Genomic DNA, 144179 nt, shown 5'->3' with positions numbered 1-144179 from the left:
TAAGACTTTAGCTGTTAGAAAAGAGTTCAACATTTGAACATTGCATTTTTTTGACTAGCTCCTTAGAACAGATGAATACAATGTCAGATACATACAATGCTATTGTAAAGTGGTGTCCTGTATGCTAATTTTAGGTATACATGTGTGTATATGTTTGTGTGTGTATGTATATTATATGTATAAAATTATATATAGTAGAATATGTGTGTGTGTGTATATATGTGTGTGTGTGTGTGTGTATATATATATATATAAAAATAAATGAGAATTTGTTGCTGTTGTCCTGACATTGAAATAAGTTGCAAATAAGATTTCTTTATTTTCAAAAGGATAAGCACAAAATTCAACACTGAGACTGGCTTTGGGCATTCCTAATTATTTTGAGTTCTACTGAGCTACATTTTCTTAACTTAGGTTTTACAGAAAGTTATCTGGCTGAATGAAATTTTGGGTAAATTGGCCATGGAATAAATGAAGCTGAGTGCTGGGCTTGGCTTGGATACTACAGAATACCCTTTTCTTGTGACAAGTCACATGGATGCCAGATAATCCGTATTGGTATTGAGCAAAACGTAATTGAAACCCTCAACACCACATCATAAAATCATGGAACTGCACCACTTTAGAACTGACAAATCCCTTAGAGATGATCTAGTCTAACCACCTAATTTTATGGATGAAGAATCCAGTAAAATACAGTATGAGTTTGTCAGAAAATATATTTAACTGAGTGGAGCTGCCAGGAATCCTTCTCCCAGCTCAGCCCCATCATGGGGAGATAAAAACCAAGAAAATACTCATTTCTAAGTCTTGTATGTTGCACAGGACATGTGTCTGAAACCCTTCTCTACTTATTTTTCTCCCAGGTAAGATAAAGCGAGGTGAACCTGAGATGCTTCCAGGGCAGGAGATGTTGGTGGCCTGTGGCCTGAGCAGGATGTGTCTTCACTGAATGAAAGGCCTATGATCTCATTAAGATAGAAGCAGAAAATAAAAAATTAAGATGCCTTACAAAGTAAATATGAAGTCAGAATTTGAAGAATATGTTAGAGTTTTCCTTTCTTGTCTTTTTTCCTTTTTTTTTTTTTTTTTTTTTTTGTGACAAGGTCTCACTCTGTCCCCCCAGGCTTGAGCGCAGTGGCATGATCTTGGCTCACTGTAGCCTCTGCCTCCCAGGTTCAAGTGATCTGCCCGCTCAGCCACCGGCGTAGCTGGGATTACAGGAGTGTGCTACAATGACTGGTTATTATTATTATTATTTTTGTATTTTTAGTAGTGACGAGGTTTCACCATGTTGCCTAGGCTGTTCTTGAACTCCTGAGCTCAAGCAATCCACCTGCCTCGGCCTCTGAACGACAGGTGTGAGCCACCATGACTGGCCTTTTGTACTTAAAAAAAATTGTTAAAAAATATGGTTTTAGGTTCACAGAAAAATTGAGTGGAAGGTATAGAGGCTTCCCCTATACCTGCTGTCCCCACAGAGGCCCAGTCACAGCCTCCCTAGCTATCAATCCCCCCACCAGAGAGTGCCTTTATTCCAACCAGTGAGCACACATGGACACATCAGCCCCTCCCAGAGTCCACAGCCTACATGAGGCTCACTCTTGGTGTTGTACATTCTATTAGCTTGGGCAGTTGTATAATGACATGAATCCACCATGTCATTGTATAGTTGTATAATGACAAGTCTCACCACGTGAGACTTCAGTAGCCTAAAGAGAAGTCTCACGGCCCTAAAAGCCCTGTGTTCTCTACTTATTCATCTATCCTTCCTTCAACCCCTGGAAACCAGTGACCTTTTACTGTCTCTACAGTTTTGCCTTTTCCAGAATGTCCTAGAGTTAGAATCATACAGAAGGCACCTGTATCAGATTGGTTTTCCCTTGGGAATGTGCGTCTCAGGATCCTCCACTCTTTTTCACGGCTTCACAGCTCATTTATTTTCATCATATTCCATTGTCTGGATGTTCCACAGTTTATTTATTCACTCACCCACTGAAGGACATCTTGGTTTTCTCCATATTTTGGCAGTTGTAAGGCTGCTGTAAACATCCCTGTGCAGGTCTTTGTGTGGACACAAGTTTTCAATTCATTGGAGAAATGCCAGTAAGGGCAGTAGCTGGATCATAGCACCCGAGTATGTTTAGTTTTATGAGAAACCACCCCACTGGCTTCCACAGTGGCTGCACTATTTTGTATACCCACCAGCAACAGATGAGAGTTCCTGTTGCTCCACCTCCCCGGCAGCATTTGCTGTTGTCAATGTTCTGGAATTTGGCCGTAGCAATAGGTGCGCAGCAGTCCTCTCTTGTACTTTTTGGTAGTATCTGACAGCTTGGAATTTAAAAATCAATTCATATTCTCTGTGTGTTCTGGATTCTTTTTCTAAGACTTGGAAACACATATTTTGTGATTGTTCTCTGAGAGGTAAGATTTGGAAATCAACCCCTCACTGATGAGTCACCTCAAAGACACAGAGCGGATCCTAAAAACTGTGGTCCATAATCATGGCCTAAGAATGGCACAACAATAGGAAGTTTGATGGGTCCATGTTGGTGGCATTTGAGGAAAGGGAAGTCACCATTGGGAAGCTGGCCATCACCTCTAGGGCAGAGGGCATGGTTCTGCTGGAGGGTGTGTTTCCATCATCCTCCTGGCTTCAGGTTACCCCCAGCTGAGCCTAGTTACTGTTTAGCCAACAATTCCCATTTCTTGCGCAAACTATCCACTAAACAACTATTGAGTAGTGTCTGTCTCCATGCTCCAGGCTAACGGGACCTCACGTCTGGTTCCAAAGAGGAAATTTATGGCAGTAAGACAAGGATCCACCTAGTGAACCCAAGTATCTGTAACAGGTCCAACCCTGTGAACCCAAAAGTATCTGAGACAGGTCCCAGTCAATATAGAAAGGTTATTTTGCCAAGGTTAAGGACATGCTGATGACACAGCCTCAGGGGTTCCTGAGGACGTGTGCCCAAAGTGGTTGGGGCACTGTTTGGTTTTATAGGTTTTAGGGAGACATGAGACATCAATAAATATGTGTGAGATGTACATTGGTTTGACTCAGAAAAGTGGGACAACTCAAAGTAGGGTCTTTCAGGTCATAGATAGATAAGAGACAAAAGGTTGCATTCTTTTGGGTCTTCCCTCAGCCTTTCAGTGAACACGCACTTTACGCGTGAGAGTGGCATAGAGGAATAGTCACTGATGCCTTACCCTGGCTCAGTGAATCTGCACTTTTGTATAAACAGTAGATCAGAGGAAGCCATCAGATGTGCATTTGTCTCAGGTGAGCAGAGGGATGACTTTGACTTCTGCTTGTCCATTGTCCCACGCCTGTGAAGACAGCTATTGACTTACACTGCCAGGTTGAAATTCAACAGAACTGTTTTTAGGGTAAAGATCTTGAGGCCCACAAGGAATTTCTTTGTGGGTAAATTGTGAGGGAGGTGGGTAGCTTTTAAAAAAATATTTGTAACAATTTCATTTAGGAATAAAATGGGAGACAGGTTTGACCTAGGCAGTTCCCAGCTTGACTTTTCCCTTTGGCTTAGTGATTTGGAGTTCCTGAGATTTACTTATTTTTTCACAACCCCAGTGAGTTTGGTTGATGTGAGGCTGCCCGTGAAAAGAGCTCCCTTCTGACCAGTCAGGTACTGGATCCCACATGGCGGAAGAGTAGCCCCAAGCATGGATTCATCATGTCAGTGATGTGCTGTGGGATTTTGGGGGACCAGTTCCTATCTTCACCCTATATGCACCTATTTCCATTTTAACTTCCACAGTTTCTAGGTAGCATTGGAAGGCAGGGATACCTCTTTAGGTGAAGAAAACATAGGTTGATTTAATGAAAATTTTGAGACTTCTGAGAGGACGTGTTGAAAGACAGAGCATAAACATTTTACATTTATGGATGCTTTTGATTTTTCAAAGCATTCATGTGTACATTTTTGCATTTGCTCTTTACAACTATCCTGGAAGATTGACTAGGAAGGTATTATTATTTCTATTCCACAGCTCAGAAAAGTAAGGCTTGCAGAGGTCAGAAAGTGGAGCTAGATTTAGAGCCCAAGGATCTTCAACTCTAACCCGGTGCTCTCCCTACAATATATTTTTTAAATTACTTAAAAATATGCTAAAAGAGAACATAAAAATGACTTCAGAAGAGTCTGTAATATGGATCCCTGAATTGCACCAATTGGGGGAATAAAGGGTGAAGATAACAGGAGTCCTTAATCCTTTGGGATTTTTAGCACTAAAAATCTGCCACAGACTTGCTAATGCAATGTCAAGATGTTGGCACTGCGGGTTCCCACGGAGATGCTCGTTCATTCTAGAGGAAGACCTTTTTAGGGGATGGGTGAGCTGAGCAGAGGGCTAGGAGCCTCCAGGTTCCACACAGACCCAGAAGCGTGAGGTGGTTTTGGAGGCTTTGTCATTATTTACAGATGACATCTGCTTTCTGAAAACGCTGATGCAGCCCAGGTCGCCTCTGGGTCTTCTCACTTCTCTGTCCTTTAAGGAGATTAAGTTCTAAAGGAGAGGAGAGGACATGGCCACTTGGCTACAAAGGATGAGAGAAATGAAGAACCCGGTGTGGCAGCTCTCCAGGAGGTGAAGTGAACGCACATTAACCTCAGACTTCCCCATCACCCTCTTTACCAGGGTAAGTGGAAGTGGTAATTATTTTTAAGTAGCCAAAATATATGAGGGTACTTTTGTTCTATCAATAAATAAGCATAAAGCTCCTCAAACCCAAGACGTTCTCTGTGCACAAAGCACAACATACCAATTTTAAACCTGCACTGGTAGCATTTTTCATAATGGCCATTCCCATACACGCCCTAAGAGGGATGATCTGTAGTTTATTCGAGGTATTCCATTAATTGGTGGCTGTCAACAGGAACCCAGCTGGTGAACTGCTAATGCACTGTGAGACAAGGCTTTGAACATTTCATAAACATTGTAAATAGCCTCTGTATAACTGATCATTGTTCATAATGGCATTATTAAAATTGAAAAAAAAAAGGACTCCAATGAAGTAGGCTAATAGGGTGCATTTGATGGAAAATGTTTGCTTGTAGATTTGTGTTTTGGACTGCATAATTGGCAATTTCAGGCAGGAACTGCGGTGGAACCCATAATGCGCTGAGCATTCTGTAGCTCAAATGTTACCATCTGGGGTAAAATATCTTTGGGGTGCACTGCTGAGAAAAGCTGTGGTCTCGGGGTCAAATGATGTTTCTGCGTGAGAGGGAGCACCAAGTTGCCATCCTCTACTCTAGGAGCTGGAGAAAGGGAGTTACTTAAAATGTATTAAATGAGTCACTCCTCCGCATCTGAAGTTTCTTTGTGTGCAGATGCTTCAGTTAATCCATTTCTTAAGCTGCTGACTGTATTTCTCCTTTGAGTCTGATAGGATGCCTTTCATTAATGCTTAAACTAAAGCAGCAGACGGATGCAAAGAAAGAGGAGGGAAATCAATGCAGGACGACCCCTTCCCCTGTCTGCAGAGATCCTGGGCTAATGGGGCTCTAGATGCGGGCAGTTTGGGCTTTTAGGGGAGTAAAAATTGCTTCTTTTTACCATTCTAGGTCCTGTGGCTAGTTTAAGAATTAGATGGATATAAAATAGGTTATTAAAGGGAAACAATTTTAATGATGAACATATGCATGGACATCCCATAAAAATAGGAGACAGAAAGAAGCAGCCACATGATTGGGATTTATCTATGACCCTGAGCCACAGATGCGGATGGGGTTTGAGGGCTTCCGGGGAGTGGCAGGGGCGAATTATGGGGGGGTGAGAGGGGATTTCCGGTGAAGAAAGGTTGCCTGGTGATGCAGATAAGAGTCTCTCAGGTACTCAAAGTGGTCTCAGAGCAGTTCTCTTCCTGGTACATATACCTCAGCTACTGGGAATTTCCTTTATAAATGTAAATTTCCTTTACAAAAGGGGAAGTTTATTCTTCATTTTAGACAGCTAAAAGGGAGATAAAGAACTTTTTCTGTGTCAGCTGGTTCAATTTCTTCTAGCTCAAAATAATGAACATGCCAACGTGGTGTATTTTAAGGTGGCATGTTCTGAACTCCGGGATGCATTAGCCCTGCGTGGACAGCTCTTCAGGAAGAACGCACACCATTGAGGCAACAGGATTTGCTGTGTTTAAAACACAGATGAGCCCGGCGTGGTGGTTTGCACCTGTAATCCCAGCACTTTGGAAGGCTGAGGTGGGCGGATCACCTGAGGTCAGGAGTTCAAGACCAGCCTGGCTAACCCTGTCTCTACTAAATATACAAAAAATTATCCAGGCATGGTGGCGGGCGCCTGTAGTCCCAGCTACTCGGGAGGCTGAGGCAGGAAAATGACAGGAACCCGGGAGGCGGAGCTTGCAGTGAGCTAAGATCCCGCCACTGCACTCCAGCCTGGGCTTCAGAGCGAGACTCCGTCTCAAAGAAAACCAAAAACCAAAAAACACATACAAAAAATAGATGAATGATAACTGGGAAGAAAAGTAAAGAAAACAGAAAATGAATTATTTTTTATTCCGTGAAAATCTTGTAGTAAGAGACCAGAAGTTACAACACTGAGGACATTTAGAACTCTAGGTAATTTTCAACATTACCAATTAATATACATGAAGCAACTCCTGAAGCATTTTCTGGGTTCTGAGATCCAGGGTGACAGAAAGTTATACAATATCTACCCACAATCACAGAATTACATTTTCGTCAATAATGTGAAGTGTCAGCTCCTCAAATCTTTGGCTGCAGCTGTTAAGTACAGCACATTTGACTGGTTTAATGCTATTTTTCTTCTCAGGGATGACCTCCTTATATCTCCCTGGAGTTGAAGGAGGCGAGAGAAAAGTCTTCTTCAATCAATCAAAATTATTTTCCCATTTACCTGCTTCTCTACCTTTACTAAAAGTCCACCTTGAGACATTTATTTCTTTTTCACTGTTGTAGGACTGTACTGTTAAAAAAGTATTCTTCTGGAAAATATGCATTCTAAGACAACAATAATTATTTCATTTATTCTTCTTCTTCATACGAATAGAAGCAACAGTTACAAATTATTGTGTGCCGATCAGCAAGGCCAAGAATTGTGTACTATCCCATGAAATCTTTCAAAGAATATTGAAATAAAGATATGTCTATAATCTTCGTTTTACTGGTGAAGAAATGGAAACGTAGAGAAAGGCTCTGTAAGTTGGTTACTTAGGAAGTGGTAGAGCCAGCTCACTGGGTTTCTGTAATTTTTAATTTTAATTTTTTTTTTACTTCCCTAATATCTTTCTTTTTAAAAATGGCTTGATTGGGGTACCATTGGCATGCAATCATAAAATTAAACTTGTCCAAGTTTAGTGTCTGCACTTGATGCGTTTAAGGATAAGTATCCACTGGTGAAACCAGCACCGTCACCAGGGTGGCAAACACGTCCCCTACCTCCAAGAGTTTTCTTCCACCCCGTTATTATTATTGTTAAGTTGTTGTTGTTTCTTGTTGTATGAAGCGTTAACATAAGATCCACTGTCTTAGCGATTTTAAGTACACAATACAGTCTTGTTAGCTATGGGCGCTATGCTGTAGAGTGGAGCTTATACCACATCCACCTGGCATAACTGAAACTTTGTTCCCTTTGACCACCAATGCCCCGTTCCTCCCTTTTCCCAGCCCCTAGTAATCACCACTCTCCTTTCTGCTTCTATGAATTTAACCATTTTAGGTTCCATATATAAACGAAGTCATGTGGTATTTTTTGTGCCTGGATTATTTCACTTAGCATAATGTCCTCCAGGTTCATCCATGTCATTGCAAATAACAACATTTCCTTCTTTTTAAAGGCTGAATAATATTCCCTTGTACATACATGCCCCATTTTCTTTATCCATTCATCCACCAACGAGCATTGAGGCAGTTTCCATGTCGCGGCTGTAGCGAATAACTCTGCAACAAACACAGGGTTCAGAGATCTCTTACAGATACTAATTTTATTTCCTTTGGGTATATACTCAGAAGTGTGATTGCTGGACCATTTGATATTTCTGTTTACTTTTTTTGGGAAACCTCCAACTGTTTTCTACAATGGCTATACCAGTATTTCCACCAGCAATGTACATGGGTTTCTTTTTCTCTACATCTTCAGTAACTAACACTTGTCATCTTTTTTTTTTTCCCTCAATAATAGCCATTCTCACAGGTGTGAGGTGATATCTCATTGTGCTTTTGATTTACGGATTATTAGTGATGTTGAGCACTTTTTCATATACCTGCTTATCTTTTGTGTGTCTTCCTTGGAGAAATGCCTTTTCAGGTCTTTTATCCCTTTTATAATCAGGTTATTTGATTTTTTTTTGCTATTTGTATAAATTCTTTGTATATTTTGGATGCTAATCCCTTATCAGATATATGACTTGCACATTTTTTTTTCATTCTCTAGGTTGCCTTTCCATTTTGTAGATTGTTTCCTCTGCTGTGCAGAGCTTTATAGTTAGGTATATTTCTGCTTGTTTATTTTGACATTTTTTGTCTGTGTTTTTGGTGTCATATCCAGAAAAACGCTGCCAAGACCTATCAACGCCAACAAACTTTTCCCCAATGTTTTCTTCTAGGAGTCTTATAGTTTCAGGCTGTATAATTAAATCTTAAGTCCATTTTGAGTTGATTTTTCTATATGGTATCAGGATCCAATTTCACTCTTCCATATGTGGATATTCAGTTCTCCTGCACCATTTATTGAAGTCTATCATTTCCCCATTGTGTATTCTTGGCACCCTGTCAAAAATTAATTGACTGTATATATGTGTACATTTATTTCTGGGCTCTCTATTCTATTTTATTGGTTTGTGGGTCTGTTTTTTTATGCCAGTACAATACTATTTTCATTATCATAGCACGTAATTAAATTTGAAATCAAGAGGTAGAGTGCCTCTATCTTTGTTCTTTTTCCTCAACATTGCTTTGGCTATTAGAATTCTTTGTGATTTCTTATGAATTTTAGGATTTTTTTTTATATTTCTTGAAAAAATACCTCTGAAATTTTGATAGGAATTGTGTTGAATCTGTAGATCCTTTTGAGTGGTGTGGATGCTAAACAATATTAATTTTTCTAATCCATGAACATAAAATACTTTTCCACTTATTTGTATGTAATTTTTCTCATCATTGTTGTTTAGCTTTCAGTACATAGAGCTTTTACCACCTCAGTTAAGTTTATACCTAAGTATTTTATTCTTTATGATGCTGTTACAACAGGATTGTTTTCTTAATTTCTTTTTTGGGTAGTTCATTTTTGATGTAGAGAATGCTACTGATTTTTGAATGTTGATTTTCTATCTTGCAACTTTGCTAAATTGACTCATCAGTTCCAACAGATTTTTGGTGGAGTCTTCTGGGTTTTCTATATGCAAGATCATACTATCTGCAAACAAAGACGATTTTACTTCTTCCTCTCTAATATGAATGCCTTTTACTTTTTTTTCCTCACCTAATTGCTCTGTCTAGGACTCCAGCACTATGTTGAATAGAAGTGCAGAAAGTGGGAATCCCCGTCTTGTTCCTGATCTTAGAGGAAAAGCTTTCAGCTTTTTACCATGGAGTATGATGCTAGCTGTGGGCTTGCCAGGTATGGTTAGTACGATGTTGAGGTATGTTCCTTTAGTACCTAATGTGTTGACAGTTTTCATCATGAGATGATGTTGAATGTTACCAAATGCCTTTTCTGAATCTATTGAGATGATGGTGTAATTTTTATCCTTCATTCTCTTCATGTGGCATATTGCATTTATTGATTCATCTATGTTAAACTATCCTTGATTCTCAGGGATCATTCCCAACTTTGCCCAACTGGGATTCTTAAACACTCTGTCTCTATACTTCTATTAATCTACCTTTCTTTCTTCTTTTCCTTTCTTCTCTCCGTTCTGTCTTCCCTCCTTTTCTCCCTCCTCCCTCCCTTCATTCCTTTCTTCCTTTTATTCAACTTACATTTACTAACCTTCCACCAAAATCTAGGCTTTACCAAACATTCAAAGTTAATCCCAAACTTAGGGTGAATGACTTTAACTTCCGTCCTAGTACTCCATCTAATATTAGCAACACAGGCTAAAAAGATGGCAGGGCTGCAGGATTGGAGAAGGGAGAGAACAGTGCCACGTGAAGTCACCTTGGGAAGCACGGGCCCACCTAGAGTGTTAACTCAGAGCAGGGGCCTAGAATTAGGGTGCTTTGAGCACTTGATTCCTAGGAACATAAATATATCATGAGATGAAGTGCGCAGAATCACATTACTTTCCAAACCTCACCGAGGATAAGTCCCGCTTCTCTTTTCTCCCTCCTTCAAGTTATGTTTTCCTTCAGTTTATCCTTGTTTCTCTCTTTCCTCATTTGAGATGGACAAAACTCAACGAATCATCTTTATCTAAGCATGTTAGTAGAATATGGTTTCAAAAACAGAATTAAAATAACACCGTTTAACACAGGCTAGAATAGGGACTAGACATGGATGTTCTCCGGTTCTTTGTGGTGTGCCACCAGCCATTATGTGGCCCCATGTAAATCATTAAGATTCAGGTAGTTCAAGGTTGATTGTGCCTAATTTATTCAATTGCAAAGACCACATAGTGGTATGGCTAATGATTGTTTAGAAGGTGCTTGAAGCTTCTCAGATGAAAGCCGCCGTGGGGGAGCAAGAGGTCATTACGGTAATCACCGCTGAAAAATGAACTCATGTCCATAGAAGGTCACTTATGAGGTCATTACGGTAATCACTGCTGCAAAATGAACTCATTTCCATAGAAGGTCACTTATGAATTGAGTCACATTGTAGAGAAAGAGCTTAACCTTCCAAGGTTGAATGGAGGACATGGTTACATACCATAACTAGCCGTGATCTGCAGGAAAAAAGAGCTGTGGGCAGGTTGCAGCAGGATCTCAGAAATTCTCTTCCTCCCTACACCTCCCTGCAAAGCCCCACTGGGCGTGAAGAACCTGTCCCTCCATCTTGATAAAGCCTTCAGCTTGAAGGCACCTGCAGTTCGGCCAAGGGTGCCACATAGCACTGCGTAGGATACCCTTTCAATACTCATGGGTCATTGCTAAGCCAGTTCCTCCTCCCTCCTGCTCTCTCCTCTGAATACCGTGTTCTGGTTCTGCCTGTTTCTAGGTGGTCATTTCTAGGTCAGAACTATCCTGATGCCCAAAGAGAAGAGGGCTGGTCTGGGATCCCAGCAGAGATGCCAGCACTTACAGAGGCTTCACTAGGCAAAGCGAAGACACCAGCCCTTACAGAGGCTTCATTAGGCAAAGCACGATACATGATGGATTCTGTGTTTCACCCACACTGCTTTGTTTTCGTTGCTGTTTTGCAATGGGTTGTAAATATAACAGAGTCACTGCCAGTGCTAATGATCTGTGATTTTCTAGCAAGGAGGTCAATTGCACCAGGCACCTACCCACACTGCCTACTACCCATAAAGCAGCAGATCCCACTTATTTTGGGAATGTGAACATCTCCTTACAAACTCACACATTCCACATCGTTCTTCCCTGCCTCCCATGCCTTCATATAAACACAGCATCCCAAGGGAAAGAAAAACTGCCTTTTCACAAATCAGAGAGGATGCTTAACATACTTGACTTAAAAAATTACTTTTAAAGACACCAAATCCCAAAGTAAGCAGCTTGTACGTCAAAAAGAAGCCCACTTTGACGGGAGATCAAAGGGATGGAACTTTCCAAGTTGCAGTTGAATTGAACATTCCAAGAGTCGGCAGGGCAGATTAAAATAGGATTTTGCTTGCAATAACATTTGGGGTCTGTTCAGCGTTGTTGAGTGCTTAATCTAGCCAGGAAGTCTGGTTTACAGGGAGCTACAGCAGGCCTTCAGCTCCCGGAATTCATCCCAAAAGCAACACGACTTTCGTTTCGAGGAAAGGCTTTGACACAGGGACTACTGCTTTCTTCCAGTAGGGGATACCAGCCTATTTCAAATCAGGGCCTTTTTTTTTCCTATAGCAGCAATTGTAAGACAACGAAAACATCCTGTTTCAGAAAAGAATTTGCAAACAAGTACAACAGGATATTCTCAAATCTGGTGCAAAGTGAATCATCTTATCAAACACAAACTACCTGAGATAGATTGGTATTGTTTAATTGACAACTCAATTCTATGAGGTAGGTTTTTGTTTTATTATTATTATTGTTATATTACTATCATTATTATTATTAATTTGCCATCTTCCTCTCCAAAGAGAACTGTGAATTCTTAAGAATACAGGAAAAGAAGGGGCCTCAGGGCTATTACCGCCAAGGCCTTCTGCCAGGCAGGACGACTGAGGCTGGAAGGGCCTAATTCCACGCTCTTCTGAAAACGCTGCACAAGTGAATTCTAGGGCTTCCTTCCAGAGAAGCCTTCAGAATGACTCAAGAGTCTTTTCATCTCTTCGCCGAATTTCTCTTTCCTCACTGTAATTCAATTTAATTTTAGAAAATTAGAGCATAGAGTACTGGCTGCAAACACAAAAACATACAAATGCTACTTCAAAGAACTTTTACTCTAGGAAGGAGGGCACGCATCTTCTGGTAAGCTCTGATGTTTTTTTTTCTGACCTCAGTGAAAATACAACGCTTTTTGTTTCTAGTCACAGGTTTGGAATGTACTATCACACAGGGGCATGCCACTCAGTCTTTTCTAATGCCCTTCTTACCATCCTAAAGAGAAACTGGTGAAATGGTTTGCTCAAGGACACATCTTTTAGCAGATGGGACCAGAGTTAAACCTTGGTAATGGCTGATTCTAAAATCTAAGACATGATTTGTCATGTGCAAATTCTAAAATCAGAAACTGTCTGCAAACAAAGTCATGTTTGTAGAACTGACACCAAAATATATATGGCAGCAAAAATGGAGCAGATTCATATAATGTTAATGATAATCTTTCCAAATCCTTTGTTCTGAACATGTATACAACTAGTACAGAAATGTTAATGTATTTTAAAAGTAGATGACTGCTCTAGCTCTGCTTAGGGTCCTTTGGAAAAATATGGTGCATATACCATAGTTTGAAGACTGAAAAAAAAAAAAAAAAAAAGAAGAACTTTGAAGCCTATATCTCCTGAAGGGTTTTTGTTGGGAATAGTGGACCATGATGTAATGCCTTCCAAGGAGAATGTAGACAGCGATACCTCTTACCGTAGAAGACGCTATTTTGTAAAACAGGTATCAAAATATCACAGCCGAATATAACCTTTAAGTGAATGTGATTTAACTTCCTCCTCAATTAAAAAATTTCTTCCTGCTGTTGACAGCTCTCTATCCAGTTAATCTGATGTTCTCTATTACTGGTGGCCTATTTATTGCTGCTCAGTCAAGGTTATTAGAAAATTCAGCTGAGCGCAGTGGTTCACGCCTGTAATCCCAGCCCTTTGGGAGGCCGAGGCGGGCAGGTCATGAGGTCAGGAGTTCAAGATCAGCCTGACCAACATAGTGAAACGCTGTCTTTACTAAAAATACCCAAATTAGCCAGGCATGGTGGCGGGCACCCATAATCCCAGCTACTTGGGAGGCTGAGGCAGGACAATCGCTTGAACCCGGGAGGCAGAGGTTGTAGTGAGCTGAGATCACGCCGTTGCATTCCAGCCTGGGCAACAAGAGCGAAATTCCATCTCCAAAAAAAAAAAAAAAGAAAAGAAAGAAGGAGCCTTCTGTTTAGCCACTTTGTTCTTCTCCATAACATCCCCAATAGATTCTGTTCTATCTCACGACCAAGCGGCCGGCAGAAACAGGCCCAAGTGTGGTCCTGGCAACAACAGTGCCACTCACAGCACCAGGCCCTCCAGTGGTTGTTTTATTTTATTTTATTTTTATTTTTTTTGAGACAGAGTCTCACTCTGTTGCCCAGGCTGGAGTGCAGTGGCACTACCTCGGCTCACTGCAACCTCCGTCTCCCAGGTTGAAGCAATTCTCAAGCCTCAGCCTCCCGAGTATCTGGGACAACAGATGCGAGCTACCACGTCCAGCTACTTTTTTAGTAGAGATGGGGTTCTGCCATGTTTCCCAGGCTGGGCTCAAACTCCTGAGCTCAGGCAATCCACCCACCTCGGCCTCCCAAAGTGCTAGATTACAGGCGTGAGCGACCACGCCTGGCACAGTGGTTGCTTTAAAATTTAATTATTCACTTAAAACATTTCAAAGTGACTTGAGAGCTTTCATTCAAAGTTTACACCCATAAATATTTGATGCTGTTGGATGGATGCTTTTAACTTTTTGTAGCTGTGATTTTTACCCCCTAATTTTGTAGATGAAGCTTTTAAAACACTCCACTCATTTAAAATAAAAATAACAAAGTAAAGGCTGAACAAATTCAAGGGTCTTTTCTCTCTTCTGTCTCTTTGCAGGAAAACAATTACATTTCTTGGGCAGAGCGTATATACTGTATCTTTTTCAATGATTGGTTTGAGGATGGAGTTTATGATTCGGGGACCTCAGAGAGGCCGTTGTCCAGGAATAAATTAGATGTAGCTGCAAGTCTGAAGGTGTATGTTTCCAAAATAGTCTTAGGATAAATTAAGCCATTTACATCTGAACTGGACTTTTTTTTTTTTTAATTTTAAAAAATGGATTTTAGGAAACCAAGAAAGCAACATTAACAAAGACCCTGTGAAGTCTGAGAATCATTTCCTGATTTCACAGCGTCTTCTAAGTGGCTGCTGGCGGCTAAGGCAGGCCTCATGTTGGGAAATGTTTCTTTCGGTCATATGTAGATCTGTGGAGACCTGGAGATGGTGCAAGGTCGAACGGATGGAATCCATCCTGTTACTGGGAAATGCGGTCCAGGGGGGTGGGGAGGATTCCACACACCCACATTCCCCAGGTCACCACTTACTCTGAGATTTGAAAGCCCTAACAGGGAAAGGCACAAGTCTCTGTCCACTGTGCCCCTCGGCAATTGTAACATGCATTTGCGTTACCTGTGAGCAGGATCCTCACGGCCCCAGCCTCACACTGAGACTCCACGACTCTAGACAGAAAGCATGCATTTTCCCATAGGCAAATTTTCCTGCACCAGCAGACACAAGGCTTTTCCCTGGCGTGATGTAGCCTTCCGGCCACAGTTCCTGCTCTTCCTTCCCCTCACCCCTTCCTGCCTGTGGGTCCCGCTCAAGCTTTACAGAGCAGCTGTGCTGAGCACCACGTTGCTTTATGGTAAATTTCAAAGCCTCAGGGTACAAATTATTTATTGGTAGTTAATTTCCAATTAGTTTTATTAAATTACAGCTGATGACCTCATTCTACCTGGATTAATTTAACAAAATGCTCATATTTTTCAAATTACCTTCTCATTTCCACTCTAGATGAGAAATGTACTTTTCAGCTCTGGTTGAAGAAACTTGCATCGTATCCTGTCTGCTTTAAGTTTTTTGGCAGGTTCAGAATCCACACACGCACACACATACACACACGTGCACACACAGGTAAACATACACACACGCACACATGGTTCTACACACTTTTGTTTTGAATGGCCTGGCCAGTTGTGCACTTAATCTTCCTTCTCTTTGTCACTAACCATGCTGTGCATTACCGGACCATACCCAGCAGCCCTCCACATTGTGGGTTCTTGATCTGTGAAAGTGAATCACATAGCTTCACTATGTCTGCAGCATTCACACTGGGGTACTCATGCATTCATGCTTTCATGCTGGGGTACTCATGCACTCACACACTGGGGTACTCACGCATTCCCGCTGGGATACTCACACTCTCACACACTGAGATACACACGGATTACCACTGGGGTACTCATGCATTCAAACACTCTTTCTCTCTCTCTCTTTTTTTTTTTTTTGTAGACATGGGGGTCTCACTATGTTGCCTAGGCTGGTCTTGAACTCCTGGGCTCAATGGTTCTTCCACCTCAGCCTCCCAAAGTGCTGGGATTACAGGCGTGAGTCACCATGCCCGGCCTAACTGTGGTAATTTTTAATGGACGAACAGGAGGGATCTGTCTATTACAGAGAAATCAAATGGCGACATGTTTAAATTTCTGACACATGAAAAATGGGAAACGATTTTCCTATGCTCTTGTCATTTCTTCTGGCATCTTCTCAGATGATGCATTCTCATCTTCCTACAGCTGTCTCCTCCTCTTTCCTGCCCCGATCCCAGTTTGACCCAGGAGTCGGAAACACTTGGATGTGTATCTCATTTCTGACGTTCAGAAATCCTTCTGTTTCCCAGTCGCCCTTCATCACAGTGGGTGATTGTAGTATTTATTTTACAGAGGTGTTGAGAATCTTCTACTTCATGGTGATAGACTATCTGATCAAGTGGAGATACTGCATTAGGTTTAATAAAAATTAGGCAGGAGACTTAGAAAACTTTAACCTTGCTCTTCTGGTTCTAATTTCCCATTCTATTGGACATTGATAGAAATCTGTTGTAGTGCATACTCATTATTTCCGGAGACAATAAAGAAATTTTCCCTGAAAGGGAGGTAGATGGTGAGGTCTTGGTTATTCACAGGTAATAGCTTCAGATTCACAAACACTCAAGCCCTGACTCTGCTTACTTAGCTGATAATAAGTTCACTGTTGTTTTATCCAGTGATTACATAAACTGGAAAGGGCCCTATTATAATCAAATATACCCAGAGACATGAGTTGAATATGATTTTAATATTCTGGCATAATATTATATTTCTGACTTTGAAAGTACCCTGCATGATTACACCACTTCACTTTTATTGAAGAAGGATAATTTGCTTCAGATTAAAGTCAAAACAATGAAATTGCTTATGGAAAAATGACCTTTCTCGTCCTTACATGTACCAAGTAGATTCTCAGGGAAGCCAGCCCAGCGGGGATTCCATCTAACTGACTGAATCCTCAAGACACGCAGAAACCATTATTTACTTATATTACTCTAAACCAACTGATTTCTTCACTAGAAGCCCATGAGTTTTCATAAAGTCACCTTGTTGAGATGCTATTTGTTGTACCCATACTGGCAACGTTAGCTTTTTGATTTTTTTCAACTCTAAGGTTATATATTTTCACTTTAAAAGTTCATAGCAAGATCCTTGTTGTGATGTAATCTCATCAACATCTGATACAATCAGGATGGAGAACCTGGTTTAAAATCTTGTTCCCACACCTCAGAGAAGGCTGAACATTCATGGTGTGTGATGATATATTTTGGTTTGTTATTTGCTTCTTTCTGTAGTGAGGGGGTCCTATGTATGTTTATATATTCTTAAATATACCTATTAAGGTGCATCATTGTTAGGACAGTGTCATTAACTTCTAAAGAATCATCTGGAATAATATGTATAGTTAATATGCATAAATAACATAACAGAGGAATATAAAGATGAAAATAATAGAATTTGTCTAAATGAGTATTCTACAATTGGCTGCCTCCAAAGCAAGAATATATAGCAAGAAACATGCTTGCAACATCTTTTGCTTCTATGAGCTTATGTATCTAGGGTCTTAAACAAGACTTGGGTCATGGGTACCTTTATTCTACAAATGGTGCATAACAAGTCTGGCTGTAGGTGAAGATGAAAGCACATACCTCCTCTGTTATTTTTTAAAATTATATGACAGTTTCTTCTTGTCAAGAGCTGTGAAGGATCTGAGATTTTGCCCCACTTGTACACTAACTTGTTAGCCTGATGCCATTTCATGGTTTCTGGTAGAGGATGTGAGGTTCCCAGGTTGAAGGTAAAGGACAATTTATTATCACAGCAATTACTGTTGTCTAGATATCATCATTTCTATTACGCCAGTTCCCAAAACTCAATTCCCACAAGCAGCACAAAGGGCCAAGTGATACTTGCATACCCACTGGGCTACGTCACAAGGATGGAACCCAAAGATGATGGGTCCTAGATCTTTTATGGCACGATCCTCTAGGGGGAGGCACGATCCATATTCCTAGGCTGCAAGTGGATTGCTCCTTTTTTCTAAAGGAGACATGATCACTGTCCCCCAAGTTGTTCACTCTAGAAACTTCCTTGAAAAGATTGTCCAAACCAAAGGTAACCTGTGCCTCTGCTCATAGGACAGGCAGAAACCCAAGAGACCCATGAACAATGGTCTCCCAACACTGTACCACATCACGACCTGTAGGTACAGTAAGAAACCCAAGAGACCCATGAACAGTGGTCTCCCAACACTGTACCACATCACAACCTGTAGGTACAATAAGAAACCCAAGACACCCATGAACAATGGTCTCGCAACACCATATCACATCGCAACTTGTAGCTACAATAAGAAACCCAAGAGACCCAAGAACAATGGTCTCCCAAACCATACCACATCACAATGTGTAGCTACAATAAGCTACTTGCACCATAATAAGAGAGGTTGTGTTGTTGCAGAAATCTCAAGCTTTACTGAATAAGTTAATACTGAATCTGGAGGTCAGAAGGACTTGCCTGTTTATGCTTCCCATATTAGGAAATTGCTGCAGGCAGAGACCACATTTTCCAGCCTGCCTTGCTGTCAGAAGCATCCACACCAGTGAGTTTTGGTAATGAATGAAAGCAGAAGGGAAGTGAGTTACTTCCAAGCTGGATCCATCAGGACTTTCCATGAGTCTCTCCTCCATATTCTTTAGATGATTATAGGGTGAACTTAGAAGGAAAATGGGGAAGATTGCAGGGTCTTTGTGTAGATGTTGTTCATTCAGTAATTTGTTCACTTACATAATTCTGTTATGTTACTTTGTCGTGTTTAAGCTCTCATACATTTTTGGGTCTCCCCATTGTAGGAACCCGCCTGCCCTAACATATATATATATATATATATATATATATATATGATGCACTGGTTAGGGGTGATCCTGGAGGTATGGGGCCCAGTCTCCCAGCCACCCAGCATCTTCATTTAGACCTTCATAATCTAGGTAACGTCTTTTATTAGAGATTGCAGAATCCTTTTTTTTTAAATATATATATAGCAGAGTGTAAAGTAAATTAAAATAAAACATATAACAGGGTAAAGGGAACAGAAATGCTAAGTTGCTCAAATACCTTCCATATGCTTGGGGATATATAATTTATGCCATCCTAAGATTGATGACTTGCCTAGATATGCCTATTGTTAAAGACAATGTTATGCTTTGACCCTTGTTGAAGCCGGCACAGAAGATCTTATTCAATGGGACTACCGCAGTGAGCAGGAAAGACACATTGGGCTCAGTTTCAAATACAACAACGAAAAGTGAGAATTCACAACCTTGGAGCAGGGCGTGGGGTCAGTGAATGGAAAATTACTAAGAGGGAACATCGGGGAAAAAAATTCTGGATAAATGGATTGTACAGGAGTCTTGTTGAAGGCAGGTCAAAGTGCACAGATGTCAACTGAGGGATGGTGAGGAGTGAGGGATGTGATCAGCTATGAAGAGTGATTGGAATCAAGGGTAGGGGACTCCCATTAAACTGACTTGAGTTAGATTCTTGTTCTTAAGAAATAGGCCCAAGGACAGGCCTTGAAAGACAGCTTAGGGGAGGTTGACCAAGGTCGGGCCAGGGAGAGAGCCTTTTCAGTATTCAGGGTCTAGATTCCACAGTTGGATGGGCATTTTCATTGTTCAGACAGCACTATCTTTGTTTGCTAGTTTATTAAAAATAAAACATTTAACAAAACTCAAAATAATAATTTAAAAAGTTGGTAACCACTTGGTTTGTGTAGCATTTTATGTTTAGTGATGATCCTAAGTCTTAGCTTACAAATGTCCATGGCTAAGAAGAATTCCACTAAGGTGGAGATGCCAGTGCACCCACTGGGCACTCATTAATCAAGAAATATGTGCATAACTAACTAAATATGGTTTGCAATGCCATATATTGATACAAATAGGGGTTGGCAAACTTTATCTATAAAGAGCCAAAAAGTAAATGCTCCAAAGGCTGGGTGGTCTCCACGGTAACTGCTCAATGGTGCTGTGTAGACTGGAGCAGCCACTGAGACAAGAGCGTGGCTGTCTTCCCATAAAACATGACCAATTATGAATCTAAAGAGTCTATATGCTTGGGTGTGTAGGAGTCTTGTGTTTCACTAGAAAACTGCGTGATCTAGAGCACACCCTTCAGCGTTATCAGAATTCAACCCTGTGCATGAATTTTGCATTCCTATGCAATTCTTTGTAAATTATAGGCAACTTACAGAAGCAACAGGACAGATATGCAAATTCTGTACTTGCTGATAGTGGTTTCATTGACCTCTCCCTCCAGTTTCGTGCTTATTTGCAGCTGATCTCAATGTTCCTTTCCTGCATATATTTTATGTGTCGTTTTGATTTTTCCTTTGAATCGGTTATAACATCTATTTAATTCCCTCACATCCTACGAGTTAAATATATTCTTAAACACCAATTTATTTATATGTGTATGAGAATGATAATTTTACCTTTTTCTAAAAACTATTTTTTAACTGTGTATATCTGCGTGTGTTTAATGATCAGAAGTCATCTGTAGCTTTGGAATGAAGCCTTCCATTCAGATTAAATCAGTCTGGTATTTCGCAGGTGTGTGTAAGGCAGTTGTTCCTGTCCACAGTTCTCAAGTGGACGGTGACAGCATTGTGTTTGCATAGCATTTTCAAAAGTGCCTTCCTAACCATAACCTCATGTGCTTCTTTCAACGCCTCTCTGGGCTTTGTTTGGACAAATGATTATCAAAATTTTATCGAGAAGGAAAGGGTGACACATAGAAACTTAAGTGGTTAGAGGAAGAAAAAAAAAAACAGGTTATAAAAGGATTTCTGCATCTTGTTGGAGAAAAAGCCTTATTGAAGATATTAAGCCTGGTAATCACTCACTCCCCTTCCTGTGTCTGAATTCTGACTGGGCAAGATGAACACTCTTCCCCACTTCTCTCTGAGAGCCTGGGATTAGCTCGGCTGCGCTGCCTTTTCCGGCGCAGCCTGAAGAGCACGTCACAGTTGAACTCTGGAGTTTACTTGGGTTGTTCTGTGTTTATGACAAGTATGGAACTCGTTCAAAAGTTACCAAAGCTGTACTTTTCTCATTCTCTGTGTCTCTCTCATCAGCAGGGTGAAGCTCTCATATTATCGTCTTTTAACTGTCAACCTGATGAGCGTTTCTTAAACTGATCTCCTCCGGACACACGTTTTCCTGGCTGTGAGGATACAAGGCAACATGACTCTGACAAGCTGCGGCTCGGACCCGGCTCCTGTGGCAGCAAGAATGTGGCCACTGGCCCCAGAGTTTGGCTTAACATGGCTCTTCCTCTTCCTGAAAGTTACAGCAGGAAGCCGTTTTCCATGGTGCTTGTAAAACTGTAACTTCAGCATTACACAAACTTCAGGAATGAAAGCTCACCTGCGGGAACATGAGTTAATATAAACAGGGGTGCCTGGATCCACTGCTCACAGCTTACTCTCAGAAGCCTGCACGGGAGACAGGATAGGAACAGGGCGGCTCAGGCCCCAGCCATGGCACCGTCACAGAGCACGTGCCTCTTTCCTGTTTTCACGCATATGGCACATGCCAGAGGCAGCCTGGTCACTGAGTGGTCAGAGCTCCCCTCTGCTTTACACAACGTACGACACGTCTGCGCATTTTCTGGAATAATTATAGGGTGATTTTTCAGGGAATGTGGACAGTGTTTCTATTTTCAACTTTAAGTTTCATGGAGGAAATTTTTAGAGTAAATGATGTGATGTATACAGCTAGATTTCAGCTAAAATCTGTATTAAGTCAGTTTAAGATTTGAAGGAAGGAATAAGGAGATTATAGATTGGAGAATGATTTCTTAGGAAGTTTCTACAGAATCTAATCTTATCTCATTGACTGCTTGTACTTCTTTATTCAGAAACAACTAACAATATAGAGTTTTTCATCTTTTAGGAACCATCAGACTTTGTTCTTTTTTTTTTTTTTTTCTGAGATGGAGTCTCATTCTGTCACCCAGGCTGGAATGCAGTGGCCTGATATCGGCTCCCTGCAAGCTCCGCCTCCTGGGTTCATGCCATTCTTCTGCCTCAGCCTCCCAAGTAGCTGGGACTGCAGGCGCCCACCACCACGCTCGGCTAATTTTTTGTATTTTCAGTAGAGACGGGATTTCACTGTGTTAGCCGGGATGGTCTCAATCTCCTGACATTGTGATCCGCCCTCCTCGGCCTCCCAAAGTGCTGGGATTACAGGCGTGAGCCACCGCACCTGGCCTAGACTTTGTTCTTAAAAATGTAAAAATATCTATTTTTTTGCAGTTTTCCCTTTTGGCAATAAAAGTATCATTATATATAATATGTCTTTAATACATATAATGCCATTAATAGATATAGACTGTACTAATGAATGTTAGAATATATAATATGTGTGTGTATTAAATATTCTAACATTCAGTGTGTGTGTATATATATACACACATATTATATATTCTAACATTCAGTGTATGTGTATAAATATATACACACATTATATACTCTGATATTCATTAATAAAGTCTATATAGAGTGAAAATTGTGACATTTAGGTTCTTACTGACTGAAGTCATTTTAAATATTCGATGTTAGTGTAACTTTTTGATTGTTCACAGACTATTCAGTGTCTGAAGTTGTTTTACTATCTTCAAGGGCAAAATGAAATTCTTTGTACACTTGTTGGGTTTTCTTTGTTTACCTTGAGGGTGAGCTGGTGAGGACTTAAAGGCAAGTTGAATGCGTCTGGTTTCAAATCCAATGAGTGCAGCTCCCGGAGGCTGTGATTAAAAGGCGTTTGTGTGTTTTTTAGAAGCACATTGGAGATCTTTCACCAGCCCTTAAAGAAGTCAGGAATAAAACGCTGCAGCTTCCCAGGGAGAGAGCAACTCTGACCCTAAAAGTTAAAGTTACACCCCAGACTTGGAAAACAGGAAATTTCAGATGGTTTTTGGCAAAACACACAGCTCCACTCCTTCTCTTGGTGTGCTGAGTTTTCTCAAGTCTGTGTACTCCTTATAGTGCAGGGATTCTCCAAAGGCCAACATTTCAGTTCCAGAAAGAGCAAGAGCATCAACAGCAACAACCACAAAACAACTTTACCAAGAGCAAGCAAATTACAGCGTCTTGGTGGTTCCTCTGCAAATTCCACACCCATGCGGCGGGGCAGGACATCTGCGGGGCAGCTGGGGAATACCCTTCCCAGTGGTCGCGGGAGGCGCTGTTGTTCAGGAAAGGAAGTTGGGTGTTTGTGAATGAGCGCACTTTGTGGTTCGTGTATTCAGGCAGGACAAACTACACCACGGGGTTGGGCAGGGCTGTGTGTGCTGGAAGTGTATGCTTCTTTGTTTTGTCAGCTTCCCGAGAGATCAGGGAGAGCACAGATATATCCCTTTTTCAGTTCAGAGGAAAACACCCAACGACAACCTCAACAAACACAACAACAACAGCGAGGACGAAGAGTGAGCCAGAAATTCCATCCGCATGAAGTGTGCTGGGAAAAGCCTGGCGAGGAATCCTGGTTGGTGAAAAACAGATTCGGTGCTTATTGTTTTGCTCTGTGAGTAAGTCACCAAAGAAATGTGGGCATGTGCCGTTGGAAAGAAAATAGACTTCCACAAAATGTATGAATCACTTTTGTTAATTGTCAAAGAAACTATGTATTAAGTGATTACTTAGCCCCTGGAATTAAAACAAAATGAAAACAAACAAGCATCCTATGTCTCTCCATACTTTTAAAACTGAAGATGGCAAAATAATGCAAACCAAAGCCACCAGTGCATCTTGGCATGGTCAGCTGAGGAGGGCAAGTTTTCTGAAACCTTAAAAAGTATCTTGGTGTCATGAGCCTTAGAGTTATTTGAAAGGCAGCCAACTCCCCTCTATCTTTCATTAAGCCTCAGAAAGCAATCCAGGGAGCCGGGGTTTGTGGAAGTTAAAATTTAACTGACGATCCAGAGCTGCTTCTCCCCTGTGATAGATCACCGAGAATCAGAGTATTTTGTGGTTGGCCTATTCAAACAGGCAAGCACATTGCGTGGATTTGTCGTTTTGTGTTAATTTGTTACACAGTATCTTTCCACAGGAGAATATTATTTCAAACAGGGAGGCATTTCGGAAAGCATCTTGGGAAATCCACAAAAATGGCCTGAGTCATCTACGACCTAGCAAACAGTCCACACCACGATCTGCAGACTCTAGGACAGGACTAAACCGCAGCGAAGTCTAATATTTCAGAGTCTTGGGGAGAAAGTTCTCAGCCTCAGTTGGATGAAAGGGCAGGGAAGTAGAGATTGATGTGGGGTTTACAGGGACATAAAGAGAAATTACGAGCCCCAGACTCTGAAAATTTTTAAGGTATCAGGAAAGTGCTCATGATAGAAACTGACAGTTGCTTTGGTGCCTGGGATGGTTATTAAGGATCAAAAGAACGTGGAGATGCTGTTATGGAAAAGTGACTGTGTTATGAATCTGTTGCTAAAAATGATGATTTCAAGGAGGAGAACGACATTCCATCCACCTATGACATGCATTTCACATGCGGTCAAGGGTTAGGCCAAGAGTTTTCTGTAGCAGTGAACCTGAAGGAGACACTGCTTTGTGTCTGGCTCCCAGAGGAAAAGCCCAAGTTGATCTTTCCTGTGAAACAGCTGAAGGTACCACCTTGAAAACTGGACATTTTCCCAAACGTAGGCCAAGTTTCAGCTTGAATACAGTCATCCTCGGTACCCCTGGGGAACTGACTCCAGCACACCCTCCCCGCAACATCAGTGACTACCAAAATCCACAAAATGGTGTAGTGTTTGCCTATAACCGACATACATCCTCCTGTTTGCTTTAAATCATCTCTAGAATCCTTATGGATATCTAATACAATATAAATGCCATTGAAATAGTTGTTGTGCTGTATTTTTTGTTTGTATTATTGTTATTGTCTTTTTTTTTTTTTTTTTTTGAGATGGAGTCTCACTCTGTCACCCAGGCTGGAGTGCAGTGGTGCTATCTCAGCTTACTACAGCTTCCGCCTCCTGTGTTCAAGCAATTCTTGAGCTTCAGCCTCCCAAGTAGCTAGGACTACAGGCATGCACAACCATGCCAGGTTAATTTTTGTACTTTTAGTAGAGACAGGGTTTTACCATATTGACCAGGCTGGTGTCAAACTCCCGACCTGAAGTGATCCATCTCCCTTTGCATCCCAAAGCGCTGGGATTACAGATGTGAGTCATCGCCCCAGGCCGTGTTATTTTGTATTGTTTGTTCCATCTGCGGTTGGTTGAATCCGCTGATGTGGGACTCCGGTATATCGGCAGCGGGCTGTGTGTTGCTGGCCCCGTGTTAATAGGTACCTGTGTTTTCCGATTTGCTGTTATGTCAACAAAGACACGAGAACAATCCCTTCTAAGGGTGACTGCTTTTAGCCTCAAAATCAAGAACACTAAAACTCCAGCATCCATAGGAAAGTATCGCTCGGGCTTAACCATAGCATCTTCCTGAGAAATGGATGAAGGCCGGGTGTGCTACGTGTCACTGAATTTTATCCGGGGAGAGAGAACCGGGTGACTATTGCCAGGTGGTGTTGGAAAGCAACAGCAGCCATCGCCATACCCGGGACAGGGTCCCAACCACATGTGGGGAGTTTTCCCTGGATGAGCTCATGCCTCCTGGGAGCTAAGGGCAAGAGAGAGAGGCCCCGTGCTCAGCCCCACAACAAGACTTCAGCATCTCAAGAGCAGCAGGCAGTGGAACCTAGCATTACTTTTTTTTTTTTCCCGGTACGAACTATGCACTGAGTTTCAAAAGGGAATTTTTGACTAGGTGTGGTGGCTCCCTCTTGTAATCCCAGCACTTTGGGAGGCTGAGGTGGGTGGATCACCTGAGTTCAGGAGTTCCAGACGAGCCTGGCCAACATGGTGAAACCCCGTCTCTACTAAAAATACAAAAATTAGCTGGGCAGGGTGGCAAGCATCTGTAATCCAAGCTACTTGGGAATCTGAGGCAGAAGAATCACTTGAACCTGGGAGGCGGAGGTTGGAGTGAGCCGAGATCGCACCACCGCACTCTAGCCTGGGCAACACGCTCTGTCTCCAAAAAAAAAAAGGTGGGGGGGATTTTCTAATTTATTTTTTACTAAGAAACACCATAAAATATTTTCGGAGTTTCTGTGTGTGCATGTGTGTGTGTGTGTGTGTGTGTGTGTAGTCAAAAACCACAGAATAATTGACACATGCCTTTTTGACAATCTCGTATCTTAGGACCGACTTCAAAACACCCTGACGCTGTCCTGAGAGGCCTGAGAGAAGCAGGGCCCCTCTATAGAAGCCCTTTCTTAACCCCCTGACGCTGTCCCGAGAGGCCTCCGACAGAGAGAAGCCGGGCCCCCTCTATAGAAACCCTTTCTTGGGAAGAGTCCAGATTTCTCCCAGCACTTCCTCCTCTATTCTCTCTGTTATTCATGCTACATCGGACGTCCCATGCTGCGACTTCCCCCTCTTCAAATGGATTTTCAACAAAGTCTCTCTTTGCTGATCAAAACTTTTTTGGTTACTTTCTTGGTCACTTTTTTTTAAAAATCCAAAAGTATTTTAGCGGCTAGGCTCCCCGCCGTCTCTTGAAACTGTAGTGAGGTGTGAGGAGGTCAGGAACTGACCCCGCCTGCATCTGCACAGACCATCCTTCTGTGGATATCAAAGCCGCCATGTCCCTCCCAAGAGACACAGCAACATTTTGTGCTACAGTAGTTTACTGCATTTAACATCCATTTGTCATTGAAAAGTAGCATTTTTTTCTCATAGCCTCGGACCCACCACTCTTAGGAGAACAATTTTCTGCATAAAGCTGAGGCTTATCTTTGATGTGGACAGAAGTCACTGGGCATCTCTGTTTGGGGCATTTCTTCTCTCCAACCTGCAAGTGTGAAATCCTGAGCTAAGGGCAGCGGGTCCCTCCAGAGAGGTCACAGCAGTCATGACGAGACTAAATCGGTGTTTGGGTTTTCGAGGCCATCCATACACTTGGCCCAAGCAGATTTACTAACCCTTCACCGTCACTGAAAATCCTCAACAGCACATTTTTGCTGGGGACAGCGAGGGGGAAGGATGGTCTGAATAAGGAAATGGCATGTGTGCTCACTGTGCTTATGCTTGGTAGAACAAGAATGTCAAGAAAGGGAGGCCTGGCGAGTGAGAACAGGACCCATTGTGCTGGAATCCTGTTGGCGGCAAACAGAGAGTTTCAGTCTGTGGTGAATTCACACTGTTACTAGGCATGGAAAACAATGAGAGTTTTATGAGACTTGTTTACACATCTAGAAAATACATCTAGCTCCTTGAAGCAGAGTGTGGTGGCAAACGTCTGACATTCAGTTACTATGCACAAAAGAGTTCCCTTCCCACAGGGCCAGCAGGTTCGGGAAGTCCTCCCGTATTCGAGGTACCAGGAGCCATAAATCCATATTTAATTAGCTTTGAACGAAATGTAAGAGGTGATAGGCTCTTTGTGCTAAAAATGAAACCAAAACCAACCGGGTTGATTTATGCCTAATTCAGAATTGTAATTTAATTGAAACGACATCCTGAATTTTAAAAATCTCTCTGGCAAAGCCCTTCCCACGTGAAATTCAAATTCAGAGTCTTAGGACTTAGGAATCTCCATGTTCTGATTCTCTGCCACATTGCTTAAGATGTTTACTCAACCCTCTTCAACAGCTTACTTCCTTAACTGGCTTGCTTCTCATTAAATCACTGCATTTCTTAGTGACTCAAAGTTATGAAGCTCAAGTTTGAATACAAACACATTGGGATTTCTTAATGGATAACTTATTTGATAGTCCTTAGCTCTCCTCTTCACCAGGTTCATGTCTATGGGAGGAGGCTGATGCTGAGTTTAAATGTAGGCTGCTGAGGCAAAGGTAGAAATGAAAAGGTAAAGAAAACAATGAATTTAGAAACTTGTGCTAGATGGTGAAATAGAGATCTCAATAGAATGTGAAATCTTAATAGTACACCTGGAAAATATAGATCCACCATCCAAACCTTAGCTGTTATGCAAGTTTTACAAAGAAAAAAAGAGGAATTCCTGTAAATTAAAGCTTCTATCTTCTTTTACTCTAGTAAGAGCAAAAAATGAACATAAAAGTTATAAAATAATACAATTTCAAAAGCAGGTTAATGAATTATTTTTAAATAACTTGAAATATATGCATGCACTCATACATGATGAACTTCCTTTGGGCAGGATGCCCAAATGCTTTGTTCTTGCTAAGGTGTTGGTTACACACACCACAACACCGTGTGGCCATCCTGGGCGTGGGCATCCCTGCAGACCACAGCACAAGGTTCTCTGGGCCCCTTAGCAGTTGCCCTCAAAGCAGCCACTCCTGGTGTTCTTTACATCGACTTTGTTTTGCACGGCACGATGTCTTGAGGGTCCCCAGGTCATTGTGTGCATGGAGTGTGCTCGTCCCTCTGCGGGTGACACCCCGGCTTGTGGTGAAACCCCGACTGGTGGATAAGCCGGCATTACCTGGGATTCCAGTCCATCAAGGTGGCCACCGGCCACCAGGGCTTGTAAGAAATCCTGTGGGGGCTTCCCACCTCCTCACCTCCTACTCACTCCACCAGGCGTGGGAAGCAGCTTGCGTCTTCTCCTTTGGGGCAGGCTCCTTACCTTCTAGACTGTGACCCATTTAGGTTCTTCTGGATCCTCAGCATTCCCACAGGCTATAGGAGCCTATCATGTTAGAGATGATCTGATTATTCCTCACTGTTAGGCTACGTATGTCTCTCTCTATGATGTTTTTATATCCTAACCAGAAGGAAAAATCTCCAAATACCTGAATATAGACATTTTATATGTCTCCTTTGAAAAAGAAAAAACAAAAGCAATAATCAGGTGAGGTGACTCATGCCTGTAATGCCAGCACTTTGCGAGGTCAAGGTGGGTGGATCAGTTGAGGTCTGGAGTTCAAGACCAGCCTGGCCAACATGGTGGAACCTCATCTCACAAAAAAAAAAAAAAAAAAAAAAATTAGCCAGGTGTTGTGGCAAGTACCTGTAGTCCCTGATACTTAAAAGGCTGAGGTGAGACGATCGCTTGATCTTGGGAGGCAGACGTTGCCGTGAGCACTCCAGGCTGGGTGACAGAGCGAGACTCCATCTCAAGAAAAAAAAAAGAAAAGCAGAGAATTTATTTATTTCCCTCCCAGATATTAAAGGTGCGCAGACCTGCAGGTGGGCCCTTGGGATGAGGGTCCCCTGCAGTCTGTCCCTCCCCAGCTTCGGTCCAGCTTTCTTCACTGAGCTCCGTCCCCTGTCCCCAGCACATGGGTTCCCCCACTTGCTGTGTGTTACCTTCTGAAGGTAAATATTTTGTACCACCCTGGAGTAGGTTGACTCTTGTGTTGTAGAATCAGGAAGATTCAGCGATAACTGGAGATTGTCTGATATAAATAACATTTTACCGTATACGTGAGAAATGGAAGTCTCAGTATTTTTAACCTATAGAGAGTATAGTGTAACTATTTTAATTTGGACTGAAGTGTTTTTAGCACTCTCTGGCAACTTAGAAATATTCATTTAGCCCTTTCTTTGTCAAGCAAGAAAACTAACTGCTGCTATGACAACAATCTTATTAACTGACCACAAAATAGACAAAAGAAAAACCAGACAAACATCACCCACGTTTTCTGCTTTTTACAAATTCTATTTAGGAAGCATGCGTTACCTCTATTATTAAACACCGTGAGCGTTGACAACAAAACAATTAGAATTTTAAGACAAAATTTTAGGAGAAGCAAAGTTTGGGTTCCTAAGCGATTTAGTTTTTAACACTGGGGTCATCGTCATTTAGGTAAGTATTTTGAAGGTACAGTCTGAGGTGTCTACATGAGTGTGAGTGTGCACGCCACACCTAAAATACAGAGAGACGCCTCTTCTACAAACTTCAGTTTATCAAACTGAAAGTTCTTCTCAAATAATCTGAGAATCAACCGGTGAGAAAAAAAAAAGTTTTTATTTAGTACTGGTGGCCAGCTGGAATATTCTTAACAGTAAAACTCAGTTTTACAAAACTATTAAATTCTTCCTCTTGGACTAATTTTTTTATGTTTAATTTCTGACCCAAGAGAATTTTCAGCTTCATTTAGCATTTTTATTTCCTCCATCCCCAGTTGTAAAGAAAAAAAAAAACCAAACAAATTGGAATTGGAAGCAGTTGAGGCAGGAATCCAAGCGGTCTTTTCCTGCGACTCCAGTCCCACCCTTTCTCCTTCAGGCATCTTGTTCTGTCTTCTGTGAACCTGCTGCCCACATGGGAACGCTGTTCCTCATACTCTGGGATCTGGAGGCTTTCACGTCCATCCAACTGTGTCCATTCTGGGCACAGGCTGGGCACATATGCCTTAAACATCACTTAAAGGGTTGCCAAACAAGTCAGTAATCAAGACAGATAATATCTTAATGCAACTTTAAAGTCAAAACGAATGCAAAAACATCCACCATGAATAAGGTATTAAAACCTTAACTCAAGATGAGGTTACTGCCCCTATTCTATTTATGCTTCCTGAGTCACTAACTCTGATAAATGCCAATATCGAAAGATGTATTATTCTGTATTCCATTTCTAAATTATGTGTAAATGCCAATCTTCTGTGCTTAAGTTATTCCTTTTATTTCCAGTATTTTATTCTTGTGTTTGGCGTATGATGGTGGGAGGGTCCTTTTTACGCTTTTCATCTTTTGCTACTAGCTGTATGACATTCAGCAAGTCACATAGTCTTTCTTTTTCTCAATTTCTTCCTCCGTAAGATGAGAATGAGTATCTACCACATAAGGCTGTTGGAAGGCTCGGTGAATTGACACCTGTTAAGAACTGAGAGCGACACCTTGCAAAAGTGACTACTGTATGTGCTGACTTTTATTATTGCTGTTTTGGTTGCTGCGGCGGCTGCTGCTGTCTTGACTGTTCTATTACACGTCAGATTCCTTTGTGTATCACCCATGGTGTCTGCGGTGAGGACCGGAAGACTCTCCCACGTGGTTGCCATATTTCTCAGCATCCATTCTCCTTCCACGCTTGGAATCATTTCGCTTTCCATTCCTGTAGCAGCTGTACTGGAAGCTGTGTGTTGTCTGCTTTGATAAACATAGCCTAGGATGCTGTGGGGTATGGGGGCCAAGGCGGAAGGAAGCAGCTCCCGCCAGCAGGAGGGCCCCGCTGCACTCTCAAGCCTCCAAACCGCAGCACCTTTAAAGAATCCACTCAGCTGTGTCACTTGAAGAATTCCAGAAAGCAGCCCCCAGGGTGGTGCTGACCTAAAATTCCACCACTTATCTTAGGCTAAGCACTACATTTTGTATTCGACCCTCTTTTCAAATGCCAAAACCTTTACTATTTTAACCTTGGCATAAAATTATTTAACAGGTACCTTGGAGATGGGGGAGTAGTGGGGATGAGATACCCAGGAGTTCAAGAGAGTAATTACCCAGCTCTTCAAGGAATATTTATTACACATCCGGTAAGCGTTCAGCTCGTACAGGGATCTGAAGATACAAGGAAATGAGCAATGCGGTTCTTTCCTTCAAAAGTTAATGGGTAAAAAGAGACATGAGAGAAATGACAAAGTGTACTTGGGCTGAATCGGTCACTTCACTTCTTTGTGCTGTGGTTTCCGTACTCCTAGGACTTAGTGTAGAGAAATGCATAAAGACATTCATTCATTCCACGTACTGGCATGTAGCAAGTCCTCAGGAAGTGTAAGCTATTGTTCTTATCAACTATAGTAGTAGAAAGTTCTTAAAAGATCAATGAGCAAAAAGGATGGGTGAGTGGGCATTGAGGAATGAGTAGGAGTTTTTCAGGCAAACAGGAGATGGAAGAGAAGAAGAGGGCTCAGGCATAGAAAACAGCAATAGCAGAAGCAGAGACAGGGGTAGAATAGGGCTGATAGGAGCCGCAGAGAGAGTGAGCCCACGTTCCCAGTAGGATTTACCCCACACAGACCCTCTGGTGACCACAGGGCCCCACGACAGGCACTTCGGGATGGCTGGTGAGCAGCTCAGTTCGTGGGGATTTGGAAGCATCACACATACACTGCAGAGCCTTCTTTTCTTTCTCCTTTTCTTCCCCCCCTCCAAGGGGCACATTTCTCTGTTTATATTTTCTCTCATTCTAAAACAATGTTGACAGATATGATTATTTATGAGTTCATTAATAAACATTTATGGCAATTGATATGGAAAACAAAGTATGTGATCCATGATGAATCAAACAAAAACGTACTCACAATATATGTAACAGAGTGATACATAAATATAATGGAAATCTTTACTTTTATAAATGGATGTGAACATATTACAAAATAACAATGATGCATGTATATTTCACAGGAAGAGAGTTCAAATGCCCAATACCTACAGGATAATACGGTAACTCTTTGTAATTTATTTTCTTTCCTCTTCCGATGTTTCTCTCACCTCTTTTTTCTTGTAGGAGCTAGAGGATAATTCAGAGTAAAGTCCCTGCTTCTCTCTGCTGTGCTAGACTACAAGTGTTTCAAAGGTGGAGGCTATGATTTCTCACAGTAACACCCACTGCATTTAGGGCAATGTCTCAAGTGGCGTCAACACTGAAACCTTTCCCTTGTGTAACACATTTTTATTGCTCACTTCTATGAGTCAGCTGCTGTTCTGGTTCTTTGAGATACATTATTAAACAAAGGAGTCAAAAATGCCTGTCTTCCCGTAGCATAGATTTCATCAGGTAGAATGAGGAAGTGGCGGTAAGGGACACAGTAGATACATGAGTAAGCCACACAGAATAGAGCAGGAGAGAAATTCTATTTATGTCCAACAGCAACTATTTTGTAAAATAATATTTCAAAGGCTTGACGTGGGAGGGAGGCACAAGGTTGAATCAGAAATGCTGTGACCGGATCTGAAGGCTAAAACCAGCAGGCATTGATGATGTGAATTTGCTCACCTCGAAAAACATTTCTTAAAATCAAATGATTCTAAAATTCTGGATTTGGAGGAGGCTGGGAGCATTCAATGAACATCGTAATTTATACTTCTGGGAAAGAGGATGTAGAAGTGAGAAAAGATACAGACCCAGAGAAGAGGATTTAGCTCCTAGTCTCAGAGGCAGCCTGGTAGCCTCATGTTCCTCATGCAGTTGGAGGCATGGCCTTCATAAATTGCACTCATCCAGGGTGACTTCCACCCCCATGGAAGCAGGAAAACGTGGAAAAACTACTGTTCTTTCAGAAGCCCTCACAAAATACCCAACACTTTCTTTTTTTAACTCAAAGACATGTTAAATGTTTAGTTAATTAATTCACTAATGAAGCCCATAAGCTGTGCCAGGCATTGCTGGAATTGATGGGTGTTCATCCTTGAGTAACACGACAGCAGCCAGTCTCCCTGGAGCTGATATTCCAAAAGGAACTTTTCCTAAGTCAAGGTTATAGCTGAGCAAACTCAACATCTGATGATTCCTTTCCCCAGGGCCCAACCTTCTGCCAGCTGGTTATACTGAGAATCAACAGGTGTTGGGTTTTTCCCACTCCGTCCCCAGCCTCTCACCCCTTCTCCATGATTGATGTCCTGATCTTGTCCTGGGAGACTGACCCTAAAGAATGGTACTAACCAGCTCCCTGGCTGGCTGTCTTCCTGTGGGGGTGGCCAATGGAAGTCACTGGCCGGAGACAGGAGGACGGAGAAGAGGAAGGATGTGGTATTTTCTCTTTGCTCTCAGAGCATTAATGCACGGGCAGCCCCTGTATCCATCCAGGGTGTTAGTGGCCACTGCTGGGTGGCTGCTTCTCTGTGGCTCCGTGTCCCACCGAGTGCTGGCAGCTCCATTTCCTTCCTTGCTCACCCCAGCCTTCCTGCTATTGCTGGGCTCAAGTGGCCTCAGCACCCCTTCTGAGACCCTTCGCTCTGCCCCAAAGTCTGTAAAGAGTCTTTCCATCAGTGTCTCTCCTCTGAACAGTGAGAGTGCAATTCTGCTGCCTGCCGGGCCGCCCCCTGATAATCCAGCTTTGCACCAAGCATGTGAATCTTGGTGAGGAACAAGGGGATGCATGCATGCTCTAAGTATTAAAATCTCAGGCAGGGCCATGCTGATGTACAGCTCATGCGGACAAGTAAACACAGAAACGAGTGTGTATATGGAATCCACCACCCTGCGTCCGCAACCTGTGGTGAGCAGCTCCCCCGCAGGAGAGCGAGCTGGGGATCCTATGTGGAAGGATCCTGTGTGTGTGGAAGGCACTGTGTCTTTTGCGTACATCCAAGAAGGCTATCCTGAAAAATGGGCTTTTAGGAATTACTTGAGTCAATAAAGTGTTGGGCCCAATGACCTAGTATCCCCCCGAAACTGTGAAGGTCCAGAGATAAGAAAGAGTGAGGATATCTAGTCCAAGCTCGAGCTGAGCCAGTTCCCCAGAGTGAAGAGGACTGAGAACCTGTAGAACTAAGACCCTGGAGGGAAGGTGAAGATTTATGTCATTGTGGGGATGGATGTGAGCTGTTGAGTACTTGGGGCTTTATGGAGAGTGTAACGAAACACCATCAAAAGGCCAACTGAGGGGGCATCACACTCACATTTGTGGCTGTTGTGAATGAGTCTATCATCTGGGAGGGGCTGGAGGGGGAGTGGAGGAATTAGCACAGCCTCCAGGCCATGGGGGCAAGGTCTTGAATGAATCCATCACAGGCCTCCATGTGAGGAACTAGATTTGAGAGACAAGTAAAACAGGATTGAGTGCGGCACCCAAAGGTGCCTGCAGAACGAGAGACAAAGTCACCCTGAGCGGAACCCAGAGCATCGTGTTGAGGAGGCTCCTGATCACTTTAACAGGACCCTCAGGATCACGGCACATCCCGGAAGGCAGGAGATGACGTCTGCCTCCAGCCTGTTGGGGCTCAGCTCTGCGCTGAGGCTGTTCGGAAAGCTCTGTGGGTAAATCGTTAGAAGGAATGGGCCACAGAGACAGGCACATGCGCTTGCATGGACGTATCCTTTGTGTTCGATGTTGTTCTTTGGAGGCTTCTAGAACTGGCTATAATTGACCAAGTCTTATGATTGAAAGAGTGAGGCTTTGAGGCGACTCAGACCCAAGGTCAAGGGCAACTCTGCCCTCATTGGCCATGTGGCTCTGGGAAAGTGACATGGCCTTCGTTTACTAGCCTATGAGGTGGGGATAAGAACAGTGAGAGTACAGCACCGTGGTAAAAACGGATGGCTTCCGGTGAACCTGCTGACTCACAGCGCGTTCCCTGTGACTTCAGTTCTCCCTCGGAAGACATAATCCAAACTGTCTCATGCTATATGGGTATGTTTTCTCTCCCCGTCTGCTTCAACCCCCTGGACTTGCCCCTAAGCCTCCTCCATCCCCCCAAAACTGTAAATACCTTGAGTCTGGGGGGATACCTTATACGTAAGTATTCCTGCATGAACTGTCCATCACCACAGGCTCTTAGTAGAGGCTTGTTGGATTGCATCGGATTGCTATCCACACCCAGCAGCCTGACCCTCAGCAAAGCTCGAGCAGTCAAGATGATGGACAAGGCAGGCGGCTTTGAGTCCTGCTGGGAAGCTGGAGTGGGCTGGGAATGCCGGAACCTCACTCAGCATGTTCCAAAGCAGAAGCTCTTGGTCTTGACTGAGCCTTAGAACCACCTGGGGTGGGCTGGGGGAGGTTTAAACATCTCTGATGCCCAGGCCTCACTCCAGATCCGCCACGTCAGACTCTCTGGGGGCAGGACCCAGGCATCAGCATTTCACAGCTCCCTGGCTGCCTTCTATGTGGAACCAAGGCTGAGAACCTCTGTTCTCGTCCACAGTATCACCAGCAGACATGGGGAATTACGGCCATGTCATAAGTAACCCTTGGGCTGCACTGCCTCTAATAAGATCTACAAGGTCATTGCCTTTCTACAAGTCATTGATGAAGGGAAGCCCTGATCATTTTCAAGATCTCAGTCATGAATATTGTGGGTTGAAAAAGAAACATGTAGAAGACAGGAACAAAATACTTTCATTATTTCTTATCCTCTGGCATATATTGAATTAGAAAATAAACCATCTAAATACTCTCACTTCAAGTTTAAATTTTTGTGAACTCTGGAAAAACAGTTTATGTATTAATTCATGTGTACACTCACTCACTCGTTCAGCTACGATCTTCAGCAAGTTGTATGCGCATTTTCCACCAGAACATAAGACAAGAGGGCATTGCCTGGTGTTCATTCACCAACATGTCTCCTTCACCTGTAAGGACGCCGGGGACACCTCGAGTGCTTGTATGATTCTAGTCAGGCTGCCATAACAAGTGCTACGCACCGGGCAGGTGAAACCCGGAAATCTATTTTCTCACAGCTCTGGAGGCTGGAAGTCGAGATCAAGGTGTGGGCAGGGTCGGTTTCTCCCGAGGCCTCTCTCATGGCTTCTAGATGTGATCTTTCACTGTGTCCTCACGGGGTCATCCCTCTGCGTGTCTGTGCGTATCCAAATGTCCTCTTCCTCTAAGGACACCAGTGTCACATAGGATTAGGGTTCATCCTAAAATAACCATTTTAACTTAGTCACGTTTTAAAACGTCCAGTCTGAAAATACAGTCACATTCTGAGGTCATGGGGGCTCAGGGCTTCAGCATATGAATTTATGGGGCAGAGCAAAGTTTTGTTTTTAATAGTGCTCGATGCATAAAAAGTTAAATGAATAGATGAAAACATTTGTAACAATGGAATTGGGGAAAAATGTGAAAATTCACTGGGGGTGCTTGTTAGATCCCCAAAAGAGTAGGTTTGGGGTAGAAATGCTGGAAATTCAGTGGTGGTCTGGAGTGAGCTACCTTGATACTTGATCTGTCTTCCTTGGAAGGCATGCATCAGCCCATTCCGTAGAATTTGACAGGAGACAGTATCAAGGAAAACTTTCTCATCTCACAAGGATGGGAAAGAGGAAAAGTGATCTGCCACCTCCCTGTGTGTAGAGGAGGGCAGCGGTACACGGAACAGGAGAGCCAGCGGACGCGGCCACTTGCCCTGCAAAGTTCCCATGGGTCTGTGGCGAGGGCTGCAGATGCTGCTGTGACAGCGGCTGAGGCACCACCTGTGGTCCTGAGACAGGCAGAGAACGTTGCACACTTGGGAGCTGCTTCTTAGTCGCCACAAAACATCCGTCAGAAAAAAATGTGCTCATGTCTTGCCTGTGTGCTTCTGCAACCTGTTGTAACCTGCCACTGTTTCTGCATAAAGTTTGTAGTTGGACCACTGAGCCAAAGAAACCTGAAAAGCCTGCGGTGAATCACCAGGCACAGGAAGAAAGAGTGATGTCACGGAAACCTTGTTAAAGGGTCCCCATGCACATTGGAGAGTTTTCGTCCTGTGTCACAGTCAGGAGAGGGAAGAAAACCTTTCCCAGGTGATGCTCCCTTGGAGGCTAAGTCTGAGTGTTTTAGGTCTTTCCTTTTAAAGAAATCGTGCACTATGACCAATGAAAGTGTGTAAGATTGCATTGTTACTTTCCGGTGCATAGTTGGACACACACTGGTGTCAGTCCTTGCCTGGGAAACAGTGGCATTCTGTACTTTATCGGAGTGCATTCTTGGGAAGCATTTGTTTGAGATCCTCTGGGGTCATCTAAGAGGCTCCCATGGCAAAGTGGCTGAAGATAAAAGTCAAGGTGAATCTAGCAGCTCAGAGTTTTCATGGGTCATTTATGATGGGTGTTAGGTCATCAATCCTTGCCTATAAGACCGGAAATCAGGAGGCAGACTGACGTTTAAGCAAATAATTAGTAGTGTAAGTAAAGTTAATATAAAGAATAAGTCAGTTGGACATGGTGGCTCACACCTATAATCCCAGCACTTTGGGAGGCCAAGGCAGGAGGATCACTGGAGCACAGGAGTTTAAGACTAGCCCAGGCATCATAGTGAGACCCAGGTTAAGATCTCATCTCTACTAAAATTTGAAAAAATTAGGCAGATGTAGTGGTGCTGGCCTGTGGTCCCAGCTACTCGGGAGGCTGAGGTGGAGGATTGCTTGAGCCCAGAAGGTTGAGGAGCAGTGAGCCATGATCATGTCACTGTGCTCCAGCCTGGGTGACAGAGCAAGACCCTCTCTCAAAAAAAAGTCAATTTGAATGTTCTGTGTGTGTATGCCTACATGCCCGTGTGGCATGTGTACACATGTGTATGTGGATGCCTGTATAGTACATGTGCCTGTGCCTATGTTTGCATATATGTACATGCATGTACACACATGTAAGTCTTTATGTGTATGTAGGTATGTGTGCAAGAATGTACATGTCTATATGTGTGTTAACATGTGCATGTATGCGTGCACACATCTGTATGTGTGTACATGTGTACAATGTGTGCATGCATGTGCATACCTATGTGTGTGCATGCTTGCATGTGTATGTACATATGTGTGCATATGTGCATGTCTGTGAGAGAACATGTGCGTGCATGTGTGTACTTGTCTGTATGTGTACACCTATCTGTGTACACATACATGTGTGTACAGGCATGCATGCACGTGTACACCTGCCTGTATGTGTATGTCTGCATGTGTCCACCTACGTGTGTATAGGCATGTATGCATGTGCATATTGTTTGAACAGGGAGCTGCAGCATGACAGGCATAGCATTGTTCAGAGAAGAGAAGTGAGAGAAAGCTCCTGAACTCCTCCTCGGGAAGGCACCAGGAAGCGTGGCCTCTGCCTATTAGGATCTCACTGCAGGGCTCTCCTCCCTACCCTCACCGCTGTGAGTAGAAGGGGGACGTTGTCCCCACCAAGCCCCCGCATCCAGTTCTTTCCCAGTTGCTTACCCTCTGTCTGATGTACAGAGCCTCTTCAAGGGTAGCCCCTGTGACTTCCATGATGGGGTGGAGCGTGCAGACTGAGTTTTATGGAAATATCTAACATGGTTCCACTTTCTCTGTTGGGGCCACTGAGCAATGCATTCCTTCTGTGCCCTTGTGACCTTATTTTTCTGTTTGTTCCTTCATGCCCTGTTACTGAAGGTTCTATGGTTTCATGTACTTTATCCCGATAGCGTGTTGTCCACTGATGGTAGCTCGTTATTTGATTTGGCTCTGATGACATGGAGCTGGGGTTCCCATTCCGGCTCCAGCCCCGGGCTGTTTGAAATTCACCCTGCACTGCCTCTGGTTTCCTCTCCCTCTGGTTTCTAGTAAGGGAGCGCCAGTCCAGTTTGAGATTCACTGTCACCTCCATTGTCACCTCCACTGTCACCTCCACTGTCACCTCCACTCTCACCTCCACTGTCACCTCCACTGTCACTGCTGTCACCTTCTGATGGAAACCTGCTGGTTGTAAAGTCGCCTCCCTCCATCCTCCATGGGAACACCTGATGACTCCAGATAGCCTATAATTAACTGCAGGGCTTGACGAGGGACAGAGAGACTCCACTGCATGTTTAGTTTTATAAAGAGGCAGCTACACGGAGGTTGCTGAGCGCAAGTTTATGCTGAAACACTCGCCCAGGCAGCCCTCTCCATGGCCTGTAGGATGAGAGTGAGGGCACTGCTGTGTTCAGGAATTGCCACAGGCAATGACTTTATGCAAATAATCCCAGGGGAGATGCTGTAGGCTCTGAGAAAGCCGTAATTACAGCTTGCACCCGGGCATTTTCAGTGATCAAGTCTTTGGAATGTAATCTTTCCAGGCCTTCTCGGAACTGGGAGTGATAAACAATCATTTGGGATAATTGCCCGAGAGCAGCCTCCACTCTCCCAGAGGCCACGGGGCAGAGATTCCAAGTCCCTGCCTCTGAGAAGGGGGTTCTTTGGCCACCTCCTTCTGCGGTCCTGGCCAACATGTCTGCATCCCTGAAATGGAGCTTTCCTCTCTCCTGGGCTGTTCGGAAACCGCCTTCTGGGCTAGACATCTCCAAGGAAGAGCCGTGTCTACTTTGTTTCTTCCCTGCCTCTCACACCCGGTTCAATGTGATACCACAAATATGGCGAGCTGTTTGAAATAATTTACAGAACCCAACACTGAAGACAAGCTCCAACCTTCCAGGGTGTATTTTGAGTATTTTATCACAAGTGTCAAGATTTTATGCGTTACAGTATGCTCATGATATCCTCCCTGCGGTTTATTTTGGGCGAGATAAAATCTGTAGCAATTAGTTTCTCACAAGTCTATTTTATGCAGAAGAATCTGTTATTTCCTAGGCGTGTGATTTCTTTGGTTTTACCTTTACCATGAGTGTCTTCCTTCCCAGACCCCTGCTCCCACTTGGGGCTTGGCAGTTGTCCTTCGCTTCTGCCTTCTGGGCTGTGCTCCGTCCCTTAAATGCTGTTTGGGAAGACGTCAGGTGCAAATGAGGAAGCTGCTGTAGGTTAGTGAGCCATACCCAGCACCGAAATAGAAAAGTGCTGGTACCAACAGGAAATGAGAGAGTGTGTGCAAAGATGAGGCTATGGTTGGGATTTTATATTTTAATCTTGTCTGAAATGTGTGTATTTCTGTCATGGGAACCAGCAAAGAACATAGAAACAGGTAGCGTAAGACCCCTTAAGACAAAGGGAAGGAGTCCATTATTTGCAGAGAGCAGGTGTCTATGGGAGGTTCACTTTCTCTCTTTGCGTTGCTTCGAATTCTTCATTTTTACGACATTCAACCACTTGTAAACCCTTGGTCAAGCTGTTAATCGAGGCATAAATTCCATTGTAGGTATCCCTGCTATCGAAGGAAATAAAAATTCTGTCTCTCTGGAATTAGGAAGAGCATGCAGAATGTTGAAAGGGTTTAAGATAGACGAATGTGTGTGAGAATGCCCTTCTCAGAAAACCAGAAAAGACAGCCTGCACTAATTAAATGATTGTGCTTTCTTTTTTAAAAAGTTTCCAATTTTACTTAAATAGGAGAGAAACCACAGCGGAGGAGGCACTCAGAGCCTTTTTCTTTTTTTCAGCAGTGGAGCAGCAGAAATCATGGATCACAGGTGTCCCCAATCAGGCTGCAAGGCGACGTTTCTCGGCATTTCTGATGTTTCAACCCTACCGCACCTGTGAGGGGGAGGCTCCAGCCAGCCAGGCGGGCAGGAGGCCATGCTGCTGCCACTCCAGAACCTCATAAGGGTTTATTGTCTGCCCACAGCGTATGTGTCCAGGTGGGCACCTTGCGTCATGGGGCACTCTGCTTCTCTCTCTCTCTCTCTCTATATATATATATATATGTATATATATACACACATATATACACACACACACACACACACACACAAATACACACAGTCACTGCAGTTTAAAAAGCAAAGCAAAGAAAAAAAGAAAAGAAAAGAAAAGAAAAAAGGCAAACCAATCCCCTCTGTCTGGGACCCAGATCGGAGCCAGCCTGCCATGACCAGTCTGGAAGAAGGCGGCGGAGAGGTGGGGCAGCTTCCCGAGGCCTGGGATGTGCATCTCCATGGCAACAGCGGGGCTTTCCCAGGTGATGTCACACATCACATAGGATTCCTGAGATCCACCTGGAGATTGGCCGGTGAAGGATCACTGTGTTTTATCTTGTTCCAACTCTTTATTTGCGCTAAAGACACACACTGCTTCTTACTTTAGCTCCGAGAGCAGTTTCTTTGGGATACCTAAACTGCTGGGCTGACCTCATGTCTCCTAGATCTTTTTACAAGGGGTAAAAATGTATGTTTAAACAAATGTGTTACCAGGGTGAAGTCTGAGGAGTTGGAAGGGAGGGAGACAGGGCCTTTGCTGTCCTGGAGTGATGCCTTTGCTGTGGCCTGACAGCTCAGACTGAGTTAGACAGAACAGGGTGGCGGTGGTCAGGGGGTGTCACACAGGAGTCGGGCCCCAGGGAAGGCGACTAAGGGAGGTGTCTGTTGCTTTTCCAGCTCCCCTACTAACCAATCAGCTCTTGTCCCAGGTGGACCTCCTGATCCTCCAGAACCTGCTGGGTCCCATCCCAGCAGCTGTCAGGAGGGAGATACCGAGGCCTCACTCACAGCTGCAGCCTCTTTGCCTGTTTGTGGTGTCAATGTTTGAGTCTCCCCCTAATTCACATGCTGAAATTCTCACCCCCAAAGTGATGGTGTTAGCAGTTGGGGGCTTTAGGAGATGATGAACTCATAAAGGTGGACCCCCATGAATGGGATTCACGCCCTTTTGAAAGAGATTGTGGAGAGCTCCCTCACTCCTTCCACCATGTGGGGACACAGTCAGAAGCTGCCATGTATGACCAAGGAAACAGGTACTCACTGGATACCAGATCTGCCAGCACCTTGATCTGGGACTTCTGACCTCTAGCACTGTGAGAAGTGACTGTGTTGTTTGAAGGTCACGGTCTATGGTGACAGAACACCACAGGGGGCCCAGACATGGCCCCCATGCTCGCTACAGGAAGCCCGCGGTGGAACCCTCTTCCCTCCTTGAAGTCTGGATGTGACCGAAAAACTGTGGGTTCAAATGTAAACAGGCTTGTTCTGTGAAGACGGACGTTTATTCGGGCAGATTTCAGCGTGACTTGCTTGTATTCTCAATTGTGACTTAAGATGGGTGTCGCCAGTCCAGGGTGAGACAACGGGAACTGGCGTGGATGCAGCTGGGGGTCCGCACCCTTCTTAAGTGGTAGCAGCTGACGTTCATGGAGTGCACATTCTGAGCCAAGCATTATTTATCATTTTTCTGATTAATTCTCTTTATAAGTCTATGAGAAAAGTGCTCTTATTAATGGAAGACACTCCCGATTTCTTCTTTTTAAATACTGAATCAGACTGGCATTCCTAGCCCCATTTTAAAGATGCAGAGATGGAGACAGAGGGAAGTCGCATGATCTGAGTACCTTATGGCGGGTGCTGGCAGAGCTAGGAGAGGAGCCAGGAGTCCCCGTCCAATGCCTGCAGCTGCTGCCAAGCTCTCCTCCTTGCCAGGTCGCCACCTGAGAGCAGGAGCTGAGAGAAACTTGCTCTCTGCCCTGGTGGAGGCTGCAGGCCTTAGGTGGGAGGTTGACTCTTGTCCCACGAGTTCCATGTTTCTGTTTTGCGCGGGCTCCACATAGCACATCCATCTGCCCTGGGCTGAGAGAAGAGGCATCAGGACTTTGCCGTCAATCGGTTCCAGTGGCTGACTAGGACTAAAGTGTGTTCATCACCAGCACTACTTGAGGCAATAAAGAACATGTACTTTGAGACAATCAGGGAACTCTGCAGTCAACACTCATGTAGAAAAACAGAAAAAAAAAAAAATCAAGGTACAAGAATACACAGCAACCAAAAGGGCACTCATGCAGAAATGAATGCCAGGTGTTCTCCATCACTGATAAATTTAAGTTGCTGGCACATGGCTAGAAGAAAAGGAACAATGAAGCATTCAGATAATACAACTATTCACAAAAGTATATGTTAATTCCACATCTTGGCAGTTGTGATCAGTGCTGCAATAAACATGGGGTGCAGGTGTTTCTTTGGCACACTGATTTCCTTTCCTTGGGGTGCATACTCAGAAGTGGGATTGCTGGATCAGAATTCTACTTTTGGTTTCTTGAGGAATCCCTATACTGTTTTTCACAGTGGCTATTCTAGCTTACATTTCTGTCAACAGTGTACAAGAGTTTTCTTTTCTCGGCATCTTTGCCAGCATTGGTTGTTTTGTCCTTTTGAAAATAGCTGTTGTAACTGGGGTGAGATGATAGCTCATTGTGGTTTTGATTTGTATCTGTTGATTAGTGATGTTGAACATTTTAAATATATTCTTATTGGCCATGTGTATGTCTCCTTTTGAGAAATATTTATTTTATCACAGCACTATTCACAATAGCCAAGATGTGGAATCAACCTAAGTGTCCATCAACAGATGACTGGAGAAAGAAAATGTGGTACGTAGACACAGTGGAATACTATTCAGCCGTAAAAAGAAGGCAATCTTGTCATTTGCAGTAATGAGGATGGAACTGAAGGACATATGTTAAGTGGAATAAGCCAGGCTCAGAAAGACAGGTCATACATGTTCTCACTCATATGTGGAATCTACAGAAGTGAATTTCATGAAGGCAGAGCATAGATGATGGTAACTGAAGGCTGGGAAGGGTGGAGAGAGAAGGAGAGGTTGGTTAATGGGTACATACAGTTAGATGAAGAAATAGGTTCTAGTGTTTGATGGCACAATAGGATAACTATAGTTAGCAATAATGTATTGTATATTTCAAAATAGCTAGAAGAGATTTGAAGATGATATGGTTTGACTGTGTCCCCACCCAAATCTCATCTGGAATTATAGCTTTCATGATTGCCATGTGTTGTAGAAGGGACCCAGTGGGAGATAATTGAATCATGGGAGTGGTTTCCCCCACACTGTTCTCGTGGTAGTGAACAAGTCTCACGAGATCTGATGGTTTTTTCAGGGGAAACCCCTTTCACTTGGTTTTCAATTCTCTCTGGTCTGCCACCATGTAAGACGTGCCTTTCGCTTTCCACCCTGATTGTGAGGCCTTCTCAACCACGTGGAACTCTGAGTCCATTAAACCTCTTTCTCCTTATAAATTATCCAGTCTCAGGTAAGTCTTTATCAGCAGCATGAAAACAGACTAATATAGAAATGCTCTCAATACAAAGAAATGACAAATGTTTGCAGTAATAGATATCCTAATTACCCTATTTGACCATTACATATTGTAAGTGTGTATCGAAATATCACAGGTTCCCCATAAATATGTATCATTGGTTTGTATCAGTAAAATGGAAGAAAGCATTGAAACATAATGACAAAAAATGACAAATGTTTGCAGTGATGGACATCCTAATTACCCTATCTGACCATTACACATTGTATGTGTGTATCGAAATATCACAGATTCCCCATAAATAAGTACCATTATGATGTATCAATAAAAAGGAAGATAACATTGAAAAATACAGGTTACATTTTTGAATGAAACTTTCTTTTCTGTTGTTTTTACCTCCCCTAATCCCCACCACCAGTTGTGAAGTATTCAGACAAAATTTCCTCTTGAGTATTATTAATAAGGAAGATACTGGGTGACGAGCAGATGACAAACCTCCTCTGATTGCCCGTCCTGGGAAACCTTTCTGTGTCATGTCGAAATGCATCCCTCTATGTAAGTCAAGAGGTCCAACAGTAATGACAAGTCAGGACAAGCTCCTCCATCTGGGGCCAGAAAGATAAAGTCCGAATTCACAGTTTGTTTCTTTTTTGCAGTGAAGAACGGAAGAATGAAATGCATATCATTTATGCAATTCCCCAGCAGTATTATTTCTCAGAATCAGGTCTTGAGATACATTGAAAGAACAAAGACTGTAAAGTTATGGTCTCAGTAATGTTGTATAAGCATATCAGCCAGCCATGACTGACATCCCCGCATGAAACGTATGGATCCCTCCAAGACTCCAATATGAATGGGAACCACCTCTCACTTTTATGTGGAGGTAGGTGCTAGAATGCTACAGGCAGCACCAGTAAGGCCCAGAGACTCTATCTTGGAAGCTAATCTTCCATGTTGGCTTTGATGAACCCCAGTTCCAGGAAGGCCTCTAAGATTTCCAGTGTATCGATTGTTCCTTGTGTTAGAGCAGGCACTTAGCGTAAATCCTGCCCTTAGGTCAAACAACTGTGATGTTATCATACTTCAGTTGTCCTGCATGTCTCTTCTGAACCACCCTTTCCCTGGTACATGAGCTCTGGGTCTGGAGCTAATGGCGGGGATCCATTCTCTTGTCTAGCCCCCTAAAGACACAGATGTGACTTCTGTTGGTAAGACGCTGTTAAATGTTTCTTTTTAAGAGTCTGGATTTGCCAGCCTCTTTCTTTGACCTCTCAGCCTCCTTGGACTTCGGGGGGCAGGTTTGCATAGACTTGCCACCGTGAAACCGAAGGCAAGTGTTTGTCACTATAACCCTCATGCAAAGAATTGCAAATAATTGGGTCATTTCAGCCCCAAGTTTACATTATTGACCGTAAAAATTGAATGGTGAAGTTTAACCAGTTGGTTAAGAATGTAGTTTCTTATTTCAAGGCAAGTTACCTATATATGCCTCAAATGCTTCGTCAATTAATTGAGAATGGTATTAGTGCCTATATATTTAAAGGTGTTGAGAGATCCAAATGAGATAATATATGTAAAGAAATTAGTACTGTGATAAATCAGGTATCATATAGATACCTGATACTGCAGATAAATCATATAGTTTATGATCATAAATACCGTTAGAGGAGTATGGCTGCGATGATTTAATTTGGGACATCTTAAAACTGCCCATAGCATTTGCTCATGGAGGCATTAACATATATCAAAATAATCTCGATCATGATCAGCTTTGAAGCAGTGTAGTTTTCCAGTGAAATTTTGATGAAGATAAAGAAGTTACCAGAGGTACCCCTAATTAAGCAATGAATTTATTTGCTCCACAGTGTTATTAGATATAGACAGCTTCCACACTGGTTTTAGATCCTAAACTATTTTCTCCTGTCAGCTGCAGAAATAAGAGCTTTATGTCTCTATTCTGAATTGAGAAGGTGTGGTTGGCGAGGGGCTGGGGAAGGCTTTAGTTTACTCAGAAGTCTTTTTGAATCCAGGCAAAGATTAAATGTTTCATAAACACCAGGGAATACTATGCAGCCATTAAAAAAAACAGCATGATATCCTTTGCAGTGACATGGGTGGAGCTGGAGGCCATCACCCTAAGCAAACTAACACAGGAACAGAAAACCAAATAACCACACGTTCTCAATTATAAGTGGGAGCTGGATACTGAGCACACAGAGACTCGGGGAAGGAAACAACAGACATCAGAGTCCACTTGAGAGTGGAGGTGGGAGGAGGGAGGGTAGAGAAAACTGCTGATTGGGTACTGATTACCTGGGTGATGAAATAAGCTGTACAGCAAACCCCTCTGACATGCAATTTACCTATATAACCAACCTGCACATGTATTCTTGAACGTAAAACACAAGTTAAAAAAAAAGACACGTATTAAAAATCAAGGGGCCAGAAAACAGTTTTCTTTCCATGATCCCAAATCTGTCTGGACAGTGTTCCTGCTGCCCTAACTTTCCCTCTGAATATATGTCTATGTATATATATGTGTATGTATATACACATGTGTATATATATATATGTGTGTGTGTATAAATATATATGCAAGTTCTTTATCAACTTAAGTCTATAGCTAGTGCTGAGTTCAGACAGCTAGTCCAGCTCTATTCACAGATGTTCCATGGAAGCGGATGATAGCTTAGGATATGGGCAAACTGAGTGTGGCTCTAATAAAGTTGTTTGTTTTATAATTCATACCCCACTTTGTAGGGTAGTCTATGTTTAATAGAAATTTAAACATTCCGCTCTGTTGAGACACATAAAATAATTTATAACAATTCTTTTGTTCCCCTCAAATGAAGCCGTGATTTAAAGTTGAAATGTTGAAGTTGCCCATACCTAGGTTCAAATCATGATTTGATACATTCCTAGCTGTAATATTCTAGAGGAGATACTCAATTTTCTGAAGCTTAGTGTTTTTAACCTATAAAGTGAGCATAACTGTACTTATCTCTTAACTTTCATTGTTCAGGTTAAATAAGATAATCTATACACAAAGCATTTAGCAAGTTTCACCTAGGTTAAACACTCAGGGATTAGAGGTGTTCTTGTTATTATTTGGATCCCTGGTTTGTGGCTACAATTTAGTAGCTCGGGGAATATAGACTGCAGCTGAACCAGAGAAGCGGTTTTCTGATGTGCTTGTTCACTGTAAAATACTGCGATACCAAATGACCTTCATCAGTGACACTGAAATGCTGCTGAAGCATTAGAGTAAGCACTCAATAAGTAAGAACCATTTTATTACTATTATTATCATCGCCACTGTTGCTATTCAGTCTAACCTGGAAATGGGTTTCGGGAAGTTTAATTTGTTTTAAAAATTGAAATGAAAGTCAATATAGACATTAATTCTACAGCAAGAGGTTGTATTATTTTAAATGGCTAAAAAGAGGTAGATTATTCTGGGAACAGAATTTGCCCGAGAAGCCAGTAATTGGTTGTTACCCAGGGTTATTGTCCAGGCAATAGAGACACTTGGAGTAGCTCTGTGCATTCAACATTGTGATAGTGGGTGAGAAAATTATCTAGAATGCGTGAGATGCCTGTAAAATGATGGTGCTGGTGTAGATTGGAGGCAAAGGCCACTCTGTGTGAGAAGCATCAGTGCATTCAAATGAAAGAATCACTCCGTGATGTGGAGGCTTACCTTTATACATCTGTGATACTGAATCTCCTACCTACTAAAATGCCTATCTGCAAAATAATGTTTCAATTGTAAATCTGAAACCATCCAACTTTCATTCCCAAACTTTTCCCACAGAATCAATAGTTTATAAAATAATCTCTAGCAGTATAAGCTTTCTTGGAAACACAATTATCATGTTACAGCCAAACATAGTGTATCTACGCTCTTTGGAAAACCAAACATTGTTTCTAGGAATGTAATGCAAACAAACTCTATATAAATAAACGTTGAGTACCTTTTTTCTAATGGATTTGTTTCTGAAAACCAGTTTCTGTGCCAAAGTTCATGAACAGAGCTGCCTTCAGTGGGAGTAAATACTGTCTCCAGGTTGGTTAACGCTTTCAGATGAAGCATCTCATTTGCTGTCATAACCATGACACCTGCCTGACATTGTAAGAACAGGTATCATTATCCTCATTTTCACAGGGATAAGTTGAAGTTTAGCAGAGTTGAGTGACTCATCCGAGGTTGCTCCCTCTCTCTCTCTGAGGCTGCCTCTCCACCTCTTCGACGATCCTCTCCCCAAACCTGTTTTTGTATATAAAGAGGGCTAATCTTTCCAGTCAATCCTAATGTCCACTTTTGTACCCAGGAAGAGATTATTTCTTTGAACATTTCCATCATAGAACAAATGATTGTATACGGCTTTATTGTGAATTCTCTGCCTCATAAAATCACGTAGCCCAAACTCAGAATTTTCAAGAACGTAGCTCATGTCCCAAAGCACAGATGCTAACAAAATATGTGAACGTTTTTGTCTCGGTTCCTGTTAACACTGAAAACTTGCTCACATCCTATTTTCAAGGAGTTAAGGGCAGATTCCCTGTGTTGTCTTCTGTAGCAATCACCAAAGGTGTTTGGCGGGGAGCCCGTGGCTCTGTGTCTTCCTCAGTTCTTGTGCTTTTTCCTCTCTGCTGTTCCATTAACCTTACTTAAGTAACGGCGTTGAGTGTGAGCTACCTCGTTTCTTGTTAGAAGTGTGTGAACGTCAAGCAAGCCTCACGCTGCCTGTTTGGGGAATGCTTGCCCTCACTCGGCTTTTACGGGGTGATTTCCATCATGTTCTGCTTCGTTACATCACAGCGTATTCTAAGAAGCACTTAGCTTCAGGACGTATCAGAGTGTTTTCCAGTAAAAGCACATTTCAGGCCATGAGAAAGAGGCTGTGGAAGAACCACGCTTGGGATTTCGACTCCTGCGATACTCCCAGTGGAGGAGGTGGCGAAGGGGGCACTGAAGGTAGCCTTGGGACCTTCCAAACAGGCGATCACCACGGAGAAAGTCATTTCTTTTCTCTTTGGAAGCAGCTGTATTTCCTCAAGAAAGTGACTTTATCTGGCTATTCCATGGGGGAAAGTGAGCTGTCTCAAAATTAGCCTTATATGCTGTGCGGTATTAAAGGAAAATTATACTTGGCTCACCAGTGAGTCATCGTACTGGTTTGGCTTTATTTTTATTTCTTTTCTACTTTAGGAACTGAAGCTTGAGGGCAACTGTTGGGGGAAGGTGGGGAGGATGGGAAAGATGCAGACAGAACCTGCACCATAGTGGCCACGAGACAAAGGAGAGAAGAGACTTCCAAGCGGCCGAGTCTGAGAGCCCGGGCAGGGTGTCAGCTCTCTGAGCCTTGGGGGCCTTCCCTTTGAGGACACTAGCAAAGGCGTGCTGGTCCTCAGCACTAAGCTCACATCCAGAGGACGCTGTTCACTGCCACGAGGGTGGGTGCATTCAGCATGGCTGGCAGGAGAATGACTCCTTAATACTCTGCCAATTACTCTACTTATTTATTTGTGTTATTTATTTATTTTTTTGAGATGGAGTCTCACTCTGTCACCCAGGCTGGAGTGCAGTAGCACAATTTCAGCTTACTGCAACCTCCACCACCCTAGTTCAAGCAATTATCCTGCTTCAACCTCCTACAGGAGCTGGGACTATAGGTGCGCACCACCATGCCAGGCTAATTTTTGTATTTTTAGTAGAGAAGGGGTTTCACCATGTTGACCAGGCTGATCTCGATCTCCTGACCTCAGGTGATCCTCCCACCTTGGCCTCCCAAAATGCTGGGATTACAGGCGTGAGCCACAGTGCCTGGCCCAATTACTCTAGAGTAAAATAACAGTATAGATGTGACTCACTTACAAATCCACATAAATACATCTGTTTAGAACCAAAACATATGGGACCACATTTACTATCTGCTATTTTGGGAAGTCAGCAGGGAATTTGGCTAAGAAAAAGTTTATACCCTCAGGCCAGAAAGGCAACTGTGTTCAACCCGGAGTCCTGTAAGTTCATTTGAAGTCTTTTGGGACTAATGCTGAAAACAAAACCCAGAAGTTCCCCCTTTTCCCTTTTGGAAAATCAAGGAGAAATGAGAAAAAAGAAAAATTGTAAAGACCAAGCATTAGAAATAAAATCCCTTGACTTGGACCCAAGATTAGAAATGAAGTTAGAAGTATACACCTTCCCTTCATCTCTCTGCACATGTGTAGGGTATAGAAGCAACAATCTTATTGTTACAAAATACAGACAGTGAAACTCGAATTAAATGGAGTGTTTGGGCAAATCATTGTTCTGGACAGCTGAGGCTTTCCAATTTGAAGACAAAGGTAATACCCTCTAATCACCATCATTTAAAACCAACGCAGTTTTAACGATAATATTTTACATAATAAATGCTTCCTCTATGTATTTTTACTGTCAGTTTTGTTTTGTTTTGTTTTTCCGATTATAAAAGCCATATGTGGTTAACACCAAGCAGGTTCATTTGGTAACGTCTAATAAAGAAAACAAAAAAAATTACTCTTCATCCCATAACCCAGAAATAAATATCCTACCTTCAGGAAGAACATTCTGAACCCGTTCCTATACTCTGGGGGAGTTGGAGGTGTGATTCGGGCTCCTTGTAGCTCTCAGCCCTGTGGGACATGCAGATGGCAAAGCAGGATAAACGCTATGAAGACCTGTCCTGAGTGTTAGGAAGAAGACATCCTGCAATTCAGATGGAAGGTAAAGGGAAGAAGAGAGAGGCATTTCCAGAGAGAACAGCCTGAAGGGTTTACGGTAAAATAGCACCTGAGCGGAGCCTAGGAAGTGGGGAGAGAGAAAGGAGGTTTCCAGGCAGAGTAAGCCACTGGCATGGAAGTCCCACCTCAGCCCTGTGTCCAGCGCTTACTGAGTGAACTGGGGAGAGACAAGGCTGGAGCTTCCAGGTGTGGGTGGCTACAGGTCAGGTGTTAGAAGCTTTTGCAGACCTGGGTAAGAATTTCCCTTTTTTTTTTCTTCTTTTTTTCTGCAGGAATAATGTGAAGCCACTAAATGTTAAACAAATAACTAAAATAAACCCAGTTGTGGGTTAAGGACCTGAGTAGATGATGATCTGATTGAGATAGAGGAATCCAGGAAAGGAAGGAGAGGGAGATGCATAGATGCTCAAAGGTTTGGTTCCTCCCTGTGGAACATCCAAGATTGTAAGACACTTGGTTAGCAGCGCTGTGCTGGGGCGCTGAGGGTCTCAAGCTCAGGGAAGAGGGTTGGAACAGAGATACTTACTTGTGAGATGTTAGCATGACTGGATCCTCGATTTAGTCATCTCTGCCAAGTTCCTTTTACCAGGTAAAAAACATATTTGCAGGTTCTTTGGATTAGGAAGCAGAGAGTATCATGACCAATGTTTTGCAAATCAATTTGAAATGTTAGATGGCATGAGCAGATTCCTTGAAAAATACCACTTTCCAGAACTAAAACAAGAAGTACAAAATCTTTATAATTCCATTTTTATGGATGGAATTGAACCTATAATTTGAAACATTCTCAGTAAGAAAAGTCAAGTCCAGAGGACCGAATCATTCAATCACTAAACACACTGGAGGGAGAGCTGGCACTAACCGTCCATGAACTCAACCAGAAAATGGCAAAGGCAGGAACGCTTCAGACTCTCTGCATGAGGCCAGCGCAATCTTAATAACAGAACTTCACAAAGACATTGTAAGATGGGAAAATGAGACGCAGATTGTTCTCATAAGCAGAGATACAAAACTCCTAGACAAAATATTAACAAACCAAATCTGTGGCACATAAAAAGAATTATACATTACAACCAAGTTGGGTTTTTTCTATAAATGTGTGCTAAGATTTAAAATTCAAACAATGTGATTTATTATATTACCATTAAAAGTCACAGGAGCATCTCGGTAGGCACAAAATGAGCACTTGGTATTTTCAACACCTATTCAAAATAAAATTGGTAGCACACTATGGAGAGAGGTTTCGTTTATCTGATAAAGGGTATCTCAAGAAAACCCTACAGAGGTTGTCATACTTGATAATAAAACTTCAAAAGCTTACTTTGTTTGTTGTTGGAAAGACCACAGCATCTACTACAACTTCTACATGATAGTACATGGGACGTTCTCTTCACTGCAATAAGGCAAACAAAGTAAAAGTCATGAGAATTGGAAAGACAAAGTAAAACTGTCATTTTGCATAGTCAGCATGATTGCATGGATAGAAAATGTATTCGGATATACAGATCAACTATTAGAATAAGTCAGTGAGTTTAACCGCGTTACTGATGAGAGGCTAATGTGAGAAATCGAGTGTGTTTCCATATACTTTAATGAACTGTTTAAAAATTTTATTTAAAGTGAAAACATTTACAGTAGCAGATAAAATAAAGTTTCTAGGAATAAAAGCAATGTGCGCAAGAGTCTTTTACACAGAAAACTAAACATTACTGAGAGATATTCAAGAAGTCTTAAGAAAATAAACAGTATACATTATTGAAGGATTCTAAGAATCAATATTGTAATTAAGTTTATTCTCCCAAATTGATTTAAAAATTCAGTGTAACTCCTCTCATAATCTCAGTCCTTCTGTTTTACAAATTGAAAAGCTGATCCTAAAATGTATATGAAAACAAAAAGGATCGGCCGGGCGCGGTGGCTCAAGCCTGTAATCCCAGCACTTTGGGAGGCCGAGACGGGCGGATCACGAGGTCAGGAGATCGAGACCATCCTGGCTAACACGGTGAAACCCCGTCTCTACTAAAAAATACAAAAAAAAAAAAAACGAGCCTGGCATGGTGGCGGGCGCCTGTAGTCCCAGCTACTCCGGAGGCTGAGGCAGGAGAATGGCGTGAACCCGGGAGGCGGAGCTTGCAGAGAGCCGAGATCCGGCCACAGCACTCCAGCCTGGGCGACAGAGCCAGACTCCATCTCAAAAAAAAAAAAAAAAAAAGAAAACAAAAAGGATCAAAAATAATGAAGACAAATTGAGAATATAAAAAAAGGTTAGAGATCTTTTACTCTCAGATCTCAAACCATGTTAAAGCTGCAGCAATGAAAATGGCATAGCGCTGATTGGTGTGAGAACAGACAAATAAGTCAGTGTCATAGAATAGAGTGCAGAAGAAAACCCACATTTACTATTCACATGATTTGTGAGGAAAGAAATAAGAGGGAAAAAACCTCTTTGCTATGCATTGAGGGAAAACAATCTTTCTTACATGTATGGATTGTTTCCATTGTATATCCATATTTTTAAAAAGCCTTTGATCCCTACCTCACACAATAAACAAAAATCATTCCAGGTGTTTTGGATTGAAATGAGAAAAATCAGCAAAAATATTTTCTAAAAGCAGTCATGAAAACATACTGAGAAGACCTTGGAGAAATCAAAGATTTCTAAAACAATAAACATATACACAGAGGACTTACCACAGAAGAAAAAAAGACTGAAAACTAGTGCTTTAAATTAGAACTCTGTGTTACAGAATATACCATTAAGAGAATCAAAAGGCAAACCACAGTGTAGAAGATAGTTATAGTATATATATTCAACAAAGGTTCACACATAGAATATATATAAAGAACTACTACAAACTAATAGGCAAAGAACATTCAATGGAAGGCAAAATGGCCTGAAAACTTCAAAAGTCTCTACACACACACGTCCTCCAAATAAGTGCTCTGAATGGTGAGCACCAAGGATCTTCTGAGTACAAATTAAAATGACAATGAATGAATGAAAATGAGATAGCACACCTGCCAAAATGGCACAAAAAAAGAAAATAAATAAATAAAAAAATCTGACAATTCAAAGTGTTGACAAAGATGGACTCTCATTAACTCTGGCCAGAGCCTAATCTACCTGGAAAGGGTACTTTGTGGAACTATTTGCAGTATCTACTAAAAGGAATTTAGGCTTACCCAGTGAACAAACATTCCTCGTCTCTGAATATACCCACGAGAAAAGCATGCCTAGTACCAACAGAAAAGATATTGGTGAAAATGTTTACAGTAGCTTTTTCCATAAAGAGCCCCGAGCTGGAAACAGCTCAAATGTCCATGAATAGTATTACGCTATATCGTGATTATATTCATGCCACGGAATGTAGACAGCAATGAAAAATAACTACAGATGAATACCCATAAGACAGATTGCTGAGTCAGTTTTTCTGTTTGATACATATAATTCTATATATATATGTAAAGTAAAAAAAACACAGTAAAATAAGTTTATAATGACAGACATCAGAAGAGTGGCTATCTATTGTGTTTTGTTCTGTTTTATTTTGTTTTGAGACAGGGTCTCACTCTGTTGCCCAGGCTGGAGTGCAGTGGCACGCTCTTGGCTCACTGCAGCCTCCCTGGCTCAAGTGATCCTCCCACCTCAGGCTCCCCACTAGCTGGGACAATAGGCGCACACCACCACGTCCAGCTAATTTTTGTGTTTATTTATTTATTATTATTTTTGTAATAATAATATTAAATAAATAAAATAAATAAATAAAGGCTGAGTTTTGCCATGTTGCCCAGGCTGGTCTTGAACTCCTGAGTTCAAGCAGTCCTCCTACCTCAGCCTCCCAACGTGCTGGGATTATAGGCATGAGCCACTATGCCTTGCCTGGTTACCTTTTGAAGGGCTATGATTGCAAGGGTATGAAGGAGGGTTCTGGAATGGTAATAATGTTCTATTACTTGATCTGAATGATACTTGTATTTATGTGCTCATTTTTTCTGTGAAAGGAATCAGATACTTGTGACTCATGTGTTTTACCATATGAATGTTATGCATAATAAAGTCAAAATATTTTAAGGTCAAATTAATAAAGAGAATGTCCTAAATGAAGATATTCTGTCTGTGAACAGTTATATAGTTATAGGAGCGAACTCGCTGGGTGTAATAGCTTTAATTTTAATCATAATTAAATATTATTAAAGAATAAATCATTATTAAATCTATTAAATAGATTTCTCAAATTGCCTCTAATTTTTCACAAAAGTGGTCTGTACCCATTAGCCAGGTGCGTGAGTTTAGCTCATTTTGGTTTTGGGCAAGAATTGCGAAAGTCAGACTGCTATCTGACTGATTGTTCGTGGACTTTAAAATTAGTCTTACACATACCCCAACATTAAAAAAAAAAAAAATGACAACAGAAACTGAAATTTCCTGGAAACAGCTGTCATTTGGGATTCAGAAGACAAAAGACATGATTCAAAACCCTGCCCCTTGCTCTTGACGGGCGATCCCTGCCCAGCCCTGAAAAGTCTCGCTGTTGTCCTGGCCCCTGTCCCAAGTGTGGCAATAACATGCACTAAAGACGTGTTTGCTGGAAGAAGACATGTGGAGTATGCATGGAATTTCGCCTTGGCCATAACGTTGAATGTGCTGTTCTGCAATCCTGTACCAATAGGGCACCAGGCCCGCTCTGAAGTCCGCTAATGGCAATCCCCCTTTGTTCCCTCAGGGACACACAAAGTCACTGTTCCCATAGCAACCCTGCCAAGTAATGTCAGAAACCAGGGTTAGGCCTTGAAGGCTACAACACAAGTGCAGTGTTGACTAGCTAGCAAGGACGACAGCCCCAAAGATAGCGCCCGCGTCCAGCAACAGAAAGCAGCAGTGCACGTGTGTGCACACACTGTGTCTTGTTTTATGCTTAAAAATTGTGAATAATCCATTTTTAAGTGTGTATATTCTCTAGAAGCCTGTGTTTCTCCTGATGTGCGTTTCGTGCTTAAAAATTGCAAATAATCCATTTTTAAGTGTGTATATTCTCTAAAGCCTGTGTTTCTCCTGATGTGTCATATCACTTGGAAAATGAGATTTCTTTTTGCTTTCATTAAGACCTATTTTCTGAAATTGAAGGTAAAATGATTCATTTGCCCAAACCCTTAAAATGTCCTGACTTTATTCCTTAGGGAGGTTCATCATGTTCAGAGGAGAAGAGAGTGAAGGATTGTTTAATAAAGACCTAAATCACCTAAATTCTATGATATACATAGTTATTTGTCTTAGAGAATTCACAGTAAAGAAGACATTATAGAAATATATTATGGATTTTTGGCTGGGCATGGCAACTCATGCCTATAATTCAACTACTCTGGGACACCAAGGCAGGCAGATCACCTGAGGTCAGGAGTTCGAGACCAGCCTGGCCAACCTGGTGAAACCTCATCTCTACTAAAAATACAAAAATTAGCCGGGCATGATGGTGGGTGCCTGTAATCCCAGCTACATGGGAGGCTGAAGCAGGAGAATTGCTTGAAACTAGGAGGTGGAGGTTGCAGTGAGCCAAGATCACACCACACATATCAGCCTGGGCAACAAGAGCAAAACTCTAAAATATGTATATTTATATATATTTACATATAATATGTATAAATATATTACATATATTATATATAATATATATATTTTATAAATACAATATATTTATATATATTTATATATATTTTATATATAATGGATTTTTCAAAGAAAATATTTTATAAAAATTCTAACTTTACTGTCAAATAGCTGTTGGCCCCTTTCCTTCAGTTTCCAGGGAAAGCAATAGCAGCTTAAATCTGGAAGTTCTGCTTTGAACCTTTTCAAGTCACCCTGTGATTGAGCATTTTATGTGTGACACCATTAGCCAGAGGAACAATCCTGGTTCTGTTGTGGTTTTTTTTTTTTTTTTCTCTCTTTCAATAGATTTTAGAGAGAAAATGAGATATTGATTTAAAGGTAATCCTTAACATAGAAGGGATTGGAATAACTGCAAAATTTTGCAGATTCTTCAGTTAAACTGCTGTGAATGTCTTGATGTTAGCCTACAAAAAAGCCTTTTATTACAAACTCCATACTTGCTAAAGTGCTGTTTTTGATGCTGCCGTTTCGTTTCTGTAATATATTTATTATTCAGAACAAATGAAATTCTCCTCTGTATTTTGCTTGTTAATGTCATTTACCCAAGATCTATGAAATGACTAAATTTGTACATATATATATACAGACACATATGAACATTTATGCATCTGTATATTTTATGTATCTGCATCAGAGATACAACAATGGTTTTTATTCCTATGTTACGTAAAAGCTTAGTAATATGTCTCATTCAACTTCACAACCCACAAAATAATTTCTGTCTCAACCTATATGAGCCAAGGGGAAATTGTTTAAATAATACACTTATATTTCGTATTTTAAAATGGTCTCTATCATCTGCTCACTCTTTCCGAAAAAGTGACACAGGCACACTGCTGAGATAAGGTAAATGTGTGGTGGTCACGGGAATAGCTATGCTCACTGGGTGCTGGTACAGTTTCAGGTATTGGGCTGGGTGCTGTCTAATCATCACCTTCTTTAATTTTCACAACAACTCTAAGATCGGGTGCTGCTGTTCACAATTTATTGGGGCAAAAAGACAGGTTAAGCCACTGGCTGCAACAGGCTGACCTCAGTGTCAAACTCAGGTTTTGCTGGTCACAGAAACAAAGCTTTTAAAAATCTCTCCAAATACTACCTCTAGGATTAATGGAGGTCAGATACCCTAAAGACCAGCAGGAGCCTCTGACGCCCCATCCACACCCCCAGTACAGGGAACTGGTGATTACGCGATGAATAAAAGCATCTTACCAGAATGGGAGCCGCCACTTAGGGCCAAGCTATTTGTGACTAGAAAGTAAACAAAAGAATCTGCTCAAGGTGAAATTTGATCGTTGTCCATTGACTCTCAGGTGACGTGGCCTCCAAGTATAATAGTGAATCCCTCCTGAGGGCCAAAAATTGCCTTGGAAAATATGATTGTGACCTCTATTTCTCTGTTACCATGGAGTTATGCCTCTTGTCTGTTGATGGAAGGTCAATCATTGTATTTACACGCAGTGAACACTGAACATATATAATGCCTATGGTCTATTATTATTCCTTTGCAGGAGGTTTATTACAGGGTTTGGTATGCAATCTAAATTAGATGACTCAAGAAAAATAATGCTTTTAAGTTTAGGCAATTTTAGAGAATTCTTTGAGTGAGATTCCCTCTGTAAAATTCCACGGAATTTTCTGATTGCCTTTGAAGTTGTTTTTGTCTGAAACTAGTCTATTTACTTCCTCTTTAAAGGAAAGTTTTTGTTTCAATCATCTACGACAAAACAACTTTCTTTTATGTTTACGAGACCTTAGATACAATTATTTTCGAAGTCCATCTCTGTAAACAACCTTGTAATCTTTAGCCTTTCAAATGTCATTATCATAAACGCAAATCAGCGCTGATTCTGCTCCTGGCTGGCTTTGAAGCGGCATTTAAAATCCCCATGGCTCTCTAGCCCTAATCAACCTGGGTTACCTGGGTGAGAAAATTCAGCCAGCAAGTTATCGTGGGTTCCACGTTATCGTTTTCCAAATTCCTGGTACTGCTGATACGTGCAAGCTGCCCACTTTGAAAATGGAATGTGCCATTTCATCCTACTCAAAGTGGGTGGAGAGAAAGAAGTGTTTCACTGGGGTATTTGTGCGAGTGGACTGCAGATGGTGGAGAAATCGTGCTTTGCACGGTGGCGGCCGGTTGTTGGCCATCCTCTCAATGACCGCGGTAAAGCTGAGTCTATTAGATTATATTTTAGGCTCAGAGGTCTTACAGGTCATTTCACTCTACACCTCTCTTTGAACCCTAGAGAGATTAAGTATGATAGGCAAGTTATTTAGTACTCTTTGGCCACCAGTGTTTTGAAAGCACATGCTGTTACAGGTGCAGTAACCTCTGATGGGCTGTGTTCTGCTCAGTGGAGCAACAATAAATCTTATTTTTTCCAACCCTTGGCAGATATCTGTTAGATAAGCTTCGCTGATTTCTTCCCACATTCTCCCTGTTGGATGTGGGTTCCGTCATTTGCTAACCGTGTTATTTTGAGCAAGTCACTTCACCTCTCTAAGCCTAATAAGATACAAATAATGGTGACACCCTTGTAGATGGCTGTAAGTATGCAATGAGCACAGGTCCACGAAGCAGTAGGCACAACACACGAATTAACTCCCCAATATTTTCAGAACACAACGTACTCAGTCACGGCATGTGTAGAGAACATGCGTCACTCTGTAGTTGGCTTGTGATGGAAAGCCTGCAGCCTGAACTCGGTTGTGTGCTGAGAGCTGAAGGAACCACCTGGCTGAGTGGTCCTGGGAACCACGTCTCCTGCCCAGTGCACCGAAGCCAGGAGACTGAGCCTTAAGCTACTGGCTTGTGCTGGGAGGTGAGAAGGCTCTGACCCAGGGCAAACTCCAGAGAATGCCCCTTCTGTGTGTAAGCACTGGATACGCAATGCATAGGAATTATCAAGATGTGTTTGTGTTGTGCATATATTTTTAAAAGTTTTAAAAAATATGAAAATATCAATATATTAAATTTGGATGACTGTACCATTGGAAAAATCCTGTAGTCCAAAAAGTTATTAGAATCTATGTTTTTTTCTATATGTATACTTAGGTGAAGAAACAGTGTACAGGGCTGAGTGAGGACTGAATTCTAGTTCTCACCTTGCCATGATGCAACTTAGACACGTCTTTTTAATCTGTCTAAGCCTCAGTTCTCTCATCTGTGAAATTAATAGATTAGGCCACACGATCTTTAAAATTTCCTCTACTGATACCTGATGGTCCCCCAAATATTCTTGTCACGCATGTGAGAGCCGAGAATGTCCACTATGATTTGTAAGATTATTTTCATACCCCTATGCTTTAGCTGTTCGAGTTTACCTTGCTGTGGATATGATGGAGTGTAGCCTGTGCTGTGACCTTTCCCCACATTTGCCGTATGTCAGAAGCTAGCTGAAAGCCAGCAGGGGTACATATAGCATAGGTGTAAAGACTTACAAAGAGGCAAAATAGATTCCTCTATACAGTAGTATCACCAGACGTGGTGACTCACGCCTGTAATCCCAACACTTTGGGAGGCTGAGGCAGTCAGATCACCTGAGGTCAGGAGTTTGAGACCAGCCTGGCCAACATAGTGAAATCCCATCTCTACTAAAAATACAAAAATTATCCGGGCATAGTGACATATACCTGTAATCCCAGCAATTCAGGAGGCTGAGGCATGAGAATTGCTTGAACCTGGGAGGCAGAAGTTGCAGTGAACCGAGATCGGACCACTGCACTCCAGCCTGGGGGACACAACAAGAATCTGTCTCAATAAACAAACAAACAAACAAACAGTAGCATAGACAAAACTCAAATTCTTCTTGCATTTATAGCCTCCTTCCTTAAGTATGAAAATCCTTTGCAATTTTTTCAGATTCTCTGGACACAAACAAAATTTATTTTCTATTAGCTACCATAATGGATTAAATTATAAGTTGAATTTCCAGGGCCAGGCATGGTGGCTCATGCCTGTAATCCCAGCACTTTGGGAGGCTGAGGTGGGTGGATTGCTTGAGGTCAGGAGTTTAAGACCAGCCTGATCTACATGGTGAAATCCCATCTCTACTAAAAATACAAAAATTAGCCAGGTGTGGTTGTGGGTGCCTGTAATCCCAGCTACTAGAGAGGCTGAGGCAGGAGAATCACTTGAACCCAGGAAGTGGAGGTTGCAGTGAGCAGAGATCGCACCACTGCATTCCAGCCTGGGCAACAGAGCAAGACTCCATCTGGAAAAAAAACCCATGAAATTGAATTTCCAGTTTGACTTTAATGAATAGACTTTTGTTTCTGTATCTCTTTCCCCAGATACGAATAGAGATATAATATTCTTATATAATGTATGTGGGGTCTAACTTTCAAAATCACCTAAAGTACGCAATATAATTTGTTTGAATAAACCATTCATTTAGAACAGGTAGGCACTTAATTTTCTGTTTGATAAGCATTTTCCTTGAAGTCTGGAAATGCACTTTTTTGCTTTTAGGACAGTGTCAAGTCTCCAGAAGGGTAATTTTAAAATCAAGGGTTCTCTGCACATGCTTGTCTGTCTTTATTTTGCAGAAGACTTCACCTTACCGACTTTCAGGTCTTGACAGATGGAACTTGACCTAAGAGTAGAAACTGTTTCTCAGGCTTTCTTGCCTCTGAGAGCATCAGAGAATCCTCTGCCCTCTACCCTTGGTGTTTGCCCTGGGATGGCATTTCTGAGTGTCCCCTGATTAGGACTCAGGTAATACTGATTTGACCAGTGAGAAAGGAGGAGGTGGGAAGATTTCCACAGGGCAGGTGTAATATTGCTTTCTATACACACTATGCTTTGGTTTTGATTCATCATTTCTTAGGAAAAACCCTAAAATATTTGTGTGTGGCTTTGGAGAATTCCCCTCAAAGAGCATAGGGGCCCTAATGGAGAGCTGGAAGCGAAAAGGCGTCCTGCCTTTCTGGGTCCTACAAGGTGTATAATTTCATGCTCTGCAGAGCAGTGAGGTGGAGTCAGACTGAGAAAGTTGTTTTCACAGTTCTCAGGAGCAGCTTTCTTGAGAATAAAAAATTAAAAGTTAGAGGCTTCAGACAACATTTTTGATCTAGCAATTCTTGGAGTAAGGCAACCGGGCACAGTGTGTCCGGGGCTTCTGACCCTCCATCCCTCACAGAGCCGTGGTCATCATAAGGTCCTCCCAGGAGGGCCCACGCTGAGTCTGTTGTCAAGACTCACCCTGGTGGGCTACTGGGAGCTTCGGCTGTCGGCCACCCTGAATTCCTTGCCTCATGGGCCTCTCCACAGAGCATCCCACCATGTGGCAGCTGGCACCATCAGAACCAGCAAGAGAAGTCAACTGACATCTGTCTCTTCTTCTGTGAGATTACGAAGTGTATGTTTCCTGGTCCCTGATGGATTTAGAATTTGTGTACATCCTTCACGGTCACGCCTTTTCTTCCCCGTCTTTTCTTGCCCTTTGCTATTTTGATAGCTTCCTTTATTCCATAGTCCTGCCTTTGTCTCCACTGACTTGGTATCTCTCATCTTTTAGTGGCTATCTTTAAATGTTTAGTGGTTATTTCTCTACAACAAGTTTTTTTTCTAACAGAGTGCACCCTTGGTCTCTTTTTTCTTGTCTGGAACAGCACAAGGACTTTAGCACACTTTAATTATCTGAAAGTCTTCATTGCGCAACTTTCCTTTTATTACTGTCTACATAAATATCAGAAGAGCGGAGTGCAGTATTGTGCTCAGTAGAAGAAAGGCCCATTGAACACTTCTTTACGGCTGGTGGGAATGTAAACTAATATAGCAGCTATGGAAAACAGCCTAGAAATTCATTAAAGAACTAAAAGTAGAAATACCATTTGATCCAGCAATCCCATTACTGGGTATCTACCCAAAGGAAAAAATGTCATTCTAAAAAACAGATACTTGCACATGCATGTTTATAGCAGCACAATTCGCAATTGCAAAAATATGGAACCAGCCCAAATGCCCATCAGTTAATGAGTGGATAAAGAAAATGTGACACACACACACACACACACACACACACACCCACCCCATGGAATACTACTCAGCCATAAGAAAAATGAAATACTGGCATTTGCAGGAACCTGGATGGAATTGAGGCCATTATTCTAAGTGATGTAACTCAGGAATGGAAAACCAAATATCGTATGTTCTCACTCATAAGTGGGAGCTAAGCTATAGGAATGCAAAGGCATAAGAATGACACAATGGACTTTGAGGACTCAGGGGAAAGGGTGAGGGATAAGAGACGACACACTGGGTACATCAAAATATCACAAATCACCACTAACGAAATTATTCATGTAACTAAACACCACCTGTTCCCCAAAAATCTATTGAAATAAAGAATAATAAAAAAGGAAATAAATAAAAAATAAAAGCAAGAATAGCCCCTGAAAGAGGCCCATGTCCTGATCCCAGAACCTGCAAATGTATTGCCTCATGTGATACAATGGCCTTCCCAGATGTGCTTTAGGTTCTTGAGGTGTGGAGATCATTCCGGGATGTCTGATCTGCCCAATTTAATCACAGAGTTTCCCATTATATAAGAGGGAGGTGGGAGGATCAGGGTCAGAGAAGAGACTTGAGGAGGGAAGCAGAGGTTGGAGCAATGGATCCTGAAGACGGAGGAAAGGCCTAGGAGACGTGGAGTGCAGGTGTCTTCTAGAAGATGGAGAAGTGAGGAAATTGATCTTCCTCTAGGTCCCCAGAAAGAAGGTGGCCCTGAGAACACTTGATTCCAGCCCAGTAAAATGCATTTTAGTCTTTTGACCTTCTGAATAGTAAAATGATGAATTTGTCTTGTATTAAGCCATAGTTTTGGTGATTCACCACAGCAGCTCTTCGGAAACCTGTACAGCTTTGGGCCCCTCGAAGTGGGGAGCTGTTGTAACAAACAGCCAAGATCTTGGGAGCAGCTTTGGAACCTGGGGAGAGGCTTTGGAACCAGGTAATGTGCAAAGGCTGAAGAATTTAAGGAGCATGACAATAAAGGCAATATTGCCCTAAAGAAACCCTAAGTAGAAATCCAGACATCAAAGGCCCTGCCCGTGGGGGTCAGAGGGGAGTGAGGAGCACAGTGGAGGAGGCTGTGTCATCATCAGACACCTATGTTATCCTGAGCCAGTGGTTGGTGGAAAGATGAGTCTTTGAGGTGCTGCTGGTGATGGCTCAGAATGAAATGAGAAGCATGTTAGTGAAAACTGGAGAAAAGAAGGTGCTCCTTATGCAGCAGCAGAAAGCTTAAGAATTGTGTCCTACAGCAGCAGAAAGCTTAGGAATTGTGTCCTACTGTTTTGCAGAAAGCAGGACATATGAGTGATGAACTTGGATGGTCAGCTGAGAGACTTCCAAGCATAGCATTAAAGGTGTGGACTGGCTTCTTCTTAATGATTCTAGTAAAATGTGAGAAGAAAACAATAAACTCAGGGAATAACCGTTAAGCAAAAAAGAATTGGAACTTAATGATTTGGAAAATTTTCAGCCTGTCCAGACTGCAAAACCTGCCAAAATTAGGAGACTCACTGTCAGGAAAGCATGTTCTGGAGAGAAAGTCAAGGGTATGGTGTGGCTGGACAGCCTCTCGTTACTGTCTTGGAAAGATCAAAAGGTCAAAGTGTTCGCTCATACCGAGGGCTCTTTGAGTAAATTAAACATGTGACTCATGAACTCCCTCAGCCCCTGCAGCAGAGCCCAGGAGTAGAGATGGGGTCACCAGGGATAGACCTGCGGAGAGCCCTCACAGTCTACAGATGCAAATTACTGTGGCCTTTGCAGGAGATCCACAAGGTTTTTGAGAACGTCTATCAGCAGAAACAGTGCCAGCTTGAAATGAGCAGAACAGAGAGGGGATGAAATGAAGGAAAACTGTCAGACTCCCCAAACTCCACAGGCAGAAAACAGGTGGACAAAACTACTCAGCTGCAAACCCACACCGCCCTTTGGAAAAACGGAAGGATGCCTGTGAGGGTGGAGCCGAGGGCTCAGCGGGAGGCAGAGACTCAAGCCACAGTGCATTATTCTCAGGCCTTGAAACCTAATGGAGTTTGCCTGGTTGGATTCTGAAATTGCTTAGGACCGGTGAGGACTCCTTTTATTCTTTCCTGCCTGCATCTTTTGAATGGGAAGACCTTGGAGAGTCTTACTATTGCATTTTGTGAGAAATGCAATTCTCACAGGCTCCCAGATGAGAGACATTTTGACCTGGGATGCATCATGGCAGCGTCTCACCCATACCTGGTTTAGATGATGAGATGTGGGACTTTTGAACTGATAAGACTCAGATGAGATTTTGGACTTGAGGAGACGCTGTGTTGGGTGGAGACACTTGGAGACCTTGAGACAGGTGAATGCATTTTGCACAGGGGGTGGTGAACGCATTTTGAATCTTCAGGCGCTAGAGGACAGACTGTAGTTGATTGAATAACCACCCCACTAAGATGTCCATGCCCCAGTCCCCGGAACCTATTAATGTGTTGCTTTATGGCAAAAGGGACTCTGTAGCTGTGTTTAAATTAAAGATCGTGAGGTGGGGAGATTATCTTGGATTTCCCCAGTGGGCCCTAAGGAATCACAGTGGTGCTTTAAATTGCAGCAGGCAGGTGAAAGAGAGAGAAACAGAGAGAAACCGGCATGAGAGGGACAGGCTGGGCATTGCTGCTAGCTCTGAAGATGGAAGGATGGAGTTAATGGAAACCCAGAATGTTTCACCCTAAAATAGACTTCTTGGGCGTATTTTGATACAGCTATTCAGAAGGGCTGCATGAAACAAAAGCAGCTCTGACAAGCTGTCTTGTGTGGGGAGATTTGCATCTGTAGGGAAAATGTTTTGCCTACATCAGAGACATAAACACCAAATGCACACAGGCTTTCTCTGAGGCACCCCTTTCCCAGATTTAGGAAGGATTAACTACAGGAAAAGAGACCAGAGGTCTAACACTCTTAATGGTGTGACAGAGGGACCTCTACCCTAGGACACCATCTGTTCTTCCCAAGAGCTGCTTCTTCCGGTGAGGTTTTGTCTGTGTCACATACGACCTTGCTGGCCGCACCTCTCCTCCTCCCGCCCTCCCATAGCCTGCTTCACCTCACGCCAAAAGCCTTGCTTCTTCCTGTAACTTCAGGATGGTGTAAAGGCTTCAGCCCTCTGCGCCCTCCTTTGTGTTTCCTAGTTTATGTACGACTTTCATGTCTGCACGCACTTTAATAAATGTGTATGCCTTTTTGTTCCCTGTTAACCTGCCTTTTGTTACAGAGGTGTCCCAACTGAGACCTTATGAATGAGGGCTGAGAAAACAAACTGTATAAGTTTTCTCCCCTTCAGAGTCATAAGCCAAGGCAGGCAGGCAGTGCCTAGAAACTAGAAAACGCAAAAACCAGATCCTCCCCTGGAGCCTTCCGAAGAAATGCACTTTGCTGGCATCCTCCTTTTAGCCCATAAGACCCATTTCATGCTTCTGACTTCCAGAACTATAGGTTGATAAATTCTTGTTGTTGGAACCCATTAAGTTTTTGTTATATTCGCAATGAGAAACAAGTACAAGGCTGTTGAAGCAGGGTTGCTCATAACCTTCGCTGCTGGTTGGGCATATGGATGCCAGGGTTGCCCCTGTTCTACTGTACAACAGGTCTACTGAGTCCTAAGTTTTATATGCAAGAAGCAATTCCTCTTAATAAGTGGCTTTTAGACCAACCGAAGTATTGGAAGGGATTTTCAATAGTTTGGAGGCAGCTAAGGGCAGTGAGTTTTATACAAGATGGGAGAGGACAGGAAGCCATTTCTAGGTCAGTGTTGAGCTGTCCCAGGTACCTGAGCATCTCAGCTCAAGCCTGAGGCCTGCCAGACTTTGAGAACTGGGCAGTGAAGAGATGAATGCAATAGAGGGCTGACATGAGTGACTGAAGACAAACGAATCTATGCAAGGAGCCATGGGAAATCGCACAATCACTTCCGGGTCATCTCCTTGCATACTGAATGGAGAAAATGGATTGAAACTAAGATTCTGCATTGGAACAAACACCATGGACCAGGTCCAAAGATGGACTTGCCTGAAATACTTGCCTATTAATACAAAATCATTCTTAGAATGAGAGGGTATCTTCTAATTTTCTTAGCCTGACACAGGATCAATAGAAAACTGAATGTGCCCAATATATTCTTGTTTGTGAAAGGGCAGAATACATCTGTAGGATTACATTAGAAAAGGTAAGTAAGAAAAATAATGTAGACATGAATAATGCAGCTACAACATTTTAAAAATCATGCAGGGCTGAGAAATGAAGATCCAAACACAGCTATCAGCGCACGGGGCACCTACACAGAAGTGCGGCAGGTAGAAACGGCCATATGTCTTCGCTTAATGATGGAAAAATCACAAATGGGGGATCGTTGCTTTAGTGAAAGCTGTCGAGAAGAGGAATCGAAAAAGCATCTGCCGTGGAGATTTTGGGCATGTTTCTGGAAAACGGCCAAAACTGTAAGTGCGTCAAGGTCGTCCTCCTAGCTCAGGTGTCAGTGACAAGCCCAGAGGGACCCTGTGTTCTTCTGCCCTTGGACTTTCACAGGAAGGCACACGCCACAGGACACATGGCATATATGCCATGATACACACATACGTGCCGTGACACATGCAGCACAACGCCTGGAGACGCCTTCCTGTAAGCACGCAGCACAGTCAGCTCTGAGCTCTGTTTGGTGGTTTTTTTTTTTTCAAAATTAAGATTAAAAATAGAGCCAATTCCACCATTTTTCTCAATTGCTCAGGAAGACAAAAAAAAAAAAAGATGTAAGATGATAGCTCTTTTTCTTTTTCTTCTTCTTTTTTTTTTTTTTAGATGGAGTTTCACTCTGTCACCCAGGCTGGAATGCAGTGGCACTATCTCAGCTCACTGCAAGCTCCACCTGCTGGATTCACGCCATTCTCCTGCCTCAGCCTCCCGAGTAGCTGGGACTACAGGTTCCCGGCACCACGTCTAGCTAATTTTTTGTATTTTTTGTTTGTTTGTTTGTTTTTTAGTAGAGACGGGGTTTCACCGTGTTAGCCAGGATGGTCTTGATATCCTGACCTCGTGATCTGCCCACCTCAACCTCCCAAAGTACTGGGATTACAGGTGTGAGCCACCACACCCCACCCCAAGATGCTAGCTCTTAAATGGCTCATGCAGATAATTCTCAGCTATTCTTCTCATGTTCGGGAAGCAGGACTCAGTGACTGCTCCAGGCTCACCTCCCACACCACAGCTGAGGCAGGCTCTGATGGGGCCTGTCTTCTCCCCCAGCTGTCTTCCCCTGCACTGAGGATACCAATTGCTAGAGGTGATGAAAGGGAAAATGGTGCACCCTCTCTGCTGTGACTTAGGTGTGTTTTGAAGTTGCTGCCTGGTGTGAAGGCATCAATGAGATATCCACAAAGTGCTCTTAGGAGCACCGGGGTGCAATGTTGGAGGTGCTCACAGGACCATGTTCTTCCCCCTAGAGAGGGTGATGGAGTTTTAAGACGGATAAACACCCATTGAAGTTCTCGTCCCAATGTTAGAACTTAAGCCACTCAGCCCCTCTGAGTTGCAGCTTCCACATATATAAAATGGGCAGAATAATAACACCTGTGTCTTAGGGTTGTTGGAAAAGTTACATAAAATAGTACATCAGGCACCTTCCCAGCCTACAGGAAGCCCCCAGCAGCTGTGAGTGAGCTATGAGTCCCTCTCCTCATGAGCTTCCAGTCTGAGCTGTGTGGCAGCTTCCAGGGTTCTGCGGCTATCCCAGGTGCATGTGTAGAAAGCCAGTTTCCGGCCGGGCACGGTGGCTCACGCTTGTAATCCCAGCACTTTGGGAGGCCGAGACGGGCGGATCACGAGGTCAGGAGATCGAGACCATCCTGGCTAACACGGTGAAACCCTGTCTCTACTAAAAAATACAAAAAACTAGCCGGGCGAGGTGGCGGCGCCTGTAGTCCCAGCTACTCGGGAGGCTGAGGCAGGAGAATGGCGTGAACCCAGGAGGCGGAGCTTGCAATGAGTGGCGATCGCACCACTGCACTCCAGCCTGGGCAATAGAGTGAGACTCCATCTCAAAAAAAAAAAAAAAAAAAAGAAAGCCAGTTTCCTAACCTAAATAATGGAGGAACCTCAGATATGGTGTGGCTGTGTCCCCACCCAAATCTCATCTTGAATTGTAGCTCCCTATAATCTCCATGTGTCATGGGAGGGACCCAGTGGGAGGTAATTGAATCAGGGGGCAGGTGTTTCCCATGCTGTTCTCATGACAGTGACCAAGTCTCATAGATCTGATGGTTTTATAAGCAGTTTCCTCTTTCGCTTAGCGCTCATTTTCTCTTGTCTGCTACCATGTAAGGTGTGCCTTTTGCCTTCCACCCTGATTGTGAGGCCTCCCCAGCCACATGGAACCGTGAGTCCATTAAAGCTCTTTTTCTTTGTAAATTACCCAGTCTCGGGTATGTCTTCACAGCAGTATGAAAATGGACTAACACACAAGGTAAACTCTGGGCCAACTGAAAAGTGATTCGAGCCAAGTGATTGCAAAGTTTCCTTTCTGTTTGAAAAGTCAACTCCAAGCAGGAGACAAAATCAAAAGTGCTGTTTTGTACAGACTAATACAACCTCTAAACTCTGTGCTGGTGTTTGCAGGCTGGGGTGGGGCATCTTCGGCCTCCATGAAACCTCTGCTGAAGCTCTGTATTTCTTTTTTTACCTCCTTTACGAAGCTTTTTCAGGGAGAGGAAAGGCAATTGCCTGGCATGCACCACGGACCCACCTCTCCCGTGGTTCAACTTTTTCTCAATCTTTCCTCATGGGTGTTTTTTCTTCTCTTAAAATCATACCTGCCTGGCTGTGCCTTGCTGACTATTTTAATGTTATTCTAGACGTGCTGTAGGCTATGACATCACCTTTGTCTAATACAAAAATGCAGCAATACTCTTTTTATTACGTCCCATGCTTTCCTAGACCCGTCCTGATCGGGGCTTCCCAGATTGTGAGCCACAGATTCTGGAGTTTGCACGAGGTTCCAGCGTGAGATGCCTTGTCCACGTCCTCTCCAGCTAAGTAGACAGCAGGCTTCACACAGACTTCCCCATCAGTGCCCGGATATTTACCTGAGTGCATAGTATGTGTCTCCAGCGCTGCCATGCCAGGTGTGAAGAACAGAAAGATAAAGAAGACACAGCCTCTCGGTGGAGACACACACAGACTTGGACACATGAGAGGATGTGTTAGGTGCAAGGCGTTGAATTTAAGGGAGCTCCCAGCAGGGAAGCCAGAGGGAAGGGAAAGGGGCGGGACCTCCCAGAGCTGCGAGCTGCAGAGGTTCTTCCAGGATGAGAAAGCCTGGCCCAGGCAACTGCGGGGGCATGGCCAGGAAGAGTGGACCATCCCTGCAGTCCAAGGGAGCAGCAAGATAATTATGCAAAGTTAACGAACTGTACAGGTGGCTTTGCTTAGCCAGGAAGGGGCTCAGACCTCGAGTTTTAACAGATTAAATGTTTCTGTTATCAGTGAACTTTCAAAAAAAAAACAACAAGGAAACAAATGCATGGTTTTCTACTGTTCTATATCCTGAGCTACTCCAAAAAAAAAAAAAAAAAAAAAAGGTAAATTTAAAAGCTAAAATGAAAGGTTTCCTATTTTGGCCTCTGGGAATTTTGCTATCCTTGTCCACAAAGGGAGTGTAAATCCACAAATGTGATTTTCAACACCACTGCAAGGTGCCATTTCTTGTAATGCTTTTCAATGGTTAACCACCCCCCCGCCCCCTGTCCCCCGCCACACACACACACAAGCTAGAAACCAAGGGCTCTGCGTGACAGGCAGCTTGCCCTGCTGGCGTCTAATAGAGGAATGGGAGGATCCTGCGGAGAGCTGGTCCTCCTCACGGCTTTCTCCATTCAATTCAGCCCCTTCCACGAATGCTCGCAGAATGCACCTGGAGTTTCACCTACTTCTCAAAGCTCTGCCAGGGAGAGAAAAGGCAGTTTCCCGGTACTCACAATGAACATGGCTCCCATGGTTCAATTTTTTCTTCATCTTCACTCATGGTGTTTTTTTGTTTTTGTTTTGTTTTGTTTTGTTTTGGCGGAGGCTTGTTCAGGCTGGAGTGCAGTGGCGCTATCTCAGCTCACTGCAAGCCCTGTCTCCAGGGTTCACGCCAGTCTCCTGCCTCAGCCTCCCGAGTAGCTGGGACTACAGGCACCCACCGCCACGCCCGGATAATTGCTTGTATTTTTAGTAGAGACGGGGTTTCACCGTGTTACCCAGGATGATCTCGATCTCCTGACCTCGTGATCCGCCCGTCTCGGCCTCCCAAAGTGCTGGGATTACAGGCGTGAGCCACCGCGCCCGGCCTGGTGTGTTGTTACCTTTCTTAAAATCATACCTGCTTGGCTGTGCCTTGCTGATTATTTTAATATTATTCTAGACATGCTATAGACCATGATGTCACTTTTGTCTAATACAGTAACACAAGGATACTCTTTTATTACTCCCATTACTATGTAGAAGAATACCTTGCTCCCAACTCACAGGCTGCCACAGTTTTGTGGGTCTGGAACCAGAGCCTCTGCTTCAGGAAGGAAGGTTGGGCTTCAGGAAAAAAGCTGTTGTCTAGGTGGAAGATTGATTTGATTCACCCGGAAGTAAAATGCGCCTCCATCCTGGGTCTTTCCTAGGAAATATTACTAAGACTTTAGGAGGGAAGGAACAAAACCCCCTTTGAAGTGTGAGAGAGAGAGATCAAAGATGCGCCTTAATAGCTGACTGTGCAGGGTTCTCCAGCAGAGCACAGGGAGAAGGACGCTTGCTGGACAAACCTGTCCTTGTCTGCAGCGTCAGCCGGCCCCCAACCAGCCCACAGCCAGCTCCCCAGTGAAGCCTCTGCCTGGAGAGGCTTCCAGTTACCAATGCACCTTCTGCCCTCCAACGCGGCCTTCTGAAAGGAGCATTTGTTTCCTTGCCTGGGCTGGTGCAGTAGCCGATTGAGGGCAAAGTCATGTGGAGCCGTTCACAGAGCGAAAGCCATTATGCTGGGTCCGTCTCACCAACTGGTCAAAAAGGAATATTCCTGGTGGATATTTTTTTCCCCCTAAATATACATATATATTGTTTGGAACCCCATCAGGAGTGATTATTTTTGAAAGCAGTTAGTTCTCCCTGCTGCGGTGCTTAATAGTGATTTGCCATTATACTTGCTTTGTGTCAGGAGCTAAAGTAAAAAGCGCCCTAAAAACAGCTGTTTGTGCATCGCATGAGACTTTAATAAGAAACTCACCGGCGTGAGATGCAGGCCGGCGGTGTGCGAGGCTTTGTTGTTCTGTCTTCAATTAAGGGAAACATCTACGGTGAGGTCATTAACAGGAAAAGGACTTCAAACACAAACAGAAAGTATAGAAGAATTAAAAAGGAAAAGTATTTTTAACAAAGACGCAGGGACCTAAGCGTTCAAAGGCGTGCACAGGCGCGTGTTGCCTGCAGTCTCTGAGCAGCCACGTGGGGAGATCCCATGATTGGCCGGTGAGGGGCCCAGGACAGGGAGGACCCCCAGCAGCGCAGGGGTTCTGGGACTTGGCGGGGACTCTGAAGCCCTGAAGCTGCACACAGCTTGGGGAGGACTCTGGGAAGGGGAGCTGGCCCTGCCCTGAGTAAGAAATTCGATGTGAGAGAAACCGAAGGGTAGGGGACAGTCCATGGCTGCTGCATCCAGCATTCGCTCAGGAGAATCCAGACGTGACCGGTGGCGTCTTCAGGCTGGAGAGCAACAGATGCATTTCGGCAACACTGATAAAGAAAATCTGGGGCATGAATGCCCACTTTTCTGCTGCCTCCTAGTTTTCGTAAACTTCCTGTATTTATTAGAAAATGAAACACAAGTTTATTTCAGGTGGCCATTTCACTCATTTCCAAGTGGTCCTGACCGCATCATCTTGATCTTAAGTTATTATGCCTTTGCACCTGGAGGGGTAATTGTCACCCCAGAGTGTCCCTCTGTTTTTCTCTTAGTAACAGACCCTGCCCTCTCACCGCTACCCCCTCCACTCCACCCCGCTGGCTTTTGGCAGGCACATCTGGGTAGGAGCTCCTGGTTTCTGATACGGTTTGGCCGTGTCCTCACCCAAATCTCATCTCGAATTCTACTCCCATAATTCCCACCTGTTGTGGGAGGGGCCCGGTGGGAGAGAATTTGAATTATGGGGGCAGTTTCCCCCATACTGTCCTCATGGTAGTGAGTAAGTCTCAGGAGATCTGATGGGTTTGTCAGGAGTTTCTGCTTTTGCATCTTCCTCATTTTCTTTGGCTACCGCCATGTAAGAAAGTGCCTTTCACCTCCCGCCATGATTCTGAGGCCTCCCCAGCCACGTGGAACTGTAAGTCCAATTGTCCAATTAAACCTCTTTCTTTGTCGCAGTCTTGGGTATGTCTTTATCAGCAGAGTGAAACAAACTAATACAGCTGCTTTCTAGATGAAGGAGCAAGGCCAGAGCTCAGGCAGTCTCCACAACCTTTACGTTTTCCTTCCTCTGGCTGCAGACTAGGTCACGGGCATGGTGGTGGGGGCAGATTCGACTCTGCAAAGCAGAAAAGACATCCTGCAGGAGGTTGGGGCAACCAGCTGGTAGGGGCTGAGGTCTCGGGGTGACCTCCAGGAGCAGTCCCTCCACACCCTGGGCTGCCTCTGGACTGCTATGGGAGGGGGCGTAGACTTCTCTCTCCTGTGAGCCTCTGTGTCCACTTAGCCAGGGCTCCTGCTAACATGGTGGTCGTCTCCTTGAAGTTTCTATGACATGAGATCAGAGACAGCCAAGTTCTTAGATTTGACCCATTAGAGAAAGTTGTATCACTTGGCTTGTAATCCGTGAGAAGTCTTTCTGATTTAAATTGGTATGACTACCTTCTAATTTCATATATTTGGGACGAGAAAGCCGGGGAGTCTCCTGGTGTTAAATCTTTTGCGATACATTTCAAAGGATTATGACTGAGGTGTTGAGTAGCATATAAATCAAACTACAAAAAAAAGGAGGCATTTTAATAAATAAATGGCTTTTGGCTTAAAAACAAATCCCTGTCTCATTTTTTTTTAAAGATGAGGTTACCTTTGTTGACATTTCATCAGCTTTAATTCCCAACAAGTTGCTGAAGGTAAAGGACAATTGCTTTTATTTTTTAAGTGAGAGAAAAGGAGCCTTCCAACACATTTTTTCTAGTAGAAAGAGAAAATTGGCACTGAATAAACAAGAAGAAATGAAACTAGTGGCAGAAAATAAAAAACGAAACTGTATTTACAGCGGCATGGCCAGAGGGTGACGAAAGCCTGGGTTGGAGACATTCAAGGTGTCCCAGGCAAGTGACTCGCAGGAGGATGGCTTACTGTATTGGATGCTTGCCTTGGAGATTGACCTAGCAAGAGGCAGCAGGGCTCACTGCTAGGAAAACAGAAAATCAAAAATGGAAATGAGAAATATCCTGTATTCCTGCGTTACTCACGTGATTTTAACCTGGCTGGTGTCTTCAGGAACCTTTAGATTTGAGTTTATTTAGGGAATGATCTCTGATTCGGTCTCTTAAGCTTCCTTTCTTGAGTTTATCTGCTCTTCATTCTGTTTGAAATCATTGTTCTAAATTATCTTGTGCTTTTTCCTCTTCCTGTCTTCCATTAAATGCTTGCATCCTGGAGCTTAACCCCTTCATTGTTACCGTATTTCACTACCTGGAAGAGGCATCATTCCATTGGCTTTTTCATTATTTCTCTTTGTTCACTGTAATGTAGCTACTTTCAAACACAAGGGATGGTGATCGTTCTGAAACCATTTGGAATTTCCCTATAAAGGAAAGTGTCATGAAAATAATGTATTTTTTTTTTTTTACTAAAACAAACATATATGTCATGTGTTGTCTTCCCCATTTCTAGCAATCTTACAATTCTATTGGGAGAAGACACCAAGTTTTTCCGGTGTGGTTTGTCCCATCCATGTCCATAAATATGAGGGGCGGCCCCCGTGGCAGTTTCCATGCTTCCCAGCCAGGCCCAGTGAAAGGCTGAGAGTGACATTCCTCGCTGGGCACAAAGTAAAGGGAGTTTAATTTAAATCATCCCCAGCAATATTGCATGTGGAGAGCAGAACAGCAACACGTCCTCCAGGGCCTGTCCTAGGCTTTTCTTTTTGAGATACCTGCTCTCGTCTCCCAGGCAGCATGAGTTTTCTTTTTTCTCTTTCTTTTTCTGTTTTTGAGACGGAGTTTCACTGCTGTTGCCTAGCCTGGACTGCAATGGTGTGGTCTTGGGTCACTGCAACCTCCGCCTCCCAGGTTCAAGCTATTCTGCCTCAGCCTCCCAAGTAGTTGGGATTATAGGCATGCACCACCACGCCCAGCTAATTTTTGTATTTTTCAGTAGAGACAGCGTTTTACCATGTTGGCTAGGCCAGTCTCAAACTCCCAAACTCAGGTGATCTGCCCTCCTTAGCCTCCCAAAGTGCTGGGATTATAGGCATGAGCCACCATGCGCAGTCTGAGTTTTCTTTAAGGGCATTAATGGATGGCTCTCAGCCTGTCTCTTTTGCATTTTAAGTTGATATAATTACTGCACGAGTTCTGTTGGTGACCTTCTCATGGCTCACTTCGACTATATCCAGAACTCGGGAAAGGCTGCCTTCATGTGTCTGTATTAACTCGCTTGCTAACTGTGTAATTTTGAGAAGGTTCTCCCATTTCTACAATGGAGAAGATGCTACCTTCCTAAGAGAACTGAATTAGATAATGCATATGAAATTTCCTCACTCACATGACATGCTCACAAATATTATTCTACCTTCTTTGGGATGTGTGAGTTTTCTATTGGTAGTTTTGGTGGAAGATCCACTGTGGCAAAATGGCGAGAGAGTCTGAGATTTGGTGCTGGAGAACTAGCCCTACCAGAGTGCTCCTCTTCCACGTTTTCCAGCATAAGACTGATTTGCAGAAAGCAGTATGTGAAACCTTGGCATTTTGCCCGACTCTCAGTAAAAATAGCCATAACTTGCAGCTACTAATATCTAAGTCATCAAATTGTGCTTTTCTTTATGAGATATATTCAGAGCTAGAAGTCTCTAGTGTGTTTTATAGTCATCATTCCTGATAAATTCCCAGGTGAAATGGCTGAAAACTAGATGTGAATCGCAGAAAAATTACCAGGGTGATGCCAAACTCGAGGCCTCTTCCACGGAATGCCTCGCCTTGGGCAGTCTGTATCTTCCGCTCACCCTCCTTTCAGGCGTCTGCGTCTGCGACATTACCATCCACTCGACTAATGCTTGATTTTTTTTTTTTTTTTTTTTTCCCACACGGTGTCTCGCTCTCTCCCCCCGTGTGGGGTGGAGGGGGCATCTCAGCTCACTGCAAGCTCCGCCTCCCGGGTTCACGCCATTCTCCTGCCTCAGCCTCCGGAGTAGCTGGGACTACAGGTGCCCGCCACCTCGCCCTGCTAGTTTTTTGTATTTTTTTAGTAGAGACGGGGTTTCACCGTGTCAGCCAGGATGGTCTCGATCTCCTGACCTCGTGATCCGCCCGTCTCGGCCTCCCAAAGTGCTGGGATTACAGGCTTGAGCCACCGCGCCCGGCCTAATGCTTGATTTTCCTTAGCATTGAGGTAGGTGCCCTGTGGTGAATAAGGCCACACCTCCCCATCTCACGGCCACTGTTAAAACGCAGGGCAGCACACAAAAACACAACGAAAGTAAGGACACACAATCAATGTCAGCCTCACAAGTGATTAATTGTCATATTGAATGCCAAAGAACCAATACAGACTCTGATATTATGAAAGAAATGAACTCGTGTGCTGTTACCAGACAAAGAGGGCCCTCTAAAATATCCAGGAGCTGAGCCAGTAAGGACACAGGACCACGTAGACGGCACATCACACCACTCCAGAGGTGCTTTTGGATGGATGAGAAATAAAAAAAAAATCAATGCTGAATTCACTAAAAACAATGCAAGAAATAGCACTGAAGTAATGATTGATAAGTAGAACAAAAGAGGAAATACCTGCCATGATGAATGTCTAATATTTTGGTTGAATCAGATACTTCCATTAAACTAGGGGAAGTTTGTTTTTTAAAGGGTCTTTGTGAGTCTGAGAGACACTACAGAGTTCAACTCTAGAGTTGGAGGCCTCAGAGATTTTGTAACTGACTCATCAAACCCATTAGAAAACCCGAGGCCACACAAACAGCAAATGACAGGGGCTGGAGACTAATAAGAATCACAGAACACTGAGGGCATTAAGGAAGAGCAGTAACAGTAAGTGAAACCCATCCAGCACTTATGGGCTCTGTAAACGTGAGAAAACAAGGTAAACTCTGGGTCAACTGAAAAATGGATTGAGTCAAGTGATTGCAGTTTCCTTTCTGCTTGAAAAGTCGAGTTCAAGCAGGAGACAAAATTGAAAATGGAGTCTATATTAGACTGTATAAGATGGTGAAGTGATGGGTGTAAAAAGCATTTAAAGCAACTCAAAATGGGCTTCCTTTTAATAATTCAATTAGATTCACCCAACAACGTTACTGTTTTAAAAATGATTTACTCCTTCATTGTCTTACGAAATATGTCTCTGGAAGAAAACAGATACTCTCTTATTCTGTTAGGCATTTGGAGCTATTCTGGGCATACCATTTATCTATAAAATTTTATAAATAAAGAGAATATGTTACCCTTGATGTCATCAATCTTCTAAATAAATTGGACTTCACTGTGTGTGATTTTCCTGGTGACTGAGCTGTTTATTTATTTATTTATTTTTTGGTGTTTATATTAGACGCTTTGGATGCCTACATGATAAGGTGTCCTATGAATAGTGCTTTATTGCAGAAGACCCATTTCTTCCAGCATAAAACTTCTGGACATTGTACTTACACGGTGGCAAGTGTAAAGATTGATCAGCATTGAAGCGTCTTTTCTGTGAAATATTGTATCATGGAGATGATACCGTGCTGCAGAAATCCCACTCCAGCATGGCAGGGAAATGGATGAAAAGAAAGAGGGCACTGCCCTGTTACCTGCAAATAGCAATTTGTCATGCGTCCATTGACTGGGGAGCTTTAGTTTTCAGAGACACTTTCCCTCTTTTGTATGATATATTTGGAATCAACGAAGATTGGGAGGAACCCTATCAAACAGTGGAAGTATTTTTGTGTGGGTTATGAAAACATGGCTGGTAATCCGCCCATCTCTCTCCTTTAAAGAATTCTACCATCTGCGCTGAGAATTACCAGGGGAGACAGACGAACACTCAGTGCCACCCTCCGAGTTCCGTCCTTCTATGCCCACCTCCACCCCAAACGCTGGGGCGGGGAGACACAGCCAGCCCACGGCTGCCTGCTCCTTGTGCCCTGCCAGCTTCCCATTTCAGCAAAGAGGCGGCCACCTGTGTCCGTGTGGACTTCACAGAACCTTTTCTCTGTGCTCCAACTTCGGGCCACACGAGGAAGGTCTCTAACTTCTGCTGTTCCCCAAGTGCTCAGCCAGCTCGAGCCAGGTTGTGGGGTGCCAGGCACCCTGACTTCAAGCGGTTCCCCTGGAGACCCCAGGCCTTTGGTTTGGGGTCATGGAGCACCCACTGGCTACAACACCCCCAAGAGGTCAGAAACAGGAGCAAAATCCTCAACTCTGGTACATGAATTCAAGCTCCAGACTTCGTGGCTTCTGGCTGAATGGGCTGCGGGGTGAGGGGAGCCACAGCTCCAGACAGGCCTCCAGAGTTCCGGGGAAGGCACGGCTCTGGCTGCTCTGGAGCGTTCTCTCTGGAATGTTCCAGAACACTTGGTTGAATGTGGAGATACTCAGTGCCTCTGACCTTGGCTTCTGGGATTCAGGAGAAATTCCCAGTCATCAGGAAAAGTCTTCATCTAAAGCACTTGCTATATTTAGGCTTAGAGAGATGATACAGGATGAAAATCTGCACTGAGCTGTTGAGAATTGAGGAGGTGAGTCAAGGCCTGGCCAGACTGGCAGAGCGGGACGTCCAACCACGTGCCCAGTAGGGGACAGGAAGGCCAGAGGGACCCTGGGAGGGGCGTGTGTCTCCACAGAAACCACTCGAGTATCTTTCCTGCAGGAGAACCACTTCACGCTGCTTCAGCTCCGATACTCAGCTTAGAGGCTTCTTCTGTGATAAAATCGTGTCTTTTAACCTCGGAAATAAGAAAAGCAGCTCATGCGATTGGGCACTCTGGGGAAGTCGGCTAAGGGCTTTATGTCGGTTTTCCCATTTCATCCCCACACAGTGCTCTGCTAGGCCCATTTCACAGATGAGGAAAGAGAGGCATTAACTTGCTCAACAAGGGAGACAACGGCGGAGCAGCCTCTGCACCCAGCAGCGGGACTGCAGACCCCAAGCTGAGGCTCTAACCCTCTCTGCCCTCCCCTGAATTCCTGCTCACATTTTGCTCACAATGTCTTCTGCTTTCTTGAGTTTTTGAAAGTCTTTGAGGAAAACTGTTATCCATGGAGAATAGCACAAAGCAGAGCTGTTTTAGCATCAGTTTCTGGCACAAAGAGGAGGGAGTTCTGTTCTACAGCAAACACCTTTAGCAAAATCCAGAGTGGAGATAAAATCCCTTGCATCCTTCAGAGCCTTTGTGACCATATAGAAACATGCATCCCTTCCACGAACATTAAATGTGCACCTGCTGCCTGTTCCGGGCACTTGAGGTACACCTGCGAACAAGAGAAACAAAGGTGTCCACCCTGCAGCGCTGGTGTTCTGGTGGTGCCAGATGGTCATGAAAGGAGGGCTCTGGTCAGCCAATTACTATATATAAAGAGACAAGACAGACAAGGTCTCACTGTGTCACAAGGTCTCACTGTCTCACTGTGTCACCTAGGCTGGAGTGCAGTGGCGTGATCACAGCTCACTGCATCCTCTACCTCCTGGGTTTAAGCAATTCTCTCTCCCAAGTAGCTGGGACTATAGGTGTGCACCACAATGCCTGGATATATATACACACACACACACACACTATATACTATATAATATATATAAAATAATATAAAATATATACTATATAATTTATACTATATTATATATACTATGTATAGTATATTATTATATATACTATGTATAGTATATTATTATATATATGATATAGTATATATTTTATATATAGTGTGTGTGTATATATATGTATGTAGATATACAGGATCTCACTCTGTCACCCAGGCTGGAGCACAGTGGCACGATCATGGCTCACCACAGCCTCGACCTCCTGAGCTCAGGTGCTTCTCCCACCTCAGCCTTCTGAGTAGTTGGGACTACTGGCACACGCCACCACGCCTGGATAATTTTTGTATTTTCTATAGAGACAGGGTTTTGCTTTGTTGCCCAGGCAGGTCTCGAACTCCTGGACTCAAGTGATCTGCCCGTGTCAACCTCCCAAACTACTACAAATGTTTATATTTTTGTACAGATGTGGTCTCACTATGTTGCCCGGGCTGGTTTCAAGCTCCTGAGCTCAAGTGAGCCTCCCACCTGGGCCTCCCAAAGTTTTGGGATTTATGGCATGAGCTACCACACCTGGCTGACTTGTTTTTAAATTTAAAGAACCACTCTGACTTCTGCGTCAAGAATGGACTGATGAGCAACAGGGTAGAAGCAGAAAGACTGACTAGAAGACCACCACAGTCACTCTGGCGGTGACAGGAAGGCGTGCTGGGATCTGAGTATGTGCGGGATTTGCTCATGCCTCAGATGTAGGTGTCGGAGATAGAGTCATCATTGACTCCAGGTCTCTGTCCTGAGCACCTGCAAGGATGGACTTGCCATTGGTGCAAGTGGGGACGGCTGGAAGGTACGCAGAGTGGCAGCAAATGATCATTAGCTCAGGGATTCTGAGAGGCCAGTGACCACCTGGGAGTGTGAAATCAGTGGTCTGATGTGTGATCCGGAATGTAGGAGACAGTCTAACAGAGAAATGTAAGTTTGACAGAGGATTTTAAGCCGTGATACTGGATCCCATCACCCAGGGAGGAGGCTTCGTGACAAATGAGAAGAGGGCCTCAGGTGCTGAGCCTGCCACTCTAAAGACACCTGCGTTCTCTCCTGCATATCACGACTTGAAGTTGAATGCAGTGAGGATCACAGGCCAGCTCTTTGGTGTACGTCGATTTAAATGACCTCTCAAGATTTTAGGTAACACTAGCCAATCCCCAAATTTCCCAGGATTTTTTGTAACTTCTTGATGAGACCACCTGGGAGGTGGGGTGAGGTAGCGTGATCTCGGTGGGGTCTGGGCATGACGTAGAAGTGGATCTCATAGATTTGATGCTTATTCACACAGCTGAGTCCTCTGTACTATAAAGTGGCTCTACCCCATAGGATGAGAAAGCAAAACCATCAGTCACATAAAACGATGCTGGTCTCACTTTTGAGGTAGATCAGGAAACCAAGCATGGTAAATTTGGTTGTGGTGGTGGTTGGAAGTGATTTTTTTTTTCCTGAATCTATTTTCAAAAACAAAACCGAAATATATGTTGTTTAACTATCTGAACTTTCAAAAGCCTGAGTTATGCCAAGATTTCTACCACTGTGCTCAGTACATGGTCGGAGAAACCAGTAACTTTCAGATGGGTGGCCAGCTCTCAGTCCACATTTGATCAGAACTCAGATGTGACCAGCAGCTCCAAATCCCACTTGGAAAGAGGACTCTGGTTTGGATGGGTCACGTCTGTGAACACACTGTATGTCTGCAATTTCACATTCCTTGTTTTTGTAGCTGTCATGATGAAGCACGTTCTGTGAATCTTCAGACATTCCTTACCAAGTCCTAATAATCAAAGCCTTTATTCACATCTCAGGTAACTAATTAGATCTAAAATACAGTGATATGCTCGTATCTTAGTTGTGTAAAAATAAATAAATAAATAAATAAGGTGTGGTAAATGATTACAATGGAATGGGAAACAAGTAAAGAAAAAATAGTCCAAAGGCTGGATCCGGTGGCTCATGCCTGTAATCTCAGCACTTTGGGAGACCAAGGTGGGTGGATTACATGAGGTCAGGAGTTCGAGATCAGCCTGGCCAACATGACGAAACTCCATCTCTAGTAAAAATGCAAAAAATTAGCTGGGCGTGGTGGTGCGCACATGTAATCCCAGCTACTCAGAAGGCTGAGTTATGATAATTGCTTGAACTTGGGAGGCAGAGGTTACAGTCAGTGAGGCAAGATTGTGCCACTGCACTCCAGCCTGGGTGACAGAGCAAAGCTCCATCTTAAAAAAAAATTCAAAATACCAAGGGCAAGCCATTTGACCTAGAGATGGCTTTAGAATACATCTCCAGTGCAATTTGGTGGCTCGTTCGTTTGTACAGGATCTGTTTTTTATGTACCTTAAAAGAACTACTTCTGTAAAGGTCAATTTGCAGAGAGTGAAACGTTGATAAGAGGAATCAAATATTTAAATTCATTGTTACTTTCTGGCTTTATAAGTTCTTGTTGAATCAGAGTGAAATGAGGGTTTCCCTGGCTGGCCACATGGAGCAGAAAGAAACTGGATCCCTATTTCTCACAATAGACAAAAACCAACTCAAGATGGATTAAAGGCTTAAATCTAAGATCTGAAACCATAAAATTTCCAGAGGAAAACCTAAGAAAAACTATTTAAGACATTGGCCTAGGCAAAGAATTTATGACTAAGACCACAAAAGCAAAGGCAACAAAACCCAAAATAAATAAATGGGACCAATTAAACTAAAAAGCTTCTGCACAGCAAAATAAATAATCAGCAGAGTAAACAGGCAACCCACAGAACAGGAGAAAATATTTGCAAACTATTCATTCAACAAAAAACTTGTATCCAGCATCTACAAGTAACTCAAACAAATCAGCAAGAAGAAAACAAATAATTTTGTCAAAAAGTGGGCAGAGGACATGAATAGACATTTCTCAAAAGAAGATATGCAAACAGCCAGCAAACATAAAAATGCTCAACATTACTAATCACCAGGGAAATGCAAATTAAAACCAAAATGAGATACCACCTTACCCCAACCAGGATGGCCATAATTAAAAAAACATGAAACAGTAGATGTTGGTGCAGATGTAGTGAAAAGGGAACATCTGTACACTTCTGGTGGGAATGTAAGTTAGTACAACCCCCATGAAAAATAGTATGGAGATTCCTTAAAGAGCTAAAAGTAGATCTACCATTTCATCCAGCAACCTACTGCTGGGTGTCTACCCAAAGGAAGTCGCTATACCAAAAAGAGACCTGCACGTGTATGTTTATTACAGCAAAATTCATCCTTGCAAAGACAAGGAACCAACCTAAGTGCCCACCAACCAATGAGTGGATAAGGAAATGTGAGATATGGACATGATGGATTACCACTCAGCCATAAAAAGAAATAAAATAATGTGTTTTGCAGCAACTTGGATGGAACTGGAAGCCATTATTCCAAGTGAAGTAACTCAGGAATGGAAAACCACACACCGTATGTTCTCACTTTTAAGTAGAAGCTGAGCTAGGGGTATGCAAGGGCTTCTGAGTAGAATAATGGACATTGGAGACTCAGAAGTGGGGAAGGTGGCTGGGGGTGAGGGATACAAAACTTCATATTGGGCATAATTTACACTTTTAGGGTAATGGGTGCGCTAAAATCCCAGACTTCATTATACAGTTCGCCCATGTAATCACAAACCAATTCCATATCTAAAGCTATCGGAATAGAAAAAAGAAATAAGGGCTTTCTTTTTAAAGGACAGAAAGGTGGATTCTGCACGTGGCTGTGTCTCGGTTTTGTCCTGCATGCATGCTAGCGGCTGTAGCTGGCCTCAGGAGAACATGGATGGTGACTTGTCACATGGAGTGACTTACGGTCCGGGAAGAGCACATCTGCAACTGGGATGGTGAGTCATAAATAAAGGAGAGCCAGGGAAGATCTGTGAGAGAGGAAAGCCAGGGAAACTCCATGGGAGAAGACAGCCAGGGTGGACAGACCAGTTCCCAGAAGGGTAGAACTGGGGGGCGTCTGACTCATCTTCCTCAGAAGGGTGACACTTTTTTAAATCTGTACCATGGAAAATTGTATGACTCTGAGTGGAAAGCTGCAAGGTGACCAGACAGCACAAGGCTCAGGGAGCCACAGCCCAGCTTTAGCCAAGAATGCATGATTCTTGTATGTGGCGAGGGCTTCCCCCACCCTCCGCAGCACCCTGGTTCCTTCACTTCATCTGGTGAGAAACAAGAGCAGCCCCGTTGTGAGGAATGTGCCTGGGGGCCCATCAGTGCTCTGGGCTGCCTGACGTGAGGCCACTGGGTCTCTGTGCCTCGGGGTCCTTGAGCCCCAGTTGAGATGAGTGCCCGTGGCTATGGATTGTTAATGTCCTTCTGGTTCAGAAATTTGGACAGTTTCTTCTCCAAAGAACTAAGTGTTACTGGAGGCTCTTGAAAGAAGTCTGCAGCGGCCTGGGATTTTACACACCCAGCCCCAGATTACCCCAAGGATGGGCTTGAGCTTCACCCTGTATCCAGCCCGAGATGACTTGCAGGCATGTCTCAGGGTCTGGCTATCAAGGCATCCAGTGACTATGGAACAGGAATTAGGCCTTCCAGTCCCGATGGCCACTTCTGCACATCCCCTAAAAACCTTATCTTGTAAAGACATTCAACACATTAACAATTCTATGAACTTTACTATTTCTAAAAATATCCTACCAGCTCCACCACTAAATATAACGTCTCCTCCAACGATGAGTCAAATGCATTTTGCATCAATGGCTCTACATATTTGAGAAACGGAGTTGTTTGTGGTGAAGATATTTTTCCATGGTGCTGCTCCAACAGAGGTCATTTCTAAGAAATTTCTAATTTCCCTGGAGAAAAACGAATGCTTAAAAATCAAAGAAGAAGGATTTTTTTTACTCCAGAGCAACTTCTAAATCTTTTTCAAAACTGGCTTTTTGCTTTTGAGATCAAACTTTGCTCTACCCAGTTTCAAATACCTTCTCTTTTTTTCTATCTCGACTCCAGCTTTTTCAACGGATGCAAACTTTGAGTATCAGGGTAAGCCACTAACCTCATACTTACCCTTTTAAAACACTTCTAAGTCCTGTTATTTCCATTTCTTCATATTCCACCAATGACAGTATATGTTTTCTCAAAATAAGTCTGTCCTCAAACACCACAAACACATACCTAACACATACCTAAATTTATTATCATTATTATTGATTTCCTTCTTGCACTGCTAAATGTTTCTTGGTGCCTGTGAGGGCTGTGGTGCAGATGCTCCCCTCCCTGGGAGGACAGTTGCCTGTTAAACATTAGACGTGAGACTTCTCTCATCTGTATCCAGCGTGTCTGGATGAAATAACTTTGCGTTTACAGTATTTGGGGAATCTGAAGATAGTTATTGCTGCTGTTTAGATCAAAATTTGAAATGCCGTGGAAAGTACTAACGTGTCCTAGTACAAGGAGAAATGAAATGAAGTTCTTTTAATTTTCAAATGATTATTTAATAATTTATTTCAAATGATTATTTAATAATTTAGTTCCCAGCTGGTCGACTAACCAGGACCAATGGGACCTCAAACCCATTTTACAGGCAGCTGGAGGCATTAATTATAAATGAAAACTAACAAAAAAAATGAGTGTATTACCCTTTCTCCTACCATTTTTGCAATAAGATAGGGTCTACAAGGGGGTTACAAGTGAATGCAAGATAAACTAAAGCGACTTTTACTTTAAAAACTCAGTGGCTCTTCCAGGGCTGTTGGTTTATTCCTCTCTCACGTTACTTTAATGCTAACTTCAGCCTCCATTCCATACACCCCAAGTTAACTAAAGGGAAAAACGGTACACAAAACAAACAGATTCTAGGAAAATCTGTGTGACAGCATCTGTGTATGTGAGCAGCCCTGGGGGGTGTCCACTCCTCTGGGGTTCCATATGGTTTTCTCTTTTAGAATTGTTGAGATAAGGATCTGGGTTTACTGGGGTTTCGTGTTCCCATCTTTAGAAAGAAGTCGGAGCCTACTCTTTCCAATATTCTGTGCTCTTTTGAGTCCAAGTGCAATCACACATTTAAAGCTGTCTTTCTTTTGCTTCTCCACTTGAAAATATGTGTCCCTGAATCACTCTATGGTCTTTTTCTTTCTTTTTCCTTAGGTGGGCTGACTTTCTGAATTTGCAAGTGCATCATCAGGACAGGCAGAAACACGTATGTTTTTCCTAATTTGTTTTTATCCTTAATTTTTGCATACAACATTTCCTTTCTTCTGACTACAAATGATTTCTTCACTACGTCTTGTGACCTGGCTGGTATATGGGATTAGGATATTCTATTTATAGGCAGCTGAAGGGAAAGATCGTGATGATGACATGGGTGGGGTGGAGATTTTTCTCGAAAGAGAGCCACAGCCAGTAGCACATTTAGGCAGAACACAAGCTGTGAATGCCAGTGGCTGGCATCACTGATCATTTATACAAGGGTTATAGAACTCAAGTGACAGAAGTCTTAGATCATGACCATTTCTTTTTTTTTTTTTTTTTTTTTTGAGATGGAGTCTTGCTCTGTTTCCCAGGCTGGAGGGCAATGACACGATCTCGGCTCACTGCAACCTCCACCTCCCGGGTTCAAGTGATTCTCCTGCCTCAGCCTCCCAAGTAGCTGGGATTACAGGCACCTGCCATCACGCTGGGCTGATTTTTGTGTTTTTAGTAGAGATGGGGTTTCACCATATTGGCCAGGCTGGTCTCAAACTCCTGACCTCATGATCTGCCCACCTCGACCTCCCAAAGTGTTGGGATTACAGGTGTGAGACATCACGCCAGGCCGATAGTGATAATTTCTAAGCAGTGCCCTAGGACAAATAATCATATCATATGCTTTATCATTGTGATAAAATTCTATCCTCATGCTGATGAGACTGTTGGGAACATTCCCTCCCGGTTAACTCCCAGGTGAGCTCAGAGGCTGTAGCAGCGTCCAGTGGGAGTGGCCCAGCTTTCTTCCACACATCAGGGCCTCTCTCTCTTCCTTCTAAGGGACAGAGGAACTTTCCATGGGGTATTGATCATGGTGATGTCAGTGGCTTCTTGGACCCACTCAGGATCAAACCAACCACAGCACTGGAGCTAACAAGAGTCCTGGAATCACGGAGAAGTGTTCAATGAGCATCAATCACTAAGTGATCTCATTGGACAAGGGAGGTCTCCATTTCTTTCTTAGACAAATATCCCTTCCGTACTGCAGTGTGCGTGGCTGTGAGATCAGTTTCCTCATAAAAAAAAAAAAAAAAAAGAATAAGAACGGAATAGCAGAAAGGTCCCCAAGCCCAGAGGAAAAGGATAAGATAGGACTTATGGGAATTCCTTGCTTGACTGGCTGGTCTTTGCTGCATTTTCCTTCTGAAACACTGTATCGTCTCTTAGAGGTTTTCTAACTTGCTTCTCCTGCAGATTCCAAGATTAACAGCAGGAAGCTCTATTTTAAAAATAACCAACTGTTACAGTGAAAGTGATTAAAAACACCATCACCACAAATGAGCTCTTCCCAGATTTAGGTCCAAGTTATTCCTGGAAGTTAGCATAGACCTGTATTCATTCTCTGGCCCAGGAGAGCAGGAGGTAGAGCTTAGAATGCCTGGGGAGTCCTCCTCGCTCCTCCTCTTCCTCTGACTGTCCTTGCTCTCTCAGCCTCTCACCTAAAGCCCTGACCCACAGGACAGCACCTGCTGACTCTCTCTTTCGTTTTCTCCCTGGTTAGGCTGGCATCCCCTCAGTCAGACAAGAAAATCTTAGCAGAGGCCCAAAGAATGCGTTCAAATGCTGGTGAATTGAAAATGCAGAGAGCACAGCAGATGCCATCACTATGGATTTTGTATTTGAATCCAGTGTAGCTGGATTCCCCGGGCCACGTAAATTAGGCGTGGCACCTGTGTTAGAGAGCGAGGGTTTCCTTAGCTTCGTTGCCATCAATCGTGTATAGCCAAGGTTCCACTTCTTAGCTTCTCCTTCAAGAAAGCTGATGAAGCAGGCATTTGGGAAAGTCAGCACTTGTTCAAGAGTTGGTTGGCTTTCAGTTGTGATGATGTTTTAAGGTCGTATTTTTCCAAGTAGCATTGTTTAAGAATGAGGGCTCTGGTTTCACATTCAGAGATAATAGCAATAAGCTTCTCTCACTTCAAACACCTGACTTGCCACACACTTGTTTGACTGGTGCCTTTAACCAGAGAATTCTCATCAAGATGGGCACGTGAGCCAGGATGCTGCTGTTACCCCAGGATTTACATTGGCCTCGTGTCCTTGCAGAAAGGCAAGGCAGTAGATCTGAGCTCCATCCCCACCATCTGCACTGGCCCCTTCACAGCACAGCGACAGCTTTGCCATCAGCCAGCAAGCATGTGGGGTGTGGACGACACAGCCGGAGAGAGCAGAGGCCAGGCTCATGAATTGGACAATGAGCTCGGGTGTTCAAGGTGTGACTCAAAGATCCATCAACACTTCCTTAGTCATCTGCTATTATATATTAGTGATATAGTCCATTGGATTCAGTTGATGCTCAGGCTCTGTGAAAATAGTCAAATTATTTTACTTCATCAACTAGATTTGATGCATTTGTCAAATATTTATGTGTCGTGTTAACTTGACCCTAATTCAATTAGCTTGCCAGTAAATTTGACTGCTTGGGGATGAGATCTTCAAAGGCATTACACAGGGACATGAAGCTCACTGCTGCCAAAACCTTGGGGCTCTTCGGCGTTAAAACATTCTTCCTTCGGCGTTAAAACATTCTTCCTTCTGCTGAGTGATGATCCACTTCCAAGGAGCTTCCATCCATGGCTCCTAGAGCCTTCCTTTGGTGATTTAAAGCATCAGTCTGCCTCCTCTCCTGTCTGGCATCACTTAAAATATTTGAAAAGGGTGACTAAGTTCCCTCTAAGCCTGTTCATTCTCATCTGGTGCATCCTCCTGCCCTCTCTCTTGTTAGTTGTGCAGAGAAGTTTCTAGACCCTTCACCACTGTCGTTAACTCCCGAGAAGAAGAGGTGGGCTCTTCCAATCTTGAGAGTTGTGACTGGACACCTGAGATGCACAGGATACAAAGCTTCACGCAACTGAAAATAAATTTGTGCATATAACAAGTTTATACTCACCCATGTACAAGGACCCGAGTCAAACACAGTCATCTGAAATTGTCAAGTGGGAGAAAACAGCTACAGATTTCTATTTTTTCTGATGCCTAGTCACAGCATTGACTCTTGTTTGAGGCAACATCACTCTCATCATTTTTAAAAAATATCTTACTACAGCCCTCTCCCTGTTGCTTGGACTCATACAGAAGAGAAGGCAGTTGTCCCTCTGCTGTATGAATTATACCTGCCGTCTCTCCTTTGTTTCCACACATTGCTGCCCCCAGAGTGCTGCCACCAATACTTCACTGTATCTTTATAGTGAAGGAGGAATCTGCTTTCCAGAGACAGAAATAGTGTGTGCACGTGTGTGTGAATGTGTATCCATGCACATGTGTGCGCATCTATGTGCACGTGCACATGTGTACACTCAAGTTGTGTATGTATGCTGTGCATGTGTATTTAGGGATGTGTGTGCATGGATGTGTTTGCATGTGTGCATACATGTGTGTACATTTGTGTGCATGCATGCGTGTGTGTCGTATGTGGGCATCTCTTTGCATGTGCATATATGTGTGCATTTATGTTGTACATGCATGTCGTGCATGTGTGTGCATGGATATCAGTGCATATGTGCATACATGCATGTGCGTGTGTGTGCATTTGGATGTACGCAACTTATGCATTTTTTCTAAAGCTATTGATTTTTTCATTTGGGCAATTTTTTTTCGCAGATGTCCTCAGGTCCATCACAGCTCAGGATTATGAAACAATAAAATAACCAAATCCTTTCCCAATCAGTAGCAGCTCCATGTGTATTCATCTTTTCTCAGTTTAATTTTGATTGTTTATGCATGGGCAGCATGTACCGCTGTGAGAAAAAATAAGGTTTTCTTTTGTAGAAGCTTAAGGTAGATAAATGTTTGATATACACTGGTGGGCTGTTCTAATCTTGCAGTTGCTATATGGACTGGAGACTTAATATTCACTTCTTTGGAAAGCTGCACAATTGATCTCAGGAAGATCTAAGCAAACTGGAATTAATGGATACACATCTTTTGAATTATATTTATAATACTATACACATATATATACTATATATATAGTACTATGGTATACTATACTATTATACTACACTACATACTCTACTATTATACTATACTATACCATATACTATACTGTAATACTAATACCCTTCTGTATATATTGTCTCCTTGGTTTGTTGAGATTTGACTGGATTCCAGGGCAACCACAGTGTAGGCACAGTGAGACCCAGCAGCTGATTCCCCACCTGCCCCTCCCCACCCTGGCCAGGATGGTGCCTTTCAGGTCATGCACAGTAATCACTTGCCATCCTCCCTAGGGCTCTGTGGCTGGCATAGCTGCCACTGCGTGCGAAGGGGATGGGCTGCCCAGCTGAGCTTCCTCAACTGACTCTTATAACCCACATTTTGGCAAGAGACTCAAGCATGGCTCCTGTCGCCGGGAGCAGGTTGTACGCTGTGATTTCTTTTGTGTCCTGTCTTGTTCATGCTGGTCTTCTTGGGGACATTCCTGAGAGGAACGCATTTACAAGGGATTTGGGGTCCTTGGATGACCTGGACAGGTTTCTGCCTCCTCAGTGTCTTGATGTCGTCTCTCATTCTTGAAGTCAGGTTCAGAGAGGAAAGCCTTCAGGCCATATGAACAGTCTCCATAACTGAGGGAGGCAGAGACAAGAGCCCCGTTCCCAGGTGGTTAAATTAAAGGGAGTGAAAAACAACAGCTTTTGATTCAATAAGGCCCGGGCACTGGGGGGACACGAGAAGTTCTCCCGATGCTGTGGCCAATGCCTGCTATGGGCAGGTGGCAGGGAAGGGCCACCAATGGTCGTTTCACGCACAAGAGAGGAGGACATGGAATTCCGTACAGGCACCGGTCTGTGATTGGAGGGAAGGGGAGAGCACTGAAGGTCATGCCTAAAGAGCTCTTAGAAAATGTCCACGGACGCTTTCTCCACACCTGGACGCTGTAGGGTTCGAAGTGCTTCTTACTCGGTGGAGCCTGACTTCCTTTTGCATATGCTTAGACAAAAGTCAACACCTGAGTCATAGTTACCCACCCCAAGAGCCACGCCCCTCCCTCCCTCACCCTCTTCATGGGGTCCCCCTCCCTCCCTGATCATCCTCTTGTAGTCCACGCCCCTCCCTGACCCTCTTCATGGAGTCCCCGCCCCGCCCTCCCTGACCCTCCTCATGGAGTCCCCGCCCCGCCCTCCCTGACCCTCCTCATGGAGTCCAAGCCCCGCCCTCCCTTGCCTTCCTTTGACCTTCCTGCGTCCTTATTTGCCTCCTGACCTTCGTCCCTGCCATTTCCTTCTTTGACCTTCCTTTGTCTCGCTTTATTTCCTTCCTTGTCCTTCCTTCCTTCCCTTGCATCCTTCCTTGTCCTTTCCTTCCTTCCTTTGATCTTCCTGGAGTCCTTCCTCTTCCTTTGACCTCAGGTCCTCTTCCTTTGATCCTGTTTGATTTTGACGCCGGATTTGAAACGGATGAGTCTTTATGATGGAGCCGGATGAAAACGAGGAGCGGATGAAATGATATGAGCGATGCCGGAAATGATATTTGATTTGAATGAGCGGATTTGAGCCCGATGAGCGGATTTTTCCTTTGCCTTGACCTTCCTTTATGAGCGCCCACTTCAGCCCTCCCTGACCTCCCTCATGTCCCCTCCCTCCCTCCCTCCTCCCTCCCCTGATCTCCTTGGCGTCCCCGCCTTCTTCCTGACCCTCCTCGTCCTCTTCCTCCCTCCCTTGACCCTCCTCAAAGTCCACTTCTCCCCTGACCTCTTTCCCTCCACGCTTCACCAGCTTCACACGGAAAACGTGAAAAGCGTCTGTATGATACTAAGAATTTTGACTAATGTATCGTGGTAGTACTCTAACCAGACAATTTACTGAAAAAAAATCTAATTATTTGGGCTCTGCACTCCTGATGGAATCTGTGAGCTCTCCTAAGCATAACCCTAACCCTAACCCTAACCCATTTTATTCTCCCCATCATCCTATTACCTGTCATTGGCCTGGCCCCTGCTGGGTGTTCCGTTAATGTAGTGAGTCAAAGTACTCACAGAACGAGTAATTAAGATGCCGAAAACTCTCATTTACTTGGATTAATAGTTGACTTTTTACCAAGTTTTATTTGCATTGTATAGTCAAAGAACAAATTTCACAAATAAAGAAAAATAAGCTCCTAAATTTGTACTCCAAGAAAAAAAAAAATCTCAAGCTTTGAAAGGTAACCACATCTTCTTTAATACAGTGGAGTAGAATTCCTACAATCATAAACTGACCCACCCCCAGAAGAGTGTATTTCTAAGATGTTAGAAGTGAAACCTGACCTTTGCAGCAGCCTGTGATAGGAATCTTAATTGTTTAAGGTTCTGGAGAGGTTTGGGATTCTCAGAGTGACAAGGCCTTGAACCTTAACAGTATTTAGCTCATTGAATTGTCCCAAAACGTAAACAGCCTGTAATTGGGGTAACAGTGGCCCCTGTGACCCGCTGCATGACAACAGGGCGAGAAGAAAGTGATGGCGTCATCACTCCTGCCTGGGCCACCAGGCCTTGTGGATCTGAAGAGCTGCCTGGCCACTCAAGTCCCATAGGCAAAGCGCTCACCGCAGAGTTGCGGCAGCTCCCACGGATTCTTCTTTGTGGGTATTGCGACCCGTTGTTCACCCACAGTCCATTCCTCTAATATCAGTAAGACAGAAATGGTACTTGCACGTTCTGACCACGGGCTCCTCAGCTTCCCGGAAGTTCATTAACCCCTGGCTCCGCTCCGGTGCCTCTAGTTACCGTATCCTAAACAGACACCAGCTGTGCTCCGGGTACATTTCTCCACTAATAAAAAAGAGGGGTCCAAACATAGTCCACGGACATATTTCTTTATCCCTCATAAATGGGAAAGCTGGAGAGAAAGGATCCTGTTTCCTCCGGACACACACATCTCTTTTTATGTTGATAAAGTGAGTTTTAGTTTGGGGCTATTTAATTTTTATTTTTTATAGTCTTAAGAACCTGGTAACAATGCTTAAAACAAAACAGGGCAGCATGGATTAACAGAGAATAAGAAGAAGTGGAGCTCTGTGTCCAGGGGTCTGCTGCAGGGGTCAGAACCTTCCAGCCGTGGTGCCCGGGTGCTGTGTGCCCTGAGTGGGTTACAGGCAGTGGAGATGCTGAGCTCCCGCCATTGGGCAGCTGGAGGGAGCCTGGGAGCTGAACCTCCAGCTGGTGACCTCCTGCTAGGAGCAGCCACACCCCAGCATCCCATGGGTGGTATAAAAATTAACATTTCCTATATCTGCTTTGATGCAAAGAAAAAAAAAAAAATCAGAAAGCATGTTTAGAATATAAAAGCACGACAGCCTAACTCTAAAAGCTTGCACGCTGATAATTGTTTAATGGCTGCAGGTAAGCGCTCTGAAGCTGGATTTACCTCTGAGCTGGAGAGCCCGGGAAGATGCAAATCGCGTGGACCGCACCCTGACCACTGCAGAACCCTTGATGTGTTCATACAGCATTTAGAGTGGCCTGGGCTCCTCAGCAGCCCGCGTGGGCCCAGAGCAGAGGCCCCAGGGTGGCCTCGGTCTGTGGAAGCCCTGAGCCCTCTAAAAGGCCTCATGGACTGTCCCGTGTTAGGTCTCAAGCGAGTTTGTTTCTAATTTTGCCCTTGGGAGTTGAAATGGGCTAGATTTCTGGTTGACTTTCCTTCTCATCCAACGGCACCTTCTTAGTGGCCTGGGCAGGAGACGCTCTACCGGGTCTCGGGCTCTGTCCCCACGATTGGCACTGCCCCCCACCCACACTGACGTCAGAGCTCACACCAAGGCAAGGACAGGGCTGAAATCCTACAGAAAACAGGCCTGGGAATACTGTGCTTAATTGCGGAAAGACTGCAGCACTTCAGGTGGCTGTGGGTTGGTGGGACCTAGGACAGCAAATGTGGGGCCATGGGGCCTCCTGTGCCCTTCCCAAGGCCTTCCACACCCCTGCCCATGTGCTGTCCTAGACGCTTCACTTGATTGTGAGCAAACCCCTGCCAGCCAGGCCGTGTTCCCCTCCATTGCCAGGAGCCTGTGCATCTTATTCCTGCTGCAGAAACCCACCGCTGCCCGGGGCCACCCCTTGAGGCCTATTTTGTACCCTTTTATCTGGATGTTTCTGATACTGAATTTGGACTACAGAACGTGATCAAACATTCACTTCTCTGTAGGAACATACGTTTACTTTTATGTGAATTGAACATGGATTCCTTCTCCTTGCTGCAAGAGTGCTTTGAAGATACTGGATTAATTGCATTGTACCTTACCTTGTAAGAAACTGTTTATATCATTTTACTCAAATACACAAGGAAGTGTACTTTTTTAAATTCTTTTAAAATTCTGGGCCTTTAATGTAGCTTCTGCTATGTAATCACTCCTTAAACTTCTGCAGAATGAAAATAACACATCAGTGAGTCTTGCCCTGTTCTCTCCTAACTTCCCTGCACCCAGGTTACTTGTATTTGTAGCCTTCTTGACATAAGCAGAGTTTAGTTCCAAAAGCTTTTTGCGTGTTGCTTATAATCCTCATAGCAGCCCTAGCAATAAGGACCTATTATTGTCCCAATGTCACCGATGAGAAAGTGAATGCAATTAAGTCACTGACTCATAAGTAGCAGAGCTGGGATTTGGATCCGGAGGGTCTGGAACACACATCTCACCACTACAATCCTTACACTTTTCCATATGTAGGACTTCCCCTTTTCTTTATATATCAAAAGCTCTTGGAGACAATGGGTAAATGGTAGAGTGAAGATGACTTGATTCATAGCACGTAACATGGAAGGTTGAAAGTAGATCCTCTTAACCATCTGTTAGGATAATATAGAATTTCTTCTTTCTTCAAGACCCTCCAGAGATAGCTGTAAGAATAAATGAAATGACTTTTGTTGAAAACACAGAAATCCTTTGAACCAAAAACACTCCCATAAAGAAAATAAAATATAAATCATGTATAGTCCCCTAACAATGAAGCCATAACAACAAAAAACAATAGCAGTATTTCGAGTCTGAAATACCTACCCTTAATCTGCCTATAGTTGCTGCTGTATAATTTAATGTGCTTTTTGGAGTTACTACCAAGATAATTTCAAATTTACACTTTGAAAGTTCGAAACTGAATTATCTTGGCTTAAAAATATTCCACTCTTAGTCAAAAAGAGAAGCAGCACATTTGTGTCAGTTATCTATTTAGGGACAAAATAGAATTCGAAAAAAGAAATTAAGATACTATGAAAAATTCTGCTTTCGTGTAAGTTCAGTACAATATTTTGAACTTTATGTTTTTCTAAGACCAAATTATTCAACTTGAGCCTCAATTTTGGGTTTGACGATTCTTAGGCATTTCCATAATTTAATTCCCTGTGCTGTCTAGGTTCATTATTCTAATTTCTCATCTTACACCTATTCAAATTACTTTTTTCACAATATTTTATCTATATTTTAATACCTCATTAAAATTTGACCTCTGCAAGAAGCTCTTTCCTGCATTTCTACTGTATTTGCATGACATCATTTAAGAGATCTGGTCCCCCTGACTTTAGCCTTGGGCTGTTGTAAAAAAGTGTCGTCCCAAAGCTCTGGTATCCTCCTAGTGTCTGGCACCGTGCTGGGCACAAAATAGACCAGATGCTTATTTGGTTTCCATTAACAGCAGACACCTGCCCCTGCCATTGACTGAATTACCTATTTCCACATGCTCCACACCCGGCCAGGTGGCCTCCCATCACAGTTCCCGTCCTTCACCATTTGACCTCAGGGCAGCCTTAAATTCTGTTTCTGTACATTCCGTCTATAGCTAATTGAGGCCTTCCTAAACACCAGGCACCATTTAGCCCTTTACATATATGATTGGCTCATAAATACCCCTGAGAGGTAGGATTGTTCCCACCCCATGACAAATGAGGAAACTGAGGCACAGGTGAGGCTGCCAGTTTCCCCAACCACTCAGATGGGGTGTGGAGGGGCAGATGACAGAACCGGGGACCACAAACTCTCAAGGACGGCAGCAGCAGCAGCAGCCTCTGTATGGGCAGTGTTGGTTTTGTGCGTCTGCTGCTTGTTAGGGGACAAGCCTGTCTGTCGCTGCTGTTTGTGTGTCTTGTGCAATGCATCATTCATTGCACGGAGGCCCTATTTTGAGGCCCATCTGAAGTTTCACCATGTTCCTGAGCTGCTCTAACCCGACTTCAGAGCCGTCTGCATCTTAATTCCATGATCTCACTCCAAGAGACAAAAACAAACCCTGTGAAGTGGGCAGCCATTGGCCATAACTGCAAAGTGTAACAATGTTGTTGTTATCATTATCCACTAATGCCAGAGCAAAGACATTGTTGTTCACTTTTATTACTATTATACATCAAAGATACAGTATTTTCCACGCATGTGCATTTAGTTCTTAAGTAAATATTTGTCGATTACATCATTGGCTCCTCACAGAAGTGGATCCTGACTAAACACTGCATTGTAAGAGAAATGGCATCATTTCTTAGCCTATTTTCTCTTTAGAAAAGAAGACAGAGATTTGAATTTGGGTGACACACATAGTAAAATGGATGTTTTCTTTTTAACAACCAAATCGTACCCGAATTACAAAACCCTCCAGGCATTCTCAGTTAATGCAAACACAGGAGGAAGATTTCTGTTCTCCGATTACATAAAATATCTTCCCATTCCCATGATCCTGGAGCCTCTCTCACAGTGTCCGCTGTGGACCGTGGGTTTTGCAGAACGGGGATTCAGGCACTGTGATCTCAGCCAGTGAGGAGGTCAGATTAGGGCCCCAGGTTTGCCTGGTGGACCTTCTGAGTGGAAAGCAGTCTATGGTTTGTTACAGTGCAGGATAGCCGCCTCTGGGAACCAGTGTGTGGCCCGGGTGCCACAGCAGCCTCGTGACCCCTGCCTCTCTTCACTGGCTTGTTCTCTGGCTCGGTCAGAGCCAATGACTTAGTGGCATTGCAATTTTCTTAAACTTGCCAGAACTTTCTGGAATATACTTAAAGAAAGCCATCACTCTGCTTCTTGTTAGCTGGCATTCATTAGAGGCTTTGTGTCAGAGCTGGAAGCCATGAGTCACACTTGCTGATACAAGGGGAGATCTCAGCAGGAGGAACGGGCCTCGTGGTGCCCGTGCGCTTCCTGGAATTGTGCTGTAAGTGAAGTGAGATGCTGGTGCCTAGATGGCCAGAGCTCAGCCCACATGAACTCCTCTCACACTTCGTCTACGCTCAGAAATCTCCAAGCAGGCACAGGCCAGGTGCAGTTCACTTTCTCCAGCCCCATCTCCCCGGGCAGCCCCGGAGGCGGTGGCAGTGGACTCCCAACTTCATGAGTCCACCGGAGCACGGAGACGTGGCGTGAAAACATGTCACACTCCTGGAGACATGCATGAAGCCTCCTGGTAGCTTCAGAGTGTCTGCGGCCACCGGTCCTTTGAGATTTTAAGGAAAACAGCGTGTTCTCAGCTATCTCCCCCGACACAGTATTCTGAAAATCAAGCCGGAGCACGCGCAAGCCCTCAGCACCATCCAGGGCATCATTGTGAGGGTCAGTTGCTGACCCGGGGCATATCAGGCTGATTTATACTAACCTTGCCTCTGTTCCCTACATTCCTTGGTGTGGAACCTGGGATGGATCATGGAGAGAGAGGAAACGAGAGCTGGAAGTTTAATGCCCATTCCTTCAACTCTGGACACGGGAAATATAGGCCACACAGAGATAACACACTTTTTACCACAGGGATGTTCACAGGACGGCCACACGCCTCGTGTCAAGGGTTAGACCAGAGGCTTGGAGCTGTGTATTCACAGTGACGACCAAGAAGGAAGAGATAGGAGTTAATGCAACTGAAAACTCCCCCTTAGCAGTTGACATTAGACCCTGTCTTGCAGAGGTGCTGAGGGACTAGCTGCCTTTGAAGCCCGGTGCACGCATCTCCCAAGGCTGCCACAACCAAGTACCGCAGACCAGGCAGCCTCAATAGTGGGAGCAAATGTTCTCACACTCCCTGGGGCTGGACATCCCGATCAAGCTGTTGGTTCCTCTTGAGGTCTCTCTTCTTGTCTGGTAGACACCATCTTCTCCCGGCATCCTCACACCATCATCCCCTGTGTCCCCACCTCGTCTTCTTACAAGGACACCAGTCAGATCAGACAGGAGCCTATGCTAGTGACCCTGTTTTAACTCAGTTAACGCGGGAAAGACCCCATCACCACAGTGCTCACCTTCCCAGGAGGTTCAGACTTCAACACAGGAAAACTGGAGACACAACTTATTCCTTAACTGTGTGTGTGTGTGTGTGTGTGTGTGTCTGCATTCTCTTACTAAATCTTCAAAAAACTTTATTCAGTTGAAGAATTTGGGAAAATACTTCTAGGCCATACATGGTCTTAAACTGTCATTTAAACAGACCCCCCCCTCCTCGTTCCCGCCCTGCACACACAGGGCCCTCATCTCTGAGGGTCTTCTCCACAGACACCTCCCACATCCACAAAAGGAGATACCCAAGCTAGACGGTTCCCTGGCACCCTTTAGAGAAGGACAGAAACAGGACAGAGGAGGAGGAGGGCTGTGGATAGGCCTGAGTCACTTCATCACAGATACTTCTTTAGAAAACCCTATGGATTGACTTCTTGGTGTAAATGATAAATGGCCTTTGAGAAAAGTTGGAAAATACAGACAAAATATAACAGAGGAGATAAAAATACATGTGTTAGGTAAGCTCAGCTGTAACAACTGCTCAGTTATTTTGGGGTGGGAGGTACCCCCAGCCCTCATTGCTGTGGGAACGTGAGTAGCTATTCCCTGTGTTTGAAAAGTCAATATGCAATTATATCTACGTGGGGGTGAACAGGCTGCCCACTCAGTGTTAGAGCTTGCCTTTTTTTCACCTAGCCTTCCCAATAATTAAAAATAATTCAAAACTTTAATTTTCAGCGACTACATAACATTTTATCTTAACAATAGGCCAAAACTATCTAGTCGTTCTCTTTGTGTTGACTATTTCTGATATTAACAGTTCCATGTAGCTAGAACAAACATTATTGCCCATAAATCTTCATAGGTAGTCGTGTTATTTATTAGGATATATTCCTAGAAATGGACTTACCCGATGAAGGGGCATGGATAATTTTAGATCTATTGGTACAAATTAGAACATCAGCTTTTTGGAAATTCTGCACCAAGTTAGACCCCTACTGGGAGTGAATGAGACTGCCCATGTACCAAAAATTTTGGCAGCAATGGGGAGTTTTATTAAAACAAAACAAAAAAACAAAACACACACACACAGAGAAAGAGAGAATAAAGGGTTGCACCCTTTGTTAGGCAAGAAGAAGACAAAATGACATCTCAATGTTGTAGAATTCGAGTTTCCTTTCCTTACTGGTGAGGTTGAGGAACTTTTTATTCATTTCTCATTTTCTGTGTGTAATCACTGGGCTACCTTTCCACTTCAAACAGTGTGCCTATAATCTTTGTGGCACGTAGTTTCCCAGTTTTTTATGTATAATACCTTTTAGTTATTTGACAATAATGGTTTTTAGACTTAAGCTTTTTACTTTACCTCAGTGTATGAAATCTCAGGATGCACAAGGCTTTCTCTCGGCTGCTCCTGTGGCCAAGCTCAGTGGCTGTTGACTGCACGAGCGGCCAGGACCAGCACTAAGGAAAGTTGCAACTAGGAGAAGGCCAGTGCTTTGGTGATATTGCTGCTGATCCTGAATAGTAACCAAATGTCTGTGTTTTGTTTCATAATTTCTTCCATTAATTATCTGCTTAGAAAGTCTTTTTGTCTTCTTCACATCCATTAAATGTTCCACTTTCCAAAAAAAAATTGTTATGTTTAATGCTTTAGCTGTCTACATTTTCTATTTAATTCTTCTTCAGTTTATTTTTGTATATGGCATGAATTAAGGATGTTAATTTATTCCCCCCCCAGCCGAATCTACAAATTTTTCAACATCATTTATTGAATTAATTGTCCTTTTATTGTTACTAAGTTTTTCTCTGTTAGCATTTGCTTCTGGGAAAACGAACCTTTTCCGATGATTAAGCTCTTTATTCTTCTGCCAATATTGCAGAATGCTAATTCCTGTAGATCTAGTAGTGCTACCTCTCCCTCATGACTCACTCGTATTTTTTCTTTTTAAAACATTTTTCCTTGGAAACTTGTGTTTCTTCATGAGTCATTCAATCATTTGTGAGACTGTAGCCATCTGACCGTGGATGAGAAGAATTCAGACCCAATGCCAGTGAGGAGGAGCTGTTGAAAAATGAAAATAATTCTGGGAAGAGACTACAGCCCTGGGCTGTGAGGTGAACCTGGGCTGAAGTCACAGGTGGAAGGAGCTTGCTGGAACCTCTGGTCAGTGGGGCGGCATGGGGGACTGGGCCCACAGCATGGTGCTTCATGAACCTTGCATGCATGCTTCCTAGCCACTCTCGCAGGATAGTCAGACTGTGAAACCGTCAGGCTCCTTAAACCCTGTTGAATCCCCGTGGTTGCCTCACTGAGATCTGGCTGTGTTCCCATCCAAATCTCATCTTAAATTGCAACTCCCACAATTCCCACCTGTCATGGGAAGAACCTGGTGGGAGGTGGTTGAATTAGGGGGTGGGTCTTTCCTGTGCTGTTCTTGTGATAGTGGATGAGTCTCACGAGATCTGATGGTTTTAACAAGGGGAGTTTCCCTGCACTAGCTCTCTTCTCTTCTCTTGTCTGCTGTCATGGGAGTTGTGCCTTTCACCTTCCACCATGAGGTCTCCCCAGCCAGGTGGAATTATAAATCCATTAAACCTCTTTCCTTTGTAAATTGCCCAGTCTCAAGTATGTCTCTCTCAGCAGCATGAAAACAGACTAATACGCTGGCAATCTATCCCAGCTCCGCCCAACTCATATTCAACTCTGCAGCTGGGGAGCTCAACCTCAACACAGCCAAGGACGGGTGCCTCCCCTTTGGGTGATCCACGTGCCACACCCACGGAGTCTCCTGGACTCTGCGCTCACATACCTGGGTCCACTGTGGGTCCCCATCCTCTCTGTGCTCGCTCCTGATGCCTTGTGGGTCTTCCACTGCTGTGGTTTGAATGGTTGTCTCTCTGAAATTCAAGCTGAAATGTAATCTTCAAAACAGCCTTAAACATACTCTTCAAAGCAACCCTTTTTAGAAGGACCCTTAGACGTTGATTAGGCCATAAGGACGTTGCCTGGAAGGGTGAAATTTGTGCTGCAGAACAGGCTGGAGGAACTGGCTGTGTTCTTGTGTCATCCGGCCTTTCACCTTCCTCCATGTGAGGACACAGTGAGAATATGTCCCCTTTGAAGCCCTGACCAGACATCAAGTCTAACTCAATTTAGACATCCCAGTCTCAGAGCTGTGAGGAGTGGATGCCGACTGCTCGTAAATTACCCAGTCTGTGGTTTCAGTGACAGCAGCCGGAACGCACAAAGACCTCATCCTCTCCATGACCAAATCTGGGCCCCTGTGGGCCCTCCATCCCCTCTGTGCCCACGTAAGGACACATCCCAGGTTTCTGGTCCTGGACTGTCCCCCTGCTTCAGGCTCTGTAGTGGATGCCTGAGCATCTGCTGTCTCCAGGATCCCCTGCTCCCCTCCAGCACCCAGTCCCCACCTAAGATCCTTCAGAACTTTCCCACCACCTCCAGGAAGAGCAGTAAACTCTTCCCATGGCCTCAAGGGAAACTGGAAATTGGGGCCATTCGAAATTGGCTTCTTTCTCTTCCAAGTGGTCTTGAACAGATAGATAATCATGGCAACTCTCAGCTGAACGTGAACTTACAGAGCCTGCATGGGGTGGGGTACCCAAGGAGAAGGCACTCCTGGCTGTGAGTTTGTAGGATGTGTTGAAGGGGCAGAGGGAGCCTGGTTGACAGCTCCGATTCAGGCAGCAAGTCCAGCCCTGGGCAGCCTGGGAGCTACATGCCGCCTGCCACAAGGGCCACTCTGCCCTCTGCCCCTGCCTTGATCTCCCGCCTCAGGGCCCCTGGAGCCCAGTATCAGCCCCTCCCCACCCGCTTCGCCCACTGTCTTTCCACCCTTCCTGCATGGTTCCTGCACAGCAGATCCCAACTGCACAAGCTATACTCTTAATTTTGTATTCTGGATTCTTCAGAGTCTGTATCAAAAGAAATCGTCACAGTGAGAAGGCAGATTCTATATATAAGAGACAAGTTTGTGTCTCTGTGTTATATATATACATATAAAGGACTGTGTACTCTAAACAATACATTCACAAATATTGACAATCAACTGCACTTAGAAGATAGAAGTGTTCCATGTGAAAATAACAGCTTATTTCTGGCAGAAAACAAACAACTGATACTGATGTAACATCTGTTTTATGTAACTGAAATCTATTGACGAAATAATTTTAAAGTGGTCTCATGTTTTATAATTTAAGGGGGAATCCATTCATGTATAAAGTTTTGATTTGTAAGGTCATCCTCAACTCTTTTGGAAACAAGGTGGTTTTACTTAACTCCAAATTTCTTAAGTTTGAAGTCCATAAAAGTATTTCAATTAAGATTAAAACATGCATATTCGATTCATGAATTTTATGACAGCCTTGGGGCCATTGGAAATTGGCTTTTTTCTCTTCCAAGTGGTCTTGAACGACAGATAATCATGAAAACTCTAAGCTGAATGTGAACTTACAGAGCACGCACGGGGTGGGGTACCCACGGAGAAGGCACTCTTGCCCGTGCGTTTGTAGGATGTGTTGAAGGTGGTTGACAGCTCCGGTTCAGGCAGCAAGTCCAGCTCTGGGCAGCCTCACCCAAGCCCCTGTGGACACAGGACTCACTGGGTCTGTTCAGCCCTTCTGCCTGGCCAGAAACAACCAAGTACCCCAAAGCCCCATCCGTAAGGTGTACGTGGAAAGAGTAATTCTGCTGCGAGCTGCCGCTTTCTACGAGGTTTGTCACCCTTTGCCTGTAGCTGCAAAGTTTCCAATTTTTCAAAAACCCTGCACTCCACATTTTCATTTATCCTGAAACTAAATCAGTTTGGGGCTAAACATATTTTAAAATGTCAGCGTCCTTATTTGGTCCATGGGATGAGAAATGCAAGATTCTCAGAAAATGCCATGTTTAGTTTGGATGTTGTCCTGGAATGTGGAATGGAACAAATGCTAGATCCTCCTAGAGCGTTATGAAGAGTAAAAGAGAGAGGGCAAAGAAAACAGCTGGTAAACTCTGATACACTCGAGTTCACTGAGTTACGTGATCATTACTATTTATCACCATCCTTATCATAATCTTCACATTGTATGGTAGCCGATATATTAAATTTAGAAGATAGGAAATCTGAAAACATAAGATCTTTTTCGGAGCACCCAAACTGAAAAGCCTGTACAAATACCCCAGTTAAAAACAGGAAGAAGAAAACAATTAACCACTCTTCATTGCAGTTATTGAACCACTTGAAGGGCTGAGATGTAGAGAGATCAGTCCGAAGCCCTCCAGCCTAGAACCCGCATTAAGTGACGGCTGTTGACTGACCAAACAGACACCTTCAGCTCTCCTTTCCCTTTCTCTTCTGCTTTGGGACCATCCAAGGAGCAAAACCTCACCATGTGCTTATCTCTGCACAGGATGTTGGTTGACCTGAGTGAAAATGGCACATGAATTGGTGCTATCTGCTGGACCATGGCTGGACCTAGGCTTAGAAGAGACCTCCAGCCTGGCCACAGGAGGCCAGGAGGATGCTGAGGCACACAGATGTGCCTCAATTTATAACAGCAAGATTCTTTTTCTAGTATCATGATCAACCCAATGCCCAGAATCTATTAGGCTTGGTTCCCCTTGAAATATTTTCAAGTAAAAGAGAAGAAAAAAGTATTTCTGCATAGGTGTGTACTGGAAGTTGCTTTCTGTGCCTTTTGTGACTTGAAGTAGCTTTGTTTAGGAGATGTCACCGTTGTAAGCCTCTTAAGCTTGACAAAAAGGCAAATTAGCACCATTTCTCATTGGTTAACATGGGACTCTCCCCATTCCTCTATGAGATAATCTCTTTATTGGGAAAATGGGGACTGAGATGAAACGCAGCACTACATGAGTTGGGAGCTCCTGAGTGTGGGTGAAGATCCTCTTCTGGGCTAGCAGGTGTTTCCAGGGGTTTATGCAAATCCCTCCCTCGTGTGGCCAGAGGGCCAGAGGTGGGGTTCTGCCTGCCAGACCTGGAGGGAAACCTTCACAGTTACCACCAGCAAGAAGGGACGTCTCAGGTGGAATAACTACGAGGAAAGGTGGATGGGTGGAGTTGGTGGAAATTAGGGGGATGGTGAGCAAAATAACTGGAGCAAAGGAAACCAAAGTGAGTAAAGGTAATCAGGAGAAAAATCACTCTGTGAGGCAGACATCCAGAGTGAGTAATTTCTTTCTTTTATTTACTTATTCTTAATTGAAAAATAAAAGTATATATTTAAGGTATACCATATGATCATTTGATTTATGTGTACATTGTGGGAAGGCTGAATCAAGCTAATACATGCATTACCTCACATACATGTCATTTTTTTTGTGTGGTGAGAACACTTAAAATCTACTCTGTTAGCAATTTTCAAGGACACAATACATATTTATTACTATAGTCACGAGGCTGTACGAGAAACCTCTTAAATTTACTTCTCCTAACTGAAATTCTGTATCCTTTAACCAACATCTTCCCAATCCTCCCAAAATAAGTGATTTCTTAAAATAGAAACCATTACTTGTGACTGGCTGCCTTGACCAGCAAGGATGAATGGATGAATGATTGAATTTGTCACTAACATAAGCAATGACAACTAAAGCCACCTCTCAGGTAATGCAGGTGTTGTAAACCTGGGCATGATCAAGTAACACCTGGCTCTCCAGAGCCTCCTGTTCACATCGTCTCTGCCCTACTGTGTGTTTACCCAGAGCTGGAATGCTACAAAGAGGTTAGATTTTTTTTTTTTTTTTTGAGACAGAGTCTCTCTGTGTTGCCCAGGTTGGAGTGCAGTAGAGCGATCTCAGCTCACTGCAACCTCCACCTCCTGGTTCAAGCGATTGTCTTGCCTCAGCCTCCCATAGAAGTTAGGTCTTAAAATCCTCATTTCAAGTTCTGGTTTCAGGTTTCTAGCCACGGCAGCTGGCCAGCTGTGAAAGCAACCCCTTAAACTTTCAGAATCATGCCTCCCCTCATCGACAAAAGTGGAATAATAACGAATGTACTCTTACCTCCCAGAGCTTTATGTGGATTAAATACAATTATGTGTGAGAGAATGTCTTATAAACTCTGTGAAACCCTTCAAGTGCTGAGTATATTAATAATCAGTGGACAAAAGAGGAAACTGTGTAGTTTTAGTAGCAATCTGAGGGCACCAGGGTGATTTAGGGCTCACTTAGCCAACCCAAGTCACAGAAAAAGGTACAGCAAGCAAAGGAAGAGTCATACGTCTGAAATAAGCCTGCGTAGGGCTGGATATAAACTATTATTGACTTTTATCATTTCTTAGTTTCCACATTTATTCCTGAGGCCCCTGAGCCCGTGGGAAGCTGTGTTAGTTTGTGTTCATGCTGGAGAGGGGAGCTAGCTCCCGTCTTTCAGTTATGATCATTATGCTGTGGACTTCTGGCCATCTGGGTGCCGTAGGAATCCTAAAAGTGTTCCTGAGTACACAGCCTCAACAAGGTGGCAATTCCACCAAGAAGCTATGCAAGTGGCATTCATAGTACCTTCAAATCCCAAACACCGCATGTTCTCACTTAAATGGGAGTTGATCAATGAGAACACATGGACACAGGGAGGGGAACATCACACACCTGGGCCTGTCAGGGGGTAGGGAGCTAGGGGAGGGATAGCATTGGGAGAAATCCCTAATGTAGATGATGGGTTGGTGGGTGCAGCAAACCACCATGGCACACATATACCTGTGTAACAAACCTGCACGTTCTGCACATGTATTCCAGAACTTAAAGTATAATTATAAATAAATAAATAAATATTAATAAATTAAAATTATTCCCAGGTGGACTACTTCCTAACTCTGGAAACAATAGCAATTTCTATTACGTGAGTGAGATATACTTGTATTTTACTTATAATATCAAGTAGAATTTTAACCGTGAAGCCTTAGAAAATGATATTAACCCAGTTTAACGTGTCATTCTAAGCACAGCTCCGAAGACCCTTCTCTTAAAGTTGACTTTCTCCTCTGGTGTGTGTGGGAGCAATGGCGCATGAGTGTGATTTTTCTTAACTGGAAGAATTCACCTCCTTCTCTACATTTTAAAATTATTTTTATTTAAGATTTGGATGTATGGGAAGCTTTGACTTCATTCAGAAAATTTTACTGGCTGGGAAATCATATACAATGCACCGCGGTGCAAATCTCTGCAGAGTCTAAACAGGGAGAGGGTGTGTGGTGCCTGTAAACGCCACACAGAAGTCTCCTAATAAGGCCTAGGAGATGAGGCCCAGAAGTAAACAGAAATGCAGCAGCTTCTTCCCCAAACCAGCGAGGCAGGCTGCCAGCTTCCAGTGAGTCTGTAGATCCATTTGACTCTTGGTGTTTGTTTCACAGCTTTCTAGCAGATGACCCAGCAAGGCCACTGAGTATTATAAACCGGTTTTACTCAGTGTTTGTTAAGGACAGATTGTACCAGACACTGGAATGCAGGGATGGCTGCTGCACCTTCCATTCTCATTTGAAAGGATCCCAGGTTCCTAACAAATAAGGCAAACTCAGGATGATGCATGAAAGCGTGAGGAGGGCAGCTCTGTGGTTGTCAGGTGCCCTGGTGTTGGCGGATGCCACTGCCATGATGAGAAGAGGCTGTGCCCACAATCACAAGGTGCCCACTTTTGCTCCACCATGGATCTGGGTTTGGCTGTTGCTCAGGTCATGCATCAGGAGAAACCCTTGCACGGAGACCAGGAGAAACCAATGGCAAGCTGGGCAGAAGGTTAGAGGGAGTGTGTGGGCTCATGCAGCAGGAGTGTCCCAATGGAGACTCTCAGGAAACAGGTGCTGCTGGCTCCGGGGTCAGACCCTTGTCTCTCCTGGCCCAGGACTGGCTCCCTTCTCAGCGGGCTCATGGCCCCCACTCCAGCAGTCTCAACAGGGCTGCCTGGATCTCTGTGATGGACTATCCCTCATTTACAAGAGATAATGATCTTCCATAGCTCTTAAAGAAGGATTTTCTTCTTCAGGAGTCCCAGAAACAATCTCCTTACATGTGTCCCCGTGGTGCAATTTGGACGACTCTGCTCTGCCAGGCCGTTGCAGCAGGAAGGGGATGGTATACATGGGACCCGGTGATGAGCTCACCAGCTGTACCCACCCTCCGGCAGCTTTCCCTGCTAGAAAGCAGTGAGGGCAGGAATTGGAGCCATGTTTTTCAAATCAGCCCCTTTTACCACTTTCCTTTGCCCATTTCTAGCATGCAGCGCGTGCTTTTGATTCCGAGCTGCATCCCACATGGTCCAGCATGAAGCATTCTTTGGACAGAACGCCTGCCCCGAATGTCCTTCCTCTCTGGCCTACTGCGGTGCTCAGGTGTCCACCGTTGCGGGTAGCAGGGTGATAGCAACAGGAGGAATTTGTTGAAAACACAGAAGCCTTTCGGTGTCCTCTTTCGAATGAGTTCCATAGGTTAGCCCTTTCACTTACGAAGACCCAGAACAGGTCTCAAGAGCAGATGGAGGAGGAGGCACTCTCTGCAGTGGGAGCCGTCTGAGGGCTGTCCCTACAGCTGATGCAGGGCTTCCGTCCAGGTGCATTTGATCAGGGCCATGCCGTCGGGATGATGGGAACCAGGGGATCGGACGTCTTGCTTTTGTGCATGAGTGGTAGCAGCACAGCTAAGACACGTGAAACCCACAGTCTCTGAGTATAGAGCCCTTTCAGCTTTACTGCCTTTCAAAGAACCCTGGCTGAAATGACAATGTTAGGACACAGGTAAAATTAAACACTGCACATGCACACAGGCCCCATCTCCTCTCTTTGCTCAGGCCCACCCTGCTGGGGATGCTTTGAGGCCAGGCCAGGTCTCCTGTCCAGCTCCCACATCACCTTGTCCACACCTCTGAGGACACCTCTGAGACTCTCCCTGAACTCAACAGGAAGAAAGACAAGCTGGACTTCCTAATGGGGGGGGGAGGAAACGTTTCTTGTTAGAGATATAGAGGACTGTGTGTCTAAAGAGATTTTTACCATGAATTGGTACTTGTCATTTTTAATTTTTCTATATTAAAATTTAGACCACAAGCGTAAAACCTTCAAATAGTACATTTATTTAGCAACTAATTCTAGCATACATTTTATGCACCTGCCACACACTGGGAGTTGCTCAGGTCTTTACCAGAAACACACTTCTAGTATTCAGACTTGGCAACTAAGAAAGTTAAACGATGAATACCTGTTTGTTAACAAACATCTATTGTGCTCGGCTGAAAAGGTCCATCTTTTTGTTCTAGCTCATGTGAGCAACTAGTCCATAAAAAATAACAATATACAAAAAGTGTCATAGATTTGGCCCCAGCAACTTAATTAATTTAAGTCATTTGGAAGTAGGTGACAAGGCTTTTTTTCTTCATAAACCTTCATTGATCCTCTTAAAATAGGGCTGACGCAAGTGGAAGTAACTCCGATTGATGGCAGATAAAGTGGAGGTTCAGGCCAGGGTTTCTAAAACAATTGAGGTGGTCATCAGCACTCATCCACCCTGATTTAATGATGTTCACACGTATTCACAGTAAACAAATCCAGGAATTGCCTTTTGTTGAGAAATTAATGAATGTGAACCTTTTAAACCATTTTTTCAAGCCTCTTTGGTGTGTGTAACTCTCAACCTCAGGATTTCTTTGTCGAGCTCAGCAGAATATGCAGATCAGAGTCTAGAAAAGACAGCTTAGATATTTGGAAAACCACGCCAGACCAAACCGGAAAGTACAAAACGTTGAGTCTTGACTCCTGGCAAGAGGCGTTCAGCTATGGCAAGGGGGGCCGCCGGTCTCAGCGTCTGGGAATCAGCCCCAGGGTTGTTTATCTAAGTGAAGTAAGGTTGCCCATAAGCTGTGCTCTCTCCCCTAAACTCTCTCTGACTCTGATGTCTGGGTCCTCAGGTCCCAAATCTTGGCAGGGACAGCCTGTGAGCGCTGCAGCTGGGTCCGGTGGGGAAGCAGGGATGTGTGCCTCTTCCACTGGATAAGTCATGCTCCTAGTGTGTCCCCTCCTGCTTTACCACCACCCCAACAATTGTCTCCAAGAATGTTTTCAGCAAAATCAAAGACCTCATATTGTTTTATGTTAGCCATAGGTGACCTTTTTGGGGGGAGCAGGGACAGGATCTCACTCTGTTGCCCAGATTGTAGTGCAGTGGCACGATATTGGCTCACTGCAACCTCCACCTCCTGGGTTCCAGTGATCCTCCCACCTCAGCCTCCCGAGTAGCTGGGACTACAGGCATGTGCCACCACACCCACCACCTTTTTAAAAATGTAACCACACACCATTATGATTATTGACTACACTGACAAAACTTCTTACTATCTGACATGCTGTCAGTTTTTAAAATAAACCCCCATGTACTCACACATCCTGAGATGGAGTTTCGCTCTTGTTGCCCAGGCTGGCGTGATCTCAGCTCATCGCAACCTCCACCTCCCAGGTTCAAGTGATTCTCCTGCCTCAGCCTCCCAAGTAGCCAGGATTGCAGGCGTGCACCACCATGCCTGGTTAATTTTGTATTTTTAGTAGAGACTGGGTTTCTCCATATTGGTCAGGCTGGTCTTGAACTCCTGACCTGAGGTGATCTGCCCGCCTCAGCCTCCCTCCCAAAGTGTTGGGATTACAGGTGTGAGCCACTGCGCCTGGCCTCCATCATGCAGTTTCAACAATTATGAACCCAGGCCAACTTGTCTCATCTAAAATCCCATGTAAGCTCTTTTCCTCTTCCCGGGATTATTATGGAGGAAATCTCAGACCTGAAATTTTTTCATTTGTAAATACTTCAGTCTGTATTTCTACAAAATAGTCCCTTTCTCTTTTAAAATATAACCAAGATACAGCTAAAAAAATAGCAGTAACTAATTCTATTAAGTATGTATTTGAAGAGTGTTCAAATTGTTTGATTGTAAATGTATATATATATGCACGTGTTCATATATATGGTTTGTTTAAATCAGAATCTAGCACATTCCAAACATTACATTTAATTGGATGAGTCTCTTAAATTTCTTTTATATACAGGTTATCTCTCTTTCTCTTTAATTGCAAGTAACCAGATTCCTTATCCTGCAGCATTTTCCATACTCTGAATTGAGTGCTTGCACATATGTGATATCTTCTTCCCCTTCTTGGTCCCATGTGGGTTCCTGTGGATTGGTGAAAAGATTTACATATGTGCTGTTCAATGTACTTGCCACTAGTACGTGTGGCTACTGAACACTTGAAACGTGGCTTCTGTAAAACCTTTCATATTAGTTAATTGAAATTAATGTAAATTTTAAAACATACTCTATTTGGTTGTTGGAAGATTTTCAAGTATGATTGGAGCAACTTTGGCTTACAAATCTAGTTTTTCAGCTGGAAATTTTACAAAATCTAAATACAGACTAAGTATTTCCAATGAGAAATCAGCAATGGAAGATGTACTGCTAATGCAAAATTTACACAAGATTTCAAAGATGTATGAAAAAATGTAAAATATCACATCAATACTTTTTTACACTGATAACATTATGAAATTACATTTTTGATACATTGGGATAAATAAAATGTATGATTCATTTCACCAATTTCTTTTTACCTTTTTAACGTGGTGACTAGAAAATTTAAGATTCCTGTCTTAAATACTGTAAGATAGCTCATGTGATATTTCTACCGAACAGCGCTAATGTAGAGGCTTAATTGGATTCGGATTTTTGGAGGGATAAAGGAGTTCACGGCAATGGGTGCCCCTCACCACGTCACACTGGAGCCACACAATTCCCCTTGTTTGCCTGTGGTATTGTAACGATGAAGCCACCAGGTCGGTGTTTCCATGCTCTCTCTCAGCTCCTCACCAGATGGGTTGGCAGCAGTGATGATGATGACGCTGATTTTGTGTCATTAGAGCTTGCCAAACTGGGATATTCTATCAGGTTAGTGCAAAAGTAATCACAGTGGCCGGGCGCGGTGGCTCAAGCCTGTAATCCCAGCACTTTGGGAGGCCGAGACGGGCGAATCACGAGGTCAGAAGATCGAGACCATCCTGGCTAATGCGGTGAAACCCCGTCTCTACTAAAAAATACAAAAACTAGCAGGGCGAGGTGGCGGGCGCCTGTAGTCCCAGCTACTTGGGAGGCTGAGGCAGGAGAATGGCGTGAACCTGGGAGGCGGAGCTTGGCAGTGATGCCTGGAGATCCGCCACTGCACTCCAGCCTGGTGATAGAGTGAGACTCCGCCTCCCAAAAAAGTAACTGCAGTTTTCGAACCAACCCACAGTCTGATTCTTACCCTTGCACTGCCCAGATTTCATCTACAAAGACCCTTCCTCAACACTCATTTGTTCCCCCTATGCACAGTTGACACAAGTAAAGCGAGATAAATGCTTGTTTAATGCCCTATCTTTACTAGTTTCTTCAGAATAATAATTTTATTCCCTTAAATAGGGGTGAAATTTTTTTTTAAAAACTTTATGTTTCTGTTCTGCCCTTATTCCCAGTATCAGTCTGACCTAATGGTCCAATGTGTTGCCATCGATTGTAGTTATCACTTGTTTGATGCTAAAATTGTCTCCATGTGGCCCCTGGAAATACTTTCTAGTCGGCTTCTTGTTCCTTCTGTCATGACCGGTAGACCAGGAGGCTTTCTCACCTTCTGGAGCAAGAGGCTGGTCCAGGATCACTTTCTTCCCAGAGCTGGAATCAGTGTTTTCTGACTCCAAGGAGCACTGGCACCCTGCAGTGGGAAATGGTATTCAGAGATCACAATCTGAATGCCTAGTGATCCTCACTGCTTCTGGGTGAGATGTTATTTCTGGGCTTTTTCAGTACACAGTGCTAAGAAATACTTTTTTTTTGCAAGAAAAAATGCACCATAAAACATATTGATATGTATAATTCAAATTTATAATTATAGCTTTTTAATTTTTTAAAAAATTTTTTATGTCACTCCTTTTCCTGTGCTAAAATTTTTGGTTTCTGAAGACACAGACCTAATTATTTACTCTATTTAGAAATATATAAACTCTTAAAATAACAATACCAGTATTATCACTAATATTACAATAATGGAAAATAATTTAAAATATCTTTATATTTGTTTTGTCCACAATATATATCCTGTTAGTGTCATTCAGTTATGGTGTTAAAGTTGCAGGACATAGTGCCTTACTTGTGGCTTAGCTAACAGCTTGATACATAACTACAGCCAATTATTTTCTTTTGCTTTTTTTTCTTTCTTTGATTCTTTCTTTCTTTCTTTTTTCTTTTTCTTTTTCTTTTTTCTTTTCTTTTTTTTTTTTTTGAGACATAGTCTTGCTTTTGTCACCCAGGCTGGAGTGCAATGGCATAATCTTGGCTCACTGCAACCTCCGCCTCCTGGGTTCAAGTGATTCTCCTGCCTCAGCCTCCTGAGTAGCTGGAATTACAGGCGCGTGCCACCACACCTGGCTAATTTTTGTATTTTTAGTGGAGACGGGGTTTCGCCATCTTGGCCAGGCTGGTCTTGAACTGCTGACCTTGTGATCCGCCCACTTCGGCCTCCCAAAGTGCTGGGATTACAGGCATGAGCCACCACACCCGGCCTTTCTTTGTTGTTTTAAATAGTTGGGAATTACTTTGTAAATTTTCATTTAATTTTATTTTACATAAAAATATATATAGTCCCACAATCGGATCTATAAAACAAGACATAATCAGGGAAGCCTAACTTTCTTACCCCTCACCCGTTCCTTCTTTCCATTCTAGTATTTTTTAATTTTACATGTTTGGTTTATCTTCCGGTTTCAGCGGGTGGCTTGTCTTGTTTCTGATGTTGGCAGAGAAGTTTCCCATTCATTAAGAGGCAGATTTAAACTGTGGGTTCCTGACATTTTTAAGGCTTACCTCCCAAGCTACAATTCTGTCTTTAACCCAATAGGTTGTCTAAACAAAGTTGGCTTGACTCATCAACCAATGACTTAAGGGCCATTTTAGGCGTTTTATCCCTGTCTTTCTGCTACGTGGCAAGAATTGAGATAAGGAGACTCCAGGCACATGAGTAGCAATGCTTGGTACTCGTGTAGAGCCTCTTGGCTTCAACCCCTTTCAAGCTCTGAACACACGTTAATCACAGCATCCCATTCTTGAAATCCCTGAGAGACAGGTGTGCGAGTTTAGTGGACACATGGGTTGACTTTGCCAGGAACTCACTCTTCATAGTGGAGATCACACCCAGATTCCTGAGTCAGGGGTCCCTCTACTCCTTTTAATAATGAGAGAGCCTCGGGCCGGGCGCGGTGGCTCAAGCCTGTAATCCTAGCACTTTGGGAGGCCGAGACAGGCGGATCACGAGGTCAGGAGATCGAGACCATCCTGGCTAACACAGTGAAACCCTGTCTCTACTAAAAAAAATACAAAAAAAAACTAGCCGGGCGTGGTGGCGGGCGCCTGTAATCCCAGCACTTTGGGAGACCGAGATGGGCGGATCACGAGGTCAGGAGATCGAGACCATCCTGGCTATCACGGTGAAACCCTGTCTCTACTAAAAATACAAAAAACTAGCCAGGCGAGGTGGCAGGCGCCTGCAGTCACAGCTACTCGGGAGGCTGAGGCAGGAGAATGGCGTGAACCCGGGAGGCGGAGCTTGCAGTGAGCTGAGATCCGGCCACTGAACTCCAGCCTGGGCGACAGAGCGAGACTCCATCTCAAAAAAAATAAAAATAAAAAATAAAAAATAAAAAATAATGAGAGAGCCTCTTCAAAAATATCCTGTTATCATGTCAGGAGTTTACAGAACGAAGGCAGCGGCACGAGATAAGTCAACACTGCAGGGCCGCATGGGGACTGACCTGAGAGAAGAGTGAAGAGGTCCTGGGAGCGGCCACACTGCACAGGCAAAGCTGGCAAGAGCCAGCTCCGTGGGGCTCCTACACAGAGGGTTCAACGTGCTTGACCCCCTTTAAGTTTTACAAGACACACAGCACCTTGAGAAGATTTCAGGATCATCCCCCCTTTTTTGATAGATGCAAAACTGAAACTGATGTTTAAAAACCTTCTGTTCAACAACACCCTTTAGAGAGGATTGTTTTCTTTTTCTTTCTTTCTTTCTTTTTTCTTTTTCTTTTTTTTTGAGACATAGTCTTGCTTTTGTCACCCTGGAGGACGGAACCCGGGAGGTAATGATTTTGTGAAATCATTACCAAATTGCCGTGTCACTGTCACTGATGGAGGGACACCATGAGTGTTGCATGTGGATTGAAACACCCAGGGGGACACCTTAGTTAATCATTATGGTCAAGGAGGGATGTGCTCTGATGAACCGAACTGTTCATTTGCTTTGAGTTAATAATTTTATGTTCTAAAATGTGCATTGGCAGATACAGGCTTGGGAAGAATGCAGAGGCCTCTGCCTTCAGCAGTGATTTTCAAACGAGGACATGTTCTCCGTAAATGGTCTTACTTATAAAGGATTTGGGTGTTATGATTTCTTTTCACCAACGATGTGAACAAGTATGTGATGTGGTCATCTCAAACCATCTCAGGACTGAATATCGCCTTTGGGTTTTTGAGCATCTATTTTTATGGATATTTCTAATTAAGTTGGTATGAAACATTACTAATGTCATTGTTGTGGCCCAATGCTGAAAAGACAGAGATATACTTAATGAAAAAAATGCTTCCACTTAGTGAACTCAAAATGACAGGACAGTGCTATGATAACCAGGGAAGAAGTTGTTGGAGAAGCTTGGTTACCCGAGAGCAGAGGGTGGACTGGTCATCACATAGCAACTGTGGGAAAGTCCTGCTGAAACCAGGGCTCCACGCCTCACCCTGTCACACTTGCATCTTGAATGACAGCTCGTTAGGAGCAAAGCCTACTCTGGCGTGTTAAATTAAGCAATGGCATTTTGAATTTTATTGGTTTTAAATCTTGTATTCATGTACAAGTCTACATTAGCTTTTGTTTTGCTGAGCTAATAAGCATAATGTATTTATACCTCACTTAAAGTTTATCCATATTATAATTATAAATACCATATATAATATAGCACATATGTAAAAGTGTGTGCTGTTATATCTATATATCACATTGTATATTTTAATATTAATACTATATTTTGAGCTCTTTAACACTGTGAGTCCATGGGGACTTTTGCTTTCCTTAAAAGGCATGCATGCATGACTTCAGTCTGAGAAATACTGGAAAAGAAAAGTCATTTCTAGCTTTATTTAGTTCAACTGTAGAACTAGATTTTCAGAAACATCTAGTTGTACTGCAGAAAAATTCAAATCTAGTAAGCAGAGCTTTCAACGACATAATTATTCAATTATTTGTCCAAGAAGCATTAAATTGAGATGTATTAATACCATGTGCTAGAAAATCCATCTGAGCCCTTAGATGCCAAGTAACTAATGGTTGAGTTGTCACAGGCTAGAGGGATTTAAGGAGGCCAGGGATACTGTCCCTCCCCAGGGTAAGGAGGCTCAGGAAGCCTTAGTTCCAAAGATAAGCACGTGATTGATAGGTGACCGTGATGGGGGAAGTGCACTCCGATGAAACAGAGCATAGGCAGCACGTAAAGACATCACCTCATGCTGTGGGCAAGCAGGACATATCGTGAAAACTATCATTCATCTTCATCTGTAGCCCCAACCTCACAGAGGAGGCAGCAAAAAGCTGCTTAAGACCTTGAGAAATGATAACATTGAAAATTGGAGACTGAACCAAAATAGAAGTTGCTAAAATGAGATTTAAGTAATAACTGCTCAATCAAAGGGGACTTTAAAATGACTAATGAATATGCAAATGTTAAGTTGTTTCTAGATATCGTGCACATCAAACAAGTCAAGACTCGGAATGAAGTCATGAAAGAATGTCAGTTGTCTGAATTCCAATGAAATGGAGAGAATCCTTTCCTTATTCGGCAGTTAGGGAGGTGGAGAATGTTTAGATCACACAGGACACCTGATGCCATTCACAGTGAGTCCCCTGAATTTAGGGGGTCACTAAATTGAGTGCTCTGTCTAGGTACAGGAAAGCAATATGGCTGTTGTCTCCAATGTCTATAAACACCTGCATTCGAATACTCTTAACACTAGGGCTTTTAATACACAGTCCCCAAATAGATGCAGTCCCATGATAAAAGAGATCTATTTTGTCAATTGGAGAAGCTCCCAATTATTTTCTTGGTTTGGAGATTTAAACTATTATTTGCCTATTAGGGCAGGTAGACGCCCTGCAGAAAAATAATCTGTTTAATTTGCTTAACCCAAGATCTCTCAAACTTGTTAGACCATGGACTTTTGCCATGATTACTTTTAATCTTTTGTTTTGTTTTGTTTTTGAGACAGAGTCTGTCTCTGTCACTCTGGCTGGAAGTGCAGTGGTGTGATCTGAGCTCACTGCAACCTCCACCTCCTGGGTTTAAGAGATTCTCCTGCCTCAGCCTCCTGGCATAGCTGGGATTGCAATCATGTGCTGCCATGCCCAGCTAATTTTTGTATTTTTAGTAGAGACAGGATTTTGCCATGTTGGCCAGGCTGGTCTCAAACTCCTGGCCTCAGCCTCCCAAAGTGCTGGGATTACAGGCATAAGCCAGCATTCCCGGCCTTAATATCATTTTTTGATACCCACAACTTTAGGAAATGGAGATTTTAGGTATCACATGATATCTTAAGAGAAGCACAGATAAAGTACTGCAGGATAGATTTCAACATGGAAGTCGCAGTGGGCTTAGCATACATATCTCACTGAGCTCATATGCTCTTCTTTGGAGCATATTAGCCATATAATGTATTAGTACATTTTTTATGTTAGCTGAAAAGTGATCTCACCATAGGAAAAAAATAAACTTCTTAAATTAGTTTGCTATTCTTTATGTATATATAACTACATGCAAATATACACATTTCAGTTATATATAGTTATGTGTGTGTATCTATATATGTGTGTGTGTGTGCATCCAGAAATAAAGATGTATTTTGATTTCTATTAATGCATACACAATACTACAAAATAAACTTGGAATCGTCTGAAAGATTCAAAATAAACGTATTAGTATCTTAACAGACGTATTCCTCTCTGAAAATGTTGTTGTTTACTGTTTTAAGGGAGCGCACACGTGTTAAGTACATAAAATCACAGACAGAGCAAGATTAGACTAGTCCAACTAAGAATTTTTTGAGGCGCTTAAGTACTTCTTATACAAACTTTTCATTTGAATAACTAAAAATATCTAGTGTTTTGAGGGTGTGGAGAAACCAGAACTTGCGCACACCGGCAGTGACACTATAAATTGGTACAAACTTTTTGTAAGAGGAATCTGGAAACGTCTCCCGATTTTGAAATGCATATAAAACTTTGATCCAGACGCCTCACTTCTGAAGACTTGCCCTGAAAATTAACTTGCACAAGTTCAGATAGATCCATGTATGAGAATGCAAGATCCTTTCTTTTTCTTTCTTTCTTTTTTTTTTTTTTTTTTTTTTGAGATGGAGTCTTGCTCTGTTGCCCAGGCTGGAGTGCAGTGGCTCAATCTGGGTTCACTGCAACCTCTGCCTCCCAGGCTCAAGTAGTTCTCCTGCGTCAGCCTCCAAGTAGCTGGGATTATAGGCTGCACCACAATGCCTGAGTTTTTTTTTTTGTTTTTTTTTTGTTTGTTTGTTTTTTGTTTTGGTAGAGAAGGGGTTTTACCATGTTGACCAAACTCCTGGCCTCAAGCTATCTGCCCATCTTGGACTCCCAAAGTGCTGGGGTTACAGCTGTGAGCCACCGTGTCTGGCCTAGAACCTTTTCTTTTCCACTCTGGCTACACAAAGTCTGAACCTCCTTCCTCTATCTAGAGAAACCCCCCATGTGTAAGTCTTGGTGAGAGCAGAGCCCATAACTTACCATAGACACTGAAGGTGCTGGGCCCCCGTGCTGATGGTTGCCCTCCTGATGTGGTGTATGGGTTAACTGTGTGAAAGTGAGCAAGGCTCAAGTCTATCATGCTGCTGATACATTTCTATACTGGATATGGTTAAACAAAAAGCAAAGGCAGTGAAAATATGTAGGGCAGTGGTTGGAAAACTGTATCTTTTCTAAGAGAAACAGAGGTAGCAGCATCTGGGACCCACTCGTACCAATGGAGAACCCATGCAAACTGCAGCAGCTGAGGGTGGTGGTGGTGGCAAGTTCCCCATTGCTGTTTCTGGGCATGGTTTGGGCAATGGTTCTCAATGCCTAACCTTTTCTTCATCCTATTTTCTAAATCTATACTTTACCTGTTCTGCTAGCTGTGAACTGCCAAAAATCCTCTTAGTCAATTCCTTTCGTGCTCCAATCAACCAGAATCTCAACTTCTACCACTGGGAAGGATGCTTGACTTGACACAGGGTGTCTGTAGAGTGTTGTTAAGGCAAATAAGTGAACACAGCCTAAATGTTTATACCTAATGAGTCTAATTAATAATTTGTTGGGCATCCATGTGACAGAATGCTATTTGGACACTATAAATAATGTGATAAATCTATACATATACTTTGGTATTCACATGGAAACAGCTTTGAAGTATATTAGTGAATAAAAATTCAAATTGCACAGCAATTTGTCTGAGTTTCGATGGAGTAACAGAAAATCAGTACAAAGACTTAAACAAATGAAATTAGCTCTCGTCAACTAACAAGAAGCCTGGACATAGCAAGTCTAGGGCTCATGTCACCAGTGCTCCAGTTCTGGAGTCACAGGACGGCCACCACAGCTTGGGTCTGCATCCAGGCTCACGAGAGAAAGAAGCCCAAGAGCCGGGGAAGCAGTGGTGAAACCTCAGTCTGGGGGCAGAAGATAGATTCCACGGTGCCCACAGACACTGAGAGAAAGAAGCAGGGGAGGAGCTGTGAGAAGTCAAAGTGCAGCACAATGTGTTTGTCCAAACCGCAGATTCTGGGATGAGGCTCCCTGGGTTGGCATCACAGGATACCATGTCCTACCCAGGCAGGTTAGTTTTCCTCTTCGGGGCCTGAGCTCCTCCTATGTCAGATGGGAATAGAGCTGTTGTGAATATTCAATGAGTAACATATGAAGGGCCACCCAAGCTCTGCCATGCACATTTGAAGTGTTCCATGAACAGTAGCTCATATGATTTCGTGCAGGCTTCTTCTGATTCAGAAAGGAAAAAATCTCTAAATCCTAAGACCCACCTTTGTGTCTTCTTGGTGATATACCTGATTGGCGTGCTCTCTCTCTCAGTCTCAGAGAGACTCTCTCTCTCTGTCTGTCTGTCTCTTTCTGTGTGTGAGTGTGTGTATGTGTGTGTGTGAGTGTGTGTATGTGTGTGTGTGAGTGTGTGTATGTGTATGTGTGTGTGTGTTATGAGGCATAAGCTTATGTGATTATGGAGGTCACAATTATGGAGGCCATAATATGACTGTGAGCTGAAGAACCAGGAAAATGGGTAATTTAGTCTGAATGTTAAAACTTGAGAGCCATGGAACCAACAGTGAAACCTCAGTCTGAGGGCAGAAGATGGATTCCACGGCACCCACACACACTGAGGAGAGCCATCTGCTTTCCTGCATTCACCCATCCATCCAAAAGCTAATGTCATCCAGAAACACCCTCACAGCCACATTGGAAATAATGTCTAATCTGGGCGCCCCATGCAGTCTACTCAAGTTGGCACATAAAATTTATAATCATCATAGAGACATTTGCTTTATAGGTTAAGTCCTTCACTAATATTTGAAGATTTTTCAATGAGCCCTTCTTTTATAATTTAAAAATCTTATAGAAATAAAACATTACAAATTTAAACCTGATTCTAATTAACTCTTTTCCTATTTGCCCCAAGAATACTTGCTGGAGGTGCTCGTGATTGCAGTGTTTACCCAGTGATAATAACTTTGCCGCAAAATATCTCACTCTTATTATTACTTTTATATCACTCTGGCATGTCATCTTTGGAAACAAAAGACGTCATTCTATTTGTAGCGTTCTGTTTTTAGTAGTGATCGTTCCATTTAAAAAATGTGGTAATTCTCGATAGCTGAAAATGCCAAATCCTCAGAAACGTGGCGTTCCTACGTGTGATGTTAACGTTGTTCTCCAATAGCTGTTGACCAATGATTCCTTTGGTGAATCCAATTTTTCCAAAATACATGATTCTGATTATTCAGACCATTCTGATGTTAGTTCTGTTTAGAGATAACTCCAAGAACAGTTTTTATATTTTATTTTCACCTTGAAAGTCCGTCTGGTTTTCCTCAGCCTCAAAGAGCTCGTCTATGTTAAGTTAAATGAGCACTGGCAGTGAGCTACACTTTTTTTCCCCCAAATGAAAGGAAGGTTAGAGGATTAGTGGATTTGGTCATTGGCCTCACCCCCATACAGATAGGACTCGCACACTGTGGTAGATTGAAAAAGGTACAGACAACCTTTTCAGGCACCATGACCATGCTTGAATCTGGGGTTGGCCATGAGCCTTGCTTTTGCCAATGGGAGAATTATGACTCTATTGCAAGGAGAGTTTCAAAAGCACTCAAGTGCTGGAGCTTTTGCTGTCTCTCTTTCTTAGTGTTTTTACAACATATACACCATGGAAAGGAGCCAGGACCAGCCTGCTGGAGCATGTGGCCCATGAGAGAGGCCATCCAGGAACAACCAACTCAGTCAATGTGTCAGCTGACCAAGGCTGCCTGAACGAGCCAGGGAAGATCAGCAGAAGAATCAGCCAGTTGAACCCAGCCCAAACAGCAGACCCTCAGAATGGTGAGCTGAGCCACAACTGTCCTTCTAACTTTTCAAGTTTTGTATGCCACAAAACTGATATTCAATGTGATATGTAAACATTCTCTCTCCCCAGAAAAGATGTTCTATCTGAAAACAGTCTACACCTAGATCATAGGATGCTTCCAAGAGAAGGTGGAATGATTTAGAACACAGACTACAAGCAATCTTTGGATTAGAAAGAGATACCTGTATTGGGTCATAATGTTTATAAATATATATTTCCCAAAGTAGGTATTTGTTTGCTTGTTTGTTTTGAGACAGGGTCTCACTCTGTCACCCAGGCCAGAGCACAGGGGTGCCATATGCTGCAGCTGCCACCTCCCAGACTCACTCAACCCTCTCACCTCAGCTTCCTGAGTAGCTGGGACTACAGGTGTCTACCATCATGCCTGGCTAATTTTTGTATTTTTTTGTGGAGATGGGGTCTCATATTGTCCAGGCTGGTCTCAAACTCCTGGGCTCAAGCAATTCACCTTCTTTGGCCTCCCAGAGTGCTGGGATTACAGGCATGAGCCACTGCATGCTGCAAAAGTAGACATTTAAAGAGCATATTGTTTTGTCAAAAATGATGGCAGCCCCATGACACCATGCATACATTAAATGTAGAGCACTGAATTACATAATGTCTTGGCAGCGTACAGGAGATCAATTCTGTCTCAGAACAAACCCTTCTTCTCAGGAAGTGGTGCTTCATTCTCTTTCTTCAGTGTGAGCCAAGGACCAGCTACAGGAATTGACGACATGAAGGCAAGGTGCTGCTCCATTAGGCTCTGTTTCTTACCTGCTGCAGGTCAAGCTCATAGAGAAATGATAAGAACAGTTCAAGAACATAAAGAAAGCCCAGAAATATTACAAAGGCACATTTTCCCTCCTCTGATTATTTTTGTTAGCAGTTACAAACATGTCTTAAAGCAAAATACTTTTTTTTATCATAATGAAGAGATAGGCAAGCTTTTGCTTACCTCATTTAGTCAGACATCTTTTTTTTCTCTTATCTCCTTTCTTCATCTTCTGTCTTATCTTACTGATACCTAGAAAGCAAAACAGAAGCAAAATAATTTGTGCATGTTAATTTTCAAAGCTGCTGGCTCTGCTGCTGTTGCTCTTTGCAGATGTAACTGGGTGCTAGACGTGCTTCTCTTGTTGTCCTGAGCATTTCAGCAGAAGCTCCCAACTGTACCACTACCACCACCACCAACAATCACAGGCACAATCACGCCATCCGCAGACGGCTGCTGGACACTCTACTCAGGCTGTGGAGACAGGGGAACCAGGGAGTGCCATGGGCAGAGGTACTGCATCATCAACCTCGCCATGATGTACGGGAAGGTGACAATGTCAGCAGTGAGGGGCATAGGAGGTTCGGAAAGCGCCTGCCCTGGCTCTGCTTACCCCATGGGAGAAGGGAATTGCTCCCTCCTCACCTCAGGATAAGTCACGTAAGCCTCAAAAAAAAAAAAAAACAGTTAAAGAGCTTGAGCCACATCCCCTGGGATTTGAGGAAGAAGTGACTAATATTTGACTTATGCCTGAAAAAGGATAACGGTGAGTCTGGCTGGATCTTTCAGAAGGGAGAGAGGCCATACCCTTTTACTGACAATGGGACTACAGTACGCACTCACTGGATGTGGGCCTCTCGCATGACAGCTGGGTCCCTCAGCTGAGAGGGAGTCTATCCAGAGGCCTCACGAGCAGGAGACCCAGTGGTGTCTATGCCCGTCCCTCCAGGAACCTACTTGGAATTCCATCTCCGGGGAGGAAAGGCCAGCAGAGGGACAGAGCTGGGGAAGAAACAAGCTGCTTTTCATTGTCTCCTGCTGGATCTAGTTTATTTAATGCTAAATTAAATTAAATTAGCACCCCCAATAGATTTGCATCTTTTCAGAGAATCCTTCTGGGGAGCATCGTCCACTCCTTGAGAGGGAGTTGACTGGCCTTTGGTGGAAGAGGAGGCACGGTCTGTGTGGCAGGAGCAGAAGAAATGCAAAGGCCTCACAGGCCCTCACCGGCTCGTCCACTACAAACTGAGGCTTCATGCATTTGTCTCGAGTCCAACAGAGCCACGCCTCCTTCAGTCCTTCTTAACCCTCCACCCGCGCCACCTGGGCACAGACATGTATGTCTCAGGGATGGTGATAAATGAAGCTTGCTTGCCATTTACTTCCGTGCATGGACTTTTTTAGGTCCTTCTCTCACCATGGCAGAGTGTAAAAAAAAAATAAAATAAAACAACTGATCATTCCTTGTGCTTGAGCTATCAGGGCCACCTTGTATGACAAGGATGAGGAGCGGGTTGTTGTTATTTTTATTGTTGCTGTTGGAACACAGCTACACTCATTGGTTTACAGTGCCCGTGCTGCTTTTACGCAGTGGCCGCAGAGTTGAGTAGCAGCAACTGAGACATTATAGTGCACAAAGACTGAAATAGACACAATCTCGTCCTTAACACAAGAAGTGTGCAAACCACCCCCCAACCACGTTATAGGATCTGGCAAACCACACCCTAGAACTGCGGGACGAACACCAAGATGAAGGTCGAGTCTCAAATTCCCTGTCCTTACCTGCCCCGGGGCCAGCTTTGGAACATGGAGCCATGAGGAACATCGGTTTTCTCTCCTGCCACCCTTCTTCTTCCTCTTATAAATGTAGCCACTTCACTACCTGCATGTGTTCTAAAATCTAGTGTCCTTTACATAGAAAGGCAAGCATGCCCATCACATAGATTGCACCGTCCGTGGCTCCATACAGAATCCCTTTAAAGAAAATTTACCACTTAAAAAAAGTGAAACATTTACCAAAATTTACAACTTAAAAAAAAAGTGAGCCTTTTGCTTCCTGGTACTAGAGGTCAGAGCTGTGATGTTAATAATATGGGCAAGGCACCTGCATTTCAGTATGCACCTGTGAGGAACAGACCACCCATTGTATCATGCACAGAGTGACTAAACTGAAATCTAATCCAAGAACATGAATTCCAGGTGAAGGTGAGAAACATCACATTACATTGGAACAAACTGAGCAAAAATGACTGCAAATGGATGTGAAATTCACTCGGAAGTTTTTCTGTTATTTTTATCACTCTAATTCAAAATACACCTGCCAGTATTCTTTTCTCTGATTCACAAGCACCTCTTCAAAAACAGACACAGGGTAACTGAAAAATAAACATTTAAGGTGATGGATATCCCAGTTACCGTTTGATTACATGGATGTATTAAATTATTACATGTACCCCCAAATATGTACATCTATTATATATCAATAAGAAAAGGCTTGGAAAGTAAAAAAGGAAAAAAAAAAAGAAAAAAAAACAGACATACACACACAATAGCGCACACGTACATAACATCTTCTAATTTTAAGTAGAAGACACAGTGATTTCATATCATAAAGAAAAGGAGTTTGGGGCCTTCCATGCTGAGCCTTAGTGTTGGTAGGAAACACTGATGGGCAGGGCGGGGGACAAAATCCATGGGACTCAAAGCAAAACGAAGATGTGGGTCCCATTGTGAAGAAATCATGCAGATGGCCAAGCCCAGGACCCCAGGGCACTAAGCTAAGTTAGTGTCCCATTCCCTGCAGCCCGCACTGCCCAGGAGCCACCTTCTATTCTCAAACATGTAACACAGATGCAGCCGATGGCAGCGGTGGCTTCACACCAGCTGTGCAAAGCTGCCCACCGTCATCCTGGAAATCATGCAGATGGCCAAGACCAGGACTCTAGGGCACTAAGGTAAGTTCATGTCCCATTCCCTGCAGCCAGCACTGCCTAGGAGTGGCCTTCCATTCTCAGACATGTAACACAGATGTAGCTGATGGCAGGGACGGCCTCACGCCAGCTGTGCAAAGCTGCCCACCGTCATCCTGGCCTATGGTGCAAACTGGACAGTGGAGCAAAGGAAGTTTCAAAGCAAGCGCCCCTTCCTCTTCTTGGGGAAAACAACTTCTGTTTTGTGTTCTTCCAGCACCTCGACTGTAAAGACCTTTCAGTCACTGCATTAACCCTTGTCTTTCCATCTGGCTACTTGGCTGCTGCTATTAGCTGAAAAATCACTTAAAACAAGAAGCAAGGCATTAAATGTTTCACTCGCCCGGGCAGCAGCTGTGGGGAGATAAAGGATGACACGCAATGGAGACTTTTAACAGCAGAGCCCTGAGAGGACAGAGGTCTCAGGTGGCACCTCTCATTTTATCAGTGGGCAGCAGGCCCGTCCCAGGGAGTGGTCACTGGGGAGCCAAGCCTGTCAAATACCTTTTGGCAGGAATTGTCACAAAACAGGAGCCTGCTGGGAGGACTGAGACATTTCAGCCAAAAAACAAAGGTCCTGGAGCCCTGGGTATTTTATTTTGCTTTGAAAAAAGACCTTTCAGTGAGGAAAATGGCACCATTGTTCTGCTCCTGAGCACGGATATCCCAGCGGGGTCATGGTCCCCCAGTGCCCGGCGCACCCTGGGCAGCCTTGGGGACAGGGGCAGGGGCTGAGGGGCCACAGGAAAGGCCTCAGTGAGGAGGAAATTGTCCTTCAGTACAGAACACTCATTTGCAGGGAATGTGGGACTTGAGCCAAAAGGGCTGGCTTCATTGGGGCTGTGCATCGTGTTTGAAAGTGTGTTTGAGCCATGTTTGTCCCCAGTGCCAGTCCCCACCTCCTATCCAGCAGGGCCGTCCGAGGTCAACAAGAAGAAACGAGAATTTACTGAAATGCAGAAAGTAGCTGTGCTTCCCCAGCATCTGGAAAACCTGCCCTCCCTATGGCAGTGCCACTGGGGCCCACGTTGTGTTCTCCTCGGGGGCATGGAGAGCAGCCCTCACTGTGGAAGTCGGGCTGCAGGGCCTCTCTGCAAAGGTGATAACTCCTCTCAGCTGCTCCCGTGGCGAGTCCCCGTGCTAGATGAGCGGCTCACTGGTTCCAATCGTTCCTTTCTTCATTTGTTAGCGGGGATTAAAGGACATTTCTGCAGGACCCCCTCCAGAATCTGCAAGACCCAGTGCAAAAGGAACATGCAGGGCCACGAACAAACATGGTTAAGAATTTCAAGGCAGTGACAAGAGGGCATTAAAGAACCCAGCATGGGGCCCTGCTAAGCTTGGGCCGGAGCGCCCACCCAGGTGGCCCGTCCGTGACATCTGCCCTGTGTGCTTGCCTGGATTGTTAGAAAGAGTGATTAGAAACGTGTGTGAAATCAGAGCGGTGCCCGGTTCTTGATAGATCCCGGGTGGATGATGGTCCAACTGAAACAGATGGGCCAGGAAGGAAGGAAAGGTATTTCCGTGGAGATCATCTAAATTAAGATGCAGAGCCCACGTGTGAAAGGAAAGTGTTGCTAAGAAGTCATTATTTAGATACAATGAGATCAAGCTATATAAAGAAAATGAAGTGGAAATATGGGTTTTACCTGCTCTTCTCTCCTCCCAGTGAGAAAATGGAATTGAAATATGGATTTTGTTTGCCCCCCTCCAAGGCGAAGGAGGAAGTTTAATGATGTCAACGTCCGAGGGCTATGCCTGAGCATCAGAGGAAAATGGAAGTCAGGTCTCCTGTGAAGAGAGAAGTTCCAGTGACCCCCAGTTGGAGAACACCGATCTCTTCTAGAAACTTCAGAAATCACAGGTTGAGTAGGCACTGACAGGTGTCATGTTCGTATTTTTACCCTAACTCTATATGTGGAAAATTGACTAATCATTATGAACATCTTAAAACAAGTAATTTTTCCTCCATATTATTATAACCTAGAGAGTGAAACTAAGAGAGCCTCATAAGGAACATGGTTTCTTTCTGTTCCCTTAAAAGGCTCTGCATGTAACACAATCTTCCTCACAAGAGGCTTAAACGGATCGATCCTGTCCCCTAAAAATGTTTAGGCAGTATTTTCTGCCTGTAACCTCTGAAAACTTCCATAAATTTCCTTTCCGCTGTATGAAAGGACTTCCTTTCATCTATCCTAAGACTACCCTCTTCAAACTTCAAAGGCTGACGCCACACTTTAAATATTCTGGGATTTGGCTAACAGGTCCATGATCACGTTAGCAATGCCTTTCATGAATTTACAAACTTTGATCATTTCTTCACCTCGGCCTTCATCTTCTTTCAGACAAAAGAACTCTAATTTTTTCAGTCAGTTCTTACACGGAAGACATTCCAGGCACCTCCTCCTAACATTTGGTCCCCTATTCTTCCCATATTGAAGGAATGTGTCAGTCTGTCTATAAAAGCAAGACGAGGGATGATACATGCAAAGTTTCCCATGCACAGCTGCAACATAGCTTTTGAAGAGTAGGCAAATATTTTGTTTCTATTTTTAAACACCAGGTTAGATCGTTCTAAGAATGGTTAACTTTTTCTCCTGAAGGAGCAGCACATTAGACTGATTTTGACAGTGCATAATCCAAGTCCGTGGCTCGTATCTTTTTAAGACCAACATTTGGATCCCGTTTTCCAGAAAGTCCTCCTACCTTCCCCACATTCAGGATATGGATCATTTTTTTCTACTCATTCTTGCAAGCAAAATTAGATCCTAATAGCTCATAATAGCTCACGGTATTTTAACCTTCCAATTAAAATACAAATGCATTCACAGTCACAGAGTTGGAAGAAATACTATTTGATTTTCAAAAAACCACTGAGCGTCTCCCACATGCAAAGAACCAGGGCCTAAGAGTTAACGTGAGAAGATGGGAATAAATGTCAGTGAGGAAGCCGTATTTCATCTGAGTCCAATCCCTTTATCGACCTTACCAACAGCAACCTAAATTCCACTGGCTCTTATTCCTACCCGTTCACCCAGGACATTCAGCAGCTCGGACGTCTGTGAGTCTCGACAAAGGTCTCCTTCCTCAAACCGAGGGGCCTTCTCCCTCGAGCTAATGTTGCCTCCCTACAAGACACTAGGGATGTGGCAACGCCAAGTTAAACTTTGACAAAAATGGTGGGAGAGAAACACTTTCCTCTTTGCATTACAATTGCTTCAAAGGGTTCCAAACCGAAGCTACGTGCACCCCAACGCTTCGTGGAGTTTTTATTTTGTTTCATAAACTCACTCTTGATCTCTCACTGACAGCCTATGCTTTGCATAAAATTCAGGGAACAAATACTCAGAATTATCACCACACCCTTAATAAAAGATTCTGTGTTACTGGGCTGTGCCTTTTTCTGTCCTCAGGAGCACTCAGGAGTGAGAGATGTTCAGATGTGTTTCAACACCTGCCGTTGACACCCCCTTGGCTAAAGCTCAAATCCCTGTTCCCAAACCAGAGCTCACAGTCCTGCGAGGACAGGTGGGTGGGGGAGAAGCAGGGTCTAAAAATAAGTTTCAGAAATGAGCAGTGGGGCAGGGGCCTGTCTGTAATGTGCTGGAGAGTTGACGGGGTTGGAGTTCCTGGTGGCCGGGTGTCAGGCTGCTTTCAAGCTCAGGGTCATCATGCGGCTGGCGGTGGCTTCAACTCACAGCCTGCAGATTTTCATTCCCAAATGACGACATCGAGGCGTGAGGAGGTTAAAGTTCTTCACTGAGTTTACACAAAATGCTGGTGAGCTACAGAATCTGAGCTACAAAATCATTCTCTTAACACCACCAGGTAATTCATAAAATATATTAAAATTAGTGATCATCAGTGGACTCTTTGCAAGCATTTCTCTTCATATTCTAACCAGAGAGGGGCCTATTTTTCTCTATCTCCATCCTTATCAGATTCAGCACGTGTCTGTCAGTAAGCAGCCACTGGGCATGAAAAGGCACTACACTCTGTTGTTGGCACTAAGTCTATAGCAAACTTCCCCTCTGGCTTATAACAAAATAGTTTAAAATATGAGTATTAACTAGAAACTTTAATTAAACCAAAAAACATTTACTAAGCACCCACTATGTGCTGAGGAGGACGCGGACACTGCAGAGAATACCAACATGAGTGATTTTGTTTGAAGGTCAAAGCAGATTCTGGAAAGATAAAAGTGAATTATGTCCTTCCTTTCGATTGCATACTTATGTACAGTCCTGCAAAACTTTTCATTTGTTGTGCAAGATATTCCATTATATAAACCATTTTGCCTTTTACCCAACAGTGTTTCGATTTCTCCTCAATAAGCCTAGCACTTAGGTTGGTGTTAGGCAATGTCACATAAATGGAGCTGAGATTCTTCAACTTGTAGTTAGAGTTTTCTCACAGTCCTGCTTTAGAGATGTGGTCATACTAGCAATATTTCCCCTCAATACCAGGTATTTGGGTTTCCAAGGTACAGCATTTGACTAGAGATTGCAACTCTGTCTTTGATGTTTTTCTAAAGCTCCAGAGTGGGTGCCATCTGCAGTGAGCAATGCATTTATATCAAGTCTGTCAGTTAAGACAACCATCCCAGGCATTTCGAGTCGTGAGCTCTACCGTACCTGCTAGGGAGCACTTCATGATTCTAAGAATGGTGTTCTTTCTCCTTCCTCCCTCATTTTCAGACCTGGGAGGGAAGCCCAGGCAAAACTTCCAGAGAAATGAGTGCACACTCAGACCTAAGTCTTCAGACATCTAGTTGACTTTGTCTTTTTTCTCTTAAGACATTGATCACCCAGTGACTGAGACCTCAGCGACAGTGAAGTTACTTTCTGGAGAGAGTTGTGAGCCTGGTGTTCAGGATTCTTGGGTGGACTCCTGAATATCAACTTCAGAGCAGCCACTGAGTGTCTCCCAACTTTCTCCTTTGAGAAACAGGGCATGATACCTGTTTTTACGACCTCTTACCTCCAAGCTTTTGAGAATACAAGATGAAATAATACATTTAAAAGTCCTTTATGGCCTATGAAACTTACAATTATTCCAACTTAAATGTGAACGAACGTGACTAGTTTAAATAATTGCTCACAAATGAACCACAAGTTGGTATTCATCAATGACTTGAAAAAAATAAAACGCCCAAAGTAGCTTCTCACATATTTTTGAGTTAATTATTATATTTCCCACAATAGGGTAGCCTTCAAATAACACCCAGTTGCTCCAAACTCTTAATATCTGAATTAGAAAAATGTATAGTGACAGATACAGAAACAAATCAGTGCGTTCAAATTCACAGGATTCCTTCCTAGTGTGTCTATGATTTCCTATTGAACCAAATCGTGATACCTAAATAAGAATTCAATTTCAAATAATTAACCAGGTTGTAGCCACTTCTATTCTATAGCATCATTTTCACTCTCAGTTGAGCTTTTAAGAAAACAAAAGCAGTTTAAATAAAATAAATGCAATAGGGTTCAAAAAGAAAGATTTAGAAGGGCTTGACTACAAGGCATATTAGCAGTGCAATGATAATTTTACAGGGGGTGTAGATCTTCTAGGCTGTATAGTAAGAAAATACCTTGATTTAAAGATTCATTCATTCATCGATTCATGCATCAATCATTTGCTGATCTCTCCTAAATGACAGAAACTGGATTGGGTACAAGGTGATTTTTGACTTCACAAAGCTCATGTCTAGTAGGAGAGAGAGAAATAACATTAAAGTATAATAAAGTGTTTCAGAAAGTGCATTTTCTAGAAAACTCTGCAACTATTAGGATGTGATTGTTCATGGGTGCAGACAGGAAATATGTTTAACAATGTCCTCAATAGCCCCAGCTCCAAGAAGGGCTCCCACCTATGGTGACTGGCAGATAGTTTCTGAAATTCAAAGTGCATAACTAGCATTTCTTGAGAAACTTAGGAATAAATGATAAAGGATGTTATGTGTGTGTTAAGATGTTATTTTAACCTGCTTATTAAAGACAGGAAATTTGTAAGAATGTCTGCGATTCTTGAACTAGAAAATAAAGGCTGTCAATTTTTACTCAGAAGGCAACAAATTAATAAAATGTGAAAAGATATGAGACCACTTCAGATTCTAACCCTGTGAATATTTTTTTCAATTAGTTATGCTTAATTGGTTTAGTAGTTTTGTTGAGGAAAAAAATAATTCTAATGTAAGTTGGTAATATAGAAAAGAGGACATTTGAATACAAAGATTTTTTTTTTTTTTGGAGTATGGTAGCACGTACATGAATGGCAACTGAAAGCTGGGAAGTGTGTGGTATAAGGCATCAAACCAGAGTCACACCAGGGGAAATATGTCTAAACAGAATTAACCTCAGTGTATTACCAATGTTTTCTAAGATTTTATTTACACGTACCAAAAAAAAAAAAAAAAAAAAAAAAAAAAAAAACGGATTAAAGTGGTCAAAGTATGAGTCACATAATCAGTGTATTTGGGGAGTTTTTGAAATCTGTTATTTGGCATACTGGAAAAAAAAGTAATATTTCTGGCTACCCTGTTAAAAGTTTTTGTTCAATTATTGTTATACTGTGTAGATATAATATCAAAAAGTATCAAATTCATGAGGGAAAAACCTGGTGAAAAAGAATCCCAGAAAATTTTTTTTCAGAAACCTTATATTTTATCAAACATATGAAAGAGAAGCCTTTGGGAATATAATTGGAAATTGAAACTCAAAGTACATCACAAAATTCATGAGAATGAAGTGTAATTTTATCGATTTTTTTTTACCCTGGAAGTTTGAGTCTTTCTTTGTCTAACCTGACAGACATTCACGGTGTTGACACCTCTCTGGTGTTTTCTTCTTTATTGCTGCAGTAACTTAAAAAGAAGAGCATGAAAACTTCATCCAATTGTAGCATTAAGCTCACTTCTAAATTGTATTAATAACCTATGCTATGGGCATAATGGAGTAATAAATTAAGAAAATATAAAAAGTAAACATAAGGTTTCATATTATTAAATGCTGTGGCAATTGTTTTACAGTAAAATTGTATAATGGAATTGTATAAGTTCTTTCGGCTCATGTCAATTCAACTTTGCACGAGAGTGAGAGGACAATTTGTACAGTTTAGTCAATGGACCAATTCTTTTTAGCATTCCACTCGAAATTTTTATTCTGAGTGACTGTGAGAATGAGGCATTTTTAGCATATATCTAACTTTCACCCATTTCAATTATTATGCCCCTCTCGTAGTAAAAGAATGTCACTGTAATTATTGCATGTTTAGTGTCTAAATATATGTTCTTGCTTTGCATGCACTGTCCTCTAAGTGCAAGCCATTTGTTTCACCTGGTGCTTGGTCAGTGAGAGAACATGCAGTCTGCTCAAATGTGGATGGCACGACAAGTCATGGTGGAATTATTACATGACTGGCCATGAGTCAATTCCAATAGGATACCTTCCCAAGGAATTAGTATGCACAATTGCTTTTGTGTGCTGGGCTGAGACAATAACCCTGTATAAAAATAAGAAGGCTAGGGCAATCTAGACAAATGATGACCATTTGAAATGGAGTTTCATGCCAGTGAATCTGTTTCACAAACAAATGGAACCGCACTTATGTACTGTTCTTAATATTTCAGAACTGACTGCATCCATCAGATTCTACAACTGGTACAATTCATGCATAGCATGCACTACTTCAGAAAGAATGACAGACCGGGCGCGGTGGCTCACTCCTGTAATCCCAGCACTTTGGAAGGCTGAGGTGGGCGGATCACCTGATGTCAGGAGTTCGAGACCAGCCTGGCCAACATGGTGAAACTCCGTCTCTACTAAAAATACAAAAATTAGCTGGGCATGGAGGCAGGTGCCTGTAATCCCAGCTACTTGGGAGGCTGAGGCAGGAGGATCACTTGAACCTGGGAGGTGGAGCTGTGGTGAGCCAAGATGGCGCCACTGCACTCCAGCTTGGGCCACAAGAGTGAAACTTCATCTCAAAAAAAAAAAAAAAAAAAAAAAAAAATGACAGGTGTGGGGTCTTGCCTGCTTATCCAGAGATAAACTTGTCAGGTGAATTACATTTATGAACCTATTAATTGCCTAACTTGTCTTGGTTGTGTTATTTGTATAATAGTATATTGGTTGTAACTCGTTAGTTGTAAGTGCCAGAGACCTTTCCACCAGTCACCAAATTCATGAGAAAGGCCTCTGCTAGGAAAGGAGGCATTTGTCTCACAGAGTCCAAAACAAAACCCAATAGCCAAACTTCAGCAAAGACTGAGACTGAGCTCAACCTCAGAAACAAGACCAGCACTTCTCCCCAACTCTCCTCTCTCCCTGCCCCCACAACAGTGACTTGGACTCATTCCTTCACCAGAGTGGCTTCTTGAGTGGTGGGAGGCAGGGCTGCTGACAGTGCTTGAGTGTTTTGTTACCTCCTCACACTTCTTGTCTTGCCATCGCTGTCACTGTGTTTGTGTTACTATCTAGTGTTAACATCAGTATTGCTCTCCTGTGTTACTAGTCTAGAGCTACTATCACTATTACCGGTCTGTTACCAGTAATATTATTTGAGTGCTACTATTACAGCTCAACTCCTGGTGAGACATTGGTCTGAATCCTAAGTCTAAAAGCTTGTTGGAGAAAGACTCACTGGCCCTGCCTTGAGTCAAGTGCTCAACTCTGAGCCAAGCAACTGTGGCTCAGCACCAGGTAAATCAAGAATATGGTAGCTGCTTTGTGCATACAGCTTGGATCGGGGAGTTGTGGTGTCCTGAAAATATTTGGATATATGGAAAGAGAAAGAGAGAGAGAGAGAGAGGTGATGGATAGACAGGTAGATAGGTAGACAGATATTTGATAGGTAGATAGATAGATAAATAGAGATAGATGATAGATAGATAGCTAATAGGTAAAGATAGATAGATAGTAGGTAAAGATAGATAGATAGATAGATAGATAGATAATAGATAAATAGTGACAGATGATTGATAGATGGATGGATAGATAGATATAGATACATAGTAGAAATAGATACATAGAAAGATATCTGGAAAACAGGTAAATAGAGATAGATGATAGTGATAGATTAGATAAATACATAGGTAGACAGATAGATGACAGATAAATAGTGATAGATAGATGATAGCTACCTAACTAGATAGATAATTGGTAAATAGAGATAGATATAGATAGATGATAGATAGACACAAATGATAGGTAAATAGAGATAGATGATAGATAGATATCAATAGATAATAAGTAAATAGAGATAGATGATAGATAATAGGTAAATAGAGTTAGATTAGATAGATAATAAATAGTAACAGATGATTGATGGATGAATGGATAGAGATGTATAGATGATAGGTAAATGGAAATAGATACATAGAAAGATACGTGGATAACAGGTAAATATAGTTAGATGATTAATAGATGATGGGTAATTGATAATAGGTAAATTGAGATAGATGATAGTGATAGATTAGATAGATAAGTACATAGATAGATGATAGATTAGATAGATAGATGATAGGTAGATTAGAGAGATAGATACATAGATAGTGATAAAGAGATATTAGATACATAGATACATAGATAGATAGATGATAGGTAAATAAAGATAGAAGATAGAAAGTTAAATAGATAGCTAGAATCTTCACCTTAAATAGAAATAGCACAAAAAAATAAAATTTAAAAAGTACCTGAGGAAATTCCTACAGAACAGTGAGCCTAGAGAAGTATAGTGAAGAGTGAGTTTATCAGAAAACAGCTGCATTAATAACATACATGTGCATTAGCTGGAAGAGGGATAAAATTTAGCTGTCAGTTTTCTGGCCGACTTTGCAAGCTGTAAATAGAAGAGGAAATGATTCTCCATTTCCTGATTATGTGCCCTGAAGAAGCGGGCGATTCTAGCACCCAGACAAAAGAAAAGTCTCTGCCTCAGCTGCAGGGTGGAGCGCATTAAATATCACCAGCAACGTCCTAAGAGTGGATGTGATCATCCGGGTTGAAAGTTCGAAGGCAGAAAGCAACTCCACAAGAGCCAGTCGGCCAGTGACCCAGAGTTGTGGCCCAGGCTTTCTGTCCTGCTAGTTCAGCTTTTATCAGGCATCTCTTCTGAATACCTACAACAGAAGCTGCAGAAATGCCATCAAAGGCAGGCTGGTCAAGGAAGCAGGAGAAGATGCTGAAAGAAAGCAATGAAATATGGAGGACCCAACTCTGCCTAAATCCCCAGGCTACTGTAGCTGTGCTTCTGTTTTTGTTTTAAATACAATGCTGTCCAAGTCTTCTGAAGCCACAGTCCATCACCTGCATTTGGATCAAAGCATTTTAGGGGATGGTCTCCAACTGGGCAAAGAGATTAGTCCTTCAGGAAAATCTCCGTATAGCCTTCCCTTCTCAAAAAAAAAAAAAAAAAAAAAAAAAAAAAGATTCTGACAAGCAGATGGCAGGGACAAATTTGGGAAATGAGAGTAAAGCATTTTTCTGAAGAATGTTGCTGAAACACTTTCCTAGAACTCTTGAACTCAGGGCTTCTCATGAATCAAGGGCATATGTGTGGCTGGGTTTGTGCGCATGTACTCATACACTCACATATGCTGCATGTATGCACACCATGTCCACACACACACGCACACCTTCACCCACACAATGTGCATCAAAGCCCTCATTTGCAGGCACATATGCAGACACTGCTTGTATAGTTTGGTCTTTGAGACAGCTATGCTAGGAGCATGCTAGGTAGAGGTTTTATCTCTTTCTGATATTGTTCATTCCAAGCCTAGAGCTGCTCCTTCCCATATGGTAGCCACTGCCACGTGGGGTCATTGAGCCCTTGACATGTAGCTGATAAGAAACGAGATGTGCAGTAAGTCCTTCAGGCCGGTCTTAGGTGTGAGGTCTAAATCTGATGAATTCTCCAATGAGCAACTCTGTTGAAAGTTCTGCAAATAATTTTCCTAAGAGTAGAAAAAATAACTTCCATTCTCTAGAACAATTAGCTTCCCAATTAACTTGAAATTCAAGCTGGATCTCAAAGACTTACTATGGAAAAAAAGCATTGAAAGTATCTCATAAATAATTGCTTATATTGACTACCTGTTAAAATGATGATATTTTTATATTATCATATATAGGATTAAATGAAATATTATTAAAATACAGTCTGTCTTTTAAGTTATTTTACTGTGGTAACCAGTACATTTAAAATTTTATATTGCTGAGTATCATAGAAAATAGAAATATATTCCTATTAGACCTTGTTGGACTAGATTGTAAGATAAGATAGACATGTTGGCTGGAAGTTTCTTTTTTGATCCTCTTTGCATCCAAAGTAAGTTATTCCTCTGAGAGGAAAATTCAGAGTCTATTTGTTTCTTTCTCTGTTTTATCCTCCGTGGTTCTTTAGTCCCCAAGCCCTAAACTCTTGTCTTCCTACAAGTTCTGTTTTGTGCTGCTTCCAAATCACTGAATTTGGAAACTGCACAGGTTCCAAATATATGAGATATACTCATAGTGACCAGAGTGGAGATGACCAGGTCCCCAGCGCTTGTATGAATCACAGAAAGTTCATCAGTATACAGAAATACTGACAGATAGACTTATAACGGATGACCAGGTCCCCACTCTGGTATGAGTCTATCTCTGTCAATATTCATGTAGACATTTGATATTTTCCAACAGACGTTTTCAATTCCCCAGCTCAAGGGCTCAGAACTCAGTGGTCTATGTCTGGTGAGCTAAGTGGCTCCATACATCCGGTTTTTCTCCTCACACATCCATTCTTTAGAAGAGACCAGATTCCCTTTTTCGTAAACAGCATTTCCACCACATTTCTCCAGATTACCAATTTATGACAAGGAATGATCAGAAGTGAGGTTGCCAGATAATTAAATCGGTACATTAGAAAGAGTCCTCCTAAAATTGTGGAGAATGATTTCCTAGAGCTTTCCACTGCTAACAAAAAATTCCAAATTCTTGGTTTAGTCCTCTTTGTTTAGCCCTTGACAACTGGGTCTCTATGAAGCATTCTAGATTCCAGCTGACCCTGTGTGAGCCCCTGGCTTTCTCAATCATCCTTGGGGCTGCTGAACCTGTTTCTGTTAATCTCCTGTCCCCTCAGTTTACCCAAATCCTACCTAATCTCCAAAGACCAGGTCCAATCTCTTTCCTTTCATTCAGCTTCCGTCACAGCCCTGGACAGCACGGCCAGCACCAGTACTTTGTTATCATGGACTGGCCTTTGCACATCACTACTTACTCATCAACTATTTCATTATGATTTACATCGTGTATTTCACATCTTCTTAATTCACTTGAAAGGCACTTACAGCCCCAAACTCCTTCTCCCATTTCTTTTCATCTTCATTGACACAAAGACCAAGCTGGGCTCAGTGTGAGTCCCAATATTCTCTTTAACAAGTTGTTTTCTACAACACAGAGGAGTGCTGACCACATGGCACCAGACCCTTGGGTTCCCTGTTCCCTGGGTGGAAAGGTGCCGTCTGTGGTGGAATAACTTGTTGACCATCAGGCATTCAATCTGTAAACACAACGTTCTGGTGGTACAGATATCGGTTGCCGGAGTGCTCCGATGAGAAGATGAAGTCTCCCCATTTAGTCTGTACCCCACAAAGTTTCTCTAAATCTATAAAAGCTTCTCTGGTTCAGAGGTCTACGTGAACCCTGAACACAGGGCAATTTCTAGCCGTGCCTCAAGTGAGCCAACATCGTCCTTCAGATCACAGTTGAAGGGGGAAGCTCTACGGCTGATGGATTCATCAATGAACAACTCTGTTGAAAGTTCTGCAAATAATTTTCCTATGAGTGGAAAAAAAAACCTTCAATTTTCTAGAACAACAAATGTTGCATTATCAGATTGACAAGGCATTTCCAAGGGAAATTATGGGTGAAATATTTTTTATCTAAAGAACATTATATTTCTGCTTTCTAATTTTGACATTTAACTTTTGCATCTTAGTCTCTATCTCTTATTTCCTTTATTTCTCTCTTCCTTTCTTTCCCCTTTCATAATAATATTCAAATAAAATAAAATTTTTTTTTTTGACTTACAATGATTTATACTTGCAGGTTGATTTTATTTTCTTCAGAATCACTCAGCAGGCAACCTACCTGTCCTAAAGACAGTCATTATTGAGAATAATTTTGGAGCTTCCCTTTCTAAATTGCCTTCTCCAGTTCAATGACATAATTTTACATTCTTCACTAATTAAAAAAAAAAAACTTTCTCAGTTAAAATTGGGTTTGATAGAGAAAACACAGTTCAGTTGGAAGTTCAAACTACATAAAATACTCCTAAACACAGAAGACTCACCAATAAAATTGACAGTGTTTTTAAGGACTCTTCAGAAGAAATTTACTACATAATATTTACCAAGCCATATTTATGTACATTATGTACCAGATGAGATGTTTCTTGAAGATAGAATCTGGTTTTCAAAATGCTTTTTAATGCCGGGCGCGGTGGCTCAAGCCTGTAATCCCAGCACTTTGGGAGGCCGAGACGGGTGGATCACGAGGTCAGGAGATCGAGACCATCCTGGCTAACATGGTGAAACCCCGTCTCTACTAAAAAATACAAAAAACTAGCCGGGCGTGGTGGCGGGCGCCTGTAGTCCCAGCTACTCGGGAGGCTGAGGCAGGAGAATGGCGTGAACCCGGGAGGCGGAGCTTGCAGTGAGCTGAGATCCGGCCACTGCACTCCAGCCTGGGCGGCAGAGCAAGACTCCGTCTCAAAAAAAAAAAAAAAAAAAAAATGCTTTTTAATATGTTCTGACTCCAGAAGAGTCCTCACAATATACCAGTTATCATTTGGAAAGGAGAAAACATAGGAATAAGACAGGGAAATTGTATTTGATTCTTCTCTCATTAAATAAATAAATAAATAAATAAATAAATAAAACATTTCAGAGTGAGAAAGAAAAAAGAATCACCTCTTCAGAAGTATTTTAAAAATAAGCTCCTTGGGTTGGGTGAAATCAAAGAAAATTCAGAGACCAAGAACCAACCTGAGAGGAATGAATGCCGTAGACAAAGGGCAGAATGAGCAGGACACAAAATGTGACGTCAAGTCACACGTGATCATTTTCAGGAAGTTTCCAGCCTCGTGCCGGCATCAGGAAACCTGTGAAGCCGCACAAAGCCGCAGACACCTGATGAGCAGCCAAATCCCCACGCCAGAGGACAGCTGTTTGCCTGAGGACCCCCAGCCTTGAAAGTGCAGCATAGTGGCATCACCTAGACTCCACCTGTAGAATCTGCTTTGCTCATTACAAATGGGTTTGTCATTGTTTACATAAACAGCATGACTTCAAGAAGTGGCACAAAATGCAGGTACCCATTTAAAAGGGGGAAAACCAACATATCATACACTGAGGTCTCCTGAACCCCCCAGGCCTGGGCTCATGGGTATGTGAGTCACTGATCCCCCTTCAGAGAAGTCCCCTGCGTGCGTGGACATGAGGAAAGGCCCTTTCCTGCAGTGTGGTTGGCCTGGTCCTGCTGCGGTCCCCACACAGGGGTGTGCTGCATCTGTTTAGAGGCTGTATTAGTGGCTCTGCCCTGGAGAGATAAGTTTCCAATCTCAGTGGTTTGTAACAAGGGGTTGCTCCATGCTCAGGTGACTGAAGAGAATGCAGGGCTTCCGTGAAGCGTATTATTTCTTCCAGGTTAAACGCCAGGGCTTGCATCCTGCAGGGGTCCGCTGTGCTCCTGCCACCTCCTGCCTGTCCCTCTGGTCCCTATTCTGTTCATTATGAGTGTGTATCTGTAAGTATCCATGTCTACATGCAATGTTCCCCAACAGACCTTTTCGGTCCCCCAGCCTCTCCCGAGGGCACAGACACACCCGGCTTTCTGCTCTCCTGTATGGCCCCAGACCGTCCGGGAACGGGACACGTCAGCAGAACGCATGCATTTCCAGTCTGATTTTCATGAATGTTGATTCCTCTGTTTATATGTTCAACATTTCTTGATATCTACGAAAATATTAATGTTTATGTATCTGTATGTACGTTTGTATTTCCAGTTAGGTTTGTAGCTGGGTCTTATGTCCATGATTCACTTCACTAAAGAGAATGGGCTCCATGCTTTCTTGAGAGGAGCAGTTTCAAAACACGAGACTCCCAGGAGCATTTCTCCCCTCCAGCCCCTGTCTGCTAAGAAGGGGTCTCAGGCCTGCTTCCCACTTCTGCGCAGCCAGAGCCGCCTGTCGGGGTCTAACTCCAAACCCTCTTCTCAAGGTCTTGTCTGTGGTGGACTCGGCACTCCCGCTGCTGTTTTTTCTCATGTGCGTGTGTCTTTTCTTCAAATAAGTGGTAAGTTCCACACTGTTTCAGCCTTCCCTTCCCTTTTAATGACCTCATGTCATCTAGTGGGATGCTCCATACCAGATAAGCCCAAGCAAAGAGTGGAATTGAGAAACGTGACAGCGGGAAAGAAAGATAGCCATCATTTAATCCAACCCTTGTAATTTCATCAACAAGAAAATTCAGACTTGGGAATTCTGTGACCTGCCCGGGGTCATTCAGAAAGACAATAGCCCAAGGGTTATGACAAGAACCTGGTTTCTCTGGTTCCCAGAACGGTGGCTATTTTTATTACATAGATTCCATCTGTAAGTGTACACATCCATTTCATAAAATGAGTATTGGTAGCAGCTCACCCCATTTGTCTTCCAAATGGTTTCAAACAAAGGATGGAGGGCAAAGTCTCATTATGACATATGTGGTGAGATGTTCATCTTCCTGGAGGGAGAAATAACATAAAGAATGTGGCACTCATTTTTATTAGAATCCAACAGCATGTGTGAGTGTATTTTCTTTCCTTGGAAGATCTCTGGGCTAAAGATCATTCCAACACCCCCCTCTGCAGAACGTCACGGAAGCGAAACCATCCACATAGAGCGGCAAGGCCAGGACAGCAACCGGCAGCCCACCGTCTTCGCTGACATGAAGCAGAGAGCACGCTGTGGGAGAGGATGGAGCCAGTGAGACCCGCAGACACGAAGAGCTCCCTGGAGTGCCAGCTGGGCCAGCAAGGCCAAGGCCACTGCCCACTGCGATGCAGCATCGGTGTCTGCTTCTCGCCTGGAAGAAGCAGGTTTGCAGCCAGAGCGTAAGGTGCAACTGCACACACTGGGGCCACCTTCGTTTCCTTATTCTTTTTTCTTTTTCTTTTATTTTTTATTTTTGAGATGGAGTCTCGCTCTGTCACTGAGACTGGAGTGCAATGGTGCGATCTCGGCTCACTGCAACCTCTGCCTTTCAGATGCAAGTGATTCTCCTGCCTCAACCTCCTGAGTAGCTGGGATCACAGGCAACCACCATCACACCCAGCTAATTTTTTTGTATTTTTAGTAGAGACAGGGTTTCACCATGTTGGCCAGGCTGGTCTCGAACTCCTGACCTTAGGTGACTGACTCACCTCGGCCTCCCAAAGTGCTGGGATTACAGGTGTGAGCTACTGCGTGGGGGCTCATTTCTTATCCTAATGTAGAAATACGTGTCGGGCTCCTCGACGCCATGGGAGCGTTTTTCCCGAGCCGTGAACTGACACGTGTGAGGAGTCAGGCTGCACTGACTTGTGCTCCCACTAACAACCTCACCTGGACCTATTCATCAGCACTATGCAAAGGGAAAATTACTTGAATTAATACAGATGAGAACATTTCTTAAGGAATTGAACTCTTCAAAATCCCAGATCACTACAATTATTTATGTTAGGGCCGATTGGCCACCTATTGGGATACTATGAAGGGAGAAAAAGAACACACGTTTTCTGGAGACATTGGTAACGTTGACATCCTCAGACTGAGACTTCACAGGGCTGGCTGTGAACTCCTTAAAAAGAATAATAAAGACCCTATCACACTTCAGAATATAAAAATGCCTTCTGGAGAGTCTAAGATAGGCTCACCATTTATCATTGCAAATGATGATCTAGCAAAGTTCCAGGGCTGATGCCAAAAAATTATAGATACTAAAATAGCAATTCAAATGCCTCTGTACAGCTCCCTGCATATATTCTGTTCACGTCATTTTTATAAGGAACGTTGACATTCCTTTTAATTGCCTCTGAATTTATTTATTCAGTCTATGTCAAATCTACCAAGCCATATTTTTCTCTCGATTTTTGAAAATACACATGAGCACCTTGTCACATGTACCCCTTTTTTTTCTTAGGGAAAAGAAATCGAAGAAAGAAAGCAATGATATAGAAACTGGCATTTATTTAAAATCACGCTGTGGAACACCTTAATTAGAACCCGCACAGTTCTCTATGCAGCATCTTATGTTTCCGAGTTGATGACAACTGTAAAAGTCATTTATAGCAACATGAAAATCAACTTCTGAGCTGTCTTAGATAAATCTGACAGATTGGAAGACCTCTTTGGAAACCATAATGGGAACTTCAGAAAGATGAGGACTCGAAACGTCTTCTGCTTGTCTTGCTGGCGATCCGTGTTGTGGATGTAATTAGAGTGCATCGTCCTTGAGGGTTACTAATATTATGACTTATTAATGTGTGACTCTTCCAAACACATTATTTCTCTCCCCAGCCCTATAGTCCTCGAAAATCGCGGATGCCTGTTGCTTTGAGCAGAAGCGTCTCTTCTTTTTTTACACAGTTCTCCATGGGATCCACAAATTTCTGCCGTACAAATGCAAACTTTTGTGTCCGTTTGATGAAAATCAAGATCATGACATTGAAATTCTATATGTTTTGAATAAGGAAAGCACAGTTAAAAAAAATCAGAGGTAAAGTGTGGTGGCTCCTGCCTTTAATCCCAGCACTTTGGGATGTTGAGGCAGGAGAATTGCTTGAGCCCAGGAGTTTGAGGCCAGCCAGGGCAACATAGCAAGACCCTGTCTCCAAAATTATATAATTAAAAATTTTAAAAATAGGAAGGAATAAGAAAATTGGATAAATTCTGCCCTTCTTTGCAAGTCTTGGGAAAGATATGCTTGGGTTCTCTCTAATGAATGGGATTTTAAAGAAGAAAGTCCTATGCATGATTACTTTAGAGTTACTTTTACTTCTGATGCTAAAGGATCATGTTGTCTACTTTGGAAGAGCAGAAGGTTTAACCTCTGATGTGAAATCTTTGCTAAATATTCTCACAGGGGCCAGCAAAAACGGGCAGAGAGTGCAAAGGGAGAGCTGGTTGGGTGAGGACCATAGAGAGGATGAGTTAAATGTAATGTGTGATTTCTCCTTTTACATAGGTAAGTTATGCATTTTTACACCTATAAAATGTATCTCATGTAACACATTCTGTATTACAACGATAGTGGAACCCTGAATCTCAGGTGGGATTTTATTCAAGGTTGTGCTGGTCGCTCACGGCCGAGTCTCTACAGTGGGGTCCCCCTGCACTGGTGCAGGGCTCTCCGGGTCACCTCAGGGTCGTGGGCAGATTGGAGAGTGCAGGACTCGTGGCTTCCCCTTCCGCTGTGGCCAGACATGGACACAGGCTCTCGAACAGGGTTCTCATCTTTCACACCCCACCCTTATCCTGAGAACCCATGTTCCCACCCTTGCCCTGCCTTCCCTTGCGGCTTTTTCATGCCACATATTCTGTGTTCATACGACTCTTCTCGCTTTTCCTCTCATAGCACACTGAAGGCATGAGATTATGGTATTTTACATGAATTTTAATGAGTAAAGTATCACAAGAATGAGAAGTATTGCAGCTACCAAGAATACAGAGTGGCCTGTCTCTACATTTCAAACAGCATCCATTGCCATAGAAACTGAACTCTTTGGAGCTAACATACGCAGAAAGGTGATTACTGAACCGTAAATCGGAGAGCGTGTACCAGATAAGGAGTGCGGGCCAGACATCTCCAAGAGGATTTTGAGCCTGGAGTTAGAGCAAAGGAAATCACCGTGTCTCCAGTTCATGTACCGTTTATTCTTATCTTCCTTCCTTCCCTCCACTCCATGGTCAGTTTGCCTACCCATTGCAGGCAGTCTGGCCGTTTGCTGGCTCTATTTTGGCTAATGTTATCTAACAATGAATGTTACTACAAGAAGGTCTTGCTTGCATTTTGGAGGCATATTAAAAATATTTTCTTACTATTTTTTTTTATCATTACAGAAGTGTTAAGGGTTCACTGTAGGAAATTTAGAAACCTCTATTCCCACTTCCCAGAGCGAATCTCTTAAGATGCTGGTCCTTATCCTCCCTGCATGTATGAGTAGAGGAGACACGCAATGCGGTGGCAGGAACATGGGCGTGTCCACTCCCTTTCTGTGCAGCCCTGGGCAGCTTGCTTCAGCTCTCTGCACCTCCATTCTCTCACTTGCAAGATGGGGCTAATATCAGCACATAATCCGTG

At 43.3% G+C, this 144179-nt stretch overlaps 3 long non-coding RNA genes across 10 annotated transcripts; 2 read left to right on the top strand and 1 right to left on the bottom strand.

Moving 5' to 3' along the window:
* The first annotated feature begins 1341 nt into the window (after positions 1 to 1341).
* LOC116269509 lies at positions 1342 to 21964 on the top strand. Its single transcript, XR_004177124.1, has 3 exons — positions 1342 to 4666; positions 9507 to 12176; positions 21065 to 21964. It is a non-coding gene; the product is annotated as an uncharacterized LOC116269509 (long non-coding RNA).
* Positions 21965 to 39996: 18032 nt separating this feature from the next.
* Positions 39997 to 60502, bottom strand: LOC103887253. 8 transcript variants are annotated; one of them, XR_001906112.3, is made up of 6 exons: positions 58149 to 60498; positions 52590 to 52661; positions 51795 to 51982; positions 51080 to 51160; positions 42205 to 43160; positions 39997 to 40672 (listed from the first exon to the last, which is right to left on the bottom strand). It is a non-coding gene; the product is annotated as an uncharacterized LOC103887253 (long non-coding RNA). The 8 variants fall into 8 exon arrangements; XR_002524144.2 differs by lacking the exon at positions 39997 to 40672 and adding an exon at positions 54452 to 54502 and having other exon boundaries at positions 42427 to 43160; positions 58149 to 60501; XR_004177123.1 differs by lacking the exon at positions 42205 to 43160 and having other exon boundaries at positions 39997 to 40675; positions 58149 to 59257.
* Positions 60503 to 83041: 22539 nt separating this feature from the next.
* On the top strand, positions 83042 to 132623 carry LOC116269508. The gene is made up of 4 exons (XR_004177122.1): positions 83042 to 84984; positions 86089 to 86140; positions 120860 to 121053; positions 132450 to 132623. It is a non-coding gene; the product is annotated as an uncharacterized LOC116269508 (long non-coding RNA).
* Positions 132624 to 144179: the final 11556 nt, after the last annotated feature.

This window comes from Papio anubis, chromosome 11, assembly GCF_008728515.1.
Source record: "Papio anubis isolate 15944 chromosome 11, Panubis1.0, whole genome shotgun sequence".
NCBI classification, from domain to species: domain Eukaryota; kingdom Metazoa; phylum Chordata; class Mammalia; order Primates; family Cercopithecidae; genus Papio; species Papio anubis.
Note: the sequence above shows the minus strand (reverse complement) of the source record. Positions and strands in the feature narration are given on the sequence as shown.